The 144,179-nt window shown below is 42.8% G+C and overlaps 3 protein-coding genes across 6 annotated transcripts; 1 reads left to right on the top strand and 2 right to left on the bottom strand.

Annotated features, from left to right (window-relative positions):
* Positions 1-16,658: 16,658 nt before the first annotated feature.
* Positions 16,659-46,621, bottom strand: LOC136057059 (uncharacterized). Its single transcript, XM_065749560.1, has 11 exons — positions 46,521-46,621; positions 42,945-43,104; positions 41,232-41,323; positions 39,983-40,215; positions 34,230-34,466; positions 33,033-33,110; positions 31,854-32,070; positions 27,502-27,710; positions 26,896-26,968; positions 22,815-22,932; positions 16,659-17,266 (listed from the first exon to the last, which is right to left on the bottom strand). The coding sequence occupies exons 1-11, from the start codon at positions 46,534-46,536 to the stop codon at positions 17,071-17,073; spliced, it is 1,629 nt and encodes a 542-aa protein (XP_065605632.1). The 5' UTR covers positions 46,537-46,621; the 3' UTR covers positions 16,659-17,070.
* Positions 46,622-48,627: 2,006 nt separating this feature from the next.
* Positions 48,628-55,081, top strand: LOC136056984 (2-epi-5-epi-valiolone synthase-like). The gene is made up of 5 exons (XM_065749416.1): positions 48,628-48,816; positions 50,224-50,857; positions 51,689-51,922; positions 52,593-52,845; positions 53,584-55,081. Exons 1-5 carry the CDS (start codon positions 48,647-48,649, stop codon positions 53,682-53,684), a joined length of 1,392 nt encoding a protein of 463 aa, XP_065605488.1. The 5' UTR covers positions 48,628-48,646; the 3' UTR covers positions 53,685-55,081.
* Positions 55,082-60,163: 5,082 nt separating this feature from the next.
* Positions 60,164-143,159, bottom strand: MITF (melanocyte inducing transcription factor). Of its 4 annotated transcripts, none has more exons than XM_065749561.1 (10): positions 142,976-143,159; positions 94,659-94,905; positions 74,874-75,101; positions 73,707-73,790; positions 72,142-72,237; positions 67,602-67,719; positions 64,953-65,027; positions 63,943-64,018; positions 62,630-62,777; positions 60,164-61,082 (listed from the first exon to the last, which is right to left on the bottom strand). In XM_065749561.1, the coding sequence occupies exons 1-10, from the start codon at positions 143,077-143,079 to the stop codon at positions 60,681-60,683; spliced, it is 1,578 nt and encodes a 525-aa protein (XP_065605633.1). In that variant the 5' UTR covers positions 143,080-143,159; the 3' UTR covers positions 60,164-60,680. The 4 variants fall into 4 exon arrangements, with proteins under 4 accessions (XP_065605633.1, XP_065605634.1, XP_065605635.1 ...); XM_065749562.1 differs by having other exon boundaries at positions 64,953-65,009; XM_065749563.1 differs by lacking the exon at positions 73,707-73,790.
* Between the last annotated feature and the right edge of the window lie 1,020 nt (positions 143,160-144,179).

Here is a 144,179-nt window from a genome sequence, read left to right as displayed (position 1 = left end):
CAGGCTAAAAAAGGATGACTTTTCAACAGAGCTCCTCAGGATATTTTAATTTGTGTAAGTGCATTCAAGGCATGAAAGCAGACGGACAATGTGTGAATTATGAACTAATTGGGGGAAGATGGAAATGAGAAGGTAAATTTCATTTACATTATCTCCCTTTTTACGCTTGCTGAGGTCTAAGGTAAAGGCTTGGTCTCTTTCTGGTCCATAAAATATGGATTGCTATTTTCAAACTACATCAACACTGTTAATAGCCATTCCCATTAGTCAGCCGTATAATAGCATTATGATGCTATGAAATATTGACACGATAAAACAATGTAAGCCAGGGGTTACTGACAGTGCACACTCTGATATTGACAAATAAATGCAGAATATTTAATGCACTCCTTTTGCCACCTTTCTACCTGGCTGACAGTATATAAAAACATTTTTCTAGATCTCTCATTCACCATTGCTAATGCCAGCTGATGTCAGAGGACCACTGAGCTTAGCAGAACTACTCTTGCTGCTGTTTATCAGTGTGGAAAAAGGATTCTGAAATTTGGCTAAAATGAAGCCAATGCAGAGTACTTTATCACTCAACCAGAGCAGGGAGGAGAAGCAGGAGTGGAATGGCAAGCTGTGGTGAATGACGCTTCACCACCAGGCAGTCACAAAGTCATCGTTCTACAAAATATATATATATATATATTTATATTTATATTTATATTTATATAAAATAATTATAATAATAACATATAATAAGTTCCCTGAAGTATTCTGTTGGGTGTTTTTAAATACTACAATCCTTTATAACAACTGCTAGGTGCCTAATTTTCCAACCCAATTCATATTTGCAGTACTTCTTATTTTGTTGTATAACCAACAAACTTCATGTACTTGCTTTCTATCCAAGAGAAGCCCAACACAGTTTTGAGATTCTCCTGGAAGATGTGTCTGTTGGACTCACTCACTACTTCCCAAGAGTCCATCCTAGGACAGAGCTCCTCTGGTCCTTCCTCCAACCCATCTGCTTTAAGGATGACTCGCTTCCAACACACACAAATCTCCCATCCTTGCAGTCTGTGGCACATACCTCCTCATCTGTTCCTGTAACCAGCTGCCTCTCCCTTTGTTGATTTCTACCAAGATTGCTGCATCACATCTTCAGAATGTATAAATCCATGCAGTAAATGCAGTGATTTTGTCACCAGGTTATCCCAGCCCATGACAGGGCACAAGGAAGAGTTTGTAATACACACTGGCTTTGATGCTGGCTTTCCACATGCTTGTTGCCTTGTATCCGGGGCTCTACATACCACAGAAGGGTTCAGCAAGGGCAGCTTGAGGAGGGTTTGTCCGGTGGACTCTTTCAGGAGGACGTGTGCTTCTGGTCTCCTTTATCTGCAGGAGTCACACAGAGGATGTGTCAGTGAGAGCTGATGGGTAGTGCTGAGCTTAGGAGAGCACAGTCGTGTCTGAAGGCTCCTGTGGGCCTTTAACCACTCCAGCTTCACAGGCAGGGTCTGGTAACAAAGGGAATCTCATTGCCAGATGCTATAGCCCCTACCAGCCAACACATATTGCACGTGGAAGGAGAGTGAGGAAGGGCTTACTGCATACTGGGCTCACTGCTGGGGAAAAGGAGGTACGTGATTACTTCCCATCAAGGTGTGAGGGGCTTGAAGGGGACATAGTGCCTCTGAACAAGCAGCAGTGCCCACTAGGTGCTGCTTCTCCAGGTGACCAGCTCTACCTGGGGATACAACAGTTTGCAACAGGCTGCTGTAGTTAAAGGCTGACACAAATCCTGGAGACATTTTCATCTCTACTAATCACAACATTTTCCCTCCTTTTTTTTTTTTTCAAAAATAAGCCTTCCTGTAAGGTGTGTCATCACTGAAATTTAGTACAGGTTTAACACCTTGCTTGGACTATGATACAAGAATGGAATGTGTTCTTGCAAGTTAACACTCTACTCTGGTGATCTGGCTCTTTACCTGAGGAATGCTTAATAGGCATTATAGTAAACTATCAGAAAACGTTCCAAGATGTGTGTTACCTTCTCAAGATGGTAGGCAAAACATAGGTCATTAAAAGTGTAGTCAGAGATGAGTTCTCAGCTGCAATAGATCAGATATGCAAAGCAATTGCTTGTCCTTACTATTTACCTTGGTTGGGAAGCTGATGGCAGCCCTCCAAAGAAATGAGTTTAAGCTGATCACTGAACTTAATTTAATTAGATATAAGGTATTGACACCACAGCAAGAACCATCAGATGTAACTTCAGTGCTTGATCAAACATATGCCTTTATCTGTGTCCGATGTGAAACTTTTGCTGCCTAAACCTGAAAATTTCTTATCGCTTAATGGCTTGGCTCGAAAACAGCCTAATTTGGGATAGTAAGTGGACTGACTGACCAATTTGTGTTTTTAGACTAATCCACATGTGCTGTACTTCACAGTGCTCCTCAGTGAACTCCTCACCTTGTGCAGAATCTTTCTGTATAAGCTATCTTCTGTGACAAGTGTGGGGAGATGCAGTGAAGAGTTAAAAGTGAATCTCCTGCCTCTTTGAACTGTTTTCTCAGTACTGCGTGTACACAGATACACTTTTGATGTGTTAACTAGAAAATCTGACTGAAAAAGAACAAAGCAGCTGTCACTGAAAGGAAGACACTGACGAAGAACCACACAGCCTTTTATTGAAGAACTGTCAAGATTGATCCTACAGCACTCAGTTTGTCTGTAGTATTTATCAAAGACCTAGATCAGATGAAGGAAATTAAAAAAAGATAATTCTATCCACTGGACATTTATAAACGGTGTCTGTAAATTAATTACATTTAAAACACCTATGAGAATGTTTTTTAACAGCACAGAGACTGGAACATAAGCAAATACATTTTTCACCTCTTGGAAAACAAAAAAATCTGTCATTGTTGAGCAAACTCACTTAATTGCTTGCAAAGTTTTAAGTAGAAAACTTGATTTAAAATCATTTTGTGCAAATAAATGAATGAATTCACATAAAGTTCAAAAATTCCTTGTCTTTAAAAGGGAAGCAAAGCAAGCAATGTACCCTGGACATTCGTGTACAGTTGTACTGCTAGAGCTTATTATAAGATCAGGGCACGAGTGCCAGGACCTCCTCACGCATCTGGCTGGTGTGTTGACGGCTACATGAGCAGAGAGATTAAGCTGTTGGACCATGGTTACACAAGGATAGTCAAATCTGCAGCCCGGGGAGTTTCAATTCAATACCGCTACCACAAAGCTGGCCACTAATTGAACATCATTACTGGCCTTGTGACAAAACTCATGATGTGATTATGGGAACCAGGGTGATAACACATCTCACAGGGCTGGCGATGACTGCCATCAAAAGAAGATTGAAGGCCAAAAGTTTCTCTGGATTAAAATCACAGATCCTGGTCCCACATTGAGCTCAATGAGGGAACCAGCACTCCCTAGTGGGTAGCACAGCAAAACCTGTGGTTACTGTGTGGTATCTCTTGGCAAGAGCTGACAGTTTAATGATGAAAACTCTGGAGATTTGTCTGACACAAAGCCAACAAGAGGAGTTTTCTCCATCAACCTCTCAAAGAAAAAAAATTCCTGTCTTTTCTTTAAACAGGCACTTACTGTGCAAAAAGCTCCCAAGTACTATATGAGCATTGATTAATACTTAAATTCTACACAACATCTACATGCACACCCACACAGGGAGGGAAGAACAGATTTCAGCAGTGGAAATGGAGTTGCACTGACTGAGAAGATGTGGAAACTCACATTAAAAACCACTTTGTATAATTTCCTGTTTTGGAAAAATGCTGGTAAATCCTGGAAATTCAAGTACACTACTCTATATCCTTAGCCATTTCAAGCACTGCTTAACAATAACTACAAGAGTGGTTATTTGCCTTTCCTTTAACCAAGACTCATCTGAAGAGTTCAGGAAAAAATCTGAAGCTCTTTTAAACTACACTCACATATTTTCACTTAGGATGGTCAATACCTTCTTGCTATCAAGGCTACCGGTATTTCCAGCAGGGCGTGTGGCCAAGAAGATATGTATATGGTACATCAAAGATTTGTACAGAGAGGGTTCACACACACTGTCTTTGCAATGGTAAGATAAATGCTTGCTAATAAGGTAGTTAGGCCTTCATAATTAATTCACATGCCTACTGATGGTCATTGCAGACTGCCTCTCCCATGAGAAATGGCCCTGGGAGACATGGCAGAGGGTTAGGCAAAGCAGGGGTTAAGGAGTTGGATTGGGAATAGGCGTGTGTCTCAACTTGACAGTCACACGCTAACTGGGGATGGCTGAACAGATGCTCTCTGAATGCTAATGTCACTCATGGTGTTCTACTTTGGGCAGAATTTCTTCAACAGCACAAGTCATCAGGGAAATGTCTGAGCCAGAGAAGCTGGTGGTCGTTCTCATGGGCACCGAGCTCTGCCCAACTGAAGCTCACTCTGATGCAAGTGGACAAACTAAAACCCTTTGCTCAGAGCTCATGTAAAGCGGCACACAGCAGCTCTGCCCACGTGCCAGCCCTTGGCAAGGAATGGAGAAATCTTTTGGGGCTGGAACTTTAGCTGTTCAGATACTTATGGACAAATTTAATAGGTACTTAGGACTTGCCATGTATACTGTAAGAGACATTTAGTAAGTCTTTAGCTAGAACAGCTTCATTTATTTTGACACCAGTACTGTATTCAGACTAGCTCTTTCTCAGACTCCTGCTTCTGAAGCATGTATTGAAGCTGAAGGGTTTGTGCTATCAAAGCCAGTGCCTGGTCAAGACCTCAAATAACAGTCTGCTTAGATATAGTATGTACAAAGGGACCTGTGACATTAGGCAGCCATCATTAACAAAACTTACTTAAATTGCCCTTAGAGAGAACATGTATTTACATACATGTTGATCAGAAGACCCTGAAAATGTAAAATAACATTGGAGATTTCTACTGGAGACAAAACAGCAGAGCCCTTGCCTAGCTCTGCCCAGGTAAACTTTCCCTGAGGTGGGTCATTAATTTGTCTGGTTGATTAGAGACACAGTGCTCTGGGTGCACAGGCAGACACTTGTTCACACAGGATGCTGTCAGCGGAGTAACACTGGTTTACACCACTTAGAATCTGTCCCAAAGACTCTATTTTTCCTGAAAAACACTTCCCGCTGTGGCAGACATAACGCCATATCAAAGGCATGTGCTGTAATACACAATAAAGATATAGCTTTCATAATTTTCAATTACACTTCCTCTGCAATGATGTTAGTGAATCTCACCCAAAAGTAAATTATTCAGTGCAGATGATATAGAAATCGTTTGATGAGTGTCACTTTTCCATTTAAAGTTTTAACAAGATCGTCTTGGATAAGGGGCTCCTTTTTCAGATGACATATTTTACATTTTGTTTCTGTCCCTCACCTCCATTCAGAAGGTTGTTTCGACTTTTTAATATACTTTCCTAACAAAACATCAAGTAGCCATTCAAATAGGTCTATTCAGGGGAAGTGCTCATTCATTCAGCCAGAAATACTGTTATCTATGTTTTATTTAGCTTTAAGAATACATTTTTTAATTTTGAGAACATTGAAACCTGGAGCAAAATAAGAAAGGGCAAGCTTGAAGGGAGAAGTACTATGGGCTGCCCTGGGAATCCTTTTCTTCCATGTAAATAAATAATTCAATTACAAGAGCTTTTTAAATGGAAAAACATATCCAATACACCCATACATTTAAACTCAATCATATGGTAAAACGTAGCAAACTGAAAAGCCGAATTCCAGAATGTTTTTATCTTCCTATTCATAAAGTGATGAACACACTGGAATCTAATTAAAAAAGAAAGTCCCTTTAACTTCACCATTAAGTTCTACTTGTATTTCAGGTTTGTTCAGTTATCATTTCATTTTTTCCATCTACTCTTTCTCTTCTACCAATCTACTCAGAATTCTTCCCGTGTGACATGGTCAATAGAACATATCCTAGGTTTATTTTTTGCATTTCCAACCGCTCTTCTTATATCCTGACCTCTCATACATTCATCACTGCCTCAGCTGAACTAGTCAAGAAGGAAGGGTAGGTAACATGGAACTGTAGCCATCTCTATTTTTGCAAGAATGGGAGCAAGAGTAGGATCTGGAGGATGAAAATGGAGTTTGCATATTGATATGGAAAGTTTGACCCAAGTATGAGGAAGCCTCTCTACCATCATAATAAGTTGGCAAAAAATGCACATCACGATCCCATCACGCAGCTCATGACAAGTGCTACACTCCCATGCGAAACCCCAGGTTTCACTATCTGCCTCTGAACATACCAAAAGCTCAGCAAAGTACTCCTGCTTGTCCTGGCAGTTCTCCAGTGCTCACCCTGGCTTTGGCACAGCTTACATAGTTTGGCTTTGCTGTAAATAGCCCACATGCAAAAGTCAAAGGCAAACCCTGTTCTTTGCATCCTTTTTATGCAAGAGATATATGTCTCCAGACTCTAAAAAAATTTTCTCTGTCTAAGACCTCCCACTTATTCACTGACAAATTTTTGTTCTCTGCTAGCAATAATCTAGTAACAGAAATATGCAACACTACCTGAAAAACAGTTTTCTAGAGGAGAAATACACAGCTGCTTTACACTGCCAGGGTCCTATAAATCCAACCGAAGTTTAGCATCTGCAGCTCATGCAGTCTTTAGGAGAAGAAACAAGGAAACCTGGTGAATAATAGAAGCAGTTGGGTTCTGTTGTTGGGTTTTACAATACAAATGGTGTCCTCAGACTGTTCGAGTTCTTGGACCACCATCAATTTACTGATATTCCCACTCTAGCAATGGAGAACTGACAAACTCACTGTTGTTGCCATCAAGTATGGACAAATACATCAGCTACAGATCATGTATCCTTGCCATATACCAAGATTGACAGCCCATGCTGGGAAAGCCAGTACAAACTATGACTACTGTTGGCGTGTTCCTTGTACAGACTTCAAATGTGTGCAGTTCTCAAAGAAACAAGACCACGTTGCAGTAGACAACAGGACACGCCTTTTTACAAGCTGGCTTCTCTCTCTAAGCCAGCGATCTATCAGGAACGTGATTCCTCCCTAACACAACCACCCATCTCTGGAAGAAAATTTGTAATTCTCGTTCTTGATTTCCTTTCAACCTGTTTCTCTAAAACAATCTTCCCCTCAGGCAATGTAGAGTCTCCAGCCTTTGTTTGGCTGAAGATGTAAATATTTGGGCATTCACAGATTTGAGAGATATATACATATTTGTTGGAACATTTACCACCTGCTATTCAAAGTTAAATCCATAGATTACAGAAAACAAATTCTTCATCACTTTTTGTCTAATGCAAAATTAAAGATAGCTAAAAGCCTACAAGCTTCTTATTGCTTGTGAGTCAGCTGTAGCATAATTACCCCTCTGAGGCTTAAACAGCAGTGAAGAGCCAGGCCTCTGCAAAATCCCATCATTCCAGAAGAGCTCCAGGAGCATCTGTGCTCCTGAGAATGTTAAAGTAGAGGCCACAGTCTAATGAAGTATCCTCAGCTATATTTCACATAAGCTTTCATCCATTGATGATAAAGGTTCGTGTGGCTTTTGAAGCAGGGAGACCCAGGCTCAGAGAGCTACATATGCTTCCTTCTGCAGCCAGTGCAGATAACACCATAGTAATGCATTTCCAGACCTAACCCCAAAGTTAATACAGCTGCTAGAAGTTCATAAGATCTTTACACTGCCAAACGTTTTCTACGAGTGAGGTCAGATCTACCAAATCTGCATTACTTTCCCAGAGTGGTTTTTCCTCCATAAGGCACTGCAGTGCTACCAAGGGTCAGTCTTGCCACTTGGATCTGGGCAGATCTCTCCTCTATCCAGGCACCTCACAAGGTGGTGCAGACTCAAAACCAGACAAAATATCTGTGCATAGGATTGCATTCATCGATGTGAGGCTCTGCCAGCGCTCAAAAAGAAAAAAGAAAAAAAAGAGATGCACTTATTTGCTAGTAAAATTGCTCAGTTTTCCATCAGGTTTCCAGGTGATGGTCAGACCAGAGCAGACTACAGATGAGCGAGGCACATGGAGCAGATAGAGCGGTACAGCAGAGCTGGTACAAACAGGGATACACAGTGCAACAGTGACACGATTTCCAGTATCAAACTGGACTTGATTTTCAGTAACAGATAAAATCCCATTGAGATTTATTTCAGCTTTGTGACCTTTCAAAATATGATTAAATATTTAACCCCTTTAGACATTGGATATCCCAGAATTTTCTATTCCTTTCCAACTACTTGCACTTGGTGTCTGCTTTTGCATTTATTTCTGCGTGTGCAAATACCTGTGAGTACCCAGCTCTGTACATGAGTCTTTCATGATGGACACCTAATGATGCACACAGCAGTACAAGCAATAGCATCCAACCAGGAAGGCTCAGAAATGCAGAAGCCATATCCAGGTTGATCATCAGACTGGCTGTTTGGATCTGACTGTAATAGGAGAGGAAATGTAAGTTTCTGTTCCCTAATGAAAAGGATAGACAGATATTGAAGAAGAGTAAGTTGGACTTTAATTACTGTTTTTGATGTCTGATCAATGACTCCCTAAAAGTTCTGTAAGAGCGTGGTATGGAAGCATCAGAAAGTTCCACTGGGATATGGATGAGGTCCGGTTTGCAAAAATACCCTTTTCATAAAGAAGCTCAATGCCCTCTTTTGCTTGGCAAGCCATGGTGAATTTATGATGCACTGCATTTGGAAGGCAACACGGTGCACAGCTGAGGCAAGTTACTGAATCGCAGGGAGAGTAAAAGCAAAATGTTCTGAGAGTGAGGGTGCATATGGGGATGCATTTGAAAAAAAAATATATATATATATATAAATATACACACACATTTGCTAGGGAAAATGTATATGTATTTATAAAAAATTCCAAATTTCTCACCAGTCGTAAGTTAGAAATGATGCAAAACGCATCTGCTTTGATAAGCCTGTTATAAATCTCACAGCTTGAAGATTTTAACTGACCCTTTCCAGTTCATGAATATTTTAAGAGAGCCCAGTTTAATTTAAAACAACCTGGATCAATATATGCATTTATTCTGGCATCATCCAAATCTCAGGTCCTCACATTGTCAAAAATGGTATCATACATCTCCAGTTTGACTCCAAATCTAGGGTTCATTCACGGCTGGAGTCCAAATTAGGGACAAACCTACATGGATTGAAACCTAAAATGTCTGTATGGAACCCAGCCAAGCAAGACTATTTGGCTAACTATATTTAGAGCAAGATCATGACACAAAGTCTCTGCTGTTGCCTGAAGCTCGCTCTCCGAGAAGTACGCTCGTGCCCCGGGGAACAGGTCATTTCCAGGATCACTCTGTGGTGGTGTTCAGCATATCAGCAAGGTGAGACTTTGGAGAACCACAGAAGTCCATGCTACCTCGCTTAACCCCCCCACACACTTGTGCCCTGTAGTGCTGATGAGGAGAAAGGATGCCCACCTACATGGGTGCTCCTCACCTGCAAACCAGTGTCAGCTGCCCAAAACTGCTGCTGTCCTGAACACTCTACAGAAGGAGTACTCTTGTTTCTAGGACATTCTTCTTCTACCCAGTGTGCAGAGAGTTGCAAGCTGAGAATTCTGAGGCCCAAGCATTATTCTTTGGAAATTTTTGAGAGGTTGGAGCACTTGTACAATTTTGCAAGACTTGCAGAAAGCAGCCATTTATAAGAGTAGCTCCAAACCTATTACCCAGTTTAAATCTTAAAGGAATTAATAAGTGCTCACTCTCCCACCGAACAGTGTAGTTCACCTCCTCTCCTCATGTCAACGAGAGGCATTTCTTAATAACTACAGTGAAAATTAAATACTGTCTCCCCTTTAAAGTTGATGAGAATTTTGCTCTGAGTCATAATTTATTATGTACTTATGTTTTTCCTTCCTAGCGCTGCTCATTTAAAAAAAAAAATGTTTTCTTGAAAGACACTAACATATATTTTACTGTGCTAAAGATGTTTTTCATTTTAAAACCTTTCTGTCCACACATCTCCATCTACTGCAGAATTCATTTGGTGCCACTAGCATCACACAGACTCTGCATTAACCCATGCAGCATGCTTGCAACACCTATAGGTTCCAGAGCAGGGACAGCCACCCGGCAGTCATCCTCTCACCTTGTGGCAGCAGAAGCAGCAGTCACCTTCCTGGACATGGTCCCCATGGGGACTGGGACATTGTGAACACAGAGACACTGAGAGCAACGGGCACAGCTCTGCAGAAGTCCCTGGGAAGGAGATTCTCCCTTTCCAGGCGTAATTTTAATGTCTGAAAAACATTTATTTCAGTGAAAAGAAAAAAAAAGTCTAAATCAGCTTTGGTAAAGAGAACACCTATTGGTCATTTTAAAAGCAATGAATAACAGACATCGACCTAAAAATGCATCACAGTGCCAATCTTTCTGCCTTATCATACATAGTAGTGGCAATAAAAACAAGAAGACATGGACCAGACTTACATTGGAGAGGTATGAGAGGGAGTGGAGGAGGAGACTATTCAGTGTACACATTGTATAACCGACCTCTAAGAAAATATCCCCATAAACATCCAGCCAGTGACTTCATTTAGATGCTCACAGACTCTAAGGGAAGTCCATAATAATGTCTACAGAAAGAATGCGATCAATATGTTATCGAGAAGATAAGTCAGTGTCAACTCTAATGTTTAAATATTCATCTACTTGTACCAACATCTTGTCTGTTACCGAAACAACAGGAATATTCAAAGATTAACTCTACATAAAAGACTCAGTGATTTTTTTCTCCAATTCCTTGTTTTTCTCTCGTCAGTTCTACGAACAGTTGTTAAGTAGAACAGGTTGGCATTTTTTCATCAAAACGTTACTTATTTGAAAAATGGGTCTTGGAACAAACCAAGACTTTTGCAGAAAATTTTCATTTGGGGAAATTTTTCAGCTTGTTGTCAAGAAAAGTGAAAACTGAAAAGAACTCATTTTCCAGGATACACAATAGTACTGAATATATAATCAAAAGAGCTAGGAGAACCAGACGGTATTTGTTTTAATCCAAAGAATTTGAAAGGAGAGAATATAAAAGGACTCATATTAACTGCAGGCACATTTATGAGGAGCTTTGGGAGAGAGAAGATTTGCTTCTTCATTCAGGACCACTAGAAACTCTGAAAAATACCAGGGGAGAGGAGAGAAGATGACTTCCCAACTATGCTGGCTGACCCACTCCAGCCATTCTATCACTCAGAAGAAACTTCCCAACATTTCTGCAGTGAAAGATTTGTTAAAAGTCAGAAGTAAAGATAAAGTTTATGTAGAAGATCAAGGAGCATGAGAGATGTTTGGACACAGAGATGCTGAAGTTTGTTGAAGCTCGTGTTCTTCTTGGAGCTGCTTAGAGGCTCTAAATATAATCAACATTTCTGCCACCAGGGGCAATAATGCCCCACAGAAAGGGAGAAAACGGCTCCCAGGCTATTGCACTTCCCTGAAAAGCCCTGCCGAGGAGCATTAGTCTGTTTTCAAGCAAATTGGTGAGTACATCTACCTGAAATCTGGAAAAAGTTGCATGCAGCAGTGAACTCAGCCCCACAACTGAGCCATCTACTACAGCAAAGGTGTCGCGCAGTGTGACAAAAGAAACTTGGCATGTTCAGTGCCAAATGCAGCAGGTAAGCGCTGAAATACAACCTGCTACCATTTCTTAGGTGGGGTTTGAACACTGGAACTGGATGAGCGATATGACAATAAAAGAAACTGAAACAAACCAAGCTGTCATCAAGAGCGGTTTGTAATGAAATAGTGTAGTATTTGCCATTTTGCTGTTTACCAAAAGCCTTGTTTTAATCAGGGCTGTAATTAAAGCCCTTAATCATTCTGAACAGTTTCGAATGAATGGCTTCTTTCATGCGTTAAGATATCATTCATGAACCAAATGTACATGTAAGGTGGTGTCAGTAGTCTGTCTGGACATAGGAAGCAGCCTATTGAAATACACATCTACATGTCGCTATTTTAATACGGATCTGAAAATGCTAGTTTACACATTTAAGAAGCTGTTACAAACTGTCAAACAAAAAATATGTATCTTGTGAATTAATGAGGCTTCCTAAAGATACAAACTGTGTCTCTACACAGCATGCGATGATGGTAAAGGGAGAGCAAGCAGAGCACGGCAGAAAGAGCTTGCAGCCCAGGGAAGGGCTTATTGTCCCCACCACCAAACCAGTATGCCCTCAATGAGCCTAGGTTAGAGAAAGGACATTAGCAAAAGTGGGAACAGGATTTGTAACCTCCCCTGGATTCATGAACATATTCACATATTCAGATGAGAAAGACATTGAGGTGGGAGTTACTTGTACTCACTGAGGAGCAAGAGACTTCCCACGTTCATTCCTGTTGATAAAGTCCTGGTACCATGACCTTTGTGGGTGGTGATACAGCATACTGCAGACATCCCCAAGTGGTTCTCTGTCCCTGCCATAGAGGGACAAGTACGTGAAGGTTACATCTAGGCCCTGGGGTTGAGATATTTTTGGGCAGCCCACGTATACTGCCAGCAGATTCTGCTTGGACTCTCTCTACTCCTATCACTTATCTCTGTCTAATGGAGTGACCATAGAAGCAATGGCAGGCAGCAGAGGAAGGGAGGGCTCTGGGGCAAAAGAAAAAGAGGAAGGAGAAAGGGAGAAGGCAGAAAGGAGACTAGACAGGTGGAACTCTAGCAGGAAGGTTCTTCAAGGAAGAACAAGTATTGTCTTTCCTGCTTTAAAGAGTTAAAATAGTGTGGAAATTAATACATAATCAGATTTACAAGCACAGTACAAAAGACAAATGGTATGAGGCAAGGCTAGGGAGGGTATCAGGTTTTCAGTCCCAGCTCTTTGTACTTCCCTCACAAATACTGCCCAATACTCTTTCAACAAAGGTCACAAACATCTTGTTTCCAGGTGCTATTCTCCCTCCTTCTCTTACTTTTGCTGGCAGATAAAGCAGCAAGAGGCTCCCAAAATTCCTTCCTTTCTAAAGAAGTGGGGATTGCAATGCCTTTCTACCTTGCTAAGCAGTGATGAGCAGGAATTTGCCACAAAACCTCACATTCTGTGGAAATTGCTTATTTCTTTAAGACAATATTCCAAATGGAGTTTTGCTGAACTTACAGCAAAATGTTGACATGTTGCCAGAAAGAACTGATGGACTCCCACTGTCAAATGGACAGCAAGCTGAAGAAGGGTGGGGTGAAGATGGGTTGATGTTCTCAGCTGAGTATTCCAGCTTCTGGGTCTCCCAAAATCACGAGGACTTGTGTCTTCATGGCACCTGGAAGGTCCAGTTCCCATCACAGACAGCAGAGAACCGTGAAAACGACCTCTGACATCTCCTAAATTCCTCTCCTACTCTGCACCGTAAATTTGAACGGTGCCCTCTGCATTTGCAATGTGCTGAAACAGATAAGCAAAACACACCTGTATGAAACACTTCACTGACCTGCTGCCCTTGGCCTTGAGTGCACACATACCTGAGATGTCTGTTTCCCAGATGTCTTCCAGCATATGAAATGTGGGGGAGGGTGGGAGGGGGGCTGTGACCAACAGCTATGCCAGGTCATCAGCCTCGTGTCACCACTGGTCATCTGCAGCACCTGTTCCTTTGGAGATGTCACCTTAATATCTTTCACTGGGGTGACCACTGATGGAAGAATGAGCTAAAGGTGTGAGGTACACCCTTTTCCTTGCAGAGACCACAGCAGCAGTCAGTCCCACTTCCACATCAAGGCTAAGTCTGCATTTTAACTATACATCAAGGAGACTGCCTTAAAAAAACCTAATATTATGTTTTAGAATAGAGAATTTACCTAAGTAAATAATTATTTTTAAACCCAAGATTTAGGCAGCTTTAGTATTCCACATTATGCTAATGTTTGACAATTACTAAGTGTGGGTATCAGCCAGCATTTTTTTTTTAAGTTTAATTTAAAGCAATTTGACATGGAAAGGTTATTACTTTAGTTGCCAATAAAAGCTGTACTTTTAACATAAGTGTACACCAAGCCCTAGGGTATGTGACTATTATCTTTTCTGCAATTATATGGTGTTCTACATAAATGTTAAAAAAAAAAATAATATATATAAAAAAAAAAACCCTTAGAAATATCAGAAGTACCAACTTAGCAACAGCGTGGAAGTTGAGCAGCAGCTCCGGGAAGCGTGGCTCCCTCAGGCACAGCGCAGGTTGAGGTTTCCTCCTAGAGGTGCCTCCGGGAATGACTCCACTGCTGCTTGCGCAGCCCGGAGAGGTGCCTTCTTTCTAAAGCATGTTTCTTTTACATTATTTATTTATTTATTTATTTATTTATTTCCCCCTAGGTCTTCAATCCTTAATGCCTTTTTGTCACCATCCCTATGGAGCTGTAGGTTTCCCTTATTAGGGGAAAATGTAGTTTCTGCTCGCTGCAGGATCGTGTTGCCAGAAGAGACCTACGTAGGAGAAATCACCACCATCTTTGAATAGAAACTAGTATCCCCCCCTCTAACCAACTCCCAAGGAAGACCTGAAGAGCCACGATGCTACTTCTGGAGCTACTGAACCAGCGACATCTAGGGTGGAGGTGCACAGAGTAAAGGAGAGAGCAGGGCAGCTCACCATGTGTGTGAGGCTGAGTACATCCATTCTGATACCTCTTCTCCTCCAGGATTCATTTCTTTGGCCAACATAAGCTTGCCATTCAAGCTGAAAGCACCAGCTGGAGTTGCCAGTCATGGTGGAGATTTGGCATCTTGGGCTGGCTGACTGGAGCCCATCCTGCCCCACAGGGCCACTACCAAGGAGTGCAGGCTCTTGCACCAGCCCCTCTGAGCCAGGCCCACGTGGGTGTGTGGCAGTGCCCCCAGACAGAGACCAAACCTCACAGCAGCCTGTGTGCAGATAAAGTCACTCCACTCATCCTTCAAAGGCAGAGCCTGGGGGTAAGCAGATTGAAACAAGACAAGCTCTAGTCCAAACACTGAAGGTTGCTTAGTTAAGAGATCACTTTGATATAATAATAATAATTATTTTTTTTTTTTAAGTCTGGGTCATTTTTTTTTCTGTCTGGGTTTTGTTTTTAGAGGTACTTTGGAACTTGCAAAAATCACAGCATGACCTTAGCCAACTGCAAACCTTCCAAAAACACCCGGCACCAGGGCAATGAACTTCAGCTTCCTGCAGCTCCCTGCCCACTCCTGTCAGTGCTAACCTGCAGCCATCCCCAGGCAGCGAGAGTGAGCTCAGCCCTTTGTCTTCCTGCTAGAAAAGTGAGAACATTGGTAACAGTCACAGTGCCAACTCCAGTTCATGGTTCAAATTAGCTGGTTTGTTATTTTACACTTTAAGTAGGAGCTGCAACAAACTGCTCACCAGCAGTCCCAGCGACAGTATACAAGTCCCTCTAGGACCTCTTGGAAGAGCTCCTGATGAGTTCACCAATGTTTGTACATTAACCTCTGGGTGAAAAGCCAGCCAGAGGGATGTGAGAACTGCTCCGAGCCCTCCAGAGCATGACACAAAATGATGCAAGTGTGGGAGCTAAGAGAAAAAATGTTGTGCGAGCCCAGAAAAATAATAAAACATTTAAATCCTTAATTGTTTTTCTTGAAGATTTATCCAAAATTGAGCTCTCCTTAAGCTTGCGAGTTTGCAGAGCATTGTCAATAAATTAGATCATGCACACAAGGCAGGGATTTCAAGCCAAAAAGCTCCAGCCGTGAGTCGCTTAATAGCAACATTCCCCAGAAAAACGACTGAAGATGAAGCACAAGATATGTATTAATTATCAATGGTCTAATAGAAAATGTAATGAAGACAAGTATCATCTCGCACTTTGTCCATGATAACCATGATAGCACGTCAGCAAAACGCATACCTTACAACGTGTCGGTGAAATGTCAAGTCTGAGGCCATTACAGCAATTCACCACAATAATGGCTAGCCAATGTATGGACTTGTAGCACTTAATCAAAGTAATGACATTCATCCACAATTATTTATGTTATGGTAACAAAGAGCTGCCAAATGCAAAACAAATGACATGAGGATTTGCAAGTGAATTCCTTCCCGTAAATTCCGCTAAGGTTATGCGTAAAGGCCCTCAGGATGGAAGTCTGTATAAATTCAGAGCGTTATCACCGGTGTTGTTATTGTGCCACATTTTACTGCCTATAAGTCGTGAACTCAGTGGTCTAGCAGGGATGGGCTCTTCAGCCAACAGAGCTGTCTTGAGACTATTGGAGATATTGGAGATAGCCCTGATATACACCCAGGAATTGTCTGGAGAATTTTACAGAGGAAAAAAATGTAGAAGACGACCTTCACTTACATCTGCCTATCAAGGAGAACACAGAGTTAGTTATGTCAACACTTATACACGTATTTAAAGTACACGAGCAGCCCCCACTTGCCTCAAAGGGCCTTGGATTGCAGCCATTATAATTGCCAACCACGACTCTCTATTAAATGCAATACTTTTCTTTTAGGGGCATTTATGTGGGTGTTTGTATAAAAACACTGTCAAAAACTAAGAACACCAGTAAATATAAAATGGCAACATTCAGGTTCAAATGCAATGAACTAATTTATTCTTTTTAACAGTACATCCAACTGTTTTTCACCACTCGCAGATGTCACTGGAACAACTTGAATACAAAAAAAAAAAAACTGCCTAAGAACAATATCCTGCACAGAGCAGCTAATATTAATTGCTTCAAAAATGCCCTCTATTAAACTAAATAATAGCCAAATCTCACTACAGTAAATGTGCCCTTATATGATTAAGTATAATTTAAAAGAAACATGATTGCATAGTAGAAAACATGAAAATGTTGAAAATGAAGGCTTTTTTTTTCTTTTTTTTTTTCCAGAATATGAATCTCCAAAGAAACACCCAGAAGAGGAAAACAGCCATTAGCCAGTCACTCACCCAAAGAGGCCAAAACTGGGATTGCGCTAAACTCTACCACTCTAAGTGAACTCACTCCCAAAAGGGGAGGCTGGTGGGCCCTCACCACAGGCTCTGGCCGCCCTCGATGACCAGGTTGTGGCCTGTCATGTAGTCTGAAGCTTCAGAGGCCAGGTAGACTATGGCAGCCTGCAGGTCGGTGACCCGTGCCAGCCTGGCAGCAGGGATGTCCTCCACCCAACGCTGCACCAGGGGCTGCAGCTCTGGGGAATGGATGAGCGGCGTGTCCACGATGCCCCTGTGAAGAGAGCACATAGTGTGGGTTTAGGAATTCGTTGGCCCAAGAGGAAAGGCATTGCAAGCTGTTAATTCGGAAGGAAAGCCACGGAGAGTAGCATGGAGAGTCTTGGCATCGACTGAAGATCATAATGCAAACTTCAGCAGCACTGTTTTCTGACTGCCTTCCGCTACCGCTGGGCAGGCTTAGAGGATTTATTTTAAAAGGAGAACACACACACTGTCATCTTAGCTAATAGCAATACCCCCTAACTTTCGGGTTACTCATCATCAACTCCAATTTACATTTTCTTATAGAAGACAACATGGCATTGGAACCGAAAGTGCTTCCAACCAGGCCTGTCACGACCCTTGGGAACTGTTCTCCTTATTCTGATTTCTCTTTTTTTGCAGCGTAGTGTTACACAGTATGTTCATATTCTGCCCAGAAACTGAAAACAGCCCAACTTCCCACACATCAAATACAAGGAAAACAAATGCCAACACCTTTCCCAGCCCCGAGCTCTTTCCAAAGAAAAAAGGAGGGACACATCACAGTGGAATCCCCTTCAAACAAATACCCCAGCAAAGCATTTACCTGTCCTGCTTGCTTTACATTAATGAGAAACTACACCATTTATTAAAACTCTGCTAAGTTCATTTTCTATGGGTGCCCTAAAAATGTGTGATGCTCTGGAAAGCACAATGCAGGGCAAACGTTTGGCTGGCTTTTATGACTTTAACTGCAACTGATTTGTCATACTCCTCCTTAACAACATATTTGTATTTTGTGAAATGTATAATTTTTTCAGCCCCTGAACAAATATATTTACATAACTGTGTCTAACGAGAAATTACATTTAACTTCTCAGAAATGACAATAACTAAAACCTGAACTGCCAATTCCACTTCATTAGTGTGGTAGAAATGCATTCCAAATGTTAATAAAAATTCCAACATGCTGATAAATTAGCGCTTCTAAGGAGCATGTGACACCTTGGTTAACATATTCAACCTCAATTATATTTCTCTTCAGCACCCTGTTATCTGGAACCTTTGCTGGCAATCAGAGGTGCTGTTTTTCAGCGGCCAATTTTCTAGATAATGTAGCTTATCAACACTGTGGGTAAACTTGCCAATGAAATCAGGCTGCACTGAACCACACACACGCTAATTGCATCTCTTTTTTATGCATATTTACAGACTGTCACTTCAAAGAAATCAGTGGCCCATTGAGGCAGCCAGTTAGCTGGAAGAATTGCCTCTTGCAAATGAAAATTAGCAAACAAGCTAGTGATAAATATGAAATGAACAAAGTATAAAAATACTCGTTTTGTTCTGAAACTTCATCGGCATCCCAATTTATACTTCCAAGGAAATTATTTTTTGAGACACACTGGATTCTGGGTATGAGATTTACCTTTTGTTTTAAACGAAGGCTGAAATCTTCTATTTACTCTGTTACAAAGTGGAACTAATTCAGACTTTCCTCCCAACATTTCTGTTTTCATTAATCAGGCAGGATTTAAGGATCAGCTTTATTTTTTATTGTAATTGACAATAAACACTACAGCAGCTCAGAAACACTGAGCAACGCAGCTTGGTTATGCTCTGGTGGTGTAATATTATCAAACGCGTTCCAGCGTAGGGCTGCAGATTTTACTTCTTTCCCCTAAGCACAGCTCCTAGTCTCCCCCCTCACTCGCCCAAGATCCTCAAGAACTGGTCTTCTTCAGAGAGAACCATGCTTTGAGCAGCAGATGTGGAATACGTTGCACTCCGTTCCCCGATATGCCTCTCACCATGCTCACAAAACCACCCGCATCATCATTCCGGCTTTACACTATCAGACATCAGATTTAAACCCTTATGATTCCTTTATTTATTTATTTATTTATTCAGTTTTAACCCAGAGGGAATGCGGATTAGGAAATATGACAAACATTCTCTCCAGTACAGCAGATTTCACTAAAAGAGAACAAATTTCCACGTTGAGAAAAGCCATCCTTGGGCTAATTTCACCCAAGGGCTGCACCTCTTGGTTGACCTTCCCTCAGGTTTACTTAGAGTAGAAAAATTTTTCATGTGTGACAAATTCTTTTGTTCCATAATTGAGAAAAAAATATAGCACAAAACTTAAAGTTGCAAACACACATACTGATGGCACTATAAATATTAGGCATGTCATTGATACTACACATCTTCTGGGAAAGCTTTGGTGCCAAGTTGGGCAATTTAATGTTGTTGAACCCTTTTAGGCAGATTTTAGTTGGCTTCTAACCAGTTCCAGCAAAGACAACTGCCAATGCATTAATTCCCTACCTCATCTCGTATGCAGTGCTGAGCCTATCAGTACTTTCTGTTGCATGTCAATGTAATATCAAACTGCTAGTTCCTTAACATTAGACATGAGCATCAATATTTAATTATTGATACACAGGACAATTTGAGACATTAGGAGAAGAAAGAAAAAAAAAAAAAAAAACAATTGCCTGAAACATTTCCACTTCGAGAGACACATTAGGAAAAATATCACTTACCAGATACTTAACTGGAATTGTTACGTGCATTCAATCCCCAAATGAGAGCAAAAAGAGATTCCATCTGTGTGTAACTTGATTTCTTTCAGATGAGTTATTAATTTGAATGAGTTAAGTACACTCCACTTAATCAGGAAGTGTTTAATCAAGAGATCCACTTAATTGGGACATCTCCCAAGGAATTAGATTTAAGTCCAAAGATACTTACCAGTGATGACTGCTGCTTAATGGGGATGGTAATGCTGCTTAATTGGGACGCCTTGAGATGATGCTGGGTTGCTCATTCTCCTGCCTTTCCTTCCCTGCCATGGGGTGACACCAAATTCAGGGAGATCCCTACCTGCTTTCTGGCACCTTGATCCCATTGGGCTGGAAGCATCCAGTTCACACAGTGGCCATTGGTTGAGTGTGCTGGCTGCAAAATGAGGCATTCCAACACCACGTGTGCTGAGAACCGAGGTCCTCAAAGTTCTCTGCTCTACCACACACACACACACCTAATGAACTGTCTTGCAGGGACTAGGAAAGGGACAGACACACATACTGTGGGCAGCTCCCCATGCACCCTTAGGTCTCCTCTGTGGCCCAAACTGTATGTCTCTTGATAAAGTCCAGCACTTCTATTTTGCGTGACACCAGCTGTGCAACAAGCTATGAAGCAACAGAATAGACAATGGCAGAAGTGCTGAACACAGAGATGCTTGCTCTGCACAGAGCAAGAGGCAAAGTCCCCCACAGGATCCAGGGAACCTCATCCACTTTCTCTCCATGGGCTTGAGACTTGCCCATCCAGTGAAAGAAGGCTGGATCTTCGATTTTATAAATGCCATAAATTATGCTAAGGACTCTGCCATAACATTTTATGCATTGATAACTTTTATGCATTGGTCTGCACAAGTTTTATGCACTCATTAAAAAATTAAGTTGATAAAAAGTGACCAGATAGGAAGAGGAAAAAAGGCCAAAAGGTTTGCATGATGAAATAATGTTTAAGGCCAGAATGGAGTGTTTGGATCTTCAGGCAGATGTGTGCTGAGAGTGCCTTAAAGTATGAAAGAAATCAGGTGTGGGGAGAGCAAAGGACTTAAGGGCACACCTACATATTTTACTTCCCAATAGATTATCAGGAGCTAATCTGCCATCACAGCTTATATCCACCTCTTGTGCTCCTCCTAGCCCTCGAAATCGCTCAGAATGTTGCACACTACACTGGACACCCACGCTCACATAGATTCATGCATTCAGAACTTTTCCCAGTTCGGCAAAGTACTCTGATGACCTCACAGAAACAAAGTCACATATCTCATATAGGCAGGAGCATATGCAGAGTTTGCGTTTGGCAAGGGGGATCTGAGCTGTACAAATTACACTAAACCCTGACACAGAGCTCTCCGTGTGTCTGGACAGGAAGGGCTCATCCAAAGCTTTGAAGGGAAATTCAGCCAGGATTCAGGAGCCTTTCAGTCCATGTCCCCAGCTGCTTTGGAAAGGAAGAACTGGGTACACTCAGTGCAGCAGAAACCTTTGTCCTTTCTGTGCCCTTCCTGGCTATTGCTCTGCAAAGTGAAATCCCATTTCCTATCATAGGATTTTGAGCTCAGAGTTAGAGTTAAAGACACGATGATAAAACTGCAACCTCACTTTGGCTTATAAAGTAGAAAAAGAGAAGCGTGTCTCTCTTTTCCCAATGCTTTGACAACTGCCTCCAGAAACATAACTTCTTCAAATACAAGTGTAAGTTTCCAACTTATACAAAACAATGAGTTTTGATCATTCAGTGGAGACTTCTAAAATTTATGTAAACCCCTTAAGACTGGGTAATTCCTCCTCTAAGAGCCTCCTCACCTGTGATCACAGTAAATGTGGCATACTATCCCATCTCTGTTGGTAACGATTACCTGTGCATTTGCAGGCACAGTTCCTGCCAGGTCCTGCTGGGCTTCCCTAATTCCCTTCATATCCCCTGGCTCCTAAAATCCTGTGTAAATTCAGCAGACCTAGTTGTGAGAACGCTATTGCAGAGCCGTTAGTATTGGCAAGGGGAAAATCCTACTATGAAGTAAGATGCTGTTGAAAGAATCCATGGATCACATCAAGCAAAGGCTGGAGTCACTGCTATAATTAGTAATAAATAATCATAAGGAAGTGGAGAGTCAAACTGACAGTAAAAACACAGACACTTGCCATTGAGCTCTGTGATTTTTTTTCTCTTCCACTTTGTGGATTAAAATATGTAATTTGTTTTTCCTAATTTGACATACATTATATCTTCATTATTACAATTTAACTCCTGGGTTAAAATCCTGCCCTTCTTACTTACTCTGATTGACTTCAACGGTCTACGGAATTTGACCGCTTCCAATTAGTGCTATCCACTTGGGTTTCTGCTTAGCACTATCATGCACTGTTAATTGTTTAATAAAATGACTGCGTTGGGCATGTCTGTGAGAAACAGGGAGAGAGAAGGCGGCGAGAAAACTTTGCCCTGTGACTAAATACTGTAAAATAAAACGTGCAGCTTTAAGCTTCCAAAAATAAGAAAAAATGTAATTTGTAATAAATATATATATTTACAAAATTACACCTGGCCTCCTGCAACTGTCGGAGCTGAACGCCATCTCAATTACAGCACTACAATGTGGCATTTAAAGTGCCTATATATTTGTCTCAAGCAAAAAGGGGAAAGAAGTATTGTCTATTAAGTGTCACAAGCCTTTTCTTTCACCGCAGAAGGCTTGGACAGACTAAGGAAATATTTCATCTGGAAGAGAAATGCTAAAAACTACCCTTCACATTATTGGAAAACCTATTATCAAATGCTAAAACCCCTTCTTAAATCCCTGAGTATACACAGCAACAGAGCAGGCTCCGTTCTAAGTATTTAAACCTTTGTTAAGGAAAAGACAACATAAAAAGGGATGCAATCCACCTGCTAATTAGAAACTTTATTTTCCAAGATACTGCTCATTTGAGTTTTTTAGAACATTTCATTCCCTTTGTACTTTCAGAATGAGACTACATTTTACTCACGGGGAAATGCAGTTGACTCTTACTCCTCTGTCAATCCATTCCGTTCCTAATGTCTGTGTTAATTTTACGACCCCGGCTTTTGAGGCATTATACGCCAACTGCTTCTGCGGGTGAGGAACTGGAAGAGATTCAGAAACAGAGAAATATTTATTCTCCTCAAATTAAGACGTGCAGGGAAGTTTCAGCACCGTTCCCTGCCTTGAGATGAACTCTTCGTTGTTTTCCCTGTTACAAGGCAGGGAGGAGCAAGAGTTCAGCCATCACATGGCAAACTAAATCTGTATTTGGTCACCCCTCATTTTTGCCTCAGCAGCTAGGGGAAACAGAGAAAGAAGAAATAAACTCAAAATGTTCTATATTTTGGCAAAGGCAAAAGCAATGTGTTCAACATATATGCAAGTATTTGACTTTTTCCAAGAAGAATAATCACATAGATGTTTGCAAGTTTATGTTTTATACACATGTATATTTTATGGAAAATATTCATACATTGCAATACTAACATAAAACCATACCATATAATATAACATATTTGCATTACAGATTTTTATATAACATACTATATTATGTATCTCCCTGAAACAAATTATTCACCTTAATTTTTAAATTATCCACAGTCTGAAGCAAACACATTATCTAATCAGTATTTGTGTGGATGTGAGCACAGGTGCGTCCCAAAAATCCTGAACACCCACCACTTTCAGAATCTGAAGCATCTGAAGATGTTTCAGAGATGTCACATGTCAGTCACGGAGGGAAGATGATCGGCTTGCTAATTACAATGTTCAAGCTTGTTAGTGCAGTGTGCTCCGTGGCTCTGCCCCTCTCATGCTTGCAGTGTTCCCAGAAAGCTGTTTAAAGTGCCTTAAACCCACCAGAGCCAGCCTGAGACAGTGAGACAATTGGGATTCAAACCTGTACAGTTTGTCACTGCAGACTTTTATGTAACCTCCTTAAATCGTGACCTCCTTAAATAAATTTGGTGCAAGTCACTGGTCTGTAATTAGCACCAGTCAGTACAGGACATCAACAAGGCACCTAGTGGAAGTGGGGAATGTCAGTGCTGGATGTCACTAACCATGCACAAGCACTGGTGGTGTGCAGGGTTAGGCAGCTCTGCACCGTGGTAGCCTGTGTTGAAACTCACAACACACGTGGGGTCACTGGCAAGTGTGAAAATAAGACAGTGACTGAGTTGACCAAGCTCTGAAAGTGTGAGATCCCTGCTGCAAAGTGCTGAGCATGTCAATGAGCACCTCTGCCTTGAATCATAGAACCATAGAATCGCTATGGTTGGAAATATCCAGTCCAATAATCAATCCCTTCCCATTGTGCTCACTAACCATGGCCCTCAGTGCTACATATACCCTTTTCTTGAACCCCTTCAGAGACAGTGACTCTACCACTTTGGTAGGCAGCCAGTGCCACCAAACACAGAATATCTAAGAACAGAGATATCTGTGGTGTCTACAAATTGAGATAGATACCTATGACCGCATTTGAAGAACATAAAAGACTGTGGCAAGAATTAGTGTTTCCTTTTGCTGCGTGTGCTTAAGGTATGCTGAGAATTAGGTCTTTTTAGAATTAAAAATATTTGACACTGTCCTCTTTGCCAGCATTTCTCCTGCCCTAATTGTTTGTTCTGTACCAAATGATTCCCATTCCAACCTGCAGAACCCTGCTGCTCTCCGTGTCCCCATCACTCCACAGAAACAGTGCTCTGTGGGGGCTCTCAAGCAGGAGCGGCACCTAATTTCCTGATTAATTACCACACATCAGCTCCAAGTTATGTACAACTTCAGTAGTTAACCTTACAACCTCCCCAAAGCAGCTCTTTACTAAACTTTCTGAACACGTCTGTCTGTGATAAATCACTCAATGTTTGCTCAGAGGATAAGAGTTCTGGCACCATCTCTGCACCTCTTGCCCATGCAGGTGACAGCAGCAAGTTTTTGCCAGCAATCAGAGTTCTGGCTTGGGATAGGGATGTCAGGATTTACAAGACTTTCTCCACGTCAATGCTTTTGTCTTCATAGGAATGGCTAAGGAAGGTAACCAAGAAGATGGGCTATTCTCCTTCTGAGACACACAAAAACCTTGTAGAGAATCAGTACCACCTCCTTCATTCCTGAGCCATGTTTTTGGGTAATGCTTCCTAGACCCAAAAATCTTCAGCCCTCCAAATCAGAGCCTACAAATGAAGCCAAGCCTCCAGCAGTGTCACCAGAATATCTGAGTTCGTAAGGTTTGCATGAAGGGAGGACACTCGATGCTGTTTCTCATGGAGAAGATGAGAGGTAAGCAGATAAAAATGCTGCCAACATCGGCTGCATTACATTTTAAACATCTGACACAATGCTTTTGCTACCTTGTTCGGTGCATAAGGCTTCTTGCCTGACCTTGAAGCAGCCGTGTAATGTTAATGAGAAGCGCACACAGAGAGAAGAACAGATCACTTCCCACTAAAGATATTTGCTGTAAAAATTAGAGCAGAGTTCCACCTGTACAAATGGCAGAGCCGCAGCAGCCTCCTCACTGCTGCTGAAGCATACGTCTGGAATAATTCCAGTCAAACACCAGAATCAACATGCACATATGCAAAATGTATGCAGCCTATCTTCAGTTAATTAAAATTGATTCTGAGCAGTGTATATGGAAAAAAAAATCACAAACAAAAACCTTTCCATCCTGTAAAGAGTCTCCTCATTTTCCTCTATCTCTCAGGAAGGACTCAACCTACAAAAAAAATATATATCCCCTAACTATTTCTAGAAACATTTCATACTATGCCAGTTGGCCAACATACTTAAATAACCAACCAACCAACATATTTATTTAACATTCAGCAGATGGACATGATATGAACATCGTGGTTTTCAGTTGTAGTTTTATAACTACTAGATGTTTTCCATGCCAAGATCCAAACAGGTTCAGAAGGTAAACACATCCCTTTGTCTCTTAACTTTTGGTCTGCCCATGTCCAAGGGCATTAACTTTAATGACATTTAAACAGAATGCACAGTGCCCCTTTTGGGCCGTACTCAGAGGTGAACTTCATGGGGGTACATGAAGTCTAAAGCTTTGCAGTCTTTTCAAAACTACTTTTATTTCAGGAGATTTTGTTACTCTACAAAGATGGGGCAGGGGTATGGTGCCTGCACTTGAGAATAAGTAAAACAGCTGGTAAAGAGACTTGACAAAAATTAACAACAACATTACAAATGCACTTTTGAAGAAACATTTAAAGTTACTACGCAATAAACTGAACAGAATGTCACAGAAAGTCAAACTGGGCACTGTAAAAATAAATGTTATTCCCAAGGAAAATAAAAAGACTGCATATTTATGTAACATTCAGCAGATGGACATGATATTAATACAGGGGTTTTCAGTTGTACTTTTATAGCTACTAGATTTTCTTGCCTAACTTGGCAACCCAAGGCACCATTTGATTTTTGGATTTGGACAATACTGCAACAGATGTCCAGACCAATAAAATAAATTCCTAAAGGGCTATGCTTAATTTGTGTAATTGATCAATTTTTGTTACATGGGCCTCAATTCACCAGCATGTAACTGCCTTCCAGATTAGCTCAGCAGTAGGGATTTCATTCCATATGTTACAATGGTTTATTGGTGCTTTTGACGACGCTGCTGATTCAGCAGCGTCAGTGGAGACACCTGTTGGCAACGACACTGAAATATAACCTCGGTACCGCAGCAAAGAGTGGCACAATGGCTTTTGGGTGTCTTGTAAACATCACCAGGGCACTGCTTTCTGCACTAAAACACATTTTCCCAAAATTAGTGGGGAGTGAACCAGCACCTCTCCCATGCCATCACTGCATCAAGCTCAGAGGTGACTCCGCCTCTTCTATAAAAAGCAATAAGTGCTCTAAAACATAGAGGACAGATAAATGTTGAAAAATGATATCAATAAAAATTTTGTAGTACATTTCCTCTAATACAAAATGTCAGTGATTTACTCCTTCCCAATACAGGTTTAATTGATTCAAATAGCATCGGTAGTAATTAAAATATGGATTCTGAAGCACAACTGTTAGCTCTCATCACTCACCTATTAAACTTGCCATAGATGCTGTGTTAATTATCTTCCCATATCCTTGATTCAGCATAATGCGGCCTGCAGCCTGTGACAGAAATTAAAGGAAAGACCAGTGACCCTTTTTGTGATTGTGCTAATAATGACATGATAATAAATTAGTCTTCACTTTTCAGAAGAGTTTATGTGCTCACACATTTTTGAAGCACTCGATATAAAAAACTTGGTATAAAAATGGCTGATGCAGGAAAAATTCCATTGCCATTTTGGACCCTCTTTGCTTTTGGCAATACACATATATATTTTTTTCTTTTCTTTTTTTTAAATCACTGATGCTGGCAATGACCCCCCAAAGCTTTCTAATCATCAGGAAATGTCAAATAATTCCAAAATCAGATCATTCCTAAACACCTGAGCTTGGACAGCCAGTAATGACCAGCTGTTCTGAAAATATTGATCAAAATCTGTAAGTTGATATAGAGCCAGTCTTTCATTAACCCCATGAAATTAACCCCATTGTGATGATATTCACCATAAAGTGGTATTAAATCTTGGTAAATTAAATACTAAGAGCACTGCTGCCTGTTTGCACAACAAACCTGTCCAGCATTTAACACTCACTTGGCAACACAAAAATAGTCCTCGTAAATTGACATTGAAAGTTTTGTCCCATTCTTCTAGAGAAGTATCTTCACTTGCAGAATTCATATTGATTCCAGCGTTGTTGCACGCAATGTCAATGGTGCCCCACCGAGCTACAATGGTATCAACAATCCTTTGCACATCCTCAGCTTTGCTCACATCTGCTGCAAGGGCAATGCTTTTAATCCCTGAATTAAAACAGGGATGATGAAGTCAGTATGGGAATGTAGAGAAAGAAAAAATCTATTTTATGATTACATATTAATTCATCTATATGCACTATATGTACGTATTTTATATGTATTTATTGCATATACATTCACCACCTTAATTCGCTGCTCCACAAACCACAGCCAGTTGTGCCTTTGTTACTTCAATGAGATTTAAGCTGCTAACTGGAGCTAGGTTTGACTGTTGGTAGCTGACATAAAACTGAGCGTGAAAGCGGAGCATGGCATTCCAGCAGGACGAAGCTGTGAACACTGCACCATCTTCTGTCCAAACACTCAACTGCAGCTTCCCAGTGGGGAAGCAACTCCAGCAGTTCCTGAGTGCTGGGGACCAGAAAGAGCATCGCTGGTAGCAACTCCGGAGCAAGACAAAGCAGTGGGTTCCTTTATTTACTCAAATGCAAATATATATAAAATGACATATCCCCAGATGTTACAGAAAGTCAATTTGTTCAAAAAAAGTGTTCTCTGGATGAACAGTAGCATGAGGTCAGATAAAACTAACTTAGTTTCAGGCAGGAGCTAACTGGAAATACCCACCGGTTCACAGATGTGGTGGTCACAGTGCCAAGCCTCTCTTGCTACAAATCGCCCTGTCAGAGTAAGCAGCACAAACATTCTAAAGGGAAAAGATTTGCTGGATCTGAAATTACACAAAAGTTGTGCTTTCCTTTCCTAGAAAAATAATCCAGATGTTGACTATTGCTCCAGTGCTGATTTGTAATTAGCTTCATTTAATTTAATATCAAAATCAGATTTAAATATCTTATTACTAATTCACTATAACAAGGTTATTACAAACCACTGGACTGTGGAAAGATTGTGTGTTATAGGCAGCTCTTCCTAGAAAGCAAGAGGGAAGGGTGATTCCTACTTCAGGCAGGAAGGGCTGGCTCATTGTTTGCAGTGCTGATTGTTCATGGATGTTCGAGACCATCTGATTAGTACCATATGCATACTTCCTCAGCATCCAAGATATATCTAAACTCCCAGACAATGTTTCAGACCTCACGAGAATGCTCAGAAAACAGTCTCCAAAGGACTACATACACTGCTGTACCACCCTCTTGCACATGTAGGGAGTTGAGAACCCTTCTCAAAAAACCCTCAGATACTTCTGAGCAGAACAGAAGATTCTCCCAAATAAAGTCTTAAGATGGAAGCAAAATAAAATCCCGCTGATGAACTCCCCAAAGAGGGAGACACATACAAAAACGAGTGCTTATCTGTCACAAAACAAGCCCTCTTATTTTATCACTGTTTTTATGATAAACATGATAGCCCGTGTTATGATAAACTGGTCAGCCTCTGTTGCTCCTCTCCTAATTGTTATTGGGACACACAGGAAACTGCCACAGTCTTTCTTATTCAATTTACAGATAAAATGGGTGTAAGCGTGTAACTAATGGCAACAGAATGAGGCCCTTCACCTGCCCTCCAACTCTCACCCCTTTTACAGCTTCATCATACATGATAGTTCACAAAAACAAGACAAAAGGTGCCACGAGTGTACAGAGAAGAATTAGCAAAGGCACGCTCTCTTAAAACAGTCCCACACTTGACCTTAATCAGCTGATATCTCTGCACTCAGAGATATAACTCCACTGTTACCCCAAACCATCTGATAAAATAAACAAATAAAATAACAATGGGAAAAAAGCTTAGATCCACTGTATCAACCAGAAGTAAGAAACACAAGACCCTGCTGTTACATGTATGATGGTACCAAAGCACCTCTTCAGTCTTCAGAAGCTGGTGGGGGCAGTTTTGTGATGAAAGGAGCAGAAGACAAGCCCCAGTGTGCCCAATCTGCCTTTCTGCAGGGTAGCCCCTTTGACATGGGGCTCCGTCTCGTGACTCTAAGCATAAATGTAAGTAATACATTGCATATAGACAAGAAGATCAGAAGTGACATTGTGAGGAAGGCATTTGCATAGCTTACAGTGAAAATGCACATTTCAAAAATCCCATCAGATTAATTCTTCCCTTAAGGTAGAGGAAGCCGTTCACCCTGAAGACAGAGGAAGGTAACCCTTAGGAGTTTTTGGCAACGTTTCATCATTTTGGGTTCTTCTGTCAGGATCCATTAGCAACAGCTGAAAAAGGTATTCACTCAGGATGTAAAAACAAAGACCCCTGTAGCCAAGGGAGATACACCCGAGATGTCTAACAAAGCTAAAACTGAGATCACAGAGTTTCTGATGTTTAAAATCCATCATGAAATGATGGCACCATCCCAGAAGACAGCAAAGGGCTCCTTGGTACAAGAAGCAAAGTGGATTTAAGAAAGCTAAGTAAAATGTTTTGAAGAAGTATCAGCATGGGGATGACTTGGGGCACTGTGTTTCCAACTTTGAGTATGAGATCCACAAACAAAGAGCGGGGAAAAAAAATCACATCTCCTTTGTGTCTATTATAGCAGGAAAAATATGTATTAGTACTACAAGTATTGCTTTAATTTACACATGAATATTGTGAGAGTAAAGTTAGCTGAACCTTTTTGTCAAAATTTATTTCCAACAGAGTACATTGCTTCTTTGAAGCCAAAGTGTTTCATGGAAACATATTGATTTCAACAAAAGTTTTCAAGGAAAAGCTTCTGAGGTCCAGGCTAGACACTCTAGTTACCTCTGGGGAGAAAGAGATTGAAAATCTGACCTCTCCAGATCCTTTCCAAAAATGGGCATTTGGATATAATTCCCTTTCACAAAAGCATTACAAAGTTTGGGTTTTGTTCCAACAAGGAATGACAATAAATTTGAAACCTCAAAAACCCTCATGAGATGGAATAGACGTGCCCTGACCAGCTGCACTGGTCACGTTGACACAGAGTATTTGACCTTGAAAGATAAAGATATGTGAAGGCTGAAAAGTGAGATTTTCTTTGCTTTAGACTGCAATAATATTTGCAATGCCTCATGACCCCTCCACCACATCCACCTTCTCTGGGCTTGCAACCCACCAGTAAAGGAGTAGAGATAGGACAGCCATTGAAGGACGGATGATCAAACTCCTACTGAAAATGCCCCGGAGAAAAGTTAAGTTCATTTGCAAATGGACCACTGGCATCCAAAGTCTCATGACTATATCAACTATCTCATTTATTTCTGAATAGCTCTGCTTGATATGCAGGATCTCACTGTAAAAAAATATCCAAAAGGCAAGTTAACTTGTAGGGCACAGCTATTGTGTGCCAAGACCATATGGCTTCAGAGCATAAGAAAATGAAAAGCTTCAGGGGAAGAGGGACTAGATGATTTAAGAATTTGTAATAGGAATTGAAGACTCTATTCTGTGTCATTGTTAGGGATCAGACCAGCAATCAAAGCTTTCACCAGTCCTCACTGTAGTGTCCTATACTTCCTAAAGCTGGCACTGTACAGACTGAGGCCTGTTGTTTCAAATATTCTCTGCAAAGGCTTAGGATGGCATCAAAACCAGAAATGAACCATTCCTTACCCTTCCTTAGGAAAAAGCTGATAGATGCAGAACGATGAGCAACAGCAATGTATGTGCAAGGGCTTGTTCTGCTGGAGAATATAGTTTCCACTTGCACAACACAGTTTTCATGAATATTTTTCATTTAGCAAAAAACGTTTTACGCTTCTTAAGGCAGAGTGCAGACTTTAGGTTTCGATGGGAAGATCATCCACTCATGATCAAACCCTTTCTGAAACCAAAACGGACACCAATTCTGCTGTCTGTGTCCAAATGGGACTGTGAAAATTTCCCCGGCAACGTTCCATCTTCAGAGGCAATGAAGTAGTGAACTTTGAAGAAGGCTTGGTTGTAATCTCACAAATGGAATTATAAAATGAGTAACACTTCCTTTCTTTCCTCATTAAAATTATATATCCAGTTTTCTTTTTCCCCTTTACAATTGCAGTTTAGCACGACTCCAGGGGGAAATTCAATTTTATGTTACATTTTGTGTTTTTACTGCTAAAATAGATGTGCCTTGTAGAGGATTTTACCTCTTATTTTGGATTTTAGTTATTATGTCTACTAATATTTCGTTTATTATCTGACCTCATCTTCATGTTCGAAAGATGGAAGTTCTCAACAATGACAGCCCTAGTTTGAGGGCAGTGCCATGCTTACCTTTGAGGTTGAGCTCCCATGCCACTGCTTCTGCTTTCTTAAGGATCAGGTCCACCACAGCCACTTTAGCACCAGCTTCTCCCAGTGCATGAGCAAAGGCCCTCCCAATTCCCTGCCCGCTGCCAGTGACGTAGGCCACCTTGTCATCCAGACGCAGCCGGTCAAGGATGCTGCGCTTGTTATAACCCCAGAAAACGTCATCCCTCGTCACTTCTTTCTAAAATGAAGACAGACACACATGGTAAAATCAGGGGCAAAGCTCAGCAGTAGAATTGCTGTGATGGGCTCTGCCAGTGAGGATGAGGTGAGAACGTGCACAGGAATCCATGCTGTCTTGGTCTATTATGTAATGCAAAGATACGATTAATTAAAGCTCAAAAAACGTGTATCCTTGCTGATATTAGTCTCAACAGGAGCACTAAGGTGCAAGGCAATGGAGCAGAAGGTCTGTGGTTGGGACGATACACTGATCACTTTGTATCCATGAGAGAAGGGCGCAGTCCTTCCTGGCCCAGCTTCCCATGGAAGATAAGCAGGTATAACTTCTCAGAAGAGGACTGATCAAATCTTCCAGCTATTTCACCCCCAGGGCCAAATCCTGCCCTCCAATTTCTGCCTCCAGGAAGAAGTAGGCTAAGAACATGTTTCCAAAGGCAGGATTTGGCTTAAATGCAGTGCAGTTGAAATATCTTCACAAGACTGGTGCACCAATAAAGATATCAGCCAATAACTTAAACCAAGCTGTCATCTGATCAGCTGCCATACATCATTTTCCCCTGGCTGGAATCACAATGGAAAATACAAGATGTTTAAAATATTGGTTTTGAAATGACAGGAACTACTAGTGGATGTAGCTTTGGGAGCAGTCAGAAACTGCAAAATAATCAAGACATTTGGGTCTGGATTTACGGATTTGGGGGATAACTATTCCAGATGGGAATTTCATTATAGCTGGATGATGACCATTACATAAAATGGAGTTCCTACCCAAAAAAAAAAAAAAAAAAAAAGATAAAATCACCATCTTTTCCACAGGACAGGTTAAACCTGCATGGCACTAACAGCACAGCAGAGCATAAGTCTGGGTCCTCACCAGCAAATCCCTGGAAAAGCTCATATCACTATTCTCAGTAAAGTAAAAAATTTCCCAGAAATGTTCACAGAAGAGAAAATACATACCTTTGATTCAATCACTGCATCTGGTGGTACAGGGCTCTTTCGAATGATGCTCAGCCCACTTTGCACAGGTAAAATTACCTGCAGGCATAATGCATAAACAGTTAAGGAGAGTCCTTCCTTCATTAGGCCAGGGTAGTTTTCCTCCTACACTTATTCTTAAGCTAAAATTCCTCCTAATTCAAATATGTCAGGCATCTATATTTGCTCACATTCTTCTCCCAAACTCCCAGCTTCCACAAATGCCAGGAAAAAGAAAATGAATAAGAAGCAATTTTGCCTCTCCATTTCCTAAATCAGTGTCAGCTGCTGAGATTCCTGGGTTTCTACTGACTGGCTAATGCTGTTACAAAGATATTCCAGAATTACCCTCAGAACTTAGCAAACCATAATAGCAACACTTCAGTATTCATCACTATTTACTGGAATGTCTTTCCTGCACCCATAGGTGAATTTCAGTGGGTTTTGTCAACTGCCATTGATATCGTTATCACACTTCAGTGCTGGAGGTTCAACACCAGAATCAAACCATTAAAAAATTAAATACAGAAACAACATATTATTTACACACATTAAATGGCTAATGGGGTAATATTCAGGGCATGAAAAGCCAGTGTGAGTCTATCCCTCTTCTACAAAGAAAAGTCATTGCTCTTGGTATTTGATGGTTGAGTTGATAATAGAATAAAAAGGGTACCATAGGAGTCACCCCTAGAGGCTGCCTTTGGATAGACAAGGATCCTGATCCTATGAGGCACAAATCCCAAATCCTGTACCATGGTGACAGTGAGAGGAGGCTCCATGGAGAGTGGGTACATGAGACTTGTAGGCTGCTGCTACTGCACTGGGGTAGCATTGGTGACAAGTGCATTTAAAGCCTTGATGACTCCTGTTGTGCTGCTGATGCCCTGCAGCCTCCAGAGGATTTAAGCAGTGCAGTGGTTCCTTGGTTATACTGTAAAGCTGATTATTCACTTCTAAGTGCTCAAATTTAACTTGCCTTTAACACTGGAGATGATGTAGACACAGAGAAGAGACTTTTGCTGAATATAGAAACTCAGGAAAGGTGAATTATAATAAAACTTGGGTTCATTTTAGGTCCCTTGAATAATGGCACCAACAAAAGAGATTTTGATGAGTACTTTGCAAAAGCCATAGATACAGTAGCACAGGAAGCTTAACCAATTGCTTTGCACCAACCTGCTCAACTCGAGGATCTGAATTAATCACTGTATTTAATTTTCTGACAGCTAGTACATTTTCCTCAGATATGTTCTCCAGGTAGACTTGTCCTTTCATGAGTGTATTCTCTACACAGATCACTCCATCCATTCTCAGCAAGTGGTTATCCATGACAAAGCTGTAGTAGTTAACAGCATTCCTTTGATCAGCATCAATAAAAACTATATCAAAGTGTTCATCCTCAGCATGTAATGCCTGGAAAAAAAATGAGGATGGAGAAAACACGAATTATTTACCTGCCATTTGAATAGCCAGTTTCAACTTACCATATAAATGTCCTTTATATAGAAAAACTCAAATCTGAATATCTCTGATTTGGGTTTTTTTTGGTTTGTTTTTGCTCAAGTTACTTCTGGAGATCTTGGGAGTTTTCTATGCTTCACAAAAAATTCTTCAGCAGCCCAGTGTCCAGACCTCTGATGCTCTCAAAGGCAATCACGATATGAAAGATGATTGCTCATCCCAGATTGTGGTGCTGAGAATCACAGCAGAAACACCTGCACATTGAGTCAAAGGGGATTGAGCCATCAGGGTAAGGGAGAAGACTCACATCAAACCCTGTGGCAGCTGAGCTGCTGCAATAAGCTCTCTCTTCTCAAAAGAGTAACTATCAACAAACCAAAGAGTGGCAATTGTAACAGTCTTTGGGAAAAAAGAGGCATAAGGCTGATCCTGGGAATTGCAAACTAGTGAGTCCCACTTCAGTAACAGGCAAATGGTTGAAATCCCAATTAATAATAGAATTATAAAGCACATAAAAGAACAGGTCACGATAGAGATAAAGCAGCACAGCTCCTGTGAAGGAAAATGATGTTTCTTTAATCTAAAAAAAAAAAAAAAATGCTTTGGGTGGCTCAGCAACAGAGGATAAAAGAGAACTGGCTTCTATCATCTAATTGGATTTTCAGAAATGTGGCACACCTTCCCTCCAAGCAGGCTGCTGATGATAATGTACAAAAGTGTTGATGGATGACCAGATGGGAGCCTTTACAGCCTTCTCCTGTGGCAGTTAATGCACTCGCTGCCCAAGAGGCTGCTATGGAATATTTCAGATTCCATCTGGGACTATTTAACTGCATCTGTGTGCGTTGCACTGAAACAACGGCTCATCCACCTATCTCAGGCAAGCATAAATGCTTTCAAGTCTTGGCATTTCAAGCAAAAAGAGAAACAATTATGTTTTCCAGAGCTCACTGTTTCTACCACAACTTTTAACAGCAGTTCTTGCGTCCAGATTTCCCATTTGTGTTTGGAGACACTGTGTACAATGAGCGATGAGAGATCCCCTGAGATGTATGAGAGACAGCATCGAGAACAAATGGCAATGGAATATTTGAAAAACTAATTTGTTTTCAGGAGTGAGGTTGATGTCTCCCAAACAGAGATTTCAGGAGACTTTCTGAAGCAGAAAGCACACCATTCTGATGAAAAAAATCTCAGGAAGTGGATCACTGAAGCTCTGAATTATTCTATTTTGCAAACTGGTGTCATTGTGAGCTTATTAGTGGTTAAGAAATTAAGTTCTTTTCCCTCTTGGGCCATATTGGTGGAAAACAGCAGGGACTTCTTTTGCTATGGGAAGAACTTCTTATATTAAACCACAACTCAGCCAGTCTGCCCAATGTCACTACTTCATGAGGGGTCACAGGATGGAAGCTGGGAGGAGGAGTCAGTGAGGAAGAAAGATTAGAGGTCTCATTCTCCAGAGGGAAGAGCCAAAGCCAAATTCAAGCAATTACCATGACTTATCACTACTTTCTGACTAGTAACCTTCCTGGGTGGAGGAGGTGGGGGGCAGGCATTCAGAAGCAGATGTGGCCATCTCTAAACATATGCTACTACTGCTCTGTGCTATGGCTCCCTAATGAAAAAGAATCTCACTTCTATGCATTGGCTTCATTAGGTCCATATGGAGTTGTGCAGCTCCTTGGATGTTTGTTAGACGTCTTGTTTCAGCCCTCTTTCTGTGCTGCCTACCTGCTGACAGCTTATCTCTTTCTTATCTACCTTGTGATGCAGACAAACCACCCTCCGACATCACAGCTCTCAGCCCAAGAGGATTCCTGTGCCCAGTGTGCATCTAACACAAGCCTGTGTTATCCTTGCATTGCTGGAAGGTGTTTCTCTTCAGCCAGCTGGAGTCCTGAAGAGCCAGACTCAAATTTCACTTGTCACCTTTCATTTCCTCTGAATCAAGCCCTTCTTCCACACTAATTAAATTCTTTGTGTTTTGCAGAGCTTTGCAAGACACTGCTATGTGCTGTGACAACTTGGGGGTGGGCTTTAGATGCCTGAGTGTAGGCAAATCAGTCCATTTTATCTAGCCTGAGGTATACCTTACTGCTTCCACGTGCGGCTCCATGTATCCTGTTTCATATGTCCCAGGTGTGTATGGAAAAATCAGATGTCTAAGGACAGCTGAAGGAGAGCTAGACATCTACACAGGAATGCCTGAAATACTCCCTTGGAATTCACATGGGACCTCCCAGGAGGTCCAAGTGCAGAGCTTCTAGCTCGAAACAGCAATGTGGTGATGGAGAGAGCAGGAGAGCTCACTGCTGTTACTCTCAGAATGGGACTGATAACCCTTTTCTTCTCCCTGGGACTGAGCAGACCGTGTCTACTCCTGCCTGGAATCTCACAGCACATCAGAGGTCCCTTTGTCCTTTGCTAGCAGGGGGGCAAAGCCCAAACATCTCCAACTGTGAGGAAAGCTGAGATCCAGAAGGAAATAATCTGCCTGCAAAATATCCTGCTGAAACTAATTTCCTGAATGTTTACAGTGCAATCCTTGCTCCTTGCTACAGAGGCATCATAGATGGTAACAGATGGCAACAAGAAGTGTCTTAATTCAGAGCAAACTTGGCTAAAATTAATGCTTTTTCTTACAGTGAGTCATTCACTTCCTTTTGGATTGAAAAAGAAAGAAAAAAAAAGAAGAAAAAAGGACTTGTAGCACTGCATTGCACAGAAGAGATGCACCAAAAGCCAGCACAAGAAGGGCACAGCAACACTGCTGACAGATACAGCAAACCATCAGGGAGAGGACACCCTGAGTAAAAACATGAATGAATCTTCTGCCAGAGCTGAAAGAAAACCTGATTGCAGCTCAGAGCAGAGACAACACGCTCTCATAAGGCACACACAAACTCAATCAGACACAAACTACTGTCCAGCTCCTTTGAAATGGATCATGCAGTCAGCACATTTGTAATAAAGATGTACTCAAAACTTATTACCTTCCCTACGCTGTGTTCTTGACCTAAATGCAATAGCAATCTATCCTTAGAGTACACAGAATACATGAAAAAGTACAGCTTCCTTTTAAAACACCATTAGAATATTTTACTGTATGTGGACATACACTCTTGTTACTCCTAAACGCTATTCTATTGAGTACAGTTTATATTCACCGGCAAAGCTAAATCTCTGGGGAAGCTAGAGAGGGAATGCAATTTCTAGTAATAACAGCTCACAACAGTGAATACTATCCACTTATCCCCACAATTTCCAGCTATTTTGGACTCCTTTCTGAATTAACCTTTCATATCAAAAGGAGCAATTCTGCACACTAGAGACTCCGACACAATTTCATGCATAATTTATTCACTCAGTTCAACATTAAACGCAGAGTCCTTGACTTTGTCAAGGTGGATTCTGTTGGCAGACTTCACAAGCAGCAAAACAGGAGAAATGAGATCTGCAGCTCAACCTCTTCACCTATTCTGTCTGGTAAAAGGAGGGAAGAAAGGAAAAAAGAAACCCCCGGCATGCTTACACAATGCCTCACAATCAGCTGAATCTGCTGCATAGACAGTGCTATTTTCTGTGTTGTGCTTTCGATTTTAAAGTGGAAGGATCAAAATCATGGATGGGAATAATCTGCTGGTAGTTTGCATTCCCTGTGGACTTAATCCCGCGTTCATTGTTTCACCAAATGTCTACTAGGAATTACAGGGAGCTCCTTGGGTGGGATCAGCCCATTTGCTAACAGCTCTTGCTCAGGCACAGCACAACAGACTTCTGATTTAAGGAGCTTGTTAGGAAAAGATTTTAAACACTCTGACTTGGCACATACTCATGCCCACTGCTTGTGGTTGGGATCAGATCTCCTGAATCCCTCCATGGTTTTCAGCAGCGTTATCCACTTCTGCTCCAAACCAGTCTCTCCCATCTAAGCTGGTCTTCTCTAGGAGGGAAAAGCAGACCACTGCTCACAGCCTGAGCTCCTCCCACGTGTTCCCACAATGCTGACCCTGCTCCAGCCAGACCCTAATGACCTCAGCACATCAAGGTCCCAGAGAGGCCACCAAATCTGCCCCTTCATCATTTGCACTCACTGTGACCAGAGCCCTAGAGGCCAAGTAAGACAATTCTGATTATCACAGTGCCAATGGCAAAATATCTGTTGGATCAAGCAACACAAGATCAGAAGCCAGTGTGGAAATCCTCCCTGAGAGAGACATCCCCAGTGCAAAGATCTCACTGGCCAAATCTGAGCTTCTCCAAGAGGTACTGGAAGCTCCAGAAAGCTGCAGAACTGCAGTCAGGATGTGCCTATGCTTTGCAGTCGGAGGCTATAAAATCAATTGCGACATTGTATGTTAAGGATTTAATTTTCATGTCTTTCCTCCCTTCTTTAATCTCTACACAGCATGTACTCTGCCTGCCTCTAGATATTTCAATTCAGTCACAGTAAGTCAGTTGCACAGAATGGGCACTAGAGAGCAACAGCAATTCAATTAATTTCACACTCACTGCGGGGAGCTGAGATTTTAAATGCTGCACATTGCAGGTGATCTGTAACATTTCGTTTATTCATATACTCAGCAAAGCTCTTTGTTTCTTTCTTATCAAACTTGGAGGTCATGAAAGCCAGAGGTTAGGGAGCTCCTGGCCCTCTCAGTTTTGAATAAATAAATAAATAAAATATATGACATTTGTTAACGCAAATAAAGTTACAATCAGTCTCACAATGACATGTCCAGATTGAAGATGGAATCACACCAAATTGGTTTGCAATAGTGATAGAAAGGCCACGTATTTAATGAACCTGGCACTGGCTTCTCCTGTTGGTGCTCTGGACCTGCAGCAACACCATGGAGATCCATAAAATGGAATTAAATGTCCAATTCCTCCAGCTTGCTGGGATTCACAAGATTCTCTTCTTCTTGGGACAAAGTCGCTACTCAGAATGAAACACATTTATCTCGTGTGTCTGCACATCTGAAGCTTAACACATTCCTCTGGAAGTGAAAAACTCAGGGTCTAACTCCCTGTGGTGTTATCACTGGGGGAAAACAGTGACGTGCTGTGGGTGAATCACAGACATCTGCAGGACTTCCCCATTGTTGTGAACACTGGGGCAGCTCCAGCAGGGTGTGGACACACTCAGCCAGCTTGTTATCTCTGGAATTAGAGACCCCGATCCAAAGGACCACCTGAAGCCTACATACCTAAACTTAAAGATCAAAAATCCATCGTATTTTAGTTGAGAAGGAAAACAAACTATTTCATGTGAGAGAACAGCACCATGCATTATCATCAGCAAGAAATAACTCCAGTGCAAGGCTGTGTTCACATATTAGTGAGTGAATTAGGGTCACCACTCAGAATCTTGTGGGCAGGAAATAGGACAGGCTGACCCTGCCCAAACCTTCTTAATCTGCTCTGAACAAGGGCTCCCAAATTCCCCTTCCAACTGACTTTACCTCCAACGTGTCTGCTATCGGTCCCACTCGCATGCTTATCTTTTTACCATCTGAAGAATAATCAAATGCTTCTTGGCTGTTCACTCCAAGATACGGCACTTCTGCACATGCGAAGAGTTTGCCATCATCTGGCAATTCTTCTGCAATAGCAAGGATACTGTAACCTTTAAGCTTGCCAATTAATAAAATCTTCCTGGCTCTGATCAGATGAATAAACATCCCAAAAATGTGGCCTGCGGGAAGACAAGAATGAAAATATAAAAATAAAGCCGTAAGAAAGACAGTTCTTTGTTCACAATGAAAATTAGATGTACCTTTTAAGTGATCATTAAAATAAAATCACATCTTAAAACACTTTCAGATAAGGGTTTAACAACAGAATCGTTCAAAATTTTATCTAAAATGCAGCCAAAAAAAAAAAAAAAAACAGAATAGAGGGACTAGTTTGAAATGTAGAACCTTTATCATCAATGCTGCTATTGTTCAAGTGCTTGTTAAATAGTGCTTGAAATATTGCATATTTTAACATTCCCCCCATATAAAAATGGCTTTAAGATGTCTCCATATTCTTTCTGGAACCCGGTTTAAAAAAAAAAATCACTACATTACCTTGCATTTGCTCTTAGAGTCATTATCCCTAGACAGCACCATCATTTAAGAAATTTATCATCAGTGGTGTCCTTCGAACAATGTATTAGTGTAATACATTATAAGAGTACTTCACTGTGATGATGTATTACTCAAAAGATGGGAACATCTGGGAAGAATGAATCTAGGAATAGATTTAGTGTAATAAGCTTTATATGGGAATCCAAGCCTGAGTATTGCTTCTTGAAAAGGTGAAGTGCTTGGCCACAGACCACCTTCACCACTAAAGCACACAGCATCCTAGCAGGCACCACTGAAACAAAACCAATGCTTTCCCCCTTCCTGCAGTGAGGACAACTGTCTCCTTGCTGTTCTGTAAGGGGTGGGGACAACATCATGAAGTAGAGAGGACAAAGAGCAATCACGGGCCTATGCATGAGCATATAAGAATGAGCAGAATGGTATGGGGTGAGGGAAGGACAAAATTCATACAAAAGGAAGATTGGCTATGGCAGGAAGAGTCCCTCTTTTTAAGAAATTTTCCAAATTTTCTGAGCTTTTCCATGGCATTCGCCTTTCCTCACTCAGAACAGACTGGAATGCAAGGACCTTCATTTACACAGATCAAATGACATTTTATCATTTTGGTTGATCTACTTGCCATTCAAACAGCCAGAAGTGTCCTCTTGGAGTGGCTTAACTCTGGCTTTGGTTCCTCCCGCATACCCTGAGCCATGGGCAGGTGACACTTTCCTGGAAAAAGAAAAGCATTTCAGTGGTATGGTGGCAACCAAAATCTGAATGTATCTCAGAGAATAAAAGCAACAAAGAGGATATGCATATGAGCATGCAAAAGCAGCGCAGAAGCAGCACAAATATCACTGAATTAGAATCCTAGGGGACCTTGGCTCTGCAATAAGCAAAAGCAGCCTGGCCATGGCTCCTGGCCTTTATGTGTTGGGTTGGGAAGAGAGGGCTGTGATTACAAGGAAGAACATGCTCCAAGAAGAGCATTGGGTTCAAACCCAAATCTTTCATGTTGGTACCAAGCAAATGCCTACTGTCTGTTTCAGAGTAAACTGCTTCAGTTTCCATGGCCAGTTTTTGTTTGGTGTTGTGTTTGTTTTCCAGCTGAAAATAAAAGATTTCATTGCAGAATGGGACAAGAGATGTAGAATCCTAAGTTTTCTGCGAGAGAGAAGAAAAATCTTTCCCTCCCCAACTGCTGAGAGAACAGGGCACCTCCAGACACTATTTCACAGAACCCAAGGCTGAGAGAAGTCTGGATGAAGTGAGACACGGCGTATTGCAGCGGGAAATATACAGATGACTGGGAGAAGCCCATAGCCTCAAGACAGATTTGATTATTGTATCTGAAGAAAGCAACCACCAGAAATGGCTGGTGATACTTCTGCAGGCCAGAATTGAGAGTCGGTTGAGATTTTTATCCCTCCCTCCTCTCCTCCCACCACTCACCAGTAAAATGAGAAAGAATTCATAACCCGTGTCAGCCACACTCAGATAATCCAAGTCTTAAAGAGTAGAACATTTCATATAACCTCTTTTCTGCCCCTCACAAATGCTTTAACAACTTTAATAAGATAATGTATAGCTATTATCATACAGCAAGCGTTAAGTCAAACAACTATCAGCTATTATTTCAGCAACAGAACGAATGCTCAGTGTTCCCATAATCCACAGCCTGGAACAGTTTACACATTGTCACTTTGAGGCAGAACTAGCTTTTTCCACATATCAAAATGTACACTGATAAATGGGAATTGTTTAGCAGACCCTACATGGCTGGGTAATACACTGAAAAAAATAATAAAGAAGAAAAAAAGAGTAATGAGGGTTTCGGTTAGACTTCTGAATTAATGATACCTTAAATTAGCTTAATTAATTAGTTTAGTTAGCAGAGTTATTTAGTTAGCAGATTAATTGGTGTTTGTTGAGTGCTGGAGATAAAAGCTGTTATTATAGGGCGGATCAGAGATCTTGACGCAGGTTTTCTTCATATATTATTTATCCCATCACCAGTTCAATCCAGGCTTTCCTTGGGATTTTCAGGCAGCCCTTTTGGGAGGTTGGCTTGCCTATTTTTCCAAGAATATGATTCAGTACAAGATCTGATAAAATACCTCACACAATTTAGAGCTACACTCTTTGTTCTCACCTTCTCTCCTCCAGGCCATGGGTGCACTCAGACACGTGTCCATGCCAGAATCACAGTATACTTGGACACAAGCAATTCTCATTCTTCTTCTTTCTACTTCTACCCTCCACATTTATGGCATATTTTAAACAGAGAATTTTAAAATATATTCAAACAATCAGAAAAGAAAAGCACAAGGTTATAAAAGTGAATCCATACCTCTTTGATGTTGCCATTGCATCCAGGTAAGGGTCCAATCCAAGGGCAACAACAAGAGCTTTCTGTAAGTAATTCTTGAGTTGTTCAGGTACACGAGAGTCATTGAAGGCTATTTCTTGGGCTTTAAGAAGGTTCTCTGCAATGCTTCCCATTGGAGTTTCTAAAATGGAAAAAAAAAGAAAGAACAATGGTAACTGTTCAAATCAGCAGACATTTAGAGCAAAAGTCATATAAAATACAGGTTGCTGAATGAATGTGGGAACAGTCATGGAAAGTTTCTCAAACTGAAAAAAAACCTAACAAAAACATGCACCTAATTCACCTTTCTTTGGCTCCTGTTGAGCTACGACATCACAGAGTAAGATGTGGTTCTGAAAAATCCTCCCGCTCCTCAAGTGTCAGAGCACGTGTGGGGTTATGAAAGCCCCAGTGAGAGCAGGTCTGAGATGCAAGACAAGCCAGCTGTGAGCACACCCCGGGTGGAGAAGATTGCCCCAGGCAAGATTTTATTCTCTGTGGCAGAAAAGTTGCTGAAAACAAAGTGATGCAGGCCAGAGCCACAGTCAAGGACACGTTTCCTCAGGAGGACTGGCCCAGATGGGCCCAGCAGCTGTAGGGCCATCCATGACATGTACCTCAGACTTCCCTCTTCTCCATTTCTTTACTGTCTACTCAAAATGCCAATTTGGATGTACTCATCAAACGCTGGGTCTCACTGGTGTCCTAACTGCTGTCATCTTCCTGATGACGATCTGGTGTTAGCTTCCAGCCAAGTAGTAGCAGGACAGAAGAATATTGTGTTGTTTTTTATGTATACCTTCTCTCTCTGAGGGTTTCAAGGGATAAATCTGAGATGGATAGATGGAGCAACTCCATGTTCTCAATCAGGGACATGAGGATAGTCAGGCCTTCTCATTAAGGATGTGGCTATATAGAATGTCTCCTACTTCATGTCTTTGGAAATGAGGAAAGGTCTAAACCTCCCCAAAGGTCTGCTTCTCAGAGCAGAGTATCTCAGCTTTCTGTAGCTACTAAGATGACAACCATGCAGTCTTCTGGGACAACTTTTCTCATTTTCATTAGCCAAGTTACAAGCAATACGAAAGCAGACAAGGAACATAAATAACACATTTCCTTTACATGCGAATTGCAGTGATGGAGCAAACTTGAAGGTCATCTGTACAGCACCATGCCCACAGCAGCAGCACAACCTTACACAGAAGCAAGACAGATTTTGGACAGATAGTGCAGCCCCTGATTTACAGCTCATGTTGATATCCCACTATCAGGGGCAGCTCACTCCTCTCTCAGCACTTTTTGAGTTAATGGTCAGTACAGAAGCAACCATTCCCTTCCCAGACCTTGCCAGGTCGTTGACTTCAGCAGACTCCCCCCACCCCAGCTCAGCTATGTGCTGTGTGACAACACAATATCGTTCTGTAACGTTTTCACCACCTCCGGGCTCCTGCCACGTGTCTGCAAGATGCTGGGTGTCAGGAGCTGCCTTCTCCATCATTTCCCTGCCAAGCACTCTGAGGCTTTCTGCTAATTTAGCGGAAGAAACACGTGTTTATAATCCATGTTGGATTTCAGCAGTCAACACGTTTCACTCCTGGATGAGTAACAGACAAGGATGCTCTGTCACTCAGGGAGGGGGAAAGGATTTACTGCCAGCTGTTTTGTAACCTGTGTTATAACACCAACTGCAAGCACCACGAAGTGCTCCGAGACAACAGCAGTGTGCAGTACATGCCAAAATCAGCTCCACACCAAGGATTATACAATCTTTTCAGGAAGTGCTCTTTTTTTTTTTTTTTTTTTTTTTAACAGCCCTGGTGATGCTTAGGGCCAACAGCAGAGGTCAGGATTGCCTTCGTTTATGCAAGGGCCAGACAAGCTGGAGCAGAGCCCAGGGCTGGCTGTGCACAGGGCTCCAAGCAGTAAGGTGAAGGAAAATTTATGCAACTGCTTTTTTCCTGTGTAACTGCAGGGAGAGTCCTTCAGTTTTAGTGCGTAGTTTTGCACTGCCCTAGGAAAACAGCTGAACAAGCACAAACACTCAGTTGTATCTCCTGGTTGCTTATCCATGGTTCTATCTACGCACAGACATCTTTCCAACCTAATTGTGCATCGTCTTTTTCATGAATATAGGGAAAACCAACAAAACTCTTTTACTCTACAAGTGAAATCAAACCTTTCCAGCGTGGATTTAGATGGTGTTTATTTGGATATTGGGAGCTCAGCCAGAAAAGAGGAAGGTGATGTACTGTTTGCAGAGAGTTGCCCAGAAAAAAAACCACGGAGTGAAGACAAACATGAAAAAGAAGAGTCTGAATTTAATAGAAGCCAAGCAAAGATGCTGCATCCAGAGATGTGAGGCTGAGTATTTCCCGTTTGGGCCATCCTTTCAGCCTCCACACTGCTTGTGCAGCTCCAGCATTGAGCTGGGAAGAGCTCTGCTCCAAGCCATGCAGAGCACTGGAGCTGCACCAAGCAACTCAGGTGCTTCTTTGGCAGGAGCTGCCTGGCACTGAACACCTGGAAATCTGATAAAAACCTTGGACTTGGGAGCCTCATATCATCTTCCCAAACAATTCCAGCTGTCGTATTTACTAGTTCACCTTGGGCATCAGTAAAGCTCATTGCTACACTCACCACTTTCTCTTAGTGTATGACTACAGTAAGAGTGCTAACAGTAGGGATTCTCAGGAGTCTCTGGCGGAGGACATGCAAAAGCATACCTTTATTTCTGTACATAGCAAAGGATTCTGTGTGGCAGTGGGAAGCCATACACACTAACAGTCAGTTCCAAGGCCTGAGGCAGTCTAGGAGAGCCCTTCAACAGCTTCAATGGGCTTCAAATCTGTCTGCAAGAGAACAAAGTCTGCGTTCAGAGCAGCCCAAGTTCCCATGAGCAGTTGTTGGTTTTAGAAAACAGCCAAAAGAGGCAGCAAATATCTTACTGCACGGGCCATTCCCAGCATACTCAGCTACCAGAGCTAGCACAAAGGCTAAAGCTGCAGAAAACATACTGGTATAAAACAAGCATCCCAACCCATTCAAAATTACAGCCAGATCTCCATTTGGTACTGCAATGTCCACTCTTCCATTTAACATTGCCCCATTTTCCTATTCCTTTCTCTCAGGACTGCCCTCCTCTCCTGACTTCAGGTTCATGCAGTCCCTCCTCCTCTGTTCAGCACCAAACTCTTGTCCCCACACATGCCTTTTCTTCCAAGCACAGAGTCTGGGAGCCAAGTCTGGGACATCCCATGGCATCCCCTCCTGGGACGAGGAGGGGATGCCATGGGATCCGTGAACCCGTCCAGACCCCTGAGCTCTTCTCCTCACTCAAGACATCAAAACCTTTTTGGACACCCAGCCCAACTGTCACCCTGGCTGTCACGTGGCACTCATGCCAGTTATTGCCTGTTAGGTGAAAGTCTCTCCCTGCTCACTGCTGGAGAAATCAGAGAGTACCCACAGATCATCTCAGTCACCAGTTTGCTAACGCTTTCAAGTAGCTAAAGCCTAAAGCATGCATGGAGGGCTGCAAGCCCCAAGCAGGGAGGTTACCTGCAGGACGCTGCATGTTGTTTCTTGTCCCTGTGACAGTCCTGAGGTTCCTGGTGAGCAGTATTTCTTCTTGTTGCAGTGCAGCACTGCCCCAAGTTGGGCTGCCCCCTGCCAGCAGTGAGATCCAGCAGCGTCTGACACTGGAGAAGGGGGAAAAAAATGGCAACTTTCAGTGCCTGTGCTTTACGTAACAACAACGTTCACATCCGCACCTGGGGAAGCTGCTGGTACTCGAGGAGATAATCAGCAATTTCATAACCTGGTTACGTAGCACAGACATGTCCCAGCTAAGCCATCAGATGTGGAGCTGCAGATGCCCCAGGACTTCATACCCTGGCTTATTTACAAGTGGCCCATGGAGGAGGTTACCCCAAACAGCACCCAGCTCACCTCGTGCCTGGGAGAAGCACAATCCACATCTGAGTTCATCCCATGGGCAAAGCTGCTGCAGCTAGGGAAGCATGAGAAGGAGGTAGCCTTTGGCCACAACAGATGGGCATTGGAAAATATGTTTGTCACCTTCTAAAATGGAATACAAGTCATTTGGATGCCCCTCTAAATAGATTAAGAAAATATAAATGGAAAATAAATGAATGCTAAGGACAAAAGAGCATAAGAAAAGCAAATAAAAGAAGTCCTAACGCTCAGGAGAGTGCTATTAATCAAAACAAATAAACAAGATGTAGAGGACAGATCTCCTTGCATGCCTAAGATTATTCCAGTTTATAATTTAGTAAACAACAAACTGCATTAAACCTGCAGCCTCTGTAGGAAGAGATGCAAATTGTGTTTGGATTGGGAGTTAAAATTTCAGATGAGTATTTGGTAAACAGGCTAAGAGCTTTAACATGCCACCCGTTCCTTCCTCCACTAGCTTTGGAGGTGACTTTGAGCATGGTGCTTCTCTTCTGGTGGACTCTATTCTCCCCTTCTGTAAAATGGGGATAACAGCTTATCCTCTCTACGAAGTACTTTGCCATCTGCAGATGGAGACAGCAGAGAGAGCTCCGTTTTAGGTGTTACCCCCTCCCTGGAACAGCAGTGCATGGCTTTAAGGGAGTTTATTCTTGCAGCTCTTTTCCAAAGTAAAATTCAATATAAATCCAGGTTCTTGATGAGTTTGGCTGCTATTAAGCCTTTAAAGCAACAAGATCTAGCTCTTACTCAACAGGCTTTCAAAGAACAGTATATTCCAGCCTCTGCTTTTACACTCGTTTTCAGTTTTCCTGGCATTTCTTTCTGCTTTCAGAGGACAGCCTTCACATAAATAGCTGAGGAGAAGGCGAAGATGAGTCTGTGCCTCCAGGCCCTGCTGGTGGAATCACCCCAGGGACCTGGAGCCCTCCCCACAGCATCCTCATGCCTTTGCACTGGGGCAGTGAGCTCTCTCCAAGAGCTTAGGAGAAGATGTGGCATTTTCTTAGCACAACTGGGTGAAAACTGCAGCGAGCCCAGCAGATCAGGAGAAGGTTTCATCACTGAGGCCACACTGCTAATTTTTCCATTTGTAGGGAAACTTCAGTGTGTGTCAGAATCCCAGGGCAAACGAATCAAAATTCTGCTCATCCCCAAACAGCCCTGCAGGGGTCAAATGGCCTCTGATTGCTTTTTGAAACCTACGGTTATATCTGAAAACAACAAAAAACTCTTCTCATTGCTCGATGCAAAGCTGGGAATGGGAATTTGAAGCAGCCAGTGCTGAACCCATCCTGGGGATGCATTCCTGCTCCCATCTCCCTCTTGTAAGAGAAGGTCAGAGCCACAGAGTCTCCATGCAAAAAAACAAAAAAGGAATTTCCTCAACAGCACCGAGAGTCACAGAATTTGTTTTTGTACATCAAATTTGCTGCAGGGCATCATGTTAGATATTAATTCATGCACTCCTGTTGTACTTCTTAGGCATTATAAAACTAGCTGATTATACAACCCCATTCTGGTGCCTGCACGTGTCTTCAGATGCTGCGAACACTCCTAACTCGCATCTCAGATTAGATAATCTTCGTTTTGTAATTGCTCTCCGTGCCACCTCCCCTTCCAACATCTGGTCACCTGGAGACTTTAAAAAGCACCTCAAAGGCACCCAGCTACATGAGATCTCCTAGCAGAGGTCTGGCTTTCCTAGAAACATGCCCGTGTCAGAAGAGGGTTTTGTGCCAATGGCTGCGGCCACAGCACCCGAGGAGCCCCAGCAGACAGACTTCCAATTGGTGCGAGTCAAGAGTACATGGTGCCGGGTCAAGAAAGGAGAAACCCCTTCAAGTCTCGAGGACAAGATAATTCTTTCTGAAGCAAAAATGTAAGTATAGAAGCTCATGTTGCCCCCAGTACATTGGTGAGAGTGCTGGACAGCTCTGGCTACGCAAAGCACGCTGTGTCCCTAGCAGGATGAGTCTCAGATGAGCTAACCTTCAACAAGGGAGATGTTCAGCTGCAAATTCTCTGCTGCTTTCATACAGCTGATGTGCTGTGATGGGTGTTGATTGTGCCATTCAAAGCCAATTCCACCAACTGACATCCAAAATCGTTGTGTCTCTTAAGAGTCACATGCTGGAGATAAATGCACATGCAGCACAATTACAAATTAGAGACATGTTTGTGCATTAAAATGTGCACATTAATACTTTCAGTAATAGTGTGTTTAAAAAGGCCAGGATAATTTTTTGGAAGGTATAAATCTACACTGCTTTTCTTTAACTCTTAAAAGAGTTAGGTCCAGATTCAGAGGCAGTTTGGTGTCTAAGAATGCAGACAAGTGCCTCTGAGAACTGTAAGAGGAGGTTCAGGCATGTGGAAAGAAATCAGGCACGTAGGGAAACCTGATTATCCAATGAGCCATCCATTCATTCAGAAAACAAAGTGGAGTTTCACAGAAACTTTCCGTTTTTATCCAGCTGCAGATGAAGAGTCTCATCAAATACATTTCACAGTTTCATTTTTTCCCTTATTGCCATTACTATTATCCTTTCCTAATTCACAGCAAACTGAAGAAGCCTCCTGTTCTTCTTCCCTTCCCAACAGCAGAAGTGACCAATAGACAGCAGGGCTGTGCCCTTTGCTGCTTAGGTTGATATGCCTGCTAACTTTTCTTTGTCCCTCATAAATTCAGTTCAGAAATCTTTCCCAACTCTCAAGTCACTTTATTTCCCTGTCTAGGAGCACTTCCTATTTCTAACATACCTTTATTTATTTATTTATTTATTTATTTATTTATTGAGAAACAGCGATCCACTCTTACCAATTCATGGCAGAGATACTACTTTCTATCTAAGTCTGTGTGTGCATAAGTGATGGTAGATGGGAAGAAGTCAACTCTTATCACTTAACATCTACCAGGAAGAGGAGGTTTCCTTGATAAAAATCTTTGAAAAACATTGAGAATCATTTCTCCCTTCCCTTCTGGGAAGCTGAAATTATTCTTCTGGGGTTTTCTGCTGTTTTGTTGACAAACGAGAACTGGAAGGGAAATGACTTAATTCTTCAGCCCTTCTGGTTCTGTTTTGTCAACGTCACATGGAATTTCATCCATCTGACCTTTCACTAAGGCATGATGGGGTTTATCCATCTTGCAGCCCCACACTTCTGCGGTGCGCCGGCAGAAATGTCATGTGTTCCCCACCCTTGGCTACCTCCTTAAACTAGTTCAGACATGCAGAGTACAAGAGGGATATAACGATTACAAGTTATGTTTTCTCATCCTTCCCAGAGGTGAATGTGTCTCTGAAGGTGGGATTTCCTGGACAATTGAAGCTCCCATTTATTTTTGCTACAAAGTGGTAGAAACACACAACATCCTGGATCCCTCTAACACTACTCTTCTCTGGGGTCACACCACTGACACCCAGCAACTCGAGCTAAGCACCGGTGGCAAAAGGAGGCTGAGGCGCTTTATCGTCATAGATGAAGTCGTGAATGAACTTTACGGCTCCAAAGTCCGGTGTTACTTTGAAGAGAACAACGTGCAGCACAAAATCCTCGCCCTGCCTACCACCGAAGAAACGAAATCCATGGACCTGGTCTTGAACATCCTGCAAGAAGTCCAGAAGTTCAGCATTGACAGGCGTACAGAGCCCATCATTGCCATCGGAGGAGGTGTTTGCCTGGACATTGTAGGGCTAGCTGCTTCCCTCTATAGAAGACGCACTCCTTACATCCGTGTCCCAACCACCCTCCTATCCTACGTTGACGCCAGCGTGGGAGCAAAGAATGGAGTGAACTTCCTCCAGTGCAAGAACAAGCTTGGGGGATACACTCCCCCAGTAGCTAGTTTCCTGGATAGATCCTTCATTCAGAGCATTCCTCGGCGACACATCTCCAATGGCCTTGGGGAAATCTTAAAGGTATGATCTCCTGCAACTGCAGCTTTTAAATCTGAAATACTCATAAGATATTTATCAGCATCTACAGCATTATTTAGGCAGCCTTGTGGGCTCTAAGGCGGGCCACCAAGGCTGCAATGGTACCTGTAACTCTGTATATATATCTATATAGGTATATATAGTTGCAACCACTAAATTTGCTAGAACATCCCTTATACACTATGTAAACAAACTTCCAAACTCAAGGCCAGATATAAACACAGGGCAAAACCAGGGAAGAAAGAGGCTGATCTGTAGCACTTTTAAATGAACTGCTTGCAGACAATTTGAGGCTCATTATATGGGGAATTAATAATTTGCAAGATCATTCACACCTACCCTGAGGGATATTTTGAGTTATTAAAATTACCTGGGAAATGCACAGTAAATGATTTTACGCCTGAAGAACTTGGAAAACTTTTGATAAAGCAGAGTTCAAACTGCTCAAGTGTATTAAAGTAAGAGCTCATCAGTAGCATTTTTCTGTGCTTGCATGATGTGAACTCCCCAGGATATCTGGAAGTTTCTGGCAGGCACTGGGAAAACCCAGTTCCCAATGCAGGAGGGCCATAATGCCAGAGACAGAAAGAGAGAAAAAAAACCCTTTCTGAACCCTCATATTCTGCGCATAGCAGTACTTTCCCAACTTCTCTTCCTCAAAGAGTAAAATTTGCCCTTGTACCAAGTGCACAGATATTTCTTTGCCAACATGCAGCACAGTTGTACTTCACTCTATTGAAAAATTATGTTGTCAGCAACATGTACAAGGATCATGTAGTTAATTATGATTGCCTCTCCTGTTCTTTAATCTAGATGGCACTCATGAAGCACAAGGGGCTGTTTGACCTGCTCAAGAGCCATGGGAAATACCTGCTGGACACCAAGTTCCAGTCTTACAGTGGCTCTGCCAATCGTGGGGATGCTGCACTGCAGACCACCAGGATTGCCATTGAAACCATGCTGGAGGAGCTGGCTCCCAACCTCTGGGAGGATGACCTGGACAGACTGGTGGATTTTGGTCACCTTATAAGCCCAGAGCTGGAAATGGTGAGTGACATGCTCCATGCCACAATACCTCATTAAAAATAAATAAATAAAGTCATACTCAAACAGCAGCATGAAAACTTAGTGTATAAGTAGCTCAGGCAAACACAATAATTGAACAAACTGCAGAGCACCCAATCCAGCCTGGTCCTATTGGCTCCAGGAGATGCTTTTTGTTGCCCCATTTCCTCCAAAGCCCAGCTGTGCTTCTTATTTGGGAAGATGCTATTGCTTTCTTAACAGGCATTTACCAAGGCACAGAGGTGACCAGATTTCAGTGGAGCCATTAGAAACTGCCTGCACAAAGTGCAGGAGTTCAAAGGCATGGAGGCTGCAGGCCATTTTGCTGGGGGGATATTGCCACTGAGAAATGAATGTGGAGAACTAGACCTTATGCAAAATTCAGAGCTCTTCTCCCCATCTTATTGTGCACTTTATCAGTAATTTGAACGGGAGGAGAATTGGATCCTGGATCCCTGTGGGAGATTTAACACGCCATTAATCACATGTAAAAGAGACCATCCTCTGCAAGCCATAAATCACAAGATGCGAACCCCTAGCATACTACTACAGCTTGGGCTGAATGTTAGTGGGGTACTTCACACAAATAACTACTTATTTCCTCTTTGGCAACCCAACCCTTTCTTCCCACCCACCCTTTGCTCCGTTTCAGAGGGTTTTGCCATCGCTCATGCACGGAGAAGCCGTGACCATTGACATGGCGTTCATGACTTACGTGGCCCACGCGCGGGGGCTGATCACGGCGGACGAGAAGGAGCAGATCATCCAATGCATGCGGGGCCTGGAGCTGCCGGTGTGGCACGGTGCCTGCAGCTGGACCCTCATCCAGGCAGCACTGAGGGAGCGCCTGCGCCATGGAGGGGGGATGCCCCGCATGCCACTGCCCACCGGCCTTGGCGTGGCAGGTACAGAGCACAGGGATGGGCTAAAGAGCATGATGGTGGTGTTCATGGTGCTGCCCTAGCATCTCAGCAATCCTGCTGGGAGGCTGAGCCCTCCTGCATGAGTGCCAAGAATGGACCAAGACGCAGTGGGTCACATCTGAGGGGAGGCATCATGGCAGCCTACAGCTCCCTCACAAGGGCAGGAGCTGATCTCTGCTCTCTGGTTGGGTGTAAGGGAAAGGCGGGCATAGCCTTGAGCTGCTGGAGCTCAGGGAGCATTGAGACACCACTCTCAGCCATAGGGTTTGGGTGTGGAATCAGGGGTTGGGTGGTGACTGACCAGTTTGCTTTGCAAGCCAATGGTCTAAACACAGTTTTCGGACAGAAAAACCATCAGTGTTGTATGAGAAAAAAGGTCCTTCATCATACTTGGAAATAGTTGTTAAATAGTTCTTGCCAAAAGGAAGGTAGCATGTCTAGAGCTAACGCTGGAGAGCAAAACATCTGTTCAGCATTTCAGGTGAGATATCCTTATCCACAAGACATTAAAAACCTTAACACAGAAGCAATGCATAGAACCAAACTGCAAACTTACATCCATACCCAGAGTATTTCCACCAAGCTCAGCCTCTGTGCACTCACAAGAAACTAGGCTCTTACAAACTGCTCAGAGGAGCTGCCCTCCTCCTAGTGAATTATCACATACGAGCAGGAGAAGCTTCTCTGGACACCCAGCTAACTCCAAGCCTTCTTTTACAGAGATATTCAACGACACCAGCGAGGAGACGCTGAAAGTTGCCTACAAGCTGTGGGTTAAGGACTGCAGGACAGTGCTGGAAGAGGGGACAGCCGCCCTGTGAGCACTGCACGGCTGGGCCCAGCACCCTGCCTGCTGCCAGAGCTGCTCAGCATCGTGGGTGGGTGGGCAGGGCTGAATTTAAAGCAGTGGCACCTGCAGAATTATGAAAGCCTCCAAGCTGCCTGGAGCTAGGACAGCGGCCTAGTCTGCCTGTTGTGATTGCTGTAGTTAGAAGGGAACTCGTTAGAGTTGGGTTGTGCTCACAAAGGGATCACTCACAAATGAAACAAACCATGCCCATACTGTAGTTCTTAGCAGCTTCGTGTCTCCTCGAGTGGGAAACTTGTTCCCTTCATTGGTTAATCCATGGCGTTGCCCTGTGCTGTCCCACTGCCACCCATTGGGTTTCTCAGTCAATAGGCGTAGCTGGCTGTTAGACCTTAGGAAAGAAGCAGAGCCTTGAAGGCACCAAATAAAATTCCCATGCTATACCAAAGTGGGGTACGTCCCCTCTCTGGTTCTGGCATTCTGAGTTCTTTTCATTCTCTTTCATTCAAAAACCAGAAACAGTGACGGGATTTCCCCACTGCATGTGGGAAGGGTCACCTGCAGCAGACAAGAGAAATCAGGGCATGCCCAGCAAGTATTTCACCTCCAAAAAGCCTCAGTGCCACATCTGTGGCAATGTCATCCTTCTCCCTGGAGGTTGAATCAAAGGAATCACAATCCACCAACAGCCTTTGAATTATTTACAGCATTATTTTTTGTTTGTTAGTTTCCTAATATCTTCTCAGTTTGTGCTGATGCGTTGGATTCTGTTTTGCTGAAGTAATAAAAGCTATTAAAACTGGAGAACTTTTAGAATAATGATTCCATTGCTACACACAACACACGCATGTATATATGAGCACGTGCTCAAGGGACAGATCACTTGAGTTATTCAGTGTGACACTTAGGGGCCCAAAGGCACTTAAGCACTCCAGCCCCTTGGGAGCCCAAGTAGTCACTCCACACAGTCCAACAGGAACCCAAGCAGCCACAACTCACGTGCCCACCAGAAGCCCAACATCTAAGAGCCATTTGAGGCTGGTGATGGGGACACAGCTGTGGGTCACAGCCAGCTGTCCCCACACACAGGTTCTCAGGAGCTGGTGTGTGTGTACAACACATCCCAGGAAGTGGAGCAGAATTAAGACTGGAAAAAAAAAAACAACACCTGATTATTATTTTTGTCCTCCTCCTGCTGCAGGTGACAGAACACAAGCAACCTCTGACATGCTTGGTTGCCTAGCAGCAGACAACCACATTTTTAATTACATACTAAAATATGCTAAAGAACATAAAAAGGCTGTGTGACTAATACTTGTATATCAAGAAAGGCATGTGACAGCAACTAAATCGCTTCAGCATCTGATAAAGAGTGCCTCTGCCAGGCTTGTCACTGAAAGATCAGGGGAAGGAGGCAGAAAGTATTACTAATAAAGTAGAGACTTTTTAAAATACACCTCGTTGTTTGTTTGTGTTTGTCTAGTATGATATTTTTTTTTCATTTTTGCAGCTTTAATTCCGAATTATTATCTAGAAACTCTGCTTATTTTCCCGTTACCTTCCACCACACATTGCTCCAAGATGTGGAAAGCCGTGCAGGACCCAGTTGCACTCTGCCTGATGTAAGTCCTTCATGGAGATGTTTGCACAACATTGCATCAGCAGTGGGAAAGCCTTTGGGGGTCCTTAACTATGTGCACATTCTAAAGCCACTTCTGCTATCTGTCTGCTCTGCAAACTGTTTCTCAGCTGCACTCAGGGCTCTGATACTCACTGATGATCAACAGTCGCACAGTTACCACTCATGCCTATCAACAGCAGTGTTCAACATACCCTTTGCAGAAGAGGAATCAGGACAGGGGTCTAGAACAGATATTGGCTACATGTATTTAAACTGGCTGAGCAAACCTCTCTGAGCACAGCAGCAGCTGCAGGTGCTGTGGGTCTGCAGGCACCGAGGTGCAGCCAGCATCACCACTACTGTGCTCTGAGCACACTGAAGAAAGCTGCCCTCATTAAAACTGCACACGTGCTGCTCCCCACTGCTTTAATGAACGTCTATTGCTCCATCCAAATGGGCCACTGGGGGCACCAGAAGTCCCTTAGGAGGAAAGCACGACATGGGGACAACACCGCATGGTCCAGCCCTGCAGCTCAGCTGCCGTGGGCTTCCCTGCAAGCAGCGCCCTACCAGTGTTGGCAACCTCATCCGTCCATTGTCATCCCCTGTACAGAATTTTTCAGGCTTGTCCACTGGAAATAAAAGTCTCCTAAGGAGTAAGACCACCATCTTTCACTGCTATAGACCAAGCAACTTCTTACAGCTATCACCCCAGCCAAGTTTTCTTCCTACTCATCTCACAGTCCAGCAATCCAGCCACAATGCACAGACAGCAGAGCTGCTCCCACCACCAGCAAGAAATGCACTCCCAAAGCACGGCATTGACAGTGTTGACTCCATGAAAGCCAAAATAAACCAAACTACTCAACCTGGAAAGAGCATCCAAGACTGCTGACAGCCAGACTGATCGCTGCAGAACTACACTGCCGTGTCCCAACACCATGCTGAACTTCTAAAGAGACAGCCCTACAAAGCCTGCTAGAAGCACTCACAATCTCAAACTCAAATATCCTCTGCAGAGAGCGTGCAGCGCTTTTCTGCTTCTTCCTAGCAAAGTCAGGTGAATCAACTTGTTTGCAAAATAAATTGAGAGCTTGAATTGACAAGCATTTTGTGTGCCTTAATAGACAATGGATTTTCAAGAGGCCAATATCAAAAGTTCAGTTCATTTTTGTTGTATTTAAATACAACAAAATATGTGGGGGCTCAAAAGCCTTGAGAAAAGATGTTAACTACACCTGCTGCTGCAGCAACATCCACAGAGAAGGTGAGGACTGCACAGTGAGCACAGCCTGTGGAGGACCGGGACCAGAATGGATGAGAGCAACATCTGCAACAGGAAAGTAATGAGGGTGGAAGACAAAACAAATGTCATCTCCTCACCAGCACTGGCTGTAGCTCCAGGCATGACCCAGGTGATTTTAAGGGCAAGCAGCAGATAGTGGGACAGCTGTGGGTGCCCCAAGGCCTTGACAAGCCCACATCTGGCACATGGTAGCAGGGGGTTGTGGTGGTCTGGGCAGACAACCCCTTGGGGTATGAGGTAAAAGAGCCCAGGGAAGGGCACACACAATGACACGCATCCATATTTTGTTCCTTACACTGGGTCAATAAGATTTGGATCAATCTGGTAGAAAGGTTTTGGAGCTAAATGCTGCTTTCTGGCACGTATTTCCCAAGCAGGGTATGTTCCATAGCTCCAGCCCCTGGTGTTACAGCGATACACACACAGCTGGACAGCCCTGGTGCAGCCAGAGGTGACACCGGGCACATGGAGACGCTCACGGCCAAGGCCACGGACACAGGAGCACAGCTGGGACTTCAAAGGCACAAAGAAATCAACAAGGTTCACTTACGCAGAAAACGAGTGGCTTACACACACGTATGTGAAAAACCAAATGCTTTAATCCATCTATCAAGAACAACAGTTCAAATTATTTCATTGGATACATTAATATTGATCCATAATTTACAGTGCTATGGACCATACACAAATTATTGCTGCAGTCAACAGCAGATGAATATCAACATTACAGTACCAAGCATTATAGCAAGAGGCAGTAATTAATGTCACCTTTTCAAGAAATATAGGTATTTATACTATTATCAACATCAGCTTCCCCCCCCAGTGCATTTTATGTCAAACAAATATAAACATAAGTGCATTATTTTGTGCTTTGTGCTTTCCTTGCGTACCTTATTTTTTTTATTTTTTTGCTTTTACAGGTCATAAGAGTTAAATATTGCTTTCTAGGCCAAAAGCAGAAAGGAAGAACTCCACGGTGCTCTGCACATCCCTGGTAGTTGCATGGCTTTGGCAAAGTGAGAACTGGTCGGCACCCTGTCCCCCGGGGCCCATTGTCACACACGACAACATCATCAGAGAGGCAGAGGGGCAACAACAACTATCCATCCCACTCCATCTCGTTCATGCCATCCCTGCCTCTAATTGCTGTCTCTGCCCTCTGTTCTGGATCCCCTGTAAAATACCTCGGTCACACATGTCCCACGATGCACAAAAGGGAGGATGACATTGAGTACTCGAGAGGTCCACATCTCCTGGAGATGTCCCCACTGCACAAGGAACGTGTCTCCACTCAAAAATGAGAAAACTCAGAGGGCTGTGGCCTACAGGAAGGGGGGATGAAGAACAAAATGTCACAGCTGAGCTGTGTGTTACAGCACAACACAACACGCAGAACACGTGGCCCCACTGCTGCAGCCACAATCACTTGCAGCAAGAAAGACGGCTCTTGATACAGCAGCTTTGAGTCTGAACTCATCTCCACACAGCACAGAGCCAGAAGTCAGGGCTGCTGCTGAATACCAGTGGCTTCATGTAAGCATAAGGAGTACTCATATACCACAGTTTAGACTTCAATACCTGAATGACCAGCATCGACACCAAACTAAAAGCCTTATTCAATGGTTTTCAGTTTCTACATCCACATGAGCACACCCTGATCTCATCGCACAGTGCTGCAGAACTGTCCCATTTTAATGGGAAGGGTTAATGCAGCCCTGGGTTACGGACCTGATCTTCTTCACCTGCCACCATCAGCAAACAGCAACACCAGAAGCTCATGCCTGCACTGCACACTCAGCCTGCAGCTGCAGAAACAGAGCACCTCCTGCCCCGAGCACTTGGATGGCTGTATCACATCTTCTCTGGGCCACACCCTAGGAAAGACACGGCTCCCGAAAGCTGTCTGGGGTGGGACATCATTACTATCTAACTCCAGCTCCTCCTTCAAAACAGCCACAACCCGACAGCTGCATGCAGGCTAAAGTGGGGACAGAGCAACACGTGGGGACCCCAAAGTGCTATCCCAGAAAGCTGCAACCATGCCAAGCCCCGCGACCGCTGCCGCCAGCGCCAGGATGCGCAGGGCAGGGCAATCCCAGGATGCCTTTTAGAGGGGAAATGCTCACCTGAGAGCTCAGCAAGCCCCAGCTCAGCTACAGAATTCCTGGCACTGCCCTGGGTGGCACCATCCCTGTCAATTCACACTGAAGTTCTGAGCACTGCAACTATTGCGACCATGGTTTCATTACAGAGCCTGCCGAACTGGCACTCAAGTCACTAACTGTTTTGTTGGCTTATTTTTTATTTATCGTTATTATTTTATTCTCTGTCATTTCCAGTGTAGCACAAAGGAGAACGGGAAGCTCTTGTTTTCTACACGTAGGCACCCTGCTACACTTCAACTTCCTACAAACATCACCCTTCGCTCTCTCCTATGTCACACTTCAGTCAGTGCTAGTCGGGGAAGACTACAACTAGAGTTTAAGGCACTTCATTCTGAATGAGATATGCTTGCCTGCCACTTGCAAGTCAATTGTAGGCTGCTATTGAGAAATCCATTCAACCAGTCTAGCTCATAACACCGTATGTCATCTCCGTAAAACATCTAGGCTTGATATAATACAAGTATAACTACCGTTATTGCATAGGACTACACTTGAGTAGATAATGCACCAAACTACTTTTACAACATCGTTGCATGTTAAAAAATTAATAACGTTGTTATCAAGTAACAGTTATTTGCAGATACAGTAATTTACTCTTTTTTTTTGTTGTTATTTTTATGTCAGCGCCAGTGCTGAAAGAAAACACAAATTACTATGACGGGTATATCTACTACACAGTTATGTTTCCAAGCATATTACTACTTTTTCTGTATCACTAAAAATAAATATGTAAGTTCAGTTTGTCTACAAGTCGTTTTGTTTATTACCTAATCTACATTTGAACTCTACCTTAAACGTGTTTAAAAACATTTTCAAAGTGAGACTGTAATATACAAAATATTCTCAAAATCTCTCTTAAAACACAGAACCCTGCATAAAAGCTTCCTTTCAAGTGTTTACAAAGAGCACGGAAAACTTCCAATGAGTTTTTAAAATGTCAAAAAGAAATGTTGCAATATTAAGAGGCAAATTCTTACAAAGGAAATACAAATATATTTAAAAGGAAAGGTTGAAGATGACTAAGGAACCCATGCAAATCAGAACAAACTGTACAACGCAATTAAAAAAAATAAAGCCCATTAGATATGTACAACGTAATGTGCCCAGCTGATAAAACCTATCGACTATTATTGTCCAAAGAGTGTATACCAACCTATAGTGCTCCTTTCTCAGTTTACTGTTGGCAAGTCATCAATGCCTGCTACAAAACAAAACTAAAATCCAAAAGAAAGTTGTACCGTGATCAAAAGGAAAAGCCAAATCAGCTCAGAGTAAAACAAAAGAGCACACTCTGAGAAAGAGACTCGAATCTCCTTGCAATTTCTTTCACTTTCAGCAAGAGCTTTTTATATCACCATCAACACAAACGGGGTCTCTTAACACTTTTGTTACTACTTGTATTTTTTTCTTCCCTAAACATTTGTCTATAAAGTTCAAAGTTTGAGAGACACTGTATCTTTAAGGCAGCACTATTAAATCAATACAATTAGAAATTGGACTTCTTTTTTGGTATCTTTACATTCTTGAACTTTACATTTTGTCTCCACGTAAATAGGTTGCATTTACAATTCCATGATTCCATCTTCCCCCCGAACAGAAGCAGACTCTTCATTTGTAATTCTATTGCTTTGAGTAGATTTGACCAGTTCAAAGTTCTCATCGAATCCAGTTCACAGATACTGTACATATGCTGTACAATACAATTGGAGGCATTGGTAGTTTTAAAATAGAATATACAAGTTTCTTCACAAAAATTCTAAAAAAAATCCTATATGTATAATATATACACACACGCACACACAGGGCTACTGATGAAGCACAAGAAGAAAAAAATCAAAAAAAAATCTACAAAAGGCAAAATATTTAATCTACTGATCAAGAACCAAAGCAGTTTATGAAAGGTGTGCCAAGTATCTGCTAACAAGCGTGATCGGTGTCCTCCATGCTCACGCTGCTCCGCCTGCTACTCGTTTTTGATGCTCCAGGAGACACAGAGGAAAGCAGTGGGTCAGTTACTCCTACAGGGGACAGGGTATCGTCCATCAGGATATCTTCCAGTTTGGATCCCATTTTTGCAGGAACACTGTAAGTGCCAGTTGGTTCAGTCACATTCCCGAGGTTGTCACTGAAGGTGATGGTGCCATCAGTGAGATCAAGGGTGGTAGTGCAAGACAGGTCTGTGTGGTGTGGCATGAGGTCTTGGTTGCAGTTGTCCAGCACAGGTTCTTGTTTGATGACCCTGTTGACCATATCAGGGGAGCAAAGGCCTGTGGATGGAACAAGGGACAGTCCGTGTGCCCGAGCTTGCATCTCAAGTTCCTGGGAACGAGGATAAAAGGAGAAATTAAAAGTCTGAAAGCAAATTCTGTCATCTGATGATTTTGTGTAACGTGATTTACAGTTTCCTTCTCTTGGACACAAACTGTTTCCTCTTTTTCCAATAGTAGCAAACATTTCTACTTTGCATACTCCTACCCTGAAGGTTTTCATCCAAATAATATTCTCTCAAAGAGGTGGATGAATACTACCAAGTACAGGTCCTTTACAGTTCTCAGAATCTACCTCACTGCACCGCAGAACAGATGCATTCCCCCTCAGGCCCCTTCTCAAAACAATGTCACGGTACAGCAGCTCGAAACTGAAAGAGCTGAAAAAAGTGACACAGCAGAAACGTAGGCTACGTGCTTCTAAAAAGTTGTTCAGGAAAGTGTAGTTTGTCTACTGTGGCTGCTTCCTGCTGCAGCACTGCAACGGAGACCTCACCCTCCTCACAGGGGGGAAGGTGAAGAGGTCAGCCAACACTGAGCAACGCTACTCACTACTCTAAAAATATACGGGTAAGTCGTAGGAAGGCTTTAGACTTCAGTTTCAAAGAATCGTGGTTGTGTAAGGTTTAAGGCCCACTCTCCCATTTTATCATAGAAGCATTTAACTGAAGGCAGATAATAAAACAGTTCACTCAAATGCCGTTTTTCAAATATGGCAGTAAGAGATGTTGTGCTTCTACCACTGTAGTGATTGCACTGTTTCTGGATATTCTTATCACCCAGAATGATTAAGAGCCTCTTTCCATTTCCTCACTAGGACAACTAGCTCGTAGTGGCACGCTGTAAGATCAGAGGAAGTGAAAGAAGCAGCAATCCCATCAGATAACATGCCAAAATCAGAGTACAGAGGAGTCCCTTATACCATGCTTAAACAAAATCAAACCAAGAGGGAAAACACAGAATTCAGGTTATTTGCTGGCAAATATATTTCTCATTACTCAAGGGTTGGTTTTTTTCTTTTTTTTTTTTTAAACATTATTTTTACTGAAGAGGGAACCAGAGCACATGGGTAAAGGAAAGAAAGATGAAAGATGCTTAAAAAGTGATCTGAAATAACTCTGAAATACCACTACTTGATGTTGCTGTATAGAAGGGCCATGTTTCTTTATCTTCTCACTCGAGCAAACAGACTGCTCAGCAAAGTACAAAAGCCATGCTGACGCTCATGCCAGGCTGTTCTATTTTAAAGCTGTTTGCTGCCACACTTGACTCTCAGGTATTTCTAGCTTCGTTATCTGCTTTGTGGATTAGCCGTGGCTCAGGGCTCTCCTGTAGCCAGACTGGCACACACCAACCTGCCTGCAGAGAGAGTCAGCTGTCTGTTTGGTTTTTGTGTGCATGACTTGTATTTCTACTTATGAAAACTAACGGATCCTGCTTTATTCCATAAAAATTCGGCAGCCATTTCAGCATTGGTTACCATTAATTAGAACGGTGGCACCCCCTAGCTCAAATTCCTCCTAACGAGCTTCAATTCAACTATTTCCAGCCAGCACTACTACAACATCAAGAGCGTTCACAACTTATTGCTCAGCAAACCTGTATTCTGAGCAGCAGATGCCTGTTGGCGTGTTCCAACTTCTTCTGTCTGTTCTCAAGCTCCTTGGTGCGTTGCTGTTCTCTTTGCAGCTTACGGATGTAGTCCACCGATGCTTTTAGAATCGTTCCCTTATTCCAGCGCATGTCCCTTTGAAATCAACACGAAAGGAAAAGCTGAGGTTCTCAGGGAGACTTCATGTGGAAGTCAGTACCTTCACACCAGCAGCTAGGATCACACTTCACATTATACAATATTCCTGCCAAGCTGATGAATGCAGAAAGCTTCTGAAATGCGCTAGAGGGGGCCAGAGTACAGCTCTTGCGAGGCAAATCACGGTGAGCATGGTCACAGCTAAAAGATAGAGCCCGGGCACTGCTGGAGAGGTTTGGGCTCCCCCACAGCCCCTGCCCCCTGCTCTGGGACCAGCACTGTACTCAGGGATGAAGCCCAGAGCTCCTTCCCCTGTTCTCTGCACAACAGCAGCAAAAAAAAAAGCCAAAATACACCATTCAAAAATCATACTGCTTGCTCTGTGGGTGATGCCTGATTTCAATTTGGTAATTAAAAGGCTGCAGAGGATCTCACATTCATAAAGGACCATTTATGAGCTGGTGCTCCTGTAGAAAGAGTCCTGAGTCCCTCGAGCGTGCAAGCAGCAGCACGCAGCAATCCTCCTGGTGGCACTGTATCACAGCTGTGTTACAGCAGGAAGAAAAAAGTCCAACACAGCAGCGAAGCTGGGAGTTTTAAACAACACTTGCTAAAAATACAAGTGTCAGGTTGCAACCTGGGTGCGATGCTCCTTCACTGAGGGGCACACGGCCCCATACTGCCTCGCCCACATGTTCCCACCACACGCAGAGGTTGCCAGCATCATCTTCTCACTCACACCAACTTTTAAAAATAAAGTTTAGTACAGATCATCAGACCAAAGATTCACCTGCTCTGTGGATTGATAGTACACAGTACTGCCTTGCCTTACAGGAAGCTAGAGTGCCTCTTTAAGGAAGGAGCTATGAGCTAAAATTAATGGATGTCCTCTCCCAAAGCCTTAATGATTCTGGTTCAACTGATGCTTTCTCAAGCTCTGGAGTGAGGAGGGCTCCTTGCTATTGAACCAGTATTAGGTAAAAGCTTAAGACAAGCCAGTAACATTGAAATTGCCTAAAGGAACTACAGCCTGCCTTTGTGGGAAGTTACCACAAACACTTATTACTGTTTTTATGTTTTAAAACTTTTTCTCTCTCCCCTAAGATTTCTTTTTTCTTTCAACACTTCCCTCCCACAGATCCCTGGGGCACATCATACTTACGGGTCATTTGACTTGGGTATCAAGGTGCCCAGTTCTTTTATACGGTCATTAATATTAAATCTTCTTCTTCGTTCAACTTTAGGAAAAACAGCACAAATGTTATAAGTAATATTCACTTAATTACAAAGTATAAAGCTTTTCATTAAAGAGTTCTTTAAAATCCTTTGAAACTGTTGCCTGAAGCTTAAAATCCAGTGGCATAGTAATTAATTTTGCTCTCTTACACATGGACACATTGAAGTTCTGTCTGTACTTTAAAAGTGTGGGACTGTGTGGAAGCGGTAGATCAAAAATGAGACTCTAAAAATACTACGGCTGTTAGCATAGGACTCCACCAAGAAGAATGAGAAGTGTATGCTTTCCAAGAGAAAAGTATGACAAAATCCAGAGACAGAAGTTCATACACTCAAGGAAATCTCAAAGCAGGAAAAGGGACACAAAAGATAGACTTGTTTTTATAGAATTGCAGAATGCTCAGAGTTGGAAGGCACCCCTGAAGGCCATGTACTCCAAGTGTCCTGCAAAGAACAGGGAGACCAAAATATGTACTCTTTCAGCACATACATGTCACACTGAGGATGCCCACTGATGTTTAATGTCATAAACTGACCATATATCTTAAAATTTAGATATCTATTTATTTTTAAAAGACAAGTTGTGCAAGATGAATTTGTTAAAAGCAATTGGATTAGATGTTGTTCCCAGCGTCTCTGCTGATAGCAACATCTTTGAGTGCATCCTTTGAAAAAGTCCAAGTAAACAGAACCCTACTTGGAAATATACCCCTTGCTAAACTTTTCTTCCAAAAAAAGTGGAAGTTGAATAGTACTTCTAAACACCCTGCTCAAAAGGATTATAGGTATTTTATTTATGGAATAACATAACGAACCACTACTGCAAACTTCACGGAGCACCTCATTGGGATATACAGACCTAGCATTTCAATACTTAAAAAAAAAAGTCTGAAATAATTAATGAAATTAGCGTGAGAAGTGAAGAATCAAACTTACTCAAGTTGTGATTGTCTTTCTTTTGCCTCTCCTTAGCCAACGCTCTCGCTTCTGACTCTGTAGGAAAAATACATGCTGTGCATGTGAATGAAGTAATTAGAATTAAAGTAATTCAAACACAACACTTCAGTTTGTGAAATATTTGCAAAGGAAGAAGACTGGCTGATAATCGTCAAATAAACCATTACACCCTCCCTGAGAAGTGAGAAGGGCCTGTAACACAAGCTGTGCTTATTAAAACCCAGTGCTGGTATTCAGCTTAACCTGCAGAGCTTCTGTTCCTGCACTTCCTAGGCTGACTTTCACGATGAGAACATTTCCCACGGAGGCCTTGATTCAGCAGGGTATTTGAGGACAGCGTGTTGCTGAAATCCATCATACCTTCTCCTACATACACACGCAGGCAACATGCTTACATACCACACAAGCTGAACTAGAGGAACAACATGCTTATTGCATTGCTCCCAGCACAGGATGTGAAGCAGCCAGGAGTCAGAAGCTCTTCTCATCGGAACTGAGACTATGCCCTTTCATGGCAATATATGCACATCACCACAGCACAGAAGGCATAACTTAAGTGACCTACTAAAAAAGCTGTATTTTCAGATCTCATTTGATGTTAACGTTTTCTCCAACAATTTCAACTACTTTAACATTTATTCTATCCATTTTAAACTTTTGAAAGAGGCGAGGTGAAATCCTTAAGCCCTCAGTCAAGTAAGATTCTTTCCTGTACTATTTTCTTTTTGTGGAATATGGATTAGGTCTCATTCAGCCCACAGGAACTGGCAGCATTTCCCTTGGGGTACTGGAAGTTGGCTTCTCCAGCATTACATACACTATAACAAGACAAACACTTCTCAATGCAATGCTTCCAAAGGGTCCAAAAAAAGCCTGAAAGATTATGGCACGTCTTAATGCAATCTGGGCTTTATGTGACATTACTGTATGAAACCAGACAAGGTTTGTAAGGACAAAAGTGACTGAAAGTGCACTTGAGGCTAGACAGGATTCCCATTAAATGCTCCAGTAACTACAGCTGACAACTCACAACTATCCCAGCATTTCATGTTGATGATAACAGAATTTTTTCTTTATCGTTTTGATATTTACACAGTAAGACGAGGAAAAATCTTTCACAAATGCTAGATTTAAATATTGCAACCCAGCTTCAATTTAGTTCCAACAGCATTATCAGCAGATGGAGAACCAAAAGCTATTCCACACTTGTACGTGTACAGATTAAACTTTAGGTCTCCATAGAAAACTTCTGCAGTACAGAAAAAAGAAATCTTTCTTACCTAGACTTCTGTCTGCAGTAACATATGGATAGTGAAAGTCACTAGTTGTCAGAAAACACTACTGGTAGTCAAAGGCTCAGCAAGATCAATGTCAAAGTGCCGTTAAATTTGAGTTTAACTACTAAACTTCTCCTAAGTTAAATGTAATCTGCTACTAAACGTTTTGAAAAGAAAAAGCACTCACCTAAACTGTTTCTTTCTACAGCTGAAGGCGGAACATTGACATTTTACATTCAGGTCTATTTTGACTAATGGAGGACTTCTGTAAGACCAATTTCCCCATTAATTTCCCCTCTTTTTCTCCATTCTTCACCCAGAAAGTCCTACACAATCATCTGCAGTGAATCCACCAGCCTAGACATCTGGCAAGCTGGGTGCTTAGCTCACAGTCTACAGCCACCTGTAACTTTTTATAACTGGAGCAATTAAGCTGTGCGTAACGTAGGACCTTGAGTAGATCTCATCCCCACCCGCCCTCCTCTTAACATAGTTCAATATAGTGATCAAGTTTTTCTAACCGTCACAAGTCATCGTGCAGTTAGTTTATCTATCTTCCTTTGGTTCTGAACTCAAATTCTGTGCAGTTATATAAATATCCACCAGCTCAGAAATGTGGCATTTCCTCCTGAGAAGCTGACTCCTGGGCTATTAAAATTGCTCTACTTAAACTAATACCTGACCAGAACCTGCTCTGCAACTGAGTCAGTCTGAGTTTTTACAACTGAAGGAAGACAGACATGAAAACTACGCCTCTGCCAGGTCAGCGCACAGCACAGCTCTCAGTTGGGCTTAAGAACAGCCATTTGTGGATAGGAAGGTGATTCTGTCACTGGTTCTAGAAATGAACTCCATTTATCTTCTGCAGACAAGTTTGTTTAGTACATTGTACCCTACATGTGGTTACATCCAGATTTCACATTACAAGTTCATTACCATCCCCTATTAGAAGAATATGCAGTATTCTCACATAGTGAGTACACTCACTATGCAGTATTCCATACCATGAATCCCAGAGAGGCTCCAGGTGTCAACTTGTTAAAGTTAACACTGATCAAAGAAATAGGCTCAAAACAGAAGAGAGCTCTGTAACAGTCGCATGCAAGTTTCCTATGACATGTCAGATCTGACTGCAATAATTAAGGACGTTGTCTTAATTTGTCACAGTGAACCCACACCTAGCACAAATACAAACTGTACTGCCAGGTAATACATCTGCTAAAAAACTGGCTGCAAAGGGAAACAGCTTTTCGCCCACGTCTTCTTTCTTCTAACAGAAATTATGTCCAGAACCACTTGAATTCAAAACAATTACACCATAATTCCAAGGTGGAGTTTTAGATGCATTTACCTGTGAGCTCCCTTTTTATATTAGGAAGATTAGCTGGACATGAGTTGCTGATGTTAAGTCCTGGAGGAGGCATGCTTTGGTTGCCATAAAGGTCAATCAAATTCCCAGACACTGGTAACTGGAAAAGATAAACAAGGAAAACGATCACTTGGTTTGCCCTTATAAAAAGATTTGTACAGAAGAAATGAACTAACCTCTGCTAAGAAATCTATGTGCTCTTCCACGTGAAAGCAGTTTGTAATAAGGTCAGCAATAGTTATGTGTAATGCACGGGCATGAGGAATACACACCACCTACACTGGGAAAGTTCTGCTCTCTCTTCTGAAGAACATGCAAACATTACTCTTTTTGGTTTTTTTTTAATGCAAGAAAGCACAGCTCAATTGAAGTTACAAAAAGTCTTAAGAAAGAAGAGGTAACACTGTCTGACAGTAATGCTGTACTGCTCCCCCTTATCTTTCTGCACACTGTACCCTCATTGCTTTCCTTATGCAAGAAATCTGAAAGAGCCCACAAAACACTCTTAAAGGATGCCTCCTTTTTTCCAGTAACACACAAGTCGATGTGCTCAGCAAGTTATGTGCTTGACAGAAGATGCTATTCATCAATCACATTCTTCATGCAACTTGAAAGCTACTTGCACAGAAAACATTTTGTAAGCTTCAAGTCAATTTGCTTTTCACCTTGCTTAACAAAAATAAGCACCAGTTGGAAAAAGACGATTCTGACATTACTTTTCTCCACTTATCCATTCTGTTATTCATACTTAAGAACATTTGAACAAAGAGATTTATGAAGAAATATTAAGAAATCATTCCAATAAGGCTTATCAGAACTATCCCTTTCCATTAAAATGTAAACCTAAAAGAAATTTACATTTGTCCTGAGTAGATTATTTTACCTGTCTACTCTTTGTTTTCAAACTAAGTTTTGAGAAGACAGGTGTAAAACATTTTCATATCTTATCTGAGTGGCAACACTTGGCTGCAAAGAACATCAGTCCCTCTGAGACACTGATCCTGCAGAGATTAGACTATTAACTTTACACCCATGTAAATAACACTGTGGAATACAATGGAGTGAGTCACAGCATAGACTATTAAACTCCTACTGACGGTCCTTGTCAGACCAAGACTTAAGAAAATTGATCTGCCATCTAGAGCTACCATAAGAAACAAAGCTGATATGCATTCATTAGATTACCATCACTGTCACCGAGAAGACACGCTGAGATTTGTCAACACAAATCCTGAACAGGCAGTGGCCAACAGCAAAAATGAAGTCCTGTGACTGAGACTTGAAGTGACAGAGGGAAAATGTACCTGAATTCTCACCAAGATCTAGTGCTACAAATCCATGAGCCACCCAAACACAATCCAGAGTTATGCATTAAAAACAAATCTAATGAATCTAAGGTCCCAGCTGTCCCTCATAATGGTCCTTCCTAGCTGTGTGGCATGTCAGCATTAATGCCACTCACTGCTCTACAAGGCTCACCCTCGTATCTTTTGGTCCCTCAACACATCCGTGACAGCAGAGCAGCAACAGCATCATACAGCCTTCTGACTTGGACGTATTTTTCTATTCATACTCCTAAGTACAGTGAGAGCACAAAGGATTTGTTTGTAGGCCCAGAACTTGAAGATCAGATCAAGACGTGAAATCTAATTAAGAATTTCAGGGGGAAAAAATTCCTCAAAGGAAACGGAAATTAGCGACTCAAACCCTGTGTAAAACAGTTGGGTTGTAATGAAACACAGAGAACAGTCAAGGTCACCAAGCTGCTTGACTTGATGCAAGATGGACTCTGCTTGCTACAAGGGGTTTGTGATTTCCCCATGCAAGCACCACAGCTGTTAACACCGTTGGATTTTTGTGGAAGGTTCTGTAAGGTACTGACTGGAAGTATTCTGTTACCCAGAATTTACTGTGCTGTACCCTTTATCTACAAGCATGTGCTCAGTGACAGTTCCTGACTCTTTCCTACTTTTGGGGTTCAGCTTCCACAGGGAAGTCACATTTAGAAGTGGAGCAGCATGCACTTGCAAGCTTTCTGTTAGAAGTTACCAGCTGGATGAACGAGCTACCATTTCAACTTGACATTTGCAAGTACTTTACACTGTACCTAAATGTGACAGTAATTGAATTGCTACCTAGAAAACCCCCTCAGCAAACCAGTGACCATTATGTGACACCTTTCACCACAGAAGCAAAGACAGTTAACCTGTGACCCAGTACCCAAGTTTACAAATGCCTCCATAGGCAGTTTACTGCAGTGAGCCCTCCTCAGTTAAGAGGCACTTGGAAACGTCCCTCAGCTTGTTCTACACATAAATCTCTGATTTTGCTTATCAATTAAGTACTGTTACCAAATGTAACAAATCAGTCCTTTCTTTCTTTGTTGGTTACAGAACAATAGCAGCCTTTGTTACAGTCTCAGCAAAGCTATTTATAGGTTGCCTCTCTTTAGACCATTTCCTCTCAATTTTTTTTTCTACCTCTGCTTAGCTCAGACTACAGACATTTATTCCTTATTAGTAAAATATTGTGTATTTTAAGAGCTAAATCCCATTCCAGAAGAAAAGCGTTTGTTGCATCAGGTTTATTTTTTCCCCAAACCTCTTGTTCAGAAACATGGCTCAATTTCCATCGCTTCAGGATTGGTACCAGGTTAATTCAGGACTGAAATATGCTTTTTTTTGTTGTTGTTGTTTTTATTTATAATCCAGCAACTTAAGAGTATATTTGGTTCTTGCTACTACATATTCTTTCCTTACACCCACATCACATAACCAGTTTCTGAAAGAAAGATTAATTTAAGTGGAAAATAATGCTGCTCCCAGCTAACTCAAACAACTTGAGCAGTTCAAGTTTAGAAATCACTTTAACTTCTTTTAAATGGACAGATGGACAGGCATCTCTTCTAAGAATGAAAAGGTTGGCAACAGAAGAGAGAAACAATCTGACAGCAAGCTTGCATGTAAACTGGTAAAAACACAAAGCAAACATGGATCAGGAAGTCCTTATAACATCTGTAGTCATACAGCAAGAAGGAAAGATGCAGGACTACCCAAAATACTGGTTACATGGGCTCCTGGCACTGAATGCTGTTATGTGTTATTCTGGAAGTAAAGAACCACTGAGAAGTCCCTGTAAAATGAGAAAGGAAGAGAAGCACAAACAAGTCCAAGTCTCCTCTAATTTAATGGGTCCCAATGCAGTGGAACTTCAGAGAAAGGACTCCAGACAAACTCAAAGCCTTAGAGAAAACATCGAGTATCTCAAAAACTTTTCCTTTTCATGGGTTTTTATGTTTTCCCCTCAAATGCCTGGACTAATGCTCTTTTGAAGTCATCTTAAATTAAAGTTCTTCTTTCCGGTAGGACACAGCAGTTATTTCTCAGTCTTCTCAAAGGGCACTGTTTAATGAGGGAGGCTGGTGGGCTGTTTCCTGCGGCGTGCCCCATGCCTCCAACAGGGCTGTGGGAATCTGTGGGAGCACGGCACTAGGCTACATGACATCAGACAAGTACGGTCAGCAAACGTAAACCTGTGCTGTTAAATCGATGCTATGTGGTAAGCTGTAAATTTTGGCAGTAGATAAAAAAGAACCAGACGCCAGCGCTGGCAGACATCTACTCAGCCAGATCTAACAGCACTTAAGCCTAAGGCAAAAAATTTACCAGAGCTGCCCTCCAAAAAAGATCAAAATAAGATTATGCCAGAAGGGCGATTATGTTAATGCTCACAGCAATGTGAAACAGCAAACAGAAATGGCAACTCGGAGGTAGCATGCCACCCTCCCTTGCCCACCAGTCTTTACATCTCAGCACTCCTGCCTTTTGTTCTGGGCTTACTGTACCCCCTTCCTCTCCTGTTCAAGTTTCAAGATTTATTCCTTCACCTTTGGTTTGTTTTGAGGAGTTCCTTGCCTTTTTTGTTGCTTGTTTGTTCCTTTCCTTTCTAAATTTTGTACCACCTTTGTTATCAGCTAACTAGGATTTTCTCTTCATTTGGAATCAGGCCATGCTAAGGATATGATCTTGCAGCTTCACAGTTGCCTGACAGAAGCTTTGGTCAGGGATGTTAAAACGTGCTTAAGTGTAGCATTCTATTTTTTACTTGCATGTAGCAAGAAACTGAAACCTGGGGCATTAGAGGTTCCTTCCAGGCTTTCTGAAGTCAACTTTGATGTCCATTAACAAATCCATTAACATCAGTGGGTATAAGCTTATTTCAGTTAGTTCAGTTCACTCCACTGCTACTGTCTTCTCACTGACTAATTTGAATTGGAAATAAGAAAAATCAAACTGTCATTTATATTCCTTTTTCCTGACACTAGCCTGCATTTTTAAACTCATGGTTTTCATTGCAACTGTGAAGGCTAAGACTCTCAAAGAAAACCTTGTTACACCTCCACAGTATAGCACAATAATTACACCTTAATTGCTCAGAGGAAAATAGTTACACTAGTTTTGCATTCTCTTCAGGAGCAGCAACTAGGCTTAAATGGGAAAGCAAAAGGAAAGGACCATTGTACCGTATTTGCCATTTGCAAGGCTGGGTCCATCAAGCCAAGGATTTCTTCATTGTAACTTGATTCCAGACTAATTATGTCATCGATCACATCATCCATCTGGAGCAGTACAGGGGAACAATGAGAAAATAAAAGTTATATACAAACAATAAAACTAACAAAATCGTTAACCAACAAGATACAAAGGTCTAACAAAGCACTTCAGCAACATGCTGGGTCTCTGCAGTTTGGGTCAGAGTAGAGGATGTTTCTGTCACTCTTCCATACTCCAAATCCAATCCCACTATAAAGCCCGGGAGCCCAACCACAATAAAGCTTGAGGCTTCATGACCTAACCCACATCTCTAATCAGCAGTTACTGGATTATTATCCAAGCTGTTCCTATGAGGAACAGCACAGAATATTGCTACCCGTATGAATCACACAGAGCATGAAACACTTCCTTGATTTTGCACAAGTCCCAACACTTTCCCATCACCAAACACAGGGCTCCACCTCTGCCTGCCCACCCTCAGTGTCAGCCAAAGTGTGGGGTAAAAACCCATGCACAGACAGCAGTGTTTGAGCCCCCAGTATCTGCAGGGGGAAGGAAACAAAACCAGGGCTTGCTGGAGAAAGGCTGCCCTTCTTCAACAGGGGAATCCATTTGAACTATTCCCTAATACGCCTTCCCAGGAAGCACCACCCAAGAGCAGCTCAGTGATGATTGTAGGTGGTGCAGGAAATCTTTTAGGAGAATCTTCTTCAAGACCCTGCACAGTCAGGAGGAACACTGTCCTCCAAGCACCCACTTAGATGCTCTACGTTGTCTTGCAGATTGCCCATTTCTTTTTTCTCACTATAGAAAAAGGAACTTAAGTGACAGTAAAAAAATAAAACAAGTAAAACTGATGACTGAAATAGCAGTTTAGGGGATTTTCAAATCAGCTCAAGAAGATATGGTCAGAATGAAGGCTGGAAGTGAGGGTAAGAATCACAGAATCACAGGGGTTGGAAGGGACCTCAAGAGATCATCAAGTCCAACCCCCCTGCCAAAGCAGGTAAGAAAAGAATCAGTATGCACAGCCTCTATCTGAAGCCTTGTAACTAGAATAAAAAACATTACGCTCAAAATAATAATTAAAAATAAGTAGTAAAAAAAAAAAAAAAAGGAAAACTTATCCTGGATGGATTAAAGCTGTTTGTCTCTTCTCCCCCCATAAATGCAAGTACAAATTGCATAGAAATGGGGTCTTCCAAAACTATCAAGATAGTAACACATACACTTCTGGGAAAATACAGTTTTGGGAAAATTGATTTAGAAAGACTTCCTGAAATAAGATCCTAAAGCACACTTAACACTATTATTCTGCTGTAGCTCTACAGTTCTAGAAAAGCATTAAGCTTTTTCAGGTTGTTGATGATAATACTCAGGGACACAGCAGATTCAGAAATTAAGAATGCTTTTTTTGTTGTTGTTTCACACTCAACTACTTAAAAACATTACTGAGCAAGTTTAGTATTTATCATCACTTCAAATAAATATTCTCATCAGTGTTCAGTGCTCCAAGTTCTGTGTCATCCAGTACCTGCATGCATGATGCTCGTGAGTGGGTATTCAGAGCCGGGCACTCACTCTCGACCCTGCTTTGCTCTTCAAATTTATAAAATCCCTGCAGAAATAAAAAGGAAAAAAAAAGAACAAAAAAAGCAAAGCATGGATCTGAGTTCATGGCACAGCCTCAGTCCCAAAAAGCACAATTTAAATGGTGTCATGCACACATGGGCCTGATGACACAGTAAAGCAAAGCTGTAAATAACTTGAGGAAAAAAATATATATATTTGGGAACAACTGAGATGACAGGATGAAACTTCTTTTGAAGCTATGGAGCACAAGTAACTCACTTGCATGTGTGAAAACAATTTTGTAATAACTGTTTTTCAAAGTTGGATGAAGTTTTCTTTTAGCACAGACTGCATCTGTATTAAAACTCCGGCACAAAGGCGTGGGGACAAGGGCAGCTCTACAATTCTCTCTTGTCAGTCAAGATGCAAAATTATTAACATGATTCTTCTAATTGCTGTTATCTTTCACATTATCTTCCTTCTGCACCTGAGCACATATAACATCCAGCAAAGTTTTTTGCCAGCAAAGATTAGGATGGAGAATGATTTCTGTGCACAGGCTAGAGAAGTCTTATATTTTCAGCACTGAGCATCAAAACAGCAAATCAGAAACATCTCAGGGCATGACAGCTGAGATCACCTAGCATTCCTGCTAAGCAAGAGACTTGCTCAGGTTTTACTGCAAAAATTTCTGGAAACTTAAAAATTTCACACAAAAAAACTACTGAAAAATTCAGATTTTTATTTGTTATGCTCTTTGCTCTTTCTATACTGAATGAGCCATGAATAACATTATTCCAGAAAGCTACAGCTTACAAAACTGCTCTGTACTCTCCAAAGGTCAATTACTCACTGCGTGCATCAAGCAAGCAAGAAGAAAAAGACTGAAGTTGTGATAAGCATAAACTAGATAAAATAGTTCACAGAAGAGGAAGCTACAGACAGTTTTTCTGCCCAAATATGTACCAATATATTAATCAGGGAGACAGAAAAGCAGAAATTGCATTTTCAAAGGGAACAGGTCAGAAAATAAGCGAAACATAACGATGAACAAATACGGTTCGAAACAGAAAGAGGGCAGAATGAGATTCCGTGTCAGCGAAGAATGCACACAACGAGAGCGTATTACCTCTTTTTCACAGTTGGAGTTAAGTGTGAGCATAGCCATTGGACTGTTGGGCGCGCTGCTTCCAGTTCCAGGCGGCATGACGTGATCACCAGGCTGGTTTGGACATGGCAAGCTCAGGGCTTGGTTGGCATGTTTATTTGCTAGAGTGGTGGAGAGGTACTGCTTTACCTGCTGCCGCTGGGCTTGCTGAATGTGGTACTTGGTTGGATTCTCAAGGTGAGTCTGCACCTGTATGACAGGAGTTGAGAGAGCTTTATTGTTTTACAGCGTAATTACATGTGGGACCAAGCTGGGCTCTATGTTTGTGACACACACCAGCCCAGAACACTTTGACTCAAAGTACAAACCGGTGCCGTTTCAAAAAGCACTTCACTAATTCACACTGAGCGGCAAGGAATGAGTTTATGAGATTATGTTTCAATAACTGACTTAACGGTAAGCCAACGAGCTCCGACTACTCTTCTACATAACAAGATTTATCACTTAAAATCCATGTTTGGGCTCTGATGTATACAGATACTCCAGAGCGGCACTTCTCTGTTTATACCTTCATATACGTAACACTTAGTTTTTACACAAGTATAGAGAAGTAGCACAGCAGAACCTGTCTTACTCATCGAAAGCCACCAACTAAAACCAAATTGCATCAACTGCTCTCTCTTACCAGATTTGAACAAAAGAAGAAATTACATTATTTAATTTACAGTTCATTTTTTTAATTCTCAAATGCATTATTTGGGGAAAAAAGGGGAGAATATGCCACCTTTTTGCCCCGAGATCGTTCATATCTCAGATATACGGCCTAAATCCTACACAAATAAGACAGCCTGTTTAACAACACATAATGCAAATACAATGCAAGACAAGAAGTGTCTCAGGCCAAATCAAGCCCCGTCCTTCAGCAACAGCTATTTTTGTATTCAATATAAGCTTTCTACTACTTAGATATATTTACAAATACAAAATATGAAAAAAATATATCACACAGCTATTCTCATTCACCTTAAGTAAGCAAGAGAAGAAACATCTTATTTTTCATGCAAAATTTTCACCATATCTTGGAAACACTATCACATTTCTTTTATCATTAACGTCATTATCAAAAGGTAGAAAAAGTGAAACATAACGCTACTCCACAAAGATTTTTGTTTGGAAGAGTTCTATTAGAGTGACTTTTATTGCTATTACAAGTGATCACATACGTCCCCCGTTCATTTCTGTGGAAGAAATTAAATAAAGCATACTAGACACCAGAGGAAAAAGATTTCTTGCATATTTAAGCCGTCTTAGCAACAGGTTTTAAAGTAAGTCTGCAAATAACAACTCACCTGATAATGATTATACTCAAGCATTTCCAGCATAATACTTATACAGTTGTGAGAGAAGCAACTGCAGTATCCTTTCCTTTATGCTACTCCAGTCAGAGACTCATGCATGGAAGCACCATGAAAAAGCTGCCCCAAACCAGAAGCACTTGAATGCCACTGCCCAGACTTATAGTAACCTACGCTAATTAGCTACGCATGTAGAGAAACAAACAGTTCACAAGGGCTCTTCTTGGAGTCGTGCAAGTTTAGCCCTAAGTATTGGTATTTTTTCCCCTGGCTTTGACGTCATGCTTTTTCATAAACATAAAAGGACCTTTTAAGTGATGGGCTATCAAAGTCAGATTGACAGTTCGCTCAAGGCTAACTCGCAATTCATCTTTCGTTCCAGTCGTACTAATAGACAATGGTATTTTTCTTTAGCACTAAGGTTAAAAGTTTTTAAGTACAGAGTAGGAAACAACCGAACAAACCCCACGAGCCAACCACACACCCACCGGCCACGGGGTGCACTGGGCAAAGCCGTGGGGGCTACACAGCCCTGTCCTCAGCCTGGAGCCACGGCCACCCATCACCCAGCTTCACCCCGGACCTGCAGCTCAATGGGGGGATTTCAAGGTACCAAACCACTTCTTCAGCCTCCCTTGTCCTTCACGCTAATTCCATCTTAGCATATAGCTGGAAGAGGTTTCCCAGTTTAGGAACAGCTGACAACATGCTGAAGCACATCCCAGATACACCTTTGTCCACACTGCCCCATTACCGTCCACAATCATACAACACCCCTGAGCTGGAAGGGACCCATAAGGATCACTGTTGGTCACTGAGTTCAGTCCCAGCACCTTCCAGGCAGTCCTTATCCTTTCTACCCAACAGAAGTGCTGTGCTAAAGCACACACGTCTGAAGTTGCTCTGCTTGACTTATTTTTTAAAGTCTGCTGCACAGAGAAGCATACTCAAGACAGGGTTTCTAGAGAGCTTAATCTGATTTACTGCACTAAATCTCAACACAACACAACACACAAGTCTGCTGTGATAAGTACAGCACTCGCTTTGTTGGTCCCCAGCTACAAAATCAATTTTCCCATCACCAGCAGTAAGAGTTATGCTACCCAGATAAATCTATTTTTCACTTTATCCACTAAGAAGATGAAAAATTAAGTTCCAGTAAATGAATTAATTTCTTTAACTCTCATCTTAGAATGCGTTTTTTCGACAATGGGCCCTGCCCATCTGACAGCATTGGCACAGTCCCTTTTCTCCTCAACACCCAACACCACTTCAGCCAAAAGCTAAGTTGGGTTAAAACCCAAAGCAAAAATTAAGCAGCAAAGCTGCAGATGCCCAGCCCTCAACTGGTGAGGCACTTCAGCAAGAGACTCCCAGTAATGTGCCAGGATGCCAACAGCCCCGGGCTGCCCTACATCTCCCTGGTACCCCACAAGCAGGGATGGAGCACATCTGAGTTGCCTGAATCAAACACATTAGAAGATTCCTCATCAAAAACACCACTGAACCTTTCTGTGAAAGGAAAGCCAAACCACTTAATGCCTCATTTACGTAAAGACAGGCTTGGGCACAGGAACACAGTGGAGATTTAGAGGAGACAGATAAGCAAGTGAGAGGAAGAATTTTTCCCCTCATCTCCACTTTATTTTATTTATTTATTTTAATTAAAAGATCATTTGTTTCAAGTAAATTGCCTTAGGACTTTCAGTTAAAAATTACAAATAAAATACTTTTTGGCCAATTTTCTCCCTTCAATAGAACTTTTTGTTGCTTAGACAGCTAAATGTCATGGGATTTTTAAAAAAGGTTAAAATTCTGTGTTGTTTAACAATTAATGGTACACAAAGAAAAATGATCTAAAACCACATCCAGTGGCATGTTTTGTAAGAGCTACAGGCTTCAGCTAGGCCCACTGCACCAGAAAGCCAGCTCAACATGCTGGGGCAGCCCTTCTAAGTCACTTTTTAAAGCCGCTTTGACCCATCACAGTTGGAGATAACAAAAACCAACAGTAGAAAACTCTCTTCTAGTGCCATGAACAAATCCAGAAAGCTGTACTAACAGGTGCCTACTGTTTCACATGAGAAAAAGACCAAGAACAACAAAAGAAGAAAAATCAATTGGTGCCTCTTGCATTAAGATGATTACATTTTACTGTCAAAGCAGGTATACCTGGTTAACTTGATTTTGAGCAGCTGGCATATTAGTCTTAAACTTAGGTAACCATCTTCCCACATGCAGCATTCAAATATCAAGCAACAACTTCACTTCTTTACCCTTGAGGACATCAGCATTCTAAAGAAGCTTCATGTTAGAAGTTCAGACCTCTTGCTTTCTGAAACCTCACCACTCCTCCAAGACAAAACAGAAATATAATCAAAACACAGCTGATTGCACTGCAGTACACATTATTCCCCATAGGGACAATGAGAATTCAGAAAGAGATAAATCCATTTAATAACTTCTCTGGCCACTGTTCTACCCTTCCCTCCAGCTTTTTAGAGAACATTTGCTCCCTTTCTTTCAGTCTATAACCCAAGTACAGTGACTAGAAGAACACAGACCAGAAAGCCCAAGAAGAAAAGAAATCTGACTGGTTACTTTTATTAACTGGGGAATGACAAGCAAAAAGAGTATTTTACCTTAGGACATAGTCAATGCAACATCAATTAATGCTTAATAAAACCCTCTAACTACTTAAATCATCCAAAAAAAATAATAATAACCTCTGAACATGAAAACCCAACACAGGTACAAAAAAACTAAGATCCAGCAGTATGATTGCAATTTAAGTGCATCCAATAGACATCTTCTAACGCACAGAAAAATGAAAAGGCACATTGTCCAGAATGAACTGGGAGTTGTTTTGCCCAACACCAAAAATTCCTCTGTGTAATGCGACATTTTCCTCCAAGGGAAAGACATGGAAGCAGACGAAAAGAACAAAGTTTTTGTGGATTAGTATTTAAAAACTGTGCTTCAGATACAGAAGCACATGACAACATTATCTACAGAAATTAAAGAGAGGTTAACCAATCTGCCTAAGACAATGGGAATTGATGTAATCTTCAGGTTAGTGACACGCTAGCTGCACAAGCTAGCTCACAAGTATAGTCTTCAGACAGATACTCATCCTTTGAACAGCAACAAACGTTCTCTGGTAGGAAATAAATACTTCTGCTGCTTACTTCCTGATGCAAATGCCATACATTTTTATTTTATATACTTTACTGATAGGGAATCGAAATCTATTTTACACTTCCGGACAGACAAAGAATTGACTCCATCAAACACCAGACATCAATAGGTTCCACATGCACCCGGTGCTTTGGAGTGTAAGTACCTCATGACTTAACAGAAAACAGCATCAACCACAAGACTGCATCTGAAAGGAAAGCTTAAATTACTGCCAAGGTAAAAAAAAATAAAAAAATAACACGATTCAAGCAGTTCAAATCTACATCCATTTCTGCCCTCCTCCTTCTCACCTGCACTAGAGGCTTTGAGATGGTTCACTACTCACATTAGGCTGTGAAAGACTTCCCTACACAAAGGGATAGGCACAAAGCTTCTCCACAAGCTCTCTTGCATGACCTGGAGGACATTAGCTCATGGGAAACAGAACCATAGGAGTAGACATTTCAGTTGCCCCAAAGCCAGTACAGGTGGTCTGAAACCACCTCTGCTCCTAGCTTATCAGAGAAACTCTTTCATAGTCAAAGCAATATCATCCACTCTTCAAACAACAGGACCAACATAAGGTTTATCCAGACCACTAACTCAGTTTGCTATTGACTTGAAAGAGTCAGTTCGGAGAGGTTAAAACGTTTGGCAACCTTAGGAGGAAGATAAGGTTAGACAAGCTCAGTGCTAGTTAGTGCCAGCCTTGACCTGCAGTCAACATATTTAGAACCTGAGCAAGACTATCAGGTTACATGGCACTGGAGTTGCTGAGCCCACCCCCAGTAACCCCTACTAGACCTGCACACCCAACAGCATGCTCACAAGTCTCTGGTCCACTGTGAGTCTTTAAATTGCTTAATTCTGCCACACTTCTCAGGGCAGGGAAGAAATGCAGAATCGTGACCCTTTTCCTTAGCATGGTCTTGACAAATACGAATATAACTTAAAGCTATCAACATTTGTATGTACAAGTAATTTAGAGATCTTGGACGGAATTCTAAAACCCACAGATGAGACAGCATGCATTTATGGTACACAAAAGGAAGAACATCAGTCTCAAATCTCAGAATGCTCTGAGGAGACATTTTGCCTAGGTGAGAAGGAGCACAGCCCTACAGCCCCTGCTCTGCTAAGGTTGACCATGTAAACATGACAACTTTTAATCCAGTAAATCTACGTAGTCCCTGCACGGATGTGACTTGATGTGTATCCTGCAACACTGACTTTTCCACAGGTGAAACTGAAGCTAAAACAGGTAATTTTCCTCAAACAGAATATGATAGCAAAAAAAAATACAAAACAGACATTGCTTTCATGAGCGTATGAACACAGGTCTTATGAGTTCACTGTAAGGTTTGTGAAAAGCTGCTCCAATTAATAGCCTATGAGATGCACTTTTGAGCCAAGATAAGTTTCCAGTTTGAAGAACATTATCTTCAGCTCTTTGAGGATAAAGAAGGAGTGTTCTTGATTTAAAGGTCTTACAAATCCACAAATCTAGTTTATAAGAATGAAGTGTTGTTCAGAATACTGCCCACGGCTACTGAAGTATTTACTTGCAAAATTTCAACATTTAGCAAAGGAATGCAAGATAGGGAGAGAGATGTAAAGAAGGCACTAGATCAAAACTTACTTAACAGCCAAAAGCCACAAAGAAAAAAATACTTCTATTAAAAAAAAAAAGAGGAAGTTGGAAGTTATCTGTAAGCTCAATTACAAGTCTTGGTTTATTAGATTCAAGAGGAAAAACCTGCTCTGGAGACACACTGCACATCAGGAGATCTCCACTTGTTGCACATATCTAAAAATGATCTACGTGAAGCTACACTCATTGCTGACACAATTTCAGAGTCTGGCAGCACGCGTTCAAGGTCACTTACAAAGCACACATCAAGAACATGTCACCAATCACAATCAACATTTGAAAACAAAACACTGAAGGTAACAAACGTTGCACAGTGCATATGGTGTCAGGTCTATACCACTAACTGAAAAACATTGCTTGTGAAACTTGTAAAGGAACGTTCAAAAATAAAAGTCAACATAATTCTGAAAGGAGCACTTCTTTTAACAAATTGCTTAGCACCATGCTGCTACAGCACAAAGAACACTTGTTTTAACACTTGTTTTGAGGCTATCTGCTTTGTGACAGATCTGCAGTGCCATGAGAAAAACTTAGCAAGATAATGAAGATGTTGTTAATTCAAAATGGTTTGATTTGATAAACTGCCCTGAGATTCTACATTTCATAGTGAATAAAGAATTAGAAAGACTTTCTGGGCTCTATAAAACTTCGTCTACAGCCTACGAAGTCTTATGTCAGCCCAAGTATGGAAGGCTTGAAGAAGCCAAAGGATAAGCAGCCTAAATGCAGCCATTTTATTCACACTACTAGTATCATCACTGAAAATAGACTAAAATTCTTTATTAAAAAAAAATACCACTGACTTTATGCAAGTGAAGGAAACGCAAGCTGTCTTACCGCTGAACTGCTTGATTTTCATCCCTCTGTTCAACGAGGTGTGATGTTATTTATGGCTGTATTAAAACCTACTGGGTTGCAATAAAACAGTTTCAGTAGCTCAGAGCGTTCAATCATCGCGCTTAGTAATGTAAGACAATCCAAGTCACCTTCATGCAAACTCAGCTGGCTACGATCTGAAGCACTCTGCTAAATACCAGAATTGAGATTTTTCTGCTACTTTGGCAAGCCACAAAGGTACGTGCAGGCCTTACAGAGGCAAGGCACGGCAATAGAGGAGAATTAACCCAGCCAGCCGAGCTGATGCCATAGAGCATCAAAACTGAAAACCTGCATTATCAGCATTACTTTTCCAAGGGAGCCAACTGCTTGTGTGCCCTGCACTTCCATTAAGCAATATTACACATTCTATTTCCTGACATCTCACTCACAGAAAAGGTGTTAGAGCCGACATCACAGTAGGCACAAGAGATTAAAGGTAACAAAAGCAAGAAATAAAGTATGTTTACTGCACTCTAATTTTAAACCACAGTGAAATGTGGGGGTTGTTCATTCCTAGCTGAAGGAATACTACCATAATATTTCTGTATCATAAAAATTTATGGCAAATAGCCATAATGTTGCATGATCTCACCTTTGCACTGCCTGAACTTATTCCCATAACAGCCAGATGGTAGTTATCTCCTGGCTCCCAGGGAAAAAAAAGCTAGCAGAGGCTCATTCAATAAAGGACAGCAACACTTCAGTCATTTAAGTATCTCAGGCCCAACGTACGTAAGAGATATAGCATCATGATCTATTTTATAGTGACAAAAACAACATCCAGCCACTCAGCCACTTTTGTAACCTTCCCCACACCTGCCTTTCCATGTCTTGCAGAGATGAGCTGTTGAAAACTCTTCTCCTCGTGTTATTTCACAAATGGAAGATAAATAATTAGTGACACTGTGAAATGAGAAGCTCTTGTCCACAGAACTGACCTTTGCTCAGGCCAAAGGAAGAACTTGCAGCACAATCAGCTGAACAGGTGAAACCTTTTGACAAAAATTCAGCTAGCTGTCGTTAGCCTTGTTTAGCCAACCGTAACAAGAAACTGCAGTTGGAAGCATTCCTTCAACAGATGGTACACAAGTACATTCCCTATAGGAATACTTAAAGACTGTGAAAAGAAAGATACATTAAAAATACGTCCAAATCTTCTGCATTTCCAGCACATACGCATGCCCTACAGGAGCAGCAGCCTTTTCAGCCACACAAGGGTCTGCAAGCTCTTGGTGCCCTACTGAAGAGTCCTACCATTGCCTGGGTTAGGACTCTTTACAGGACATGAATCTGATTTTATAACACAGCACCACAAATTCCATCTTCCCAAGCAGTTTACAGAAAGCTCTTTTCAATCTGAACTTCAAAAAAAAAAACCAGAACAAAACAAAACAAAAAACAACTCAACAGCTCACCAGGAGAGGCACATTCATGAGATACAAAGCCGCGTGTGTGCCTTCAGCCCAGTTCTCCAAAGGTTAGCTGCAAATGAGGATTGCCAAGAAATTCAGAAGTATTGGTTTTGTAAGAAGATCAAAATGTCTCTTGAGAGAGACATCCAGAGCCTCCAGGCTTGGTCTCAAAAGAATTCTGTTTTAAATCACACTTGACCCACACTCATTTAACCCTTGGAATGCTATTAGAAGAGCAAAATTATGTTTTCAAGGGGAAATAGAGATAGTATCTTCCAGTCAAACCATGTTTACTTCAAAAATACCCACATCACGTTTTGCCACTGAAAAACACAGGTAACACTGCACATTCTTCAAAAAATACCTTTCACTACTGACAGATAACAAGAAGTTTTAGCTACTCATGAGACAGAATGGAAACAGCCCAACTGAAGGCAAGCAGGCACAGGACAGTTAGATGAATGTAACTAGAGATTAGATGTGGATTAACGAGATGCTGTCTCTCTCTCCCCTATTTCCTTACCTCTTTTTATATCTCAAATATAAACCCATTTTAGTTCATCACTACTTTAGAAAATAGAAGAGTTTTTAGGGCTCTTAACACTTAAAACACAAACAAGCTCACACTCAATTGTGTTTCTTTCAAATGAAAGTTTGAACACAGGAAAACTAAAAGGCACTCAGAGCAGATGCCAGTACATCCACAACAGCTAACAATGGGGTTGGACACCAGCAGATCTACTCACAGCTGATAACCAGGGCCCACAGCTTGATGCACATGTGCAAAATGGTGCAAGACAGAGCCTCACAGGGGAATGACTGAGGATACCACGTGCATTGCAAAGACACGGACATCAGACCAGCTCCAGACAGGCTCTCTCCTAGTCCTGGCTGGAGAGCAGAAGGGCTCCTTGCTTAGTTTCCTCTGACACAAACATAATTAGTATTCATCAATAAAAATAAAGAAACTTCTAATAAGCAGGGACAATGGGGATATTACTGCAAAAGCAGGTTGCTGCTCACACCAAGGGCTGCCATTTCTGCTTCTGCTTTACCCCAGCTGGTGCCTATTGCTTACGGGCAGCTGGAAGCAATAGTTAGCTGAGACACGTTGCCTGGAATTACTGCTACTACAGAAGGTAAACCCAACTGCTAGATTAGCTGTGGCTCTCTAACAGTTATCTGCCCCTACTCCCTGGCACACACTTCATCCAAAGCAGAGATTCTAGATGTTCTGCTTGAATCACACTGAGCCATCAGGATGGGTTCAGTCATGACAATCTGCTAAACTTGTCCCACCAGCTTTGGTCAATGCAGATAAGAGGAATTAATAGCAATTCCTGGAGAAGGCAGAAGCTCAGGGAGAAAGGCTTTCTAAGGGCAAGTCCTGTGAGCAGTCTGGGCTCAGGCAGAAGCCTTGGCTGGAAGCATTTCCCTCACTGCTTACATCAAACACCCTTGGGAAAAGCAGAAAGCAATTCTGAGCAGCAATCCCATAGGAAACAGGGCTTAGCACAGAGCGATCACTTGTTTAGCACGAAGCACTCCAGAGCAGATGGCACCACTCTTCTATCCTCCAAAAGCCAACGTACATCAGAAAAGCATAAACTCTTTTGAAAAGCCACAGTTGCGTGATTAAATACTATTTTTCCTTTTACACAACAAACCATACAGGGCTGAACCCTTAAGGAATACATGAACTTTCATGTGAAAGGAGCCCATTAACTGCTCCACAACGAATGGTGCTTGTGGGCCAAGATTCATTTCCTTTTAGAAAGCTTACAATTGCTGCATATAACTGCTGACTCATTCAAGGTCATTTTACTCCTTCTCTGAACAAACTGTTTCTTTGAGACCCAGCCTATCGTGGTATTTGAGAAGACTGCTGTTTCAGTGGGAGAATAGGCAGAGTTCTGCCAGCTAAACTTGCAGGACTTTAATATTACTTCAAACTTAAGCCAGAAATATTTTTTTTTCCTGAAAGTACTATATTAGGAAAACAGAATTTAGGAGGTTGGGGAAAAGACATTACATTTCACCAGGGTCATTTTAAAACAAAGCTACAAGTGTTTCTAAGGTCTTTTTAAAGTGCATTTTGTAAAGATTTGTGTCATGTCTATATGGATATCAAACGGATTCAAAGCAGCCTTATTCTCCATGCAATAGTCACTTAAACAATGAAACAGCATTAGACGAAATGAAGACCTTTCAATTAACAAGTTACGATAATAAAGATGATTGGTTTTTTTTTTAATCAAAGCCTCACTGCTAAGAATTTCTGTTTAACGAGAGAAGAACCAACTTTGTGTAATGATAGCAGACCACTATGCAGCTTCAACAAAGCAGCCCCAGTTCACACAAGGTTGTCGCAGCAATCAGAGAAGCTTTGCCCCACCAGTTTTGAAAAAGAGGATTTCCACTAGTTGCCTGTTTCTCTCTTTATCTGAAAAGAAAAGGAAACTTGCTTCCCAATCAACTACAAAGTCCATAATGTTTTGGTTGTTTCAATGAGGAATTTCCAAGTGATTTTTTGGAAGAAAATCTGAAATAAAAGCTTTGATTCACCCATCTTGAGGTACAAGCCTCCTTCCAAATTCACAGTTCATTTCTGATTTGAAGTGTAGTTTAATATAATAATTTAGTGGAAGGCCTTTCGCTGTAAGTAGGAAGACAAAAAAAAGCATTAGACAAGGAAAAATACCCTGAAACTTGATGTGAGGATTTTCTAGAGATTACAGCAAGGAATTTGAGTCTTTTGAAGATGCTAAGCAGCTTCTGAGATCCCAAAGCCTGGTCCAGCATTGACCATGCAGCTCCCTTCCAAGCCACCACTATTCAGCAGTCTGTCACACCCCTGTGCCATTTGATGAGCAGATATGCCTGTGTCATTGTTCAAAAGAAGAGCACAGATGGATAGATAGAAGTCTTACACTGAGCCAAGACTGAAAAACTGATCTTTGAAACATAGTAGGCTTTTACATACATAAGACACATTCCTGCTGATGTCAATGTGTTCATTTTAGATCGGAATTGGCATCATATCAAGTCAAGAACAAGAATTCTGTTGTCAGAAGCCAGAACTTTCAGTAAACATGGTGTCTGGAAACATCTAATGGCTTCTGGGTTGTGCAAGCCACCGCAATTGTTGAATACAGAAATATTTATACTTTTTTTTTTTCCAGAATGTTATTATATATTCTTTTAAATGATTTTCCATTCACCTTACAAAAGGGATGGCATAGAAAGAATGGAAAACAAACAGCAATGCACAGGTACAGGCTGTCACAATATGCTTGCTTTACCCAGCCTTGGTCCTCAGACCTAAACAACTAGAAATGAAAAGCATGCTTCCAGCACTAAGGAAAAATCAGAAACAAAGAAATCTGACACCAACAAGAAGTTACCAGGTAGAAAAAGAGGTTTTCCTTTAATGACAGAATCTAAGCAATAAAATGATTAGGAACAATGGAAGCCAGACCAGAAACGAGCACAACATCATTAAGTATACACAATTCAATATTTAAGCCCTAAACTAGTTAAAGAAACTTAAGACTAATATTGTGTAAAAACAAACAAACAAAAAAAAACCCAAAAACAAAAACCCAAAAACCAGCATTTGCAGCACAAAGCAGGAAAGAGGAAAATAATTCAGTGCAGTACAACTGTGTCATACACAGCTTTAAGGACAGGAAACATTCAGTGGAAAATGCACTCCTGTTTTACCATTTTCCCTTCCCTCCCCTCCCCCCTAAAGCATTCAAGTTGTACTTGCTGAACAGGTTTTCTGCTTCAGTGGGATGCCACTAGCAGACTTTCACAGACTTTCCACATTCAATCAGTTAACAGCTTAAAGGCATCTCTGAGACATTAGTTGGTGGAAACAAAATACAGTAATACAAACATAATGACCAGAATAAGGTATGAAAGCCAGTTGCTGTCACTTGACTATTAGCCCTCATCAGAGAAGGGAATAGACTAGAAAGGAACTCTACAAGCGTCTGAAAGCTTTCCCAATAGACACTCTTGGAAACTGCAATGCCATCTGCTGAGAGATAATGAAAGTGCAGTGCAACGAATGATACCTGAAAGTGTTCTGCAGTGCTTAAAGCTTTTCATGCACTAATTTAATTATCGTAATATCGATGCTGAAACGCATGCTGCTTGGGGTCAAGATCAAAAGAAAAAATTGCTTAAATTGGAAAAATTATCGTAGAGCTTTCAAAGAACTGAAACATCACAGCCTACTGATAATTAGGCAAGGACATTAAATAACAGAGGTCCACAATAAAAATATTGTTCCAGTACACTGAAAGGATATGGGTATGATGTGGGACACCTGAATTATTAATTTGGCTTATACATTTCTAAACATTGGTATTAAATAAAAAAGTAAAATGAAATAAAATCTAAGATACTCTATTTTGTGCTCCACACCACTACAAGCTTGAAGTCTCAAGTCTCAAGATAAAAAGTAGGTTAGTGTGGAACCAGCACTCAGTGGAAGTGTTTCTGGTGACAACCTGCAGGGCTGAGCTGTAATCCCAACAAGCCAACTCTCCCCACACTGATAATCTTGTAGCTGGTAACAAAAGAATTGCAGAGAACCAAGAAATGGTAGTGTAATGATTCTGCAAAGGCCACCGTACTATTTAATTTAGCAATCTGCCAAGCAGCATGTTCTCTTGGGTCACAACGAAAATTCATGGGACTCAAGTTCCCCAAGAACAAGCACCAGCCCAGGGGATGCAGAGAAGATGAGCCAGGAAGACTTTTTACTTTATTTGCACTAAAACACTATATCCAATTCTGCCCCCAGAGGTACTATTATAAAAGGTTCAAAGGTCTTCTAGAGGATTCAAGATCTGCCAACCCGAAGGTTCAACATCTAAGCAGGATGCCAGCACTGTTTACTTTTTCTTTAGCACACAACAGTTTCAGAAGTGTTGCAATCCTAGCCTGACATTAATCATTAAAGGAAAACTTGCAGCAACAATGGTTTAGTTCAAAATCAGACAGTCAGACCTAACCAGATCCACTGGCTAGCAACTGATGATGTAAGAAATCCAAAGTGGATGCTGCTGAACAGAACTCTGCTCCCAGAAAACTGAAAAGACAGCCATCTGCTGATCTAGTTCTAGTTTGACCCTCTCACTTACTTTCTGAGTAATGCCTTCACTACCTATAAAGAAAGAAGCTTCCTACAATATTTTTAACTGAAGAATGTGACACAAACATTTTTGTAAGAAAAGATAAACCAGATGTCTTCTGTTCTCAGCTTGGGGACAATTCCCACTACAAGCAGCATAGAGGCACATGACTAAAACTGATTCTTTTGGTTTAAGAAATCGTTGTGAACCTGGCACCTATCTCAGGGGTGAAAAGGGTTAAAGCAACTTCACATTTCCTCAGCTGGCCTACTACTATTGTAAAGTCAGTCTTCAGCTGAATTCCATCAGGCCATGCTTTCTTAACACAAACTGACATGTTCCTCTTCAAGATCTTGGAATGTTTTTCTCCTCTCTGTCTCTCAGTAGTAGACGTTAGAAACAAATACTCCCTTAAAAGCCAAATGGCAATCCAAACGCAAAGTAATATTTAATAATCTGTGTGGGGGTCAAGGGGGGTGGGAGGAGGAATGGAATTATATTGTTTTTAAAAAGCAAAACACACTTGCCAGGTCCTTTATAGACAACACAATGCTGGGTTTTGTTTCAAGTTCATAACTCGGCTCTTAAAGTAGTTGATAATGAACCAGCAAGCATTATTTTAAATCAACTAGTTTTATTAAATGAGCCAGAAAGGAAAGAGGCAGGGCTAATTACCAACATTCCTTGATGAATTACCTAGCGGTGTGTGGTAAATCTCTGGACGTCTTTGTCTTTATCCCCAAATTTATCCCTTACTTATTTCTCAAGAGGTTAAAGGACACGGGGCTAATTAAGGAACCAATCCAATGACAGACAGAATCATTCAAGGTAAGGCTGGTTTCTGCTCTTTCAAGCTTTTGCATCTCTGCCTGGTACTTCTTAATCTATTTTTTTTTTTCCTTAATATTACTGCCAGGGAGGGGGAGGAAAAGTGCTAATCTTGTCACGGTCAGGCAGGTTGAAACTGCCATGCAGTGCTGGGCAAAATGCTACATATTTGTAATTTAGCCAATAAGAAATTCCTTAAGCCTCTCCTGAATGGCAGGAATGTCTCTAGCTTGTCACTTTGAATTCATTCACTATACAGGTTCAGCGTCTCGGAGAATAATGCTGCCAAACTAGCTGAAGAACTGAAATATTTGTGCATATACATAATGCCTAAAGATTACTTTAAGCAGATCTAAGTTTTCACATTTTAACATTTAACGTCTATCAAAGCTGTCAACAGAGGCCTCCTCAGACCTCCACATGACTCCCACCATTCTCCAGCTCCACAGGGGCTCTGGGCACTGCTTTCTGCCCAAGGAAACCATGGAGGCAACAAGCACTGAGCCCCTTTTCCATGATCTTGGCTCAACCAGTTCAGTGTAGTAAGATGGGTTTGTTTTTTTTAAGTTAACCTTGGCTGAAAAAGTAATTAACACAGCCTGCGAAAACCTGTTACCTGGTGGGATGCAGAAACTCCTCCGTGCTTCTAAGAGCTACATCTATGAGCACCTACAAAACTCTGGGAAGATAACTCATCATCTGCAGATCAGATGCAGCTCCTGACACATAATAAGCCTCAGTTTTCCCAGAGACTGATAACTCAGACATCAGAAAACATGGCAGAAAGAAAACTCTGAAGCAGTAACAGAACCAACTTGACAAGTTCCCCTTACCTTTGGAGAGGTTATCATGCTTCATCTTTATCATAAGTGTTATTTCAATCTACCAGGTAGATCTGGTCCTTCAGCAAGCCCATGCAGAGTGCCAACTAAATCCCCACAACAGCATTCTGCCTTGTTGGAACATGCTGTCTGCGTGCAAGGCACCAGCAGCTTTACACCTCTTTGCTGTATTATTGTATTATATTAAATATATTAAATATTATATTATTATTATACAGCATTATTTCCCCAGAAAACACCCAAGCCCTCCAGCATCATGGCATGCAGCTTTGAGAGCTGCACCTCAACACAGTGACTGGAACTGAAGAGCCAAAATGGAAGCACCAGATATTTGTACTCAGCAACAGCATTTCTCCCTTGAGTTTTGCAACACGTAGATTTACACACAAAGGAAGAGGACATTTGGGATGACAGCTGAAAGCACAGTTTTGTACTAGCAGTCAAATAATCAGATACTTGCACACAGAAGTACACTGCCCCTTGAATCCCATGCCTGTTTAACATCTAATAACTCCTGTATTAAGAAAGAATTTACATTTCATGTCTTGTCCAAACTACAGACATTAGTGCCAGTTCTTATTCTGGAGCAGTTTACAACTCACTAAGTAAGCAAAAGACTGAAGGCTGAAGAGATGCTTCTACTTACGTGAAGGCTTAGAAGGCAAGGCAGGCTTTAGAGGTTCTGTAGTTAAAAGCTAGTTTTCCTTAATGAAGAACTTGCTGTAGGCTTCAGCTACGCTCACTGGCTCTGCTACACTGTGTCTGTAGTTCACTAAGGCTTGTTCTGGCAAATCACTTCTCCAAGTTACAATTGCAAATACAAGCCATAGTTATTTAACATACTGGCACACACCACTATCTCCTATTGTCAGGTTCGATTAAATTAACTCGGAATCAGATAAGCATTTCCACAAACACACATTTACTGTAGCAGATGCCACCACACACTTATCTTGACATCCCATTGTTCCTGTTCATCAGAACTCTTAAGATAGGTCTGCTATCCAACAGAGTTTCATCGTACCTCCTATATGAGGAATACTATTTCTAACTGCCCAGCCTTCCCTGGTAAGCAGAAGGACTGCATGAACACCATGGGTCAACTGTCTGCAACAGAGTACACTGCAAAAAGATGAGGAGGAGGTGTTTTCTGATACACATCCATAATCATTAACATCACACGGAAGGCATGCTTGGCATTTCAAACACAAAGAAATATAGGGTGTTTGATGCAAAGAGCTTATCGTGGTGGTACATTTAAAATCTGAATGAACAATGCCACGAGGGTTAAGCAAGAAGCCAGAGTGGGCTCTTGCACCACTGGGCTCCTGCTGGCTCTGGAAAAGCTGCTGTGAAGCCAAAGATAACATGAACTACAGTGATTGCAGGGACGGCACTAGGAAAGGTAAATGGACGTGTTGGTCAGCCCACAAACACTGCCCTACAAAGGGCAAGCACTCTTGGAATGATAAAGCAAGAACAGAAACACGACAAAGAGCATTTGGTTCTAACATGTGAAAAGATGTTAAAGGAAAACAAGCCACAATGAACACACAGCAGTAAAGAGCTGTACTTTTAGCACCAAAGGAACAATTAACATCTACCATGAATAAACCCACCTAGGCAGCATAGTCCGAAGGAATCTTAAGCAGGGTCCTCTGTGACAGATAGATGTTCCAAGTACCCAGCATATTACATGGCATTGTATGCCAGTGACTCAGCAGGCAGATCACTCCTTTTAGAATAAGCTGCTCATAGGGAAAGGGGAGGGGGAATGATTGAGAAAGGAGCATTAAGGCTACCATCAGAATGCAACAGCAGATGCTCCCCATATGTAAGCGTCAGCTGCTAGGACTACAGGTGAAAAAATGCCTTCCTTCAAAAAGGAAGACCAGAAGCAGAGCAGAAGCAGAGAACCTTTTGTGACATTTCTCTGCAGCATCAGTCCTCAACCACTAGAGTAGGAGATGGATGAGGAAGGTGCTTAAGGATAAATCAGCTTTTATGCCTGTGAAACTGACATCAGTGTTGAAAAAGGACATCTGAAAGCCCTAACGAACCCTCCTCCTTCTATTAAAAGAGATGTTATTTCAAATGAATTAGATCTATTCCTAGTCCATCTCATAATTGGGCTTTACAAAGCAACATGAAATTTAAATTCCAACGGGTCATTTCCTACCTTGCCAAGCTACATTACTTAGCAGAGAAATGATGCAACAAGAAGTCATTACTCAAGAAAATAAAATCCTATTTATTCATATACCCTTGAAGGTAATGACCACATTATGTAACGTGGAGATTCCTATGGAATGTGACATAGATTAATATGTATTGCTCTTTCTTTCTGTGCTGTTTTAGATGACATCTTAAGCATCTTGAAAATACAAAATGCAAGCTCATCAACAATTTCAGCTTCTTTTTAAGCTAGTCATCCCAAACTACCATCCTCAGACGCGCAAGTGCTATTCCCCTAATACTGGGAGATATGGGAGACAGGGCAAGTCACACCGTGTAATTACAAATACAAACAGGAAATTCAGCACATTGGTTTGTCTGTTTGGTTAGGGCTTTTAACATGATTTGAGTTCTATAAAAATCACCAGAACCATCCACATAAAACAGCGGCTACTTTTGGTGCTATTTGCCTGTGAAGTAACATTCAGAAAGCTCTCTCAAAGAAAAGTGCCTTGCAGATTAACGTTTCTGAAAGACAAAAAGGGCATTTTTACACTCTCTCAATTCTTTAGGGTCACTAAATCCAGACCATCTGGATAATAAAATTACCACATGTAGTTCCCTATTCATCTAATTAAAAATGCTGTTAGGCTCATACAGATAATTCGTCTACAGCTAAAAACAACTGAAGTGTAAAAAGCAGCTCCAGGGAAGTGATGTCAGCAGCACAGCATACTCCAGGCAGAGCTGGCCAGCAGCCTACCGGCACCAAGGAGATCTCCATCTACTGTTAGGCACAACTTTTGAGCCAAGCAGCAAAGCAGTCTCTCTTCTCTTGTGCACAGCAAGAGACCACGAGGACGTGGTTTTGCTCATGTTGCCTGTTACCTATGTAAATGCAGGTGACAGGGAGTCAGAGCCTGTTTTATTCCATCAGGTAGCTCACATATCCCCAACCACTACTTCAATATGCAATTTTCTGTTTCAAAAAAGAATTTGTCGCAAGGCATTACTTTCAATTTACAAACCAAGTAAACATACACTTCCTAGTTTTTCCTTTCTTTGAGGTCAAACACGTTGCCTTTTGGGCCCAAGGAGAGTGCCCAAGAGGTACCTTCCCTCCTGCCAAGTGGAAGAAATGGGGACAGATGCTTCCTCTAGGACCCCAAAAGACAAGGATTCTGGTCTGGATCCTTCCCATCCTTCCCCTTCTGCTTCATGTAAAGAGGTAGCAATAGAATGACAATGTAAATGACTGCTAAGACTTCAAGACATTACACACCCTCCTTAAACGATACAGTATCATCAGGAAGTAAAGGCATTCCTACAAGCTTTCAAAGAGATTTAGAAAAGGAAGAAAAACCTACATTTTGAGACCACCTTGAAACACTGAGCCTGAAATTCTGTTTTAAGCTTAAATCTTCAAATACATACAATGGATATAGAACAGCGATGGGCAAAATACAAGAATGCACTGAACCCAATTAAATTATCGGGTAAGAATATGTTTATTGACTTAAAAAAATTTACTAAATCCCAAACTGTAATAAAAAGATAGAGCAACAATGCAAAGCAAATAGATAACTTTGCAAAACAAATGAACATTTTACTCTCACAAGATATGCCATCATATTTTTCCACCACTTTTTACCCTCTTTTCCTAAGATGTTTTCACAGTGCTAAGCGGACTTACTCTGCGCGTGAAATTATCTCTTTTCTTCTAATTGTTCAAGTTTTCCCTCGAGTAATTAGCAAGCTACATCCCCTTTGACAGGGAGATACTAACAAGCTCCTACAGCTTCCAGTAGGACAAGGAACCCAGAGCTACTAACAGCAAACAAGTCATTTAAGCAAAAAAGGATTACAAAGGCTTGCTGCAAGGGGCTGGAGACTCACCGTATTTCAGATTAAGGCTTTCTGAGGAGCTTCTTTTTTGCAATGAGTTTTGATTTAATTTTCAAAAGTATATGTATGTATTCTTTATTATTTTTTTAAAAGTGAAGTATGGATTTAAATATTTATTTAAAAATTTATTCCTTTTGAAAATCACTCAGTGCCAGAAAGAGCAGGCAATGGCTTCCAATGGGAAAACAACAGAAACTGGAGTTTTGTAACAAACCCTCCTCCTTAAGAACTTGAAGTTTGAAGAAAAAAAGGCCACAAACTAACAAGACTTTCAATCTTGAATATCTTGAACATCAGGACACCAAACCAAGCTGCAAATCAAGCCAAAGAGAAGCTTATTTGCAATATTTTGGTACTGAAAGTACCTCCCCCCACATCCCTATTACATAAAGCACATTTCAGCGAGCGAGAGCAGGGTGCAGGGACCCAACGTACCTTGAGGACCTCCATGGGTACCTGCGTGGCAGGGGGCAGGCTGGTGGGCACGCTGACGTTGATGGCAGGTGTCTGGCTGACAGGAACTCTCTGTTGCATGAACTGGGCTGCTTGCTGCTTCTGCTGCTGCTCCCGACGCTCCTGCTCCTGCATCTGCTCACGCATGAGCTGCTGCCGTAGCAGGATTCGTGAGGTCATGCTGGAGGAGCTTAAGGGAGGCTTGGAAGCGCCAGGATGCTCAGAATTGCTGCAGGAAGAGCAGAGAGACACAGCTCAGCTTCTACCAGTGGCTCCATCGCTCCCAGGCTCAGGGTTTGCAGAACCACAGAGCAGAATCCGAACGGAAATGCCGCACTAAGACGGGAGCGTGGCTGACCTACTGCGGGTACTTAGCAGCCGCATTGTGCTGCCTTAACTTGACTGCAACCAACCACTCCTAAACACCAACATCCAGCTGAAAACATGCCTTCTTATTTCAAGTTTTAAAGTATCCAACCATGAGAAAAACAAAGGTTTTTCAAATGTTTTTATAGGTAGCAACAGGCACTCATATTCACAATTTGTTTAAATAAGTACGCGAAGAATGTATTTTGTTCATTGATGGGTTTAGACAATACTCCAGGTCTAATTGTCCAGAACTGAATAAATAAGTCTGCTTCTTCCATGAAAGCAGCCACCCTTCCCAAAGCCTGCTGACCAGCTGGGTTAACACCCTGCTAACCTGCAATGTTCAAGAGCCATTGACACCAGGCAACACATGCTTACTTCACTGTAAATGCAGGGACATCTGAAACACCCAATCATTTTGTTCACCCTCAGAAGTAAGACTCCATTTATAAGGTATTTCTATAAAGTGGAACTCTTAAGTCAGGAAAACACCAGGCTACACATCCTTTAAGGACTCAGAAGCAGCTATGAATCCATGACTCTGTGGACCAAACAGATACACAGTGTGCCTGGGAAGCCAGTAGGGAAACCCTACCTCTGGCTCCTGAGTTTCAGTGCTACCTGCACAATGCTGCTGGGGCAGCTCAAAGCCCAGCATCCCTCCAGCTCTTGTCTCAGGACCACAGCCACCAAGAGCCTGGCCTACAGGAACACTGCTGGAAGCTTATGTGGTTTGTTTAGGATCAGTGTTGTGTTCATAGTGAAAATGCAAAAGGAGAGTCCGTGCTTACTCTCACCAGAGATCAAACTCTGCTCTTCCAGAGCACAAATTCTGGGGGCAGGGAGGGAGTGGAGGGAGGAGACAGCCTCACTATTTAAGACCTGTCAGGTTGAAACATTCACAGAGACACTGATCCTTTTGATAAAACAAGAAAAAACCTTTGTGGTGAAACTAATGCAGCTGTGGAATAATCGCACTAATTAGCTGCTCAAGACAAGTCAATGACTGTGATACTTGCAAAAACACCACCTTCCCAATTAATACAGAGCATTCTCCCATCAGAACCTTGCAGCTGGTTTCCTGGCTGCTCCGCGTCTCAGTGCACACTTGAGCCACTCAGAGTCTCTATCGAGCTTGGAAACATGCATCTCCCCAACTAGGAGAGTTACAGAGCTCCAAAAAGGTCTCCAAATCATTCTGATCACATACACTCAACCAGTAAAAAAACCAAACACTGTGCCTGCACCCCAGTATGGGTATATTTACGGATTATAAACGTGTAACTGAAGTGCTAACATTTCCTCCCAGCTCCCCAATGGTTTTCCTCACACACTTCATTTTAATGGTCCACTGCTATAGTTAAGCGCCAAAAAAAGGTGCTGAAATGCTACTTTAAAGAAAGGACTCATTCCTCATGTTAAAGAAAAGCTTCTTTTGTCTCAGTTTAAGCAGGCTTCTCATTAGTGTACTATTGGCATTTTTTATGGACACCTAATGCTGCAGATCCTTCCAACATCTTTTGTTCTGAACTGCTTCTCTGCCTAACAAAGCCCAGAGTACTAAAAACCATCTCAGCAGATCCTTCTCGTATCTAAAATTTTAGAGAACATGAGGGATTTCTACTGCATTTCCATCAGTCCCTGTCAGGAGCCTTGCCTCCCTCACATGGTTACTGTGCTCCGCAATCATCTCTACAACTTTCTGCAGGTGATTCAGGGATCCACTGCTGATTCAAAATAATGAACAAAAGTCTGTAACAACTGTCTTTAAAAGAAAAAATAAAATAAAATCCCAGAAGACACTGTTCTGACAAATTCGTCCCCAAAAGATAAACACTTTTCCAGGTTCTACTTTTGCAATTCTGCTCAATATTCTAATTATTCACTGGGAAAATAAAAGTGTGGGTGTCATTAACTAGGTAACACAGGAACAAGCAGTGTACTCTTTAACAATTGCATCACAATAAGAGCGGACACTGTCCAGATGAAGAAGAGACGGATCTTCCATCCAAACCACCAGATCTTGAGGCCAGCTGAGGGGGGAAAAGCAAGCTTGTGAGATTACGGAACGTCCTGTTCAGCCTTAGTGCAAAGCAGAAGCCAGAAAAACCAATGTAGCTTAAGAATGTAGCAAGCTCAGCAGGCACATCACTCCGTTACGAGTGCATGGTGATGCTGCGTGGTACAGAGAGCAATCGAGCTGTTCCAGACATGAATTGCCCTGTGCTGCCAACAGGCACTGCCTGCCAGACAGAATGCTCAGTTCATGAGGAAGATGGACAAACAGAGCAACTCCTGCTGTTCAGATTTCCCATTATTTATCTCCTTAGGAAGCTCTTGGTCTGCGCAGGACACAGCTTTCCTTCTGCTTGCTGCAGTTCAGCAAGAGCAGCACAGAGAAACATGGAAACACAAGTGTTTGAAATTTCCCCTTGGTATTCCATACTCTAAGCCTGTCCCACACAACACTCAGCCTTCATTCCCCACTCCATCCACTCCTCTCAGCTGCATGATGCATCAACTGAATGGAAGGAGGTTGGGGTTTCATCACCATGTACTCTTTGGATAGCAAATAGGAAAAGCTTTGTCAGAAAATCAGTTTTCATAAACCAAAATTCAAGACTGATGTCAAAGGCTTAGTCAAGTGTGCACTGAAAAGCTCCTACTTTGAAAGCTGCTTGACCTTTAAGCTCTGACACATGTGTGGATCAATACTGAGCAAGGAGAGATAACACCACAGTACGATCCAGAGCCCAGACACGAGGATTCAGAGCTCTCTCTCATACGTGAACTGACTCAGTTGGGCATCACACAGTCAGCAGCAGAACCCACACGGGCAATTGATACCCGATGTGATTGAGATACTTCCTGCAAACACAAGTCTATGGATATCATTTAATTGCAATAAATGAAACCAACTCATCCTTTTAATTGACGTATGATTAAACCAGTTATCCATTAGCACCATAATAAGCATAGTGTAATACAGGCAGAGTTATTAGCTATGAATGTCATATACCAAGTCAATTAATCATTAAGTGATAACATTTTAACAAATCTAAATTACATATCCTTTGCATAGATGCCTGGGAAATGTTCGTTACTGTATGCATATATTATAATGCAGATACTTGTTGCATAATAAAACTCAATTGGCCAGATTAAAATCAAGTTTAATTGCTATCAACTCAAGTAATTAAAGAGACCATACATTGTAAAGCCTAATTTATCTTTCCAGATAGGTACTGCATACTTGATTTCTGTCTTTGTGGACAACAAGCCAAGCTAGTCTCCTGTTAAGTCAGTTTTGTTTTCAGATCCTTATATAGGGAACAAATGAGTTCTCTAGTTTACATGAATTACTCGTCTGGTTTACACACAACATTTTGCACTAGCCACATACTTGTTAAGAAATCTGGAACCAGAATTCTGTCTGCCTAAAACCCTTATGTTGGAATAAAGCATTACAACAGTTAAAAATGTATGCTGACTACTCAAACACACAGCTTTTACTCAAACACACAACTTATTCTTATTAAAACAAATTAACTGACACACCTGTTTTCCCATCACTCTCTTGTATTCTAGCAATGGCATGGGATATTTTACTCCAGACAGGATCTGACAAATGAATACCTGAAATGTTTCAGCTGAGCGTGTGCACAGCTGACCTATGTGTCAGATAAGGTGACACTCAGTAGAAGACATTCTGAAGGCACCATGAAATACACCCAGATCTGACTTTTTTTAATGACTTCTCATCTCCAAAATCAGCCAAGAAAAGCAGAAGATTTAGCACCTTCATAAACCCATGGAGCTGCAGCAGCTCTCAGAGATCAGAGCAGAAACAGTATGCAATTTAAACACATTTAATGCCCTATCCTTCCTCCATTCATCATTATTTACAAAGAAAAGTAAGGCATCCACGCTGAAGTATCTGACATCAGCCTAAGATTGGGCTGATCCTTCAAGCAAGCAGATGAAAGCTTCCCAACACAATTCAAACACCCAGCCTGAGCTACGGAAGACACAGCCAGAAGCAACTAATGCAGCTCCCCTTCCAACACTCCTTCTGTTCAATAAGTGCTATCATTTCTCCCAATCCTAGGTTTATCTATACAGATGCCATCTGCAGTCCCTCTAGCAGTAAACACCTCAGGACACAACTGTTAGTATTATATATGTACTAAGCAGCACGTAACCTAACCTGTCAGTCAGCATCATCTGCCACAGAAGTAACATAAATCAGAAGGATATCATATGAGAACAGAATCAAAATTAACACAAGGGGGAGTAAATTAACAAAAAAGTCTCATTTCCTCCATCTTCAGCCAACACAAGGGACTCTAGTGACAGGAAAAGTACCACAGCATTTTCCCTGTAGCACTTTGTACTTCACTGCTACATTTTAATAATTGATTGTGAGTTACAGTGACATTTCATTCAGAAAGCCAATTGGCTGGCACTGAATTAACGTATCAATGCAAAAAAAAAAAAAGTTGGTACTCTTTTTATGTCCTTTGTTGTCAAGGTCAGAGCAGTAAGCCTGACAACTACACAAACAGCACAGAGGCCTTTATCAGCCTTTACAATAAAGCAACAACTATGTTTCAGCCCTCTTTATTAAAGGTTTCTGGATTTGAAGGTTACACGTGTGAAGAGACACACTGCCTGCTTTTGCTCCATCACCAAGACCAATATTTTTCTCTCCCTCCAGTGCTGTTGGACCATGCTCATCCCGGCCCCGTCCACCAACACATTCCCACCTCCATGTAGTCAGTCCAGAGAGGGAAAGCGGTGAAGCCCTCAACTGTCCTCCATGCAGGTCTGTGACCAGGAGCTCGTGGCTGAGTTACACACAGAATTAAGTTTAGCAGATGCACTTATTTTTGCACTAATAAATAAATGAACGCCCACAATCACAGACAATTTAACCCTCTGCCTTTTTAAGTAGCTGCACACCACTTAGTAGTTTTCCATTTTTCTTCCTGCTTTCAAAACACACCTTCACAAGCTGCTGAACATAATGCTTTCTGAACTTAATGAAAACCTCTCTCATGACCCAGCACTGCTCGGTAAATAATTATTAAGCTCTGGAGGTGGCTTTCATGTGAGTGTTGACTTAATAAAATGCCATGAGTTGATCTGCTCGAATGCCTGTTTACTAGGGGACACAGCTTTCAGTACATACAGCTTGGGAACACCAGAGTGAGGAACCAGGCAGACCTAAGGCCCTGGTAACACCAAACCTTGCAACCAAGCACCTTATTGAGGAGATGCTTCAGATGGCCCCAGTGGGCTCCAGGCAGCCCAGGCACTCTTGAGTTGAGTATTGCACAAACAATATTGACTACAGACCTGGGGCAAGGAACAGATGCACCCCACTGAGGCCTGTGGGAAGCTGAAGGAAAAGCCCAGCAGTGCTGTGGGGTCATGCCATGGAGCTGGGGCCTGCACTGCCCTCACACCCACCCCTGGGAGCAGAAGATATGCACTGATGTTGAAAGCACTTATCCCATTCATTAATTAGGAGGAGTGTGATTAGGGCAATAATGCCATCAGAGGGGTGGGTGGGCAAGAGCACAGTTTTCTGAGGATCTTTATCACCAAAAGGGAACAGATAGATGCAAGACAACCTGCTTTCTGGGGGATAACTGCATATCCAAAGTTCACTTTGGTGAAACTGCACCTAGGTTTGGAAGGGACCTTAAAAACCCCCACTGCAGGCAGGACAGCCAACCCCTATTATCAGGCACCAGCTCAGGGTGCCCAGGGCTCCAACCAGCTCAGCCCTGCACACCATCCACAGCTTCCTCAAGCATCCTGTGCCAGCATCTCACCATCTTCCCAGTAAAAAATTTCTTCTGACATCCAATCTAAATTCCCCCTTGTTTAGTTCAAAACCAGTCCCTTCTTGTCCTATCACTTTCTCGAACTTTTGGAGCCATCGCAAATGTAAAAAAGATACTACGGGAAAAAGAAAAAAGTACAATTAAAAAGCAGATTTACCTTTCACTTGAAAGAGGCAATAGTCACCTTGCTAAAGACTTTTTGAGCTATTTCAGATGCTGCTTGCTTTTTATCTGTACTTACCTCTCTAAAGAGCTCTGCATGCATTCACAAAACATTCTACAACAAAAAGCCAGATAGCTTCAACAACCAAAAAGTGATAAAATAAAAAGTGAGGAGATAACACTCCATTAATAACCTTTGTAGTTCTTGATTTCTCAATGCAGAATTTACTTGCTTTTATCTGGGTAAATAGAGAAGATAACAATGTCGCCAAGAGGGAAGATAAAGTACACCAGCACACTTTTTGATATTTTTTAATTACATAGACCCCAAATTTGACTTCACATTCCTTTCTCACTGCATCTAAATTTAGACAGTGACATATCAATCTCACTGTCACAGTTGGCTTACAAGTTTATCCAAAAGACCCACAGAAAATAAAGCTCAGACGTGCTCACAGTTTGTACACCTTGTTCACCTGCTCAGAAACTCTCCAAGCTGAAAACCCAGCAGGCTTCTCAAGGTCTGCAGGAACTCAGTCATTCCCAGTCTGAATCCCTCTGCTCATCCCTGATTTTCTGCTTACTGACCCTGCTTGTCAATGTGCTAGTTAATTCTTTCCAAAGAACGCAGAGGGCAGCCTGAAATCTCATCTCACACAGATGACATCTTCCTTCTGGTATGCTGAACAAACAGGATCTTCAGAAGAAAAAGAGAAAGTGTTTATGGAAGATTTGCCCTAAATGATTAGAAACCCCCAACACTCATAATGAAAACCACAAGGTGAATTTTCAATGCTTGTGACAGGTCTATGATATCAGTGTGTATGACTTGCTCATTACAGCAAATGCAAGAGGAAAAAGCCCTAACACATTACTTGAGAACTCTAGCATTAAAATCACCTTGTTCAGACATTATATAAACTCCCACTTCAATGTGTAGCCACAGGGCTAGCTAGTCATTACAGGACCTGATCAGGGAGTGTGTTTAGCAACTTCTCATTCTAACAAAACGCTCTAGACTGAAGAAACCAATTCCTCAGTGTCCACACGTTTTAAACAAACTTAGTTTCAGAGACTTTAAGCATTATTTATAGTCCTACATTTTTTGACTATTTCTGGAAGAATTACTGGGACAAAGAGGATTATTTTACTGTACAGGCTAAACTACTGAGGGGGAAAAAAAGCCTTCATTCAGCAACATTTTCTTCACTTACCATTTGGATATTTACACTGCAATTGCAATTTGCAATCGCAGGACAGATGTACCACTCCTGCTGCCTTGGGTATTCGTAGCGCAGACAGCAAGGTGGGAAAAGCTCCAGCTGTCCATGTAAGAAAGTAGTAGTGATGTTTACATATGCTAATTGAGGCCAAGTAAAACAACGGTCATTCACTGGAAACAGTGCCAAACTGCACATAACTATTGAAGAGATAGCCTTCAACTCCTCTGTGTAGGTTATTTAATGTGAACAGCAAAATCCCTGATGTGAGGTAATCTCAAATTAAGGCTCCTGGAGAAAGCAGGAGCCAGCAGTCTATCAGCCAAAGCTATAATACTGCCAGGGGATCCAGCAGCATCCTCATTTAGAATCACAATCAGCACGATGTCCCCTGCCCCACAGCACCTCTTCTTCCTCTCTAAGGACCAGCTCCAAGTCTCCTAGCAGAGCAGCCCATTAAATAGCAACCAGAAATGGGATAGGAACAAGTCAAGCACATTAGGAGGCCTCCCTAAGCAAGCTCCCGAACTCCAACCACTCCCAACCACAGCTCAGAGATTTCCCAAAATGGGTATTCTTTCTGCATCCTTACAGCCCTCAAGTGCATGCTATAGGTCATGTCAGTCTCACCTTGGCCTTTGCTCTGCAGCAGGTACAAGACAGCTGGGGAAAGGCAGTGGAAGCGTGGACTAGAGGATCTCTTCATCCACTGCCTAACAACCATAATTCTATTTTCAGTTCATGACATCCAGATGAACCACAGCCTTTAAATCAGTGCTAAAGATGTCTGTGAATGGCTGAACTACTGGGGAATGGGCATCTGCAGGGACTGCTGCAGCAATTCCCCATCATTTTTACTTCTTTAAAAAGGAAAAAAATTCTGTACCTTCTTCCTAGTCAGAAACCGTTCCCCAAGGAGAGGGGAAGGAGACGATTCAGGAATATTCCTTAGAACTTGATAAACATAGCCTGCTGTTACACTGCCTTAATTTCATTTTGGTATCATCCTTCCATTCTGCAACTGACTTACATTGCCCCTAAAAAGAGACATCAGGAAAGATCCTCAGAAACAACTATGCAACCAAATACATTACTGGAAATTAATACAGCTGCAGTCCTAGAAAAAGTTTATAGTAAAACCATTCAGCAGACACTGTGGTTTCCAGTCCCACTGCAACTAAGACACGACATCTGTGTAACATGCTCAGACAGACCTGTTGCATTAATACTGCTACTTACTTTTCCAAACACACTGCAGTCATTGAATTCCTTTTGAAAAAGAGCTGCCAAGACAAAATTATTTACAAGCTTTTTGTTAGGCCTTCTTAATTTCTTCTGCATTGCCAGCAGCACAGCACTTGAATGGCTAGTTCTATTCAAAGATACAGCTATATTTGTTGTGCAGCTACTGCAAACTCCTGAATCATGCCAGCAGAGGTAAGTGCCAGAATATGCTTCGCTGGATATGAAGTTCACATCTGCCTTAGTTACTAGGACAAATTAAAACAAAGGCAGGCACTTAGTTTATAACCAATAAACCCTGCAAAGACTACAATTAATAATGAATTCTTGCTACAGGGTTTTGCTTAATCTGGTGTATTTAGCGCTCATGACCTTGGCAAAGTACCTGTGGGAGAACCCACCAACACCATGCAGCAATCCCCACCTTCTCTTATTTTAGGCTACAGCAGAGGACTACACAACATTGCATCAGTCAACGAGGTTTATAAACCTGCAACTGAGTTACCTGGAAATTATGGACAGTTCTAGAATTGCTTGAGCCCTACAGCCAATGGGATATTGCTGTCCCTAAAAAGCCTCATGCTAACCCCTCTTAGTCTGGACTTGATAGCAGCTGCATGTTCCCACAAAACAAATGCCTGGCAAATCTGCAGCTGCTGACAGCTAAGTGACCCCCCCTCCCCCCAGTTTCTTTAACTCCTTGGTTCAGAAGAGTCAGTACATCTATTTGCTCAATTTAAATATAAATTCAGTAGTTGTCTGATGGCGAGTTGCAAATCTGCATCTAATACAAGGATATCTATCCCATCCTTTTAAAGGCTGCTGCAGAGTCTCATTTAGGAACTACAATTGGTTTTCCAAGTACTCAGGGAGGAAAAAAAAAACCCAGACTATTTTTAGCAACGTCCAGAACAAACAAGATGATCTCTTGTTCTTGTTTTGTCTTTAAAAGCAGACAGTAACATGAGTATAAATGGACAAGGCATTTTATCTACAATTCACTGGATATTTACAATTGTACAAGTCGGGAAGAGTCACAATATATTTTTCATTATAAAGTATTACCTTTATACATTGTTGTACTTCTGCATCTCTTCTCCTTGCCTTCCTTCCCTTGGCAGTTATAGTCTAGCCATGCAACTCCTAACCTTAATAGAAAGAACGTACTTGACTTTGCCTAGAAACGATATCACAGACGACTTCAAATATCATTAAATCCAATTTGAATCTCTTCACACGTCGGGGTATAGAAATACAATTTTACAAAAGGCCTATCTGCTTGCAGAACACCAAAGCTACTCAATTAATGTTTGCACGAAGTGCTTGCAATCCTATTCACAAGCTACCGAGGACCACAGAACCCACATCTGGACTACAAACAGCTATCTTCTGCAGGATTTCTTCTTTCGTTAGCTCCCAGAAGTCTCATTTTATACACTAGATGGAGCTTTGTCCCCTGTTTCCCCCCAGCCTGCCAGCTTGCACTGCTTTATTTGCAGTCTTACGCAGTGTGGATAAAAAGGGTAAAGAGGTAAAGGGTGAAGCACTCTCATCACCCCAAGTAAACAAAGCACACGTAACTGCTTCAGGAGCACCATGGCATCAAGTGAGCATCTGGTCAGCACCCTCCCTGCTCCTACTCTCCCCTCCCCAGTTTGAACATCGTTTAGTCATTTTACAGAGAATAAACTATTCTAACAACTCTAAGTGCAACCTTGCCACAGCTCCCATCACCCACGAAGCACTACCTCAAGTTCTCACCTGAACATTAAAGTGACCTTGCTGTTGTCTCTCCCCTTATGAAGGAGCAGTGTTTTAACTCCTTACCAAATTATAAACCTGAATTACTCTCTGGCTTTCCTGGATCTTCCTTTTTATTCCCACTTATTTTCTTCTAAATAATATTCCTATTATATATACGTAAGTATACAAATTAAAGCTTTCTTTAAAGCTCTACTATCTCTTCACTAGTAACCTCAGCCATCTGTACCTAATGCCACTTCTAAGGCTCCAGCCTTGGATCCCTAAAGTGTCAATCAGAGCAAAACTCCCCTTAACTTACATCTTAGATATCTGAAACATTTGGTCAGGAGCAACAGGTAATCCTGTGCAAACCCCACTACACACTTTAATAGGAAAAAGCAGTGTGAGAAAGCTAGCCTTCCCACTTTATAGTGGGAAGATAAAGAAACGTTTGGCATTTTAATCTCACAAAACGGAGAGGTTGACAGGGATGAGTGTTGCTGTCTATAAATACCACAGAGAAACAAACACCCAGAAATGAACAACCTTGGCTTTTCCCCAAGTGATATAAACCAGCTATGAGCAGGATTAAATTAGTACCAGTTATATTCTGAGAAGTCCACTCCTGAAACAGTTTCCAACTGGAGGACTAACGAAGGAACAACAAGCATCGCTTCAGAGACTCACTGCAGAACGAGGCAGCCAGTAACCAACTACGGGCCATAGAAGATTGCCCTCCAGCCACAGGCCATAATGGGACAGACAGCACAGAGCACACTAGCAGAGCAGCAGTGCTGGAATTTAGCACTGTATTAAACGGTAGCCTTTACAAATACATCAGCACAGCCAAATGCTGTATTTCTGGAAGTTAAGCAGGCTTCTGATCAGCTTGCACCAAGATAAAGATGTTCTCCTAGAGAAATACTCCACACTTGACATGCTGGATGGGCTGGAAAGCAAGTGTCAGCAGTCCTCATGCTGCAATTTCTTGGAAGCATCCTCTTCACTCTTGCCACCAGCTTTGGGACTGCCTGCATCCTTCCATGTGCTGACCCAGCTGAGTGAGCCACAGTTCAGGAGTGGGGTACTGCAGCAGTAAATAATGCCTCAAAAACGTGATCCCCCTTTTTTGTCTCATGTGGAAACTTGAATGCCTACGTCACTGCTTTGCAAACAAGTGCCTGCAGTTCAGCTGACTGCCCCTTCTGAGGCTAGGCAAAAAGCATAAGCCAATTTCTGCCCCAAACCACACGGAGGGTTGAGCAGCACTGCCTTAAATTGGTGCAGCCATACATTCAAAGTAACTAAGTCAAAGAGTAAGATCAGCTTCAAGTACAAACACAGAAAAAAGGTCTGAAAATAGGCTCCAAATAATGGTCATTTCTTGCCATGTAAAGATCCCAAGTCAGTATTTCTTAAATATGCAAAAAGCCCCAGCAAAGGGTACAAGTGACTGATGCCAGAGTGCACAAAGCAAACTAGAGTTAGAAAAGTGTGGGAGCAGGTGATGAAAACCTGAAGCTGTTATTCATTAACGTTGATACTAGCTGTCTCAGTCCCTATTTTCTTTCTGTCAGCCCCACCACATTACCCCATTTAACTGGCCTGCCGAGTCAGCTCCATAAAGCTTTCCCTAAATCAAACATTCACACAGGTCACCTGTTATTTTAGCAGAGGTCTGTTGTTTTTTTTTTTTAACCTGACAAAAGCACACCAACCATACTTTGTTCTCCTTGAGGCCTCCCCGGTTTCCACACAATGGCCAGCTCAGGGGCACCTCTAGCAGCAGGTTGGGCAACTACAAATCAGCCACATGTTTTTTAAAAAGTCAACGTGTTTATGGCACGCATACAACTTACAGTTGATTCTGGTAGAGGGAGAAAGCTCTCGTTTCTTCCTAGGAAGTTAGCTTTGCAAAGAGAACTAAAAGTCAGCCTGCCTTCAAGAGTCTTACCACACCCCTTCATTTGCCATTCCACATCACCACAAAAAACCCAAATCCTTGGCATCTCCTTTCTGTTTGACATACCAGGTTTGCAATCCAAGATCTGAAGTGAAGTTCAGAAGTAGAACAGAATGAACAACTCCACTGACCGCATTATTTCTAGTCTGGGAACAAAGAACCTCAGCCTCCAATGCTTTTTTAATACAGCCCAAATTATTCTTGGATTTCATTCTCTCCCCCCCCTTCAGAAGTATATAAAACCAAAGTACACGGCCTGAATAACACCCTCCTGTCTGGCAGAGCAAGCACTTTCTTAGAACACTGACTTTAGTTCAAGCTGAGGATCCTCAAAATATACTGCATTAAAAAAATAAAATTTGATGTTCTTCTATTAAGTCTAGATACGAGTTGCTTGAAACTGTCCTTTAGCATATGAATGTTCAAACTAAACAGCACATTAAATCTTTCCAGAGTGAGTCAAAAATTCCCCTGAAACAAGAGTAAAAATGCCCAAGGCAGAAGTCAGCTTTCACCACACACCTCTGCAGAACCATCACAATGAAGCATTATCAAGCACCTGCAAGGGTAGCATTCAAGACTGATTCCAGGTACCTTACCATCAATAAAACCATACTATAGCATTCAAGACTGATTCCAGGTACCTTACCATCAATAAAACCATACTACAGCTATTACATCAGATAAGTTGGATCCTTACTTAAGGAAAACCTCAATATAACACTAGGGCAAACGGCAATAAAAGGCTGAAATGGTAATGAATGAAGATCACAGTGCGAGGGGCTGGAAAGCTCTTTCCCTGCCCATGTAAGCTCCAGACTGCAGGCAGTAGGAATGCTTCCCACCTGAAGGGCACAGCAATCATGCTCCAGAAAACTTAAGAAATCACTTTGGTTTTACACGGGCCTATATGCACTCAATTCAGTTGCAGCTGCTTCAGAACATGAGATTTCTAACCAGTTTATCATTTTCTCATTTCACTGTTCAACGGTGGCATCATTTCATATGGAGTTGGAGTACTGCCCTTCAAGAAGCAATACCCAAGAGCTTCTCTGCAATCATGCCTTCCATCACCTCTAGAAAACAAAACAAACCCTCCACTTCCTCCCAGAAACAAGAATTTGGGAGATAACTGTGAAGCACTCTAGACTTAGGTTCGTACACATCATTTTCATTCTGAATTAAAAGCAGTCAAACTCCTCGGAACTTAAGTCAAACACACAAAGACAAGGTAACAGCCATTTAACACTGCTACATCAGATACTTTCCCCATTTCAATTACAAAGGTGGCTGTAACTGTTCCTAATGGAGCTGGGGACCTTCGGATGCACGGGAAGAAAAGGAAGTTGTGCTCTCAAAATCTTTTGTGTAAAAGAAGAAAAGGAAGAATGAAAGGAAAAAAAAAAACAACTGAACAGATTAAGAAAATCCTCCTAAAGATCACAAAGGCCTGCTAAACACTCTGTAAATACACCACCAAGCCTAACATTCTTCCCCCTCTATCAGTCTACTCCCCAAAATCTTGTCACCTGGAAGCAAAATATGATTTCATGCAGCCACGAGAAAAAACGTGTTTTTTGAATAAATATTCTGGAGGGGGGAAAAAAAAGCACAAAAAAGACATTTAAATTTTTAATAAAAATAAAACATAAGAGTTACTTAAATTACTTAATCTGTCCTCTTACATGACAGTTAAGAAACAAAGAAACAGATAAGACCTTTTATTCAGCTATCATGCTAGATTTCAAGTTTCTGTAAGCAGCCTGATAAAGCAGCTCAGTTACTCTCCCCTTGCTTATCTGTGATCTAAAACCATTGACAATATCATCTCAGACACCAGAAAAACACTTGGAACTTCCTGTGCCACTGCTCCAAGAGTTACTGGGAAAAGTTTATATCCCTTCTTCAAGATATACTTCTCAAGGGATTTGCCCAAGCAACCTGAGGATCTAAAGTCAGGTTGCAAGAGTAGAATTTTAACTGATGAAGGACTGGGAAAACATTTATTAAACAGCAAACTTACAGCAAGCATTTAATTACAATGCTGAACTCAAGCTGACTTCAGTACATCATAACCAAGTAACTGGGGATGTCCCAAACCTGGGAGAAATCAGCAGGCTTATTTCCTCCTTCTTCCCACATTTTCAGCTGCAAACACACCTGCTCTCAGTACATCTGAGAAAACTGCGCTGAGCAATCACAAAGCAAAGTGAACCCCCAGCACAGGCAGAATCAGCCCTGCAGCTCACAGCACGCACCATGGAACCAAAGAGCTGAACATTAAAGCACAAGAAAAGGTTGTGTGCACGCTTGTTAGGCTTCTGCACAGAAGAAACAAAGCAAGGAGCAAGGAAACATTCACCAAGGTCTGGTTTTTGTTGGTTTCGGTGCTTTTATGTCAGATAATTTTTTAATTTTTTTCTGATCTGATCCGAGTACAGAGTTTGAAATCACACAAACGGAGCGGACTCCAGCTCTTTCTATACTGCAAGCAAACTGTGGGAGCTCAGATGCAAACCCAACGGCGTGCTGGAGCCAGGAGCCAGGAGCAGCACCTCACTGTACAACACTGAAGCTCAGAAAAGACAAATGACCAAGAACTTACCAGGCGAGTTCATCCTTTTACACTACAATCCAGCACAGCAGGGGCTGGTGGGGGGCTGATGTGCTGCTGGTGGCCACCAAAGCAAAGAGCTGTGTCGAGAGCTGCCAGTAAGCTCTCAGACCTAGCTGTGCTCCTACTGCTAGCACTCACCCCACCGCCCTGCTGCTACCTCCGTCTGCCTGCACTACAAGACTTCTGCAAATGAAAACAGATGAGTAAGTGCTGCTGCTATAGCAAACTTCCATGCCCATGGTCACTAATAATAGCTTTGTTCCTTTTATTCACTAAACTAAAACGAAAAGAAGTTTAAATGCTTGTAGGCTGAAGGTTTTCCCATATAAGCTTAGCACAGAACCCTCAAACCCTGTGGGTATGAGCACAGCATGGACAATATCATGCTCACCAAAAGGCAAAATAAAAAAGGAAGAAAATAGTCAGATTTTGTGCTTATAAAATGCCATTACATAGGGAGTTTCAGGTTGTTGGTTTCTTTTTTCCCATAGAAAACTAAACAGATATTCATGCTTCACAAGAAGCCCCAGTGGTAAGAATGAAGAAACCCAGGAGAGCGAGTAACAGCAAAAACCCTTCGTTTGTGCAAATGCTAAACTTTTTCTCCTGAGAAATCAGTTAAAGGAGAAGTAACCATCTTGCAAATCATTTCTGCTATCAGAAAGCCTTTTTTTCTGCAGCCCCCTGCCACAGGATCAGTTCCCTGGCTGTAGCAGCAGCCCCAAGGCAGCACTGCACCCAGCTTCATGCTGCTGTGCAGCTGCTCAGTGCTGCTAAGCACTCCAAAATCAGGCCTGAGTGCTTCCACACAGAAAAGCATCCTGAAGCTTCTCTTCTTCCCCTCCCCACACATACACCCGCAATAGATCAATTCCTACTATTGGTTGGCTGTCACTGAGCATCACACAGTGAATGAATTTCTTTTTATTTCTTTTTTTTATACAGGAAACAACAAAAACAGAGGCAGCAAAAGCATTTGCTTGTTCCTGTGAGAGCCCTTTCTCTTTTTTTTTTTTAAGTTTATTTGAACAGCATCACCATGAAAGAGCTTACAACAATGCCTGTTACAAAATAGGAAGTTCAATTGTTAGGCAAGCTTTGCCTGCATAACTCCACCAGCCTAGAGAGGATATGACAGGCACATCCAGGACAAAGGGCTACACTCAGTCACCCCACACATCACTTTCAGGCCTGGGTTTCGGCAACCGAAGTCTGCTTGTCTGCTTCCAGCTGTTAAAAGTGGTCTTCAAACACCACCAACGTGACTTAAGTTATGATTTAAGTTGTGAGTTTCAAAGGGAAAGAACTTCCCCAAGCCTGCAGAGATCCCTAGAAGCAGCTCTGGAGAGAGGTACTTCAAACCACGTTATCCATGGCAGAGCCCAGGCAGCCTTTCACTGCAACAATCCTGCTGGAACCACGGCAATCTGGGCTGAGCATGGCTCTCAGAACTACTCCAGCAGATAAAAGCAACACAAGTGGCTGAACAACTGCAATCCGGGAACCTGCAAGTGAATCATTAACGAGCACTGATGTCTCCATTACTCACTGTGGATATAGAGTTACTGTGAGTAAGATTTCTTTCTAAAAAAAAAAAAAAAATACCACCAGAAGAGACAGCAAACATGAGTACGAACAGATTCATGCAAACCCAAAGCGATGTGAGGAGGGAAGAGGAGGGCACAGCCACCACACCCGGGGCCACGCAGGGAGTGATGCTCGCTGGCTTTGCCCCCACCAGAAATGATTAACTCGCCCACAAATGTTGGACAGCTGCCAGAGAAGCGGCACAGATCCATCATACCCAACAGCCCCACAGTAACAGTGTGACCTTTCCGCGAGGGTCTCCATGCCCCTTCACCCATTTTCTATGAGAAATGCTCCCAGGGCTTTTTCTCCATGCGCTTGCTGCCCGTGTCACTGAATGCAAGCAACAGAACCGAGCCAACACCCCCCAACCAAGCTGCAGGTATGGCTTGTGCATAAATGCTTCACTGGAACCAATCACTGCCAGCACAGGTAGCACCGAGCACAGCTTTGGTCCAGCAGCTGCCATTTATTCCCAGCAGCACCTCTTCATCAGGGAAACAACAGGAGAAAGCCATTCATTTCACCAGGGCGGTTTACAAGGCATCCACGAGGAAAAGTTTGTGCAACAGGAAATAAAGCAGGTTTAGTGAACTGTCACCCAATGAACAGGTGGCATGGGTTTGCTAATACAGGTCGAAATTAATTATTTTCACAAACACATCAACTGGGGCAGAAAATGACCCGGTGAGCAAAGCAAGCAAAGCAAAGCAAATAAGGCAGCAGAAGCTGGGGCTGCAGTCTCAGACTGCTCACACTGAGAGCACTTAGGTTAGAGATTAGGGCTGAGGAATAAGAACTCATTAGCTCTTCTCCAGGGTTCACGATTTGCATCTGACAAAACACACAATTCAGTGCTTCCAAGCTTAACAAAAATTCCAGCAGGGTCATGGAAGATGCTATTTATAGCTGCCTTAATCTCTGTGTGCTCAAACACAGCTGAAGTGCGTACACATATTTTGTGAGCACTTAAGACAAAAAAAAAAATCTTTGTTCTTGAAAACTTAATCAGCCCCAAGTTCTAAAAACATAAACGTTTTCATCACAGTGTTAGCTGCTTCTCACTGAGCTGCAAAGAAAAACAGCCTATAGCTTTTCCAACCAAAATTGTTACCGGAAAAAATGGGTCCTGGAAAACATTCAGTGACAAAATTGAGAAGTAAGAATGCGGAAAGTCGCACGGCAATTAATTCTGTCAGTAGGTAGCCAACTCTTTTGGCACGTATCAGTGTAACTGAGGCACTCTGAAATCTTGCACATCCAGGCCTGGGTGCTGCCTGTGAACTGCCCAGTCCTCTGTGAGTTGGGGAGCAATCGCCCCATGGCCCTGCTCTGTGAGCTCACTGTTCAGACATCACCTTCTGCCCTGGGAAGGTGCCCAAGTGCAGAAGACCACAAGACTATTAAGGCTGGAAAAGACAACTAAGATCCCCACGGCCAACCAGAACCCACCCCCACCACACCCACTGTCCACGTCCCTCAGTGCCACTTCTCCATGAGACTCAGACACCTCCAGAGGGGTCCCCACCACCTCCCCAGGCAGCCTATGCCAATGCCTCGCCATTCTTATAGATTCATAGATACATTAGGTTGGAAAGGACCTACAAGATCATCTGGTCCAAACATCCTCCTATCACCATCCCTACCCACTAAACTACTAAATCAAATCCTTTAGCACCTCATCTAAATGCTTCTTGAATAGATGAGAACTTCTTTCTGCTGAGAACTTTTTCCTGTGCACAGAACTGATGCAGCAGTCAGTCTACCTGCCATAAGAGTCTACACTTGGCACAGAAACACTGAAGCTTAGCCTTAATCCGAGTTAGAAAAGTTTCATCCATGGCAAAAGGAATGAAAAACAACGTAGCACAGGAGTTGCATCACCCCCTGGGAGATACACAAAAACATTCATGGCTGCAACAAGACTCGCTGATGGACAATAGGTGACCCAAGAGTTAGCACTACCCATACTGCACACAGGCCATCTACTCATGGGGTCTTCGCTATTACATTTTCATTACTCCTTGTACCTAAGTTTGTCTGTTGAACTACTGCATCTTTTAGACTTTCAGTGGTTGAAGGATGCTGCTGTCTAAACACTTTTAATGAAATTAAATGGAGAAGTCATCTCAACTACTAGTACTATTGACAACCACCAAGGCCCAGATGGACAGGCTGAACAGAACAGACAGCAGCTCATACTGACTGCCTCCTTCAAACACCAACAGACCAGATCTGAGCATTAGGGCATGGCAGGCTGCTGGGACCCCCCAAAAAAACCCAAAATAAATTTCTAGTGAGTCAGCTCTCAGCATTTTTCTGGCTCAAATGCAACACACACACACAAGTCCTTTAGCATGCTGATACTCTGCATCAGTGCCACTGCTGAAGTTCACTGTTTCATTAACCCTAAGCAAGTTTAAGAAAAAAAAAATCATAGGTTGCAAGAGCATGGCAGAGAGTCTTCCTTAACAAACACTTCTACCAGTGAGCGTTCTACATCATCAACACACTGCTTTTCAGGCTTTGAGTTAACTGCTACTCAGCACTGAAATCAGAAGTACTTCACCAATATACATACACTGGAACGATCAAGCAGAATTGATCAGAATCCCCTCGTTCATTTCTTTAAGTGCTATAAATCTTCCATCAGTCATAACTCATAACCAGCGGTCACTTCTCGTAGGGCACGCCTCAAGGAAACTTGATGTACATCCAAACTTCTGCAAGGTTGCTCCTTTCTGGTGGATGCATCTTTCATTTTCCCCTAAGAGTGCAAATCATGTTCTGGAAAGGCTACAGCATGCCAGGGATGCTTAAAATAGAAAGGCTGCAGTTAGTGATACTGCAAACACAAATACAGCAGCCGGTGTGCGGCGGGAGGCACAGCAGCAGTAGTGGTCATCCAACGCTGCCAGCAAGCTCCCAGCAGCTCCCTGAATGCAAGCAGGGAACGGGAACAGCCATCTAACAGTCTGCATCTGCACAATACCAATGAAATGAGTTGTGACAAATTCACAGCACCATCCTAATCCTCCGGCTGTAACGTTGCTAAATTTAGGCGTTTCAGCGCAGGAAGGGAGGTAGAAGAGCTGCAAAACTGCTTTAGTAAGGCAACAGTTAGAGTCAAGTACAAGAACTGTGCAATTGTGACCTTTCTCTACAAAAAGTGCATGTGCAGCTCAGACATGCACAGCCACCACTTTTGTATGAACGGGGAAAAGCACAGCCTTCCTCTAATGAGACCTTAGAGGAGGGTATAAACAGAACCGAGAGCCTCAGAGCAAAAAGCTGGGTGAAGAGAGGCTACAGCTCTCAGAGTTCAAACGTTGAAGTCTGCTTAAAAATACTAGATGTCAAAGTTATCAAAGCACGCCAGTCAGAACTGTGCCCAAGTCTAATGTAATGTCATGTTTATTTCTGTCCCTGACTCCAGCTATGTTTGTGCTCCTTGCAGCATTTTCAGGGAAACAAACAAACACACAGCAGGGACCGGAGCAGAGGGTGCATCAGACAATTTCAGAGCCCAGCCCTGGTGCACCACTGAGTTAGTAAGCAATTCCAGGTCAACACAGACCAAAGTATGTACTGAGAAATCCTCTTTTTAAGCATTTTTTAATTACTGTTCCTGTGAGACAAAAACCAAGCAGTATCTCATGCACTTAGAATAATTTAGCAAGCCTCATTTAGAAAACCAGAAGAAAAAAAAAAACCCTTCACCTACAAGGTGACTAAGGGCTCAGCTATGCAGTCACCCTGCCAGCAGCCAGGGGCACTTGAGCCCAGCATCCATCTGGCAGTGTCATTCAAGCCACCGGGTCTGCAGCTCCGTGTCTTGACTGCAAGTCTTCCCAAACTCCCGAGGACAACATTCTCATCTCTCTGGTTACTGTTCAGCACATCAGTGACTGAGGGAGATACTGCTGTCCTGGCACTTCCCTCTCATTTCAACAGCACTGCTGCTGGCTAGAATGCCAGTATTAATTACAAGTTAAAAAACAAAGTTAATCAGACTTAGGACAGAACCAACAAATAACGTCTGAATTTCAGAAGGTTAAGAACAGACAATTGCCATTAGCTGCTCGATCTCTGCTCAGCACACACCGCCATTCCAAGCACTTAACTCCCAGCATCCTTCTTGCAAACTACACACACTTCAAACTAAAAGAGCATTCACCATGACATTAATGAGGGCTTCAACTTCAGGTGGAAACCAAGTTGAACTCCTTGGTCAAGACAGCAGAGCTTGCTCTCCAAGGACACCTACTCCCATGCCAATGGGAGCCTTCCAGCAGTAGCTCAGTCTGGGGCAAGGCTGCAGCATAGTTCTGGTGCTCACAAGTGGATGATCCAGTCCAGAGCAAGATGCCTTCAGGCAGGCAAGGTCAAACCCAGAGTGCATCCGCTCAGTTCTTCATAGCAACACAGAAGTAGCATGCTGCTGAAGTTGGTTTCATCTTAAATAGACCACAAACTAGTGAAGAAATGAACCCTATACAAATCATGTGTCTTATTTCATAGTCTTATCAGGAAAAAGTAAGCCCACCCTCCTGTCTTCCACTCTTCTGCTCTTCCAGCTCTGTGTTCCTGTCCCCCCAAAAGCTGAGGATGGCAGGCTGCAGGCAACATGGGATGGATGTGGGTATTCACCTAGAACTGCTTCAAGTGTTTGGGGGTCAGAACGCAATGCCTAAAAGCAGGCAGCCCTTGTTCAACCTCAACAGTATTCAGCTCATCTCCACCGTCCCTAAACACAAAAGAAATCAGGGCAGATGACCACGGGACGCATCCACAAAGCACTTCCTAAGAGCAGCTGATGAATAAGTCCACTCAACTGAAGCATCAGAAGTTATATTCTTGCAATAACACAGAGCAATGTTCTCACAGCCCCGATAATCACAGGATATGAGCAATCCAAAAGACTGTTTCTTTAGATCAACAGAAATACTTTGGGGAGTGTCTAGGGGCAAAGGAGGCAGCAAATTCTTCCTTTGGCCCACAGGTACAACCCTCCATGTTCCAGAATACCCTTTTCATCTTGGTATTTCTCACAGAAGACAGAAACAGAGCACGGAGAAGGAGAGGATCATGAGAAACATTATTTCTCCATCACAAACTCAGCACAGTCATATTCCAGGCCTACCACCCCTGGCATCTACTTGTTCATATTACTAAAATAATTCTACCTGAAAATGCTTGTTCAATGGAAGACCAAATCTACAATGCCATTAAGCATGCTGCTGTTCTCCAACAGATGGATCAGTATGAGCAACACCAAGATTTCTCACCTGCCATTGGCTGTGTAAACCAAGACAGAAGCTGCTCTTGTGGAACAACTGAACTCTCATTAAAAACTAATAATTTAGCCATAAAAATGTTAACTGAGGCCTTTTAAGTATATTTTACAGAAGTCCAGTTTCTAGATACAAAACCATTGCTTAAATCTGATTACTGGGGGGGGGGGGGGGGAGGAAAGGGAGGAATATTATGAATCATTTGTAGAATAAAAAATCCTAAATCCATCAAGCTCACAATCCAGATGACAAGTTGTCCTTAATTGTATGATGGGAACATGGTTACATGAAGTTACTACATCTGAATACCTCCCCTTCCTAGGGCAAAGGCATATCAAGGCTTTAGGAGCACCCATGTCTTCATGCTGAATGCTAGGATAAAGAGCAAAAATGAACAACAAAAAAAAGAAAGGAGCAGGAAGGTCAGAACACTCTTTACTTCTCCCCCCCAAAAATGAAAAGCAAATTTATGTCTTGCTATAAACAAACACACTACCATGCTAGTCTAGTCCCCAAACTGGTCAGTTTATGAAGCCTTTACAGCTTCCATTTGGGACGCTGACAGAAAGTCCTCGACACAGAAGCTAGGGTATCACCACCCTGTGACCTGCATTTGCAACTATTGCTACCACTCTTCTGCCTTACTTTCCCATCCACAGGGACCACAAAAGAAAGCACTTCTCAGTGCTCACTCCATGTACAGGTAATACAGGAACATCTTTCCCCAGGTATCCTGCAAATAAGCAGGGCTGTTTGTGCTGCCTGCTCTGACTCCCCAGCCCCACTGCTCCAGCTCAGCTTTTCCTACCCACCAAAGCACATCACTGCTGGTAAGCCTAAGGACCTGCTTACTGGTAATGGTATTGCACTGCAGGCCCAAGTAATCTCTGTGCAGGGGAAGGGCTGTTTATGTTCTGCAATATTTTGTAATAGCACCTCACAGAAGCTCACAGGAGAGTTTTGCTTGGTGACTCTAATAATAGATGAAATAACAACAGGACTTGGCAAGGACATGGGCTCTGTTCCTGATGGCTGCCATTCCATATTACCTGAGGGTTAGTGCTCCTTTTTGCTGCTTCTGTTTCCACATTTACAAATCAGGAATAAAGTGATAAAGGCACTTTTTGAATAAGAAAACACAGCCACTGTTGTCCAAGCACAAACAACGGTCCCTGTTCTAAAGAAAATGGAAAGGGGCCAACTATTTGGATATATAAACCAAGCATAGCTTCACTGAGAGTACGAAGTCTGGTGTGAAGTACGTGGCAGGCTCAGGGTGCTCCAGCAGCACTGGCATTAAGAACAACACAGAACCATGCACACAGCCCCCCAGCTTGCCCCTGCCTCCCTCCCAGCAGCATCTCCACACGCTCAGCATTTCACTGCACAAGCTGCTAAGCAGTAGATGAGCTTAAGCTCCAGACTATGAGGCAAAATAATTACAGCGAGTACTGGGGATGCTGGAAGATCTGCTTTCTTATTCACAGCGTGTAATATTTGCCTCTGCAGCTTTCCCTCTGCTGCTTGCCCAGCTGCAAACCGAAACCAGTTAAGTAACAGTACCGCTCACCCTTGATGAGGCAGAGTTTCTAATGAGGGACTTCCCAAGAAAATAACACTCAGACTTTCTGACTAATAATTATTCATACATGTTATAAATAAACACAGCTCCTAATAATGTTAATTAGCCAGTTTCCACCAAGAAGTTCTGTTCTCCTGAAGCACTAACACTGCAAAAAGAAACTGCACATCATTCCTTACAGAGATGGAAGAGTTGGAGAGAGCAGCCTAAGCCAAAGTAGATTTGCAGGAGGTCTCTTATTAGAGCTTTTTTCTGTCATACTCAGTCAGAAATTCTTACCATAGAGCTCTTCTTTCCTTGGAAGGAAAGAGGAATACTCAGCTTCACCTTTTCCATACTAAAATTAGTGGTAAATTCATTATGATGCAACAAGATCAACAGACAGAAGAAGAGCTTTTACAAAGCTTTCTTCAGTTTTGGAGCTGACAATCTTTTCACGCTTTCTCCTTACACTCTACATCACAGAGCCCACCCTCTGTTTTCTGTCAGTGCAATGCTTTCTGCTGCAACAAGTCCAGGAGCAACTCTGCTTGCCAATTTACCCTCCTTGCTGGCAAGCTGAAGTCCCTGAAGGAAAGAAGAGAAGACTGAGGAGATGCTCTGAAGAGAAAGAGCAACGCAAAGGTACTGAAGGGATGGAGAGGAAGGCAGCAGTGCTAGAAGAGCAGGCAAAGTAGGCAGAGGCAGGAAGAGGCACCTGTCTGAAGGCTTCATGAGATGACTCACCCATGTCTCTGCTGTTCTCTCCAGCTAAGCCCAGCGCTGGATCAGAGGGCAGCGCTGCACATCAGGAAGAAAGGGTGGAGCTGAGAGAGCATTTCCTGGGCAATCACAGCTATCCACGGCCTGTTTGTCTGCCCCGCACAAATTACAGGAGCATCTCCACTGCTCAAACAATACAGCATGCAACACCCTGAGAGTTGCTCCTGCAGCCCTCCGTTGCCAGGATGAAAGAGGTTAGCGAGGTAAGAGCTGGAGTAGGAGGCATCCACTGGAGAACACTGTGGGTTCATTCAACTAAGAAATGGTGTTCTTGTATACCACTAAGACAGCCCTAAAACAGGGCAGCAATTCGCTGTCAGCCTCACAGCTCACAGCACAGTTCATTAACACAACCATTTTTAAACACTCGTGAGGATAAAGATGATGAAACAGCACTCTGTTGGACAGGGTGGGCGAGCACACAGCAAAAGCTTCAGGAAGGAGCCACAGAAGTGCTGTAAAGGGAGATGGATTTGGTACAGTGACCTCAGAAGGTGGGTAGGGAAGAAGGTGAAAGGCATGTCTAGAGCTGCGGCAGCCAGCTAACTTCAAGCAAGAATCCCTTCAGGACAGAACAACAAGCACAGGGAGCCCATGGTTGCAAAAAAGGGATGTCACAGAATAAATCCTCCAGGCTACAGATATATCTGACATACTCAATAACCCTATTAGAAAGGGCAAAGGCCCATAAACAGCAGCGAGGGGGACTATGATAGCACAAGGAGGTTAAGTGTAGACTCACCTTGACATCAGTTCTCACCCAGTTCCTCAAACCTGCATCAGATCCCCTCAGCCAATGCTCTCCTGTGACCAGACTGCTTGCTGCTGCCCTGCCTCGCTCCCTCTGAAGCACGGCTCCCATTACTGTGCTGCCTTCTCCCATGTATCCAACCAATACCTTCACACTGTGCGCTGTTCACCTTTCTCATCCTCTTTTCATCCTCATAGCAGAGCTATTACTTACAACACTCCTAATCACGTTTAATTGGGGTATGTTATAATATGTTATATGTAAGAGATCTATAATCTCCAAAGCATCTTCCAAACAAACTACAGCAGATTTCGCCCTCTGCTCAGGGCACTTGGCATGAATACAGCAGCAGACATTACACCAAGTGGCCTTTTTGTTTCCATTCCTTGAGTCACAGCACTGTTCATCAGTGATGGATTTCACGCCTATCTGGGATGAATGAGCTTTCCTCAATATTTGTGACATGCAAAAGAAGAGAGCAGCAAGGGGAACATATGACTCACTAAACATTTGCTAATCTATAGCCCATCGTCAGAAGTTATTACATCTGTATCATGTTTCAGAAAAACATGCAGATTTTCAACACTTATCTCAGAACTACAGCACAGAGTACTCTATCATGGGTTACCACAGCTACTGAAAGGAACAAACCCAAGCACAGTAACCTTCCAGAGGAACTAAACATACCAAGTCACCCAGAACAGGCAGAAATAAGAGAACTATCCCTTAACAACACCATACTCGTTGATTAAAGGGCTTTTTTCTGATCTTTATTATAAACCCAACTCACTTCTACTAGATGTAAAAGACAGTGCTGTCCCAGTAATGTCTACAAGAATGTTATTATTATTTTTTAAATCACCAAAATTCTTTTCAGGCTTCCAGAAGGACCTTGTCATCTCCTCCCATCTCATGCATCTTCAGAGCTATTTGGCACAAGAGGAGGCAACGCCTCTCTTACAGCTGAGCAGATAACCAGTCTTGCTTGGCTGTCTGAATCACTGTTTTAAATTAAGCACAAGAATATGGAAAATCCCAAGCTTCCCTTTGCTTCCCCATACTCCTACTCCCTGTTTCAGTGGGGGAAGTCCTACAGACCTTCATGGAGAAGCTCCAGGCACAGCAGGCCCCAGGCTCCTTGTCCCATCCACCGCTGGCTCACAAAGCCACTGTGTAAAGTGATTTGGGAGGCGAACCTGGCTGCAGGGTTAGGTCTGCAAGTTGGCATTCATTATGGAGCAAAGAGAGTGTAACACCTAAAGCCAGACTGGGTATGGCTCCAAGTTTACAGAATCCTATGAGCGCTCCAGCACGTCGTTTTCCTTCCCTTGTAAGAAATACTGGCTTTTGCTGCAAACGCTGTTGCAGCATGTAATAACTGAGCACGATAAATCACAGAATCATTGAGGCTGGAAAAGACCAGAGCAAGTCCAACTGTCAACCCATGCTCACCACTCCCACCAACAATGTCCCTCACCCCCAAAACAGTGACTCCATCCCCTCCCCAGGCAGCCTGTGCCAATTCCACCTCTGGGAAAAAAGTGAAGTTTTAAACTGATGAAAAATCCCAGTGAAACCCTTAGAGGAAGGGAAGGTAGGCAAGGAGGTTGGGCCTTGCACAGCTGGGGATACCAACGAACCAGATGTCAGACTAAGGAAATCAGAGAAACCACATCAGTTCCACAGCTATCACCAAGTACCTTAGAAGAAATACCAGAAGCCAAATACCAGGGAAGCTTTTTCTTCCTGCTACTCAGAGTACAGACGCATTTGGGGTAGATAACTTTCCTCACACATGCTCACCAACAAAGAGCTTAACTCCTGACAGCACTCAGCCCCCTCTGCAGCACTTGAGAAACAGCAATGCTGCCTGAACCAACAGCACCTGGAAACCACCGAGTAAGTCCTCATTAACTCTGGCTAAATACCATAGATTCACACCCTATAAAGTTCTGCTGCCTAGCAAAGAAGGAGAGGCAGCCTTCAATTAACACCTCCCTTCTTGTTTAAAGGACAGTTTTGTGCAATTACTGGGACTGAGTTCTGTTTGCTTCGCTCATGAGAGCACTCCATTTCTTTTAGTGGGAAAACTCACAATTCAGCTGTCTTCAAACAAGCTGCAGATCTGACTTCTGTTGCTCTGTGGCCTTAATGTACTTGATATGAAGGCTGTATCTCGTGCTAAGGCACCACCTTCCTCCTCACCAGGTAGGTTCTGCACTGGCCAACAGCTGCAGAAGAGCTGGATAGCTATCAAATATGAGCCAAACAACTGAAAATAAGCAGACTGATCTGTTATTCCCACTCTTGCCAGCAAGTGTTGCTGTTTACCAAGGGAAAGCAAGAATGGAAAGGAAAAAAAAAAAAGAATTAAAAAAAGCTATTGCTAAACTTCCTTATTGTGTTTATATCCAAATTCTTCTGTGCGGAGTTCTGATTCATGAGCTGGAACTCGGTGCAGCCTCAGAAAAGCATGCTTTGATACCCTCTTAAAGCAGAAAGCTTGCAGATTAGTGTCTGCAAAAAAATAAAAAAAAAAGCCAAACAAAAAGAAAAAGCCTGAAGATGCATACACTCTTCTGCAGTGCAGATAAGCACATTGCAAATGCCTGAGAAGAAAATTTGTGTGGGGAGATAACTGCAGAAACTATTCTTAGCAATGCAGTTCTGCATCTGTTAAACTAACTCTGCTGGCACTGCGCTGAAAATTCATATTCACTAACACGTGCCCCAAATGTTGTGAAAAGGCTACTATTTTAAATTCAGTTTTATATAACCTGAAACATCTCTGAGAACTCAAGCAGGTATTTTCATGGCATTTTCTTGTATTAACATGACTACCACAGCCAGAGGTAAGACCACATCCCAAATCAACAACTGGCCATGACAACACACAGAAAAGGAGCAGAGCCCAAACAGTGGTCTCCAGCATTGGGCTCATAAGCAACATCCAGAGCTGTGCGTGGGCATCAGAAATGTTCAAGTTAAAAGCATGGCAGAAGGCACAGCACAGCCTGATCTCCCATAGAAACAGCCTGCACGGAGCTTAGCTTCAATACTTCTTTTGACTACATCATCTCAACCTGAAAAACAACTTCTGGTAGGATAAAAAGTTGGTTGCAGACTTTTTCTTTTCATTCTACCATCGGTGGTCTTCAAAGTTCTCCCATCGCAGTTTACTTTTGGACTCTGAAAAGCTGGGCAGAAGCTCATCCCAGTGCATCTCCAGTGCCTCTCAAGCCAAGCCAAGCAGAAACCATAGCACTGTATGCCTGGGTATAGCATCTTTTCTTACAGTTATGCCTCTATTGTACTGAGCAGAACTGGAGCCCCTGATGCACTTACAAACAATTGCTGTGAACAAAGTATTGCCAGATGGAAGGAGAACACTCACTCAGTACTTGGCTGAGGTTTTGTGAAGAAGGAAACTGTGAACAGAGCAAACCTCACTCTTAAATCTGTATTTAAAATCTCACCGAATGGCTGGTAGTGGTGTGTCTTTGGACATCACATGAAGAGCACTGTGAGGTCTTCTTGAAGCATTTCAGTAAGTTATCATCACACCTGGGAGCAACAGGAACCTTTACTTGTAGAAAAACTGCAGAGAATCCAAAGCCTAAGGTTCTGGACTCGATCTTGAAGGTCTTTTCCAACCTGAGCAATTATAGGATTTTATGAAGGGAAGAAAAAAACTCACAGCCTGCAAGTTGCAGGGACTCCAGCAAAAGAGTTTTCTGGTTAGTTGAGAGTGACACAGGCTAATGCTGCTTTTGGCTATCCAACTGACTTACACTCTCTCCCTTCTTGCTCCCACAAATCCTAACTCTGGTACACATTTTTAAAGGCAGTTTCCCTTTTTAACCATTTTTAAAGTCTCTTTCTAAAAGCTGATGGTACACATAGGGCTGCATGGCAGTTGCAAAGTATTTTTTCTGCTAACTCATCTTCATGGCAACAGTCAGAAATACCCTTCAGTAACCTGAACGCGTCAACAAAGCTTTGTTACAGCCCAGAATGTTTGTTGTAACAGTTATTTCACAAGCCTCTGGTGGGGCTGTATATTCTGGCAGTGTCAAATACATTTCCTTTTATTACAGAATCCATTTCGAAGCCATCAGAAGTCTCATTTGTAAGCTAGCAGTGCTATATTTAGATTACTTGGATTACAGATTTATTTCCCTCCCTGATGCTACAGAAGTGGACAAAAGAAAAGACAAGGGCAGCACCTCAGGCTGCAGGGCAATTTTCCAAATAAAGGAAAAGGTTTTATTATGCATTCTGAATTATACACCCATGTCTGTTTCATTATCTGGATCTGATCCTTCACTTCCATAGAGAAGCTTAAACAGACTGGACATCATAAACTTTTTTGTTTGTCTGTTCTGATTTAATTGTCCTACTCCTAAGGCTTTATTAAAGTTTATGCTCTTGAAGGCAAAAATACCTCCCAGGCACCTGAACAAAGCTGAAGGGAGCAGGATGTGCTCACGAGACACCTTCTACCCCCCACACATGCAGCCACTCAGAAGTTTGAACACATATACTGAAGTATAATGAAGTGGGCTTTGTGAGTCAAAATCTGACAGACAGCTGATGGAAGGAAAGATTTCAGTTACAACTGAAATAATACCCTAAGAGAATACACAAGTCTCCTGTGCATGCAACGATGAGCAGAGCCAGGCATGAAAACCATCTCAATAAACTCTAAACCAAACTAATAAACATGACTGGCAGGATAATGACCAATCCCCCAACTAAAGCAAGATATCCCTTTTTCACGTGGACTTGGAGATCCAGGCATCTTTGATGGAGTTCTCAACTCAGCTTTTTCATCAGTCCTGGATTAACTAGCTCATTTACCTCCTCAGAATAAATGATCTCCCAGCTGCAGAGCAGGTTTTAGTTGAGGAAAGCTTGGATTACTACCAAGGCCTACCCAAACACTTGGTACAAATAAACTGGGGGAGGATTGCATATTAGTTCCCAGATCTCTGGATACTTTTGGTTTGGTTTGCATGTTTTTTGAGGGGGGTGGGTGGGTGGGGAGGGCATTGCTCCAATAGTTTCTTAAAATTATGGTAGCAGAACAGAATGTGAAGATGAGTGGCACGTAGCTGCCAACAAATCAAGCATTCACAGTGATTCATTAAGACCAGGCTTTGATGAGCAGTTCCTGGTTTTGAAATAACTAATGAAAGAAGGAACCAGATGTCAAACGTGCCTGAGTTCAGTTGACTGGTACCCAAATTCCAGACGCTGGGCAAATGTACAAAATAAGTAGAATTCTATGTTTCCATCCAGCTCAACACCCTACCTCCAACGGATGAACACACAACTTTGCCAACCCTGTCCATGAGAGGGGGTTTGAACTACATGACCTTGAGGCCCCTTCCAAGCTAAGTCATTCTACAGTTCTATGAACCTGCCTGCTGTCTGTGCTCTGCTGCCCAGTGCCTCTCCAGCACCAAATCCCTTTGGGAACCTACTAATGCCTCCACAGCCTTCTGGAGCAACCAAATCCAGGAGTTAACTATTTATTTCAATTTAGCTCTTCCCTCTCCAACCTGTATTACTGCATTATGTGTACTTAATTTACTTTAGTTCTGTCAGGTCAAATGATGGTGTGGTTGTTTGGATCTTGAAGGTAAGGGGACAGAATAAAGTAAGTGAACGGCCACAGGCTAAGTACAGTTTCAGTGTTTCAGCATTTGCATTCAATCGTAATTTAACTTCTCTGTGCTTATGGAAATGTTTTCATTTGGAAAAAGTTCATATAGTCAAACCCAAATCTAATGGTCTGGTTTTCATGTTGAATCTTTTTCCAGGCTTCCATCTTCCCTTTCCTCATAGAAAAGGTCTTTAAAAGGCTTTTATCAGACACAATTTAGTCTGTTATAGCTATTTCCAGATGGTCTCTAATGAGATGAATGTATACACTCACTATGAGTTTTCCAATAGGGAAGAAATAAATGGAAGCAAGAGAGGATTCTTAAAACAAGAATCTCAGCTAGGACCTCAGGAGGTACGCTGCTTCATTTCTTCTAATAAACAACACGATTGGATCTAATTCACAGAGATACCACAGACTCCCAGTGACTTCACCCTTGTCTCTAACCCAGATGGCTTTTCATGGAAAGAGGGCCACATCAGAGGCAGGTATGCAGCCTGTTGGCACGCCTCACTGGAATCCACTGCCTGAAAATCCAGCCATTAGCGCGCGGAGGACTTGGAGCGAGCACTACTACTTTTATTGCACATCATCTTTTCTGAGTTATCGTTTTCCCTGCATTACAAGGCATTTGGCAAAGCAGGCAGAAGACTGAATCAGGAATTACAGAACAGACCTCAGCCACGCTATCAGCACGGCAGTGCTTTTTTCTCTACAGAACCCCTGTCCTGCTGCACATGGCTCAGCACACACAGCTCCTGGGATTACTTTCAAGCCTCTCCTTTTCTTTGAGATAAGCTCTGATACAGCACCATAAGACAGGTCATATGTGCAGAGAGCCTGGAAGGTCAGGAGGCAGATCTCCAGGTTCCTGACTAAGGCCAGAAGCCTCAGTAAAGCCACTATTCTCCTGTTTTCATTACAACAGGTTTTGACACTTCTCCAAATACACTACTTCCTTGTCACACCACATCTGAACTGACATTTTGCATCTGTCCTCAGCTCTGCTACCATCAATCTCAGAACCACAGCGAGTTTCCACCGACTGCCCAAGGAGACAGGGCTGGCATCCAGAACCACAGGCTCTTGAAATTTGAGAAGAAATGTTACAAGCAAGTCACCAGCTTTAGCAAAGCCATGATTCGATTCACAGCTTCGTTAATTTGAAGAGGTCCGTGCAGCATTGAAGATTTGTCTGCAGAACTTTTACATGCAGTAATGCATAAAGAAAGTAAACAGACATGGTTCTGCAGCACACACAAGCAGAGCAGGAGCATTACATCACCATGGATGACTTCCTGGAGCAATCAGGAGCTGGAGGAGGAAACCACAAGATCCAAAGGGATTGCGGGGCAACCTGAAACGTAAAGGCTGCTGAAAGAAGGACCTAGGAAGCAGAATCCCAGACGTGCAGGTGCCAGGTTACCCATACAGGATGCTGACAGGCACTGGGAGAGCAAAGACTCCTTCTTGCTGCACTGGCAGCACTGCCTCGTGGTTTCCTCCTGCAGCCATCTGTTTCCCATGCCTTCCTCTCAGGTTGCAGATCCGCTGTGAAGCACCTCCTTTCTCTGGGCTCACACTGCACCTCTCAGCAGCACAGGTCCCCAGGCAGGGATCCTGAGTGTTAAAGTAGGATAAACCACGACTGCAGAACAAAGCTGTTTATAGAGGACTTTCTTGTTGGAACTTCCCAGATGCACTGCTGGAAAAATAACATCACATTTCATCATAATTTCCCTGATGTGTGCCAGCTACAGAGGAGCCTTCTTGAACCTTCTGAAGCACCCTGTATCAAAGTCCCAGGCACATACACAATGCTATGGAGGAGAAACAAGGTTTACATCCCGATTAATTGTCCTGGATGAAAATATGGGCTCTGACATAATGTAACTGCTATTTTGGCACAACTTTTGAGGAGCATGAGTAAGCAGCCTCTCTTAATTGATGTGCAAATCCTGGAGTGGGTAGTAACTGCATAATAGCTTCATGTTGTCTTCAGAAAGCTAACACAGATGTGAACCCTGCTAAACTAGTCCACAGTTACCAGCCGTGGCTACACACTGGAAGAATTCAACCCTGTTTCATCCATCATATGCATTTTCTGTCTCCTGTGGAAAATGCATTTGTCTTCTATGGAAAACATTAAGACAGGATGGCTTGGACATCATGGCCACAATCAAAGCAACTGAGTCCAGATCTGGATGGTGGCAGGGAGGCTCAGTCAGCCAACCTAAACACCTTGGTTTAACAAGTTACCATTCAGCAGCTGAGGAGCAAGCGCAGTCACGTGTGCTGTTAGATCATAGCAAATGTGTACTAAGACAGCTTAGCCTACGGCCAGAGAGGTTTGTGTTAATGAGCATTACACCATATTTGCTATGAACCAGGACTTTGCACATAGATAACTACCGCAGCATAGCTGACATCAGTAAATTATTACACAGAATTAACTCAACTATGCACGAGCCGTAAGATGATTAGCTCAGTGATTCAGTGCATTTGGGATGTGATGCCCACAGAACAGTATAAAGCTGGAAAAGGGAGCCCTATCAGGTTACCAGAATGCTGGCATTACCACTCTCTCATTTAAAAAATTCAGTACATTAAAAATCAACGACAAAGTCATCAAACCAAACCCATTCATTTCATTGAATGCAGGCACGATATGAGTCACGTTTCTCACAGGAATGCTGGCTTTATGGCAGCAACATTCAGCCACATACAAACCAAAGCACGGGCCAGTTGGCTGCCATACAACCACAGATCCCTTTTGCTTTGATTTTAAATCAGTGGTATGGTTTTACGTCTCACTAAACTCCATGTAAATGCAAGCTGCTACGGAAGGAGACCTACCCTCCCATGTCATGGTCCTCAACCTCCTTGGGTTGGGTTTTGTCATTTTGCAGCCACAGCACACAGCCATGAGCTGAAGGAAAACATGGCTTTTTGGGGCACATGTGGACCTTTACCTCTGCCTCAATGAGAGGCACAGCAGAAGAGGAGCTGCCTCATCTGCTTGCTCCTTCAGCAAGGATGGAGCAGGCCTGTGGCTGGAGGCACAGTCATCCCTCCCAGAAGCAGCCCACAGCCGCAGGACATCAGATGTAGCCCAAAGCCACTCCCCAAGCAGTGCATAGTCCTGCTGGCAAACAGGAGATGAACTTTTACCCCAAATTACTGCCTTGGAAGTAGAGTAGTTAGGTAATAGATAAGAAGCTATTTCTTTTCCTCCTTAAATCACTCAAACGTTAGAAACAACTAAGGCTTGGATTCCACATTTCCAAGCTATACAGGACAGGGCTGTGGAAACACCAAGCCTCCACTCCTGCAAACTTACCTCTGAAACGTACTGGAGGAGACTTAGCACGAGAATGTTTTGTTCTGGAGCGTGTTAGGGCTACAGCCTGAGCACTACACTGGCATGGCAGCTGCCTGCTGCTACTGCCTGCTTTCCCAGCTCCTCTCCATCACATCCCACCTCCCAATAGTACGAGGGAAATGCTGGGGCACAAGAAAGCAAGTCAGCCTGTATGAATCAGCGAGATATTATCCCTCCAGTCCTGGAAAGCATAGAGCCATGGGTCCTACTGCACTGATGGGACAGCTCTAAGCCTGTCATTTTCTGGGGAAAGTTAAAACTGTGGGAGCAGTTCCACAGTCCTCTTGTCACTTCTCATCCAGCATCTGAGCACCCTGCACCTCCTGGCAACTACACTGTCACTGTCACCCAAACCCACATTGCAGAAGCTGTGCCATTGACCGAGTGCAACCACAAGTCAACATGCAACAAGAGAAATCCATTACAGTTCCCATTTAACTCAGAACATCCCTCAACTATCCAGATGCAGAGGTGAAGCAGCACCTTCACACGGCTTTTTATTAAGAGCTGGGCATCTAGCACAGTTCCCTCTAAACTGCATATCATCAAATTTCTGTACTTTCCTATTTCAATTTCTCATTACTGAGCATCTTTCATGTTTTAATTCACGTGACACTAGATTTGCTGCACTAAACAAACAACATCTGTACTCCAGAATAACACAGAGGTTAATTACTAAACCAGATTTTTAAGTGAGAGTAAAACTCTATTAATGCCTAAAGCAATGCTAAACCTGACAACTTAATTGAAGTTCAGAACTGCAGAGTTAAACTGCCCGGACAGCTTTACTAAGCAGCAGCTTGCACAGTGACCGGGCCCTGCCAGCTCAGGGTCTCAGTTTCCCTCAGTGCTTCTGAGTGGCAGAAAGACATCAAGCCTCTCCCCTAGAACATGCTGCTCTGGGAAAACACCCACCCTTAACTTTCTGCTCATTTCTCAACACTTACTGGAAATGCAGAAGGAACAAAAAAAGAAAAAAAAACAGGAGCAGTAAACATGGTTTATTTTCCATACTTGATGTTCTGCTATTCCCAGTCAACTACTGTTACCAAAACATGTCAGAGCCTGACAATATAGCACAAACTGGAGCCTGTACGGTCAGCACACGTTCACTGCTGCATCTGATACCAAAAAGACTGCCATGGCATGGCATAGCACCCAGCTCTTATTTGCTATCAACAGCCCTGTTAAAGATTTGCACTCAATTTCTGTAAGCTCTCCAGTTTGCTGGCCCCTGAAGCTGCCAAAAACAAACCACCGACCACTGAAATGTAGCCCTGGATAACTTCACACAGGACAACCAATGCCAGAACAGTCAAGATACTCAACTCCATGTGTTATTTGTTGAACAAAGCTTGTATGCTGTCCTTAGGAACACAGAAGCAGTTCTATGTCACAGAAGGCACTGTGCGCTGAAGAACACATTCTAGAATTATCCCTAGAGCAAGAAACGGCCAAAGTTCATGTTTACTATTTTAAAAGCAATTTTGACTTGATGCATGAATTCATAACAGACAAGTTAGTGCTGGTGCATCAAAGAGCTGGAATATTTTAGTCAACAGCCCCATGGAATTATTACTTTACACATTAAGCAGCGCTGATAACATCACAGGTGATGAGCATTTGTCAGATGCTTTGCACAAACAGCACTGAGGCACAGCTCTGTGCACCGGACACCTCTGCATCAAAGCTGAAGTGCTTATTACATGCAACACTGTGCTGCAGGGTGCTTTGCATCCCTGCTGTGAGGGGGAGCAAGACAGCAAGGAAGAAAACCTAGCCATCTCCAAGGCAAGGCAAAGGATGCAAGGATTGACCACCCTACTGATGCCCAGACAACTGCTTGATTGAATGACCAACCACAACAGTTAAAATTAAGAAATTACTCCCCTTGCCCAACTTAAAAAGCCGAGCTGAAACAGCACAAAACAGGTGAAAGGGTTCAGCCTCCTGCAAACCCACAGTGATACAAAGTTGGATGCAGTGATACAAAATTCAACAAGTACTTCCTATCTAAGTTGGGTACAAGTGAAGCAAAAATAAATAACCATACACCAGCTCTACTGTGCGCTCAGTCTAAGGCTGGAACAGGACCCCCGAAGGAGCTGCAGGCTCTCCAACTTTGGAAGAACACAATGCCAACAAGACATAGCTCAATGACATGACTCCACACCAGCAGCAACTGAACACTTGAAAGCAGGCCTACTCCAAACATGCAGAACCTTTCCACGTGAGATCTGAGAGTAGGTCAGCAGCAGAGCTCCCATTCAGAATGCTGCAGTCACATAACACTCCATCTTCTGGATGAACCACATGAGAACATGTGCCAACACCATGGGCACACAAAGCATTCAAGGAATCATTCATCATGATTTAGGCAAATCTAACCGCCTCTCTCTCCAACGCCTACAACTTTCCAATGCTAAGAATGTTATCTCTTCCCTTCATCTCACTCAGAATAAAATCAAATAACACAAACCAACGTTATAATCAGGACATCAGAAAGTAAATGGGTGGTTAACTCTTTTTTTTCTTTTGGGGGGGGGGGGGGGGAAAGGAAAAGTCTGACTGGTGGTGGTCTTCCTGTTCACCATCCCATATCAAAAAGATCTTAAGTGTCTTAAATGTCAAAAAGATAACGCATTTGGCTTTTCTTAAGGGGATTTTTTTTTTACTTGCCTTTCTTATGCAATCAATGGAAGAGCAATACACCAATTCATAGCATCAGGCTCAGAAGTCCATTGGATTTAACAACCTGCCATAAGCTGAATGCTCTTCTTCCAATCCAGTGCTGTGTTTAAACCATCTACTGAAACCTCAGCATAGCAGCACAGCTCCTGTGCTACAGGTTTGCTGGATCAAGGATGGAGGACTCCTATGTATTTGTTACCCGAGGGCTGCAACAAGTTTAAACCTATGCGTACAGAACCAATTGATTTAATTCAAATTCTGGAATAAAGAATATATTGAAGGGTTTTTCTGAGCTGCAGTTTAATTAAGGAAAGCCTTTAAGCATACGCTTAACTTTAGTGTGCATTTATGACAGCTCTCTTTCAAAGCAGCCACAGCATGAATGCTGAACACCTTCCTAACTTGCAGCTCCCACTACACATCGGATTCAAAGCACATTAGGGAAAGAAAGAAAAAGCCCTACAGCAAGCATTTCCTCAGGGAAAATGCTTTAGGGAGAGACCATACAGCATTTTAATATGCTGAGCACCTTTAAGATTTCAAATAAGCTGAAGTTGCTTCTAAAATTCCAGGTCATAAACCAGCCCATATTTAAGTTCTTGAATTTCAACTCAAATTCTCATCTTCTTCAAGCAAGATGCCAAGAAACAGAATAGAGCCTGTTACCAAGACCTTAGATACAATTCAGTTAAATTATCCAGATGGTTTCCATTCCACAGAAAATACTAAAGCAGCAGTTTGCTGAGCACAGCGTTCTCTAAATGCACAAAATAAAGCGAAAACAATACACAAGTGAAACGTGCAAATGCTGAACCAGTTACATTTTTGTTCCAGCAGAAATGCAATACAATCAGTACAATCTTGCAGTTCTAGAGCACCCGTCTTTCTGCTGCCAAGGGTACTCTGCAGGCTACTAAAGTCTCAACAGCTGAAGTGCACTCAGTTTCTAATTTCATCACTGATTTTTCCCATACAGAAGGGAAGAACTACATTTCCATCAGAGCTCCCAAAGCCAAGTGCTCCTTATAGCCCTGCATGAAATCAAACAGCACCTACTGAACGTCTTCAGTACTCGGGATGAGTCTGCAAGCAGCCAAATTTAGCACTTCCCAAAAGCACAGCCTGATTCTGCAGCACTTCAATGCAGGGAAGACTGTCTTGAAAATAGTGATTACAAAATTGGAATTTCAAGAGATATGAAACTCCTTGCCACAAGAAAAAAAAAGTAAAAACAATAATAAAAACACTGAAAGCAATAACAAAGGCAAACAATAACAAAGATGCTGAGACTTTCTGCATCATGTCACTTTATAAACCCAGTCTTTCCTCAGCACAAAGACATTAAGTGACAGATGTTAAACGGATAATGGTACGACAGCGCCTGAAATCGTTCAAATCCAACAGCACCATTTCATTTTATTTCAAGATTGATATTTCTTCCCGTAGCATCACCACGAGGAAGGGCTGGTACCTCCCAGATCCTCCCAAGACAGAAAGGTTCCACGCAGCTATCCGTGCCACATGAAAGAGTCACCCCAGCATCTGCAGGGCCAGCAGCTCTCGGGCACACTTTGTGCGGTAAATACCAAAAGCTGTGTTAGCTGAGAACCAAATTATCACTTGCAGAACAGTTTTGCAATTAGATTGAAACTGTAAATTGTGCAACAAGCTAAACTCCAAAAAACAAGCCTGTGACGGAACAAGATTATGGCACTATCTCCTGCCTTAATCACTTTGCTCCTTGGAAATTACCTGCTTTTATAGTTCTAGCCTCTCTTGCTGCACTACGCACTATTTTGCATTGCTAAAAGATGAAGTCCTTTCACAAAGTGACCTGTATGTGTCTCCACTCCTCATATTCTTCTCTACCAATATATACCACTAAAAGAAGCCCTTTGATGAACAATTCCAGAGCCAGTTTCCTCACCTTCTGCTAACCCTCTGCTTCCCATAACTCTAGGAATGCTCCGCCTTCATCCCACTGCCTGTGCCACAAACATCACCACTCAGATTTCACGCAGCTCCCTGTATTTCAAGCTGTGACCCCAATTGCTGAAACTTGGCTAACTGCCTTTAAGAAACAGATGGGGCTGAAAAAGATCTAATTTGTGAGCATGTCCTCTGTGCTTCCACTCAAAAAAAAAAACATTATTTTCTGAAGTAGAGTGAGAACAATCCCAGGTGAATGCACACTGTGTTACTAAGCCACTCCCTCTCCTACCAGCTCAAAGAACATTACACAAGGCAAAATGGAGTAGCACTTGTTGAAGATACACCTTGAAAATCGCATGGCTCGTTGGTTTGAACACTTCTGAAGAGTGGTGGTCACATTCAGACCTGTATTTTGGGTTACACAGAGAGAAGAATGGGACTCCAAACTTCCACATCCTGAGCAGATAAGATTGAGTTATCTGCTTTTCTCCAGCTGTGTGGGAGCAGAACCATCTTTGGAGCCTTGCTCTGAAAAAAAGGTTTAGCGACAACCCACCTGAAACAGTTAAATAAGCCTTCAAGGGACAGCACTAAACACAAAAAACATGGATGTCTGCAGTATATACTCTTACATCCCCCACTGGCTGAGTCAGGCAATGCCCCACTCAGTATGCCACTCCCCACAAGGCCTTGGCAGCAGAGCTCTGGGCAGCCTGGACTTGTGAGAAACATCCCTTGTTCAGGACACGTGGTCTGGATGAGGGATCCCAGAAGGTCCACTCCACCCCAAACCACTCCGTGGTTCTCGGAAGCCACATTTTCCCCACGCATTCTGTAATGAATCTGAACACCTACTTCTCGTGGGTGTATTTTCTGTTGGTTTTTTTTGCAGGGTGTTTTTTTGTTGGTGGTGGTGGTGTTGTTCTTTTTTGGTTGTTGTTCTTCATTGCTGTTTTTATTTGTTTGGGTATCTTTTTTTCCTCTCTCTAATTCCACTGAGGAGCAGAGCACACAAAAAGGAGATGATGCAATGCAAAACCAAAGGAACATAGCCCTAGGTGCCCAACAGGATGTGACAGGTGGACAAGCAGAGCAGGAGGATGAGGTCACAAAATAAGCAGTTGCACAGCACACCACCAATCTTAAATTCCAAACTCATTATGCACAAAACTAACAAACAAAGGAGCAGCTTAACAGATTTACACTATGCCTTCTCCAAGGGTGGAATATCAGATAACAGCTTTCGTCTTACAGCAAGAAATAAACAAGTAATCCCCACATCTCTTAAGTGTGCCCATGCCTTCACTAGGCAAACTGACATCCGGGATGTGTCTTTGGCTGGGCTGAACTTGCTAAAACTGTAAATATTTGGTACAAACAAAGACTGCAGAGTAGAAACCCAAACAATAGTTAATGGCATCCCAAGGGACCCACTGCAGAGGCCCCATGCTTCTTTGTGCTCCTAGCAGCCCACAGTGAGTTCTTCCCCTTTGCTTCTCTGTAAGATCACCTCCTTTCTGCGTGTTGACATATCTCATTTCTGATTTCACACCCCGGGGTTGTTACTTATTTATTTAGAGCGAGGTACACAAACACTGTGAGAAGGAAGGGGCTGGTTTATGCGCTCTCCCTCTGTACTGCTACTCTGGCTTTACAGTCTCGTATTACCACACAGGGTCACATCCAGAAAAAGCACATCCAAAATAAACCTTCTTTTACACAAATTCTCCCTCTTTATTTAAAGAATCCTAAAAAGAAGCGGCAAACTTGTACAAAGCAGGCTGAGCCAGGCTCTCCCATTCCAGATCCCCCAACGATCCCTTTTCAGCTCCCGGCACTGTGAAGCTCCAGGAGCACAGCCCCCTCCTACCCCTACTCCTCACCTCTCAGAGTCTGGCAGCTCCCAGTGCCTGCTTCCATCTCCTCACCCTGAAGCAGCTCACAGTCGAATAAGCTCCATCCCAAGTCTTCCAGCTGCCTTCTTCTCATCCAGAAAGAATCACAGTAACTCCTATTTTCTGTATGTGTTTACATGTTACAACAGGATGGCTGGGAGTAAGATTAGTAAAGATCGTTAATCATCCCTTTCTCCATTCTCTGAAGCATCCCTCATTCAGAACATTCCAGTGGTTCCCACTTCTTTTTCTTGTTACTCCTCTGGTTTCTCTGAATCCAAAATCCCTGCCCTGTCAGGTTTCTACTCTTTGTATAGCACTTTGTGCTGCTACATACCACGAAGAAGAGGATTGGTGTTGTAGCATCCGCACTTTGAAAGTGCACAATCTTTTACTGGACTAATGCTTACAGGCACATCAACTTGGCAAGTTTCCAACGCCTAAAATATCTCAAAGCTGATTAACATCTTTCCATATACCCAAAACACTAATTTTCCCCATGTAAAGTCCTATCTTCTTCAATTTCAGACCAAGTACATCCTTTAATGGCACAACAGGCCAAACCAGGCACATCACCCTTGCACACACACCCATGAAGTTCTGAGCAGATACAAACCTTACAGCTCCCTACAACTTCAGCCCTCGCCTCTTCACTCTTTGCAACCAGTAGGTGGAGAAAGCCAGGTTGGCTCAGCACAATGAGCCACCTGAGTCTACTATCATAGAATCATTAAGGTTGGAAAAGATCTCTAAGGTCACCTAATCCAACCCCAACACACCCCCACCACGGCCACTGACCACCTCCCTCAGTGCCGTATCTACCTTGTTCCTGGACACCTCCAGGGACGGTGACCCCACCACTGTGCCAATGCCTTGCCACTCTGAGAACAGATTTTTCCTAATATCCAACACAATGCACAGCCAAACATCGAAAGCAGCAGCTTGAGACAGGTTTAAGTTCATTTTGTGTCAAAAGAACAGCACAAAGGGAGACAGAACATACCTGTGAAACTAGACCACGGGTTTTTTGGGAAGCATTTAAAAAGGATGAATCCAAGAGATTGCCACATTGCCTCAAACGTGTCAGTTGTTCTTAGATGAAACATTCTCACTAAATAGCCACTGCAGGATCACCCTCCAGCTGCCCAAAAGCAAACCCAATATACACCAGGTATAGAGGGCAAAAAAAAAAACAGGGTATTTGTTTGTTCTTCTCCTCCAAGTAATACACAACTCCCAAAGCAAACTCCCCATGTCTGCAAACACACGTCTGCTTAAATTGTGAAAGCATAATCTTCATGGAACTGATTAAAAAAAAAAAAACTTGTTTACTGCTAAAGGCTGCTAATTACAATATTAAAATAGTAGCCCAAACCCAGCATTAAGCTCACATTCTGCTTTACATAGCAGTACAGGCACCAATCATCGCAGCGAGCAGTCCTGCCGGCTGACGCTGGAAGCTGTAATTATATACAGCAGCAACACATTTCTGTCCTCAACCTGCCCGGCCGGTCCTCGCAGCAGCTGCTGGCAGCAGGGCAGGGCAGGGGGCTGCACACCAGTTGCTCTGAACCACGGAGCACTGAAGGAAATGGTACGAGCCACCCGGCCACAGCTGCACGCTGAGCAGAAAGCTTCTAACACAAACAACAGCAGCCCTTGCAGCAGAGATGCTACCAGAAAAAGTGAGCGTGATCCAAGCACGCTGTTAGCGGCTGAAGTACAAACTAGCAGCTGCATTCTAAGCCTTCCTTATCCATCTTTACAACTCTTCTATGTGTAGCAACGATACCCACGCCATGAACAACCTCTTTAAAATCCCTGCTTTCAGGTGAAGCCTGTAGACATCAACAGTAAGGCCTGTGTGAGTCACAAGGTGACCTAAGGCCAACATTACTGGGACAGAGTGCTTTGAGAAGGCACACAACTGCTGCAGGTGCCCGTGTAGCACTGGCACAGCCTCAGCACAAACTGTGCCTCCAGCCATCCCTGGGCACGAGGGCTGGGGGCACACTGGAGCAGTTCTGAAGCTCAAATCAGCACCAGCACTTCACAGCTGCTGCAGGTGAAGCAGTGGTATTATTTTGCCACAAGTCTAGAAGATGATGCTTTTCCCTAAGCTGTTTTCCTCCCCCCATTCCACTGTATGAAATGAAGTGTGAAATTATATGCAAGTCAGTAGTTGCATTCCACTTCCCAGCAGCGAAACAGGCACTAGTATAATATATAGTGATGTAGTAGTTAACAGTACAGCAAGATCTGCCAGACTATCCTGCCTCATCACACTGTCTCTGCTCCAGCAAAAATGATAGGAAAAGACAATAAATTTTATCAAGCACAAACACTACAATAATACTTAGAATCTTAGAATCTTAAATGGAAATAGACAGACAATAATGGCCAAGGGCCCGAGCAGCCTAACGAAAGCTGGACTCTCATTTTGTTCTCAGAGCTGAAATGGCAGACCGTGTTCTGAAGACAATTAGCAGTCAACATGCAATTTCAATTTTTAGCAGGAAAGTAAACAGAACATTATTCCTGTTTCAGCATCTCAAAGTGGCTCCTTTGGGAATGCAGAACAGAAACGGGGGGTATCTTCTGTACTCTTGTTTTTAACAGCCACACAGATTTCTTCCTATTACACTTCTCACCTTAAGAGATGGGAAAAATTCAGGAGTAAGATAATGCATACAAGAGTCTCTTTTGCTCTCTTCTAGACCCTGAGCACACAGTGCAGCAGGAGTTAGTCCCATTGCCTCCAACAGCTCTCTGAGACCATCACAGGGAGTGGGACAATGCAAACACACGCAGCACAGAATGAGCTCCATAGAAAAACACACTGATCCCAGTTGAAACTTGCATTCTCGAAATCAGACCTAGATAGCAAGCAAAGCTTGGCAGCCAGGCATGGATTTACTTCATGCAGAGCATACGTACTCACAACAAATGCAGCCAATAGCTCAATAAATGAAACCAAAAGACGTGCATCTGCCGAAAGGTGCAGAGTCAGTGCAGTCAGCTCCGTCCCAAAATATCTGCGTGCTGCATGATGAGCTTGGCAGCCAAGCAGAGATCTCCTGAGAAAAGCAGGCCGGGGAAGCGAAAAGGTAACGTTTAATAGCTCCTATCAAAGCAAATGCTGAACAGAATTTCATGGGCTATTTCTGTGCTGAACAGCAAAGGCCTACTGCAAATAGCAGAGTGCCTCTAAAGAGAAAAGGTCACTGGAATCTTTCACAATGGAAAATGCTCTGTTGCAAAGATCAGTACCAGCTCCTAATACAAAAGAAATACCATTTTTTTGGTGCAACTTCTTATTGTCTCCATATGTTTACACAACAGAGACGCCAATCACAGCCGTTCCTTTTAAGTCCATTTTCAAAAATAAAAGGACACAAGAATATTTGGCTGACAGGGTTTCCTTCGAGTGAAGTGAACACGAGGTGCAGAGCAAACGTGGGATTACTGACTCACTGGCAGAAACACGACGGAAGACATTTCAAAGACACAGACCTCTGGCTCAGCTCTGCTCCCCCAGCCCTCAGCTCAGGCTCCCACCCTTGCCTTCAGCCAGCACAAGCCACATGCCACTTCCAACTCCAATATTATTACCTTTTAGTCTCAAATACATAATGATCATCGTAACAGACAGTAAAATATTTCAGGAACTTTTAAAATCTGTTCCTCCAAGATAGATTTTTATTTTTTTAAGTGTGCTGAGACACGGTTCCTGGATGCGAGCACATGTGACCAGTTCTAAATAAAGTCTATTTTCCACTTCTTGCACAACTGGAACAGATGTAAGCAGTAGCTTGAACAAACTGCATTGCAGAACCCAACCAGAATATAAAACACTTAAATATGATCTGTAAATAGCAGTGGTACGAAGACTACCTCCAGTAATGCACAAATTCCGTGACGAGAAGCCTCGTGTAATCAAGTTCAAATTTAATCACACTGCAAAGTTCATTCGCAAAATTAATTTTGATCATCTGCAGATTGAGGCGCTTCAGAAGAGTCCTGTTTGGCTCCAGAGTAAGCACACAGCTCAGAAATGTTTGCCTCTGGTTACATTAACATTTCCTCAACAAACAACAGGCGTTATAAGGAAAGTTATTACTAAATTCAGTCTTCAGTGTTTAGCACAGCAGCAGGAGAAAGCAAGTGCTCTCCAGGGGATCCCAGCTGGGCAGAGGGGAGGTGCAGGCAGATGGAAGTAAGGCACCGACAGCTTACATCACTGCCACAGCAATGACAAACTCTACAGCTCAATGCTATTGCTCATAAAGCAAGAACAAGCTTCCTCTGCAAGTAACACACAACTTAAAAGCATTTCCTAATAATTTTTTCCACTAAAAATAACCCCAGTAGCTGGATTATTCCAGTGCTTTCAACCAGTCTGAATATACATTGGCTGCAAAAGGGCACAACCAAAAGCAACTTAACTCCAGGTATGTGGCTTTATTTAGAGCAAGGAAGTGAATGACAACAGCTGATAATTATGTCCTGGCACTTCAGAGGTCGCTCATACGAATGCACACACATTACACAGAATCAAAACACAAACGCATTTGAATTTATTTTTTCTCTGCTACTTTCGGGTCACTTCAGAGCACTGTGTGCATCTCAGCAGGTCAAGCTGTGCTTTCAGTGGTACTCACTCAATATTCATCCAAAGGGAAAAGCACATAGAACAGGGCAGGAGCTGGGTCAGTAAGCAGTAACTGCATGCAGAATAGGCAGCAGGACAAGGTAAATATTACAGCAACTGGGAGCAACAGCTGCAGGCTGTGAGGTCTTCCCTTGCAGATCCCAGTTTGATACCCAGAGCTTTAACAAACTAAATGATTTAAAGAAACCACGTTAGCTCTGTGACAGATGTACCATAACAGTGTTCTGGTGACTGTGTGCAGAGGTGGCATCTGTGTTTACTTCTGGCAACTGCTGATGCTTTCTTCAATCGATTGTCTGAAAATAAAACTCCACCCATTTCATTGTGCACTGCTTGCACCAAAAAGGAAACTATTTACCTGTTCATTATACAAGCATGTATGTACTCAAGAGTATGCACTTATAAATTAGGACTATTGGCCTCCAAAAATACAGCAGCAGAGGAATTATGTCTGAAAGTGAGGAGGGGGAAGAAAACCAAGCCCAGCCACTGAGGCACGAGTTCAAATCCAGTTTCCTCCCACAGCAAGGAGTCACTCTGGAGAAACCAAACCATCTTCTCAGTTTTCAAAGATGTTCGACCACAGCAAATTCCAGAAAACCCAAAGTGTATCTAGCACTTTGTACAAGAAGCTAGGATCTTACAAATCTGAAGGGTTTAGGAAATATGGTTGGAAAAGATGCATCTTTGCCCAGTGAGTTCTGCTCATCCCTTGTGATTAAAGCTTTTTGCTGACATTTTTCTTCGGCCTCTAGCATTCAGCTGTGGCTTGGCCCAACTTTGTACAGTATTTACAGCAAAAAGCTTTTGTTATTGGACCCCTGGAGGCGCTGGATTGCAGATTTGAATTATGAAATATGGACAAACTGAGAGCACACCAACAAGGAGGAATATTGAGCTGGATGTCATACACTCAAAAACAAGCAACTGGGGAGGAAGGGAGGAGAGCACTATCTGAACAAGAGGAAGCCAGGACTGAGTTCAAGTGCCAATAAAACATTTCTTCTAGGGTCAGAGCCACTAGCACTCCTACATACTGCTGAGTTGCATGTCTTCTTCTATCTACTCACAGTTTCAGTGCTATGAGTAAGCTGAGGATGCTTCCCACTTCTTATTGTTAAAAAGCATCAGAGAAAGCCCTGAATGTTGCTAGGAAATCAGTAGTTCTCACAGGGGAAAACAGAAGATCACTATTCAGCCCCATCCATACCCTGACATCAGTGCTTGCCTCTGTTCTGCCTCTTCCCCTGGGTGAGGCTGTGGAGAACATTGTAAGAAAGTAGTTCTCCTGGCCACAGCCCCATCACGACACCGCTTTAACCTGCTGCTGCTCCACTGATGTGCCATTACTCTGATTACATTACAGGAGAAAGCAGCACAGCAATGCTGGATTCCCCAGCAAACACCCGTCAGACTGGGTTCAGGTCTGAGCAGCACTGAAAGACTACTGAAGTCCCCACAGATTACAATCTGCACGTTACAAAGCAAGCAGGTTTGAGAGCAACTTCTGCCACCCGTTATCAGCTCCCATCAGTCTGGCTCCGGGGCCAGGTTTACATGGACCTAGCAGAGACATCTGGGTCCTTGGCTCTTCAGCTCCAATGGGCACAGGAGGCAGCTGGGTGGGACTCTCCTGGAAGTGACAGCTGCACACGAGCCAGTGGGTGACACAGCAATGTCAGCACATCAACATGCTGGGGAAAGTCAGGGAAGCCCACAGGTCTCAAGGCATCACATCCCAAGAGTCAAAAGCACTTGTAACATTTGTGCAAGACAGCTTACAGCTGGCAGAGGTGATGACTGCAAAGGGACAGTTGCTTGCACACCAGCCAGAACCTGTGGCTGCTACAACCCGGGCTGACTGCTGTGCAAGGTGTTGGTGACCTGCACAGTGACCACTAGAACATGGTCACTGACCCAGTGCCACTCTGGCTGCCCCCCAGCAGCAGGTCCACCTCTTCTGCACCCTTTCTGTCCTTTACCACGAGTCTGCTGTGCTTCAAAAAGTCCCTTTATGCCCTTTGAAGTCCACCTGACAGGCAGCACAATCCAAGTTCACTCCAGCAGTTTTTAACATTTACCCTCCCATTCATTTTCCAACTACACGCACAGACCACAGAGCATTGTCTGGAACTGCAAGCCGTGACTGTGAAGGCAGGATGCAACGAGACAGACCCACAGCAAGAACCTGATGCTCGGGTGAGGGTTTGCTGCCAGCCCTGGGGTCGGAGTGGAGGCACACAGGAGGAGGGGGAGGGCTCAGAGCACGGGGGGTGCACCTCCAGCCACCAGGCACAGCAACACCCCACAAGAAACAGAACCCTCCGTGGTTTTATTCCCTTTTATATATACATGTATATATATGTGTATATATATAAGCAACACAGCCGCTTCAGATAAGAATAAAGCGCGTATCCCCGGAAAAAAACACTTCAGGAAGAAGCCGACACGCCTCGCCGAAAGTTTCCAATCCCCAGCTCTCGCACACAACACACCTGCTTTCAAAGTCAAATGAAAGAGAGCGGCCCGGGAACGCGAGACCTTGCGGCGACCGCGCTCCCAAAGCGCACAGCCCGGAGCGCACCGCCCGTCCCCGTGCGGGGCTGCGGTGTGCGGGGCTCGGCGGGACCGTGCGTTGCATCGCATTGCGTTGCATCGCAGGGCAGCCGGCCCCGTGCCCCGCCGACAATGCCCTTTACATAATGACCCGGCGGGGACGGGCCCGCCCCGCGCAGGCCGAACAAAACTGCCATTCTTGCACGAAGCACCGGCTCAATGGCTGCTTTTAGCGCTCTGCTCCGCGGGACGTTCCCCTCCGCCGCCGTTCATCGCTCTCTGCCCGCACCCTTCCCCCTCCCCCCGCGCTCCGATCCACGCCAGGACGGCGCGTCCTCCGCGGCCCGTCCGCCTCCCACCTGCTCTTAAGGGGCTGACTCTTCAGCTCGTAGTACGTCTTGGGCTCCTCGTGGAACTCCTCGCCCACCTCGAAGTCCGGCACGATCCCCGACTCCGCCTGCATCGTCGCCGCCGCGAGAGGAGAACCGCGAGGTGACCGCCGCTCCGCTCCGAGCCGCTCCCGCACGCCCACGGCGCCGCGGTCCGCCCCGCCCGGCACTGAGTCCGCCCCGGGGCCGGGCCGGGCCGGGCCGCCTCCTCCGCCCACCGCAGCGCTGCGGCTCGAGCCCCGCGCCGTGCCCACCTCCGGCCCCTCGGCCCCCGCCCCAGCTCACGGCGTGACGTCACGGGGCTCTGAGAGCGGCTGGGCGTGACGTCACCGCCCCCGGCGAGGCGGGGCTTTCCGTGACGTCCCGAAAATCCGCGTTTCGGGGTCAAAGTGGAAAAGTACAAGCTGGGGGACGGCCCTGCCCTGCCCTGGCGGCGGGCGAGAGGATGGGAGGGACGCTGAGAATGTAAACGGTGCGCGGGGGGAAAAGCGTCGAGGCGGCGCGGAGTGGGGTTTGTGGTGCTGCAGGACGCCGGGGATTCCCGTCCCAAGGAAGGGTGAATTTCCGTCACGGCAGTTTACAGCCTGAAAGGTTTGACGTGCATCTGTAAATTAGCAAACGATCAGAAATAAAATAAAATCATTAACATCGCTGAGAAAGGTGTGATAAAATTACTTAAAAAAAAATACCAAAAGCCAGCTGTGTTTCAATCGTTTGCGACAGAACTCCTGAGATGTATTCCAGATGCTCCTGCTGCAGGAGCAGGGAAGCAAGTAAGCATCCCACCCCAGAACTCTGCACAAAGGGACTGGGGGGGAATGCTGTGACTGCAGCATCGCACCCCATGGGAACAAAACCGAGCACAGATTTTAGCACTGGGTCCCAAACGGCTCTGCATCCTCCAAACTCAGCGCGGTGACTTCACAGCGAGAGCGATTACTTTGCTGAATCAGAGATGACAATTTGGATAGGGCCCCGAAGAGCGTTCTTTTGAGCCCACGTTGGCAGATGGTGGGGATAGCTCTGCGGAGCCGTGGGCTTGCTAACTGCTTTGGTGGGGGGAAAAAGCAACCACCAAACAAACAGTGAGAACAACCTGTAAGAGGCCCACCGCCAAGCTGCGCTTCCAGCTGAGCTGCGGCTCCTTGAGCTTGGTGGTGCCGCAGAGAGATGC

Source organism: Cyrtonyx montezumae, unplaced genomic scaffold (genome assembly GCF_038088225.1).
Source record: "Cyrtonyx montezumae isolate F1298 unplaced genomic scaffold, pur_monq_1.0 scaffold_6, whole genome shotgun sequence".
Taxonomy (NCBI): Eukaryota; Metazoa; Chordata; class Aves; order Galliformes; family Odontophoridae; genus Cyrtonyx; species Cyrtonyx montezumae.
Note: the sequence above shows the minus strand (reverse complement) of the source record. Positions and strands in the feature narration are given on the sequence as shown.

What these genes read in the sequence shown, in the direction of transcription:
- LOC136057059 (XM_065749560.1), bottom strand. An exon ending in GCAATGGCAACATCAAAGAG is followed by an intron (nt 41,324 to 42,944) that starts GTATGGATTCAC and finishes TTCTTTTTCCAG; the next exon opens with GAAAGTGTCACCTGCCCATG. An exon ending in CAGATCCTCGAGTTGAGCAG is followed by an intron (nt 33,111 to 34,229) that starts GTTGGTGCAAAG and finishes TTATGCCTGCAG; the next exon opens with GTAATTTTACCTGTGCAAAG.
- LOC136056984 (XM_065749416.1), top strand. Translation starts at nt 48,647, where the DNA reads ATGCCCGTGTCAGAAGAGGGTTTTGTGCCAATGGCTGCGGCCACAGCA. An exon ending in ATTCTTTCTGAAGCAAAAAT is followed by an intron (nt 48,817 to 50,223) that starts GTAAGTATAGAA and finishes CATCCTTCCCAG; the next exon opens with AGGTGAATGTGTCTCTGAAG. An exon ending in GCCTTGGGGAAATCTTAAAG is followed by an intron (nt 50,858 to 51,688) that starts GTATGATCTCCT and finishes TCTTTAATCTAG; the next exon opens with ATGGCACTCATGAAGCACAA.
- MITF (XM_065749561.1), bottom strand. Translation starts at nt 143,079, where the DNA reads ATGCAGGCGGAGTCGGGGATCGTGCCGGACTTCGAGGTGGGCGAGGAG. An exon ending in ACTCCAACTGTGAAAAAGAG is followed by an intron (nt 73,791 to 74,873) that starts GTAATACGCTCT and finishes TTATTTCTGCAG; the next exon opens with GGATTTTATAAATTTGAAGA. An exon ending in CCTTGCAAATGGCAAATACG is followed by an intron (nt 67,720 to 72,141) that starts GTACAATGGTCC and finishes TATCTTTTCCAG; the next exon opens with TTACCAGTGTCTGGGAATTT.